General features: G+C 38.2%; 3 protein-coding genes across 5 annotated transcripts; 1 reads left to right on the top strand and 2 right to left on the bottom strand.

Moving 5' to 3' along the window:
* Positions 1-30,275: 30,275 nt before the first annotated feature.
* Positions 30,276-77,092, bottom strand: MCM9 (minichromosome maintenance 9 homologous recombination repair factor). Of its 2 annotated transcripts, XM_085217403.1 has the most exons (13): positions 76,964-77,092; positions 76,169-76,485; positions 72,002-72,318; positions 69,911-69,992; positions 68,824-69,024; positions 66,525-66,650; positions 63,148-63,267; positions 43,222-43,396; positions 41,110-41,312; positions 39,971-40,174; positions 38,481-38,563; positions 34,172-34,317; positions 30,276-32,543 (listed from the first exon to the last, which is right to left on the bottom strand). In XM_085217403.1, the coding sequence occupies exons 2-13, from the start codon at positions 76,476-76,478 to the stop codon at positions 31,010-31,012; spliced, it is 3,501 nt and encodes a 1,166-aa protein (XP_085073529.1). In that variant the 5' UTR covers positions 76,479-76,485; positions 76,964-77,092; the 3' UTR covers positions 30,276-31,009. The 2 variants fall into 2 exon arrangements, with proteins under 2 accessions (XP_085073529.1, XP_085073530.1); XM_085217404.1 differs by lacking the exon at positions 76,964-77,092 and having other exon boundaries at positions 76,169-76,865.
* Positions 45,037-54,763, top strand: ASF1A (anti-silencing function 1A histone chaperone). The gene is made up of 4 exons (XM_085217405.1): positions 45,037-45,550; positions 48,032-48,147; positions 51,818-51,994; positions 54,123-54,763. The coding sequence occupies exons 1-4, from the start codon at positions 45,442-45,444 to the stop codon at positions 54,333-54,335; spliced, it is 615 nt and encodes a 204-aa protein (XP_085073531.1). The 5' UTR covers positions 45,037-45,441; the 3' UTR covers positions 54,336-54,763.
* Positions 77,093-80,684: 3,592 nt separating the features above from the next.
* Positions 80,685-142,849, bottom strand: FAM184A (family with sequence similarity 184 member A). Of its 2 annotated transcripts, XM_085217401.1 has the most exons (18): positions 142,293-142,848; positions 124,128-124,982; positions 122,346-122,481; positions 120,336-120,517; positions 119,470-119,667; positions 116,270-116,392; positions 113,424-113,585; positions 111,749-111,874; positions 111,418-111,564; positions 98,476-98,688; positions 97,372-97,525; positions 93,950-94,077; positions 91,537-91,721; positions 90,892-91,038; positions 88,441-88,558; positions 87,646-87,750; positions 84,064-84,263; positions 80,685-82,374 (listed from the first exon to the last, which is right to left on the bottom strand). In XM_085217401.1, exons 1-18 carry the CDS (start codon positions 142,455-142,457, stop codon positions 82,293-82,295), a joined length of 3,426 nt encoding a protein of 1,141 aa, XP_085073527.1. In that variant the 5' UTR covers positions 142,458-142,848; the 3' UTR covers positions 80,685-82,292. The 2 variants fall into 2 exon arrangements, with proteins under 2 accessions (XP_085073527.1, XP_085073528.1); XM_085217402.1 differs by lacking the exon at positions 90,892-91,038 and having other exon boundaries at positions 142,293-142,849.
* Between the last annotated feature and the right edge of the window lie 1,330 nt (positions 142,850-144,179).

The following is a 144,179-nucleotide window of genomic DNA, read 5'->3' as shown; positions in this document are numbered from 1 at the left end:
TCACAGACATTCTGTTAAGCTCATTGTTTTCACTGACAATGTAAGTTTTTTTTTGGTTTTATTAATTCCTTGAGGCCTGTAGAGAGACACTGTAGAGAAAGAACTCTAGATCCTACTGTACATTATTCATGATGAAAAAATCCTTAACTTGACCCTATTTGCTTGCAATTCACAGAATCCAGTGCAAGTTGTAGCATTCCACAGGTTTCTTTTGAGAAGAGATTCATTTGACTTCTTTAGTTAGTTGTAGATAATTTGTAAAAACCCAGTTAAAATGCAGGTACCAAATTAATCTTACAGGTCTGGGAGGCCAACCTTGTTCTTCTTTTATGTACATACAGAGTATCTGATTCACTAAAAGGAATTCTTCTCTAATGGGAGGAAAATGTAGAACTCAATTTTAAAGTAACTGTTCAAAGAAGAAATATGTTTTGAACAGTATTCTTTTATTCACATAAAAGATTTTTTAAAAAAGGTGAGTTGAAAGACTTTTAAAATGGTATTGCACTGATTTAGTAAAAATAACATCAGACATTGACATCAAATCTGTTTCGTTATGCATGCATATCCACTTTAGTTAGTGACAAAATATAATCTCTAACATATTTAGATGCTGGAAGTCTTTCAAAGAGCAGGACGCCCCTATATATACATATATATATAATTATTCCTGGGAAATGCAAAATGTAACGTGTAATGTGAATTTCATGTGAAAAGTTTAGCCTCCCATTAAATCACCCCTCAACCCATTTCTTTTGTCAGAATTTAGACCAGCGAAGAGACATACCAAGAACATCTAGGTGTAGCCTAAACACCAAGGCTTATTTCAAAATGCATTTCACACTTCTAAGTACAAGTATATTCTGTAATTCAGATTACATGGCCTTGGTAGTAGCAGGATTTGAAATACCAGTATCAGTCAGATATTTCCCTTTAATTAAATTCCAGTTGCAGGCCAAACCTTCTTCCACTGAAGTAACAAAGAATTTTTCACTTAATGGGATGAGAGGTTACTTTTTCAAGAAAATAACTTCTACATTTAGAAACAGCTTATGCACGAAGCGTTCACTCATGACCTTTAAAAGGATTTTCTTGGACAATGACTGTTCTCAGGGTATATGAATCATCCCCAGATTCTCATTCTGACTTGTTCAGTGACAACTTACTTGCCGGTTAACAGCATCAGATAAGATTTTCTCGCCTAAATGATACAATTAAAAACTATTATGATGTTTCTCTTTCTATCTTTAGTCCCAGCTTCTCGGTCACAATCTTTTAGTCACTGGTTCCTGAGCTTCTGCTTAGCATTGGAAGTGGGTAAGGTATTTTGAGTACTAACAAGTGATCACACCATGTATTTAAAGCACATATCACTGGAATGTTGGCATTAACAGCCTGCATCCCCCATCCACTAACACTTAGTGATAGTAATTTCTGATTTTTAAAGACACATCTTAAACCCATTAACATATGCTTTCAATGTCATGAAAGTTATCCATTAAAATGACAAAAGCTTTTATTAATAACCAACACAAAGTGACTGCATAAATTGCTATGCATATGCACGATCTTGCAATGACAAAAATGAAGCAATTAACTTAAAATGCAATCCTGCAGCAGACTGAGGCACCTTCTCACTGCCAGTGCCTCAGTATATGGTATGCCAGTATTGCTCACTCTGTTACCTTTGCATAAATAAGACTGCGTTTTGGAATAGTGATTTCCCTAGTATAAATACAAATGAATATAGGAACACCCATCCAGGCCAACTCACTTGCTCCTGCTGGTTGATGTTCCCAAGTAGAAGTTATTCATTAAGAAATACGGTGTTTTGACATCTACCAACAACTTCTATTAACAACGCTTTGCCGTAGGGTCTTTATGCAACTGGTGTGAAAGGATTCAGGCTAAGACTGCATAAATTTCCCACTGTCTCAGAGCCAATGTGTATTTTTTATCATCTGTAAACCATTGATTAAGTGAATAAACAGAATTACAATAATTGACTGTTTAAGTTAAAACGTTATTCCCACGATTTTATTTACGGAGAATTCCCTGTGGGAAGTAAAATCAATTACTAGGCAATGGGCCGTGAAAAGAAAACAAAGTGCAGAATATGAAAACGCTAAGAAATGTGTATGTGCAACAGCTAGACACCAAATATTCTGAAATTGAACAAAAGACAGACAGGAAAATTAACTACTCCTAGTAATATTAAATGGGCACTTATTCTTCATTTTTTGGTAGTCACATTGGTATAGTATATTCACCTTGGCATTTCCAAACAGGCCAATTTCTGTGTTACATATTATGCTGAGAAAGAATATAAAACCAAAGTGCAAACTCCTAAGGAGATCCACCTTGGTTGACCCTTTTCATTTGTCACTGGGGTTAACAGCCAAAGAATAAAAAGCCAATCCTTATTAGCTGCAAAAGCATATTTACTGCTTATTGAATTGAATGTGTTTGAAGATGTAAAAATTTATCAGCAGTATAACAAGCAAAACAATGGCATTTGGGAATTATTGTCCTACACTGACAAAATTTGGTGTGGAAAGATCTGTAAAACTGTAAAATGTAGTGTAATCTGTAAAATGTACCTGAGGTAATTCATCATAATAGTGACAGCAGTCAAGTCCAACAGACCCTTTCCTTGTCTGTTCCCTACAGAATATAAACAGAAAAACTTATTACCAAAGATATTCACAGGTAGAGCAATTATTATTAACTTACAGAACTGGTGAATGAATGTCTACAAATTTCTATTTAATGATCTCTTAATATTAGTATGCTCCTTATTCCCTGTTAAAGTTTTGCAGAACTGGTAGCTTAAACTTGAAAGAACTGACAGAACTAAAAAATTACATATGTCGTAATGTAGATCTATTAATAATGAGATACATAGAGAAGTTCTAATATTTCCAAATAGTCTGAAAAAGTAAGATGCTATAACATACTTTAGTACTGATACAACACTCAAGATATATGAACACTGTTAAAACAAACAGTTCTGACTCTTAAAAATCTGTCAGCTGTGTAAGATCGTGCTAACTCTGTGCTATAGAAAGTAGTTAAATCTGCATGACACAAAATAAAGCAGACAAACATCTCCAGAGGCTATGGTATCAGTTGCCCTGTTCTGCTCTCGTGGCCTGTCCATGTGCATTCTACAGCACGGCAGGGCTCTCCAGCAAGTGCTTGCTGTCCTGGGATTTCAGAGCAGGACACTGCTGCTCCCACTTACAGATAAGAAGCACTGACCCTGCTGCAATTAAAGGCAGATCATAAGTCAGAATTTAGCTTCTGCAGTAAGCCAGAGTTACGTGAGGAGTAATAGAGTGACTTTACTTAAGCGCTATAAGCAGATACCTGGCTAAAATCAAATATGGCCTCAAGAGAAAAATAGAGAGGTAGAGAAAGAGGAAGGAAGATAAATGAAGGAAGGAGGAAGACATGCATCAACGAAAACTGGTCATTGTAACCCATATCTTTAGAAGTAGAAAACACGGGAGTCAGATAAGAAAACATCCAAAAGAGGAACCAGAAGCCAAACACCCTGTGTAAAAAGGCCCAAAGTACCAACGCAGAGCTTGTGTGTCAGGGCCTTGCTGCTGCCAGAGCCACACATTAGGGGCCCCACTACCCCATGGTAGAGCATGTGGCAGCAGCTGCTGCTCTGGACCCAGCAGAAGCTCTGACTCTGCCTCACTCTGTACTTCTGCAGCTCAAGGGCTGCATTTAATTTCCACTTAAATACTGAGCGAGGGATTTCACTGGAATTGTTACAACTACTTACAGGCATGAGGATAGCAGGATTTACTGTGAACAGCCTGGAAAGACCAAAACAACAGTTGTTTTGTTTCATTTAAAAAGCTGTTAGTTTTTTCAGCTCCAAGGAAATTAAAGAGATGGCAAGAAATGAGATTGTACAGATTGCCTAAACTGGTGTTAATTACTTTTTAATCGCTGAAAATTAAATTAGGCTTGAAATATACATTATTTATTTCCTTTCTGTGTTGTCCAAAGATAGTGTATATTGAATTTTATAAGTACAAGAATATGTAATTATGTCCTTATAAGAAACTATAAGAAGGATATTCTGGATAATGAACACAGAACTCAACAAATTTAGAGCATGGCGTATTTAAGTAAAACAGTAAAATAGAAAATGGTATAAAATATTATCTTTCATCCTAACTTATTTTTCTTACTGCTTTTCATTTTTAAATACCCTGAAGGGGCTGTTTAAACGCTTCCAAAGGGTTGCAAAGATTTGTTTTCCTGCTATTTTACAAGCTGAAGAGCTTGTCTTCGGCCATGACCATCAGGGATCATTCTTAGAGCTCCTTCTGCTTCATAGTGCTTTGATGGTCATAGATCTTCCAGTAATATGTGGATTCTTGGTATTTAGAAAATGGATCTCATTTTAATTAATATAATAGCTTTCCTTTTAATGGCATTACATTTATTGCATTTTGAAGGAGCTGAGCAGCAGTCTGGACCTGCTCCCAAAGAAGTAGATGTCACTATTAATATTATGTAGAGGAAGAAGATGGCTCAGAACTAAGTATTTCTTAAACCTTTCATCACAGTAGAGTCCAAAACTCAGAACAAAGAACACATTCAGAAGATTCAATTTTCAATGTGACATGTTATTCCTCAGAAACTGCTCCCAAGGGCAGTGCTCTCTGACTCTGCTTTTCATCCAGGCTAAACAAGAAGTCAATCCTACTGTGTCCTACCATACACAAACATGCTGTACCACTTGTTTTTCTTGAAGTTCCCCTGTCATTTCATAACTTGAGTTACAATAAAAGCATCAGTTACCCTACTAGGGATTTAAACCTCAAAAGCTTAGGAAGAGATTTTGATCAATTATGGATGTTTGCTAGAGTTTCATTCACAGTTCTAGGGCTGCATGAGTTGCTAAAATAAGTCTGAACTTTCGACTTGAGGGCTTGGTCTTTCTGTCAGTTGCTTTGCATCTTATTTTTAATAGCACTGGTTTCTAGTTGAATAGATCCATCCTGGATCAAAAGTAATGGATTTTCCCTTAAAGGCATTGGACTGACTGGCCAGTTACACTTCTTGGCAGGTCAGCTACCCAGGCAGATGTCCAACAGCTGCTCCAGAGCCCCTTGAGTGGTCATCCTGAGATGTGAGTGATGAGGAAAGGAGCACATGTGGGCAAATGCTGAAGGATGGGAAGAGTTAGGAGCAAGATGAGTGTTATTACAGGAGAAGATAGTATCTTTGGCACTCTGCTCCCTCCTGAGAGTTAGGTGGCCCTAGGCTGCATGGAAGAAGAGCAGCTATTAAGATGGGCAGAAGAGAGGCTGCCTGGATGACAGCACAGGCTCCTGTAACCTGACATGATGCTGTGAGCAGTGTTCAGCAAATGGGAATGAGATGTGATAGAGGACTTAGGATAACCTGCAAGGAACCAAGCTAAGAATCTGCTGAAACACTGCTAGGGATTTCCTTTTTTCCTTAACAGCAATATTGTTGTTTCTTAACTATGCTGATACTTTTAGGGGTGCAAGCAACACTGATTAGAGGTTCACAAGAACATTTTGGGTAGTACCAGAAAAAACTCATCATGATGGTGTTAGGGCATTTGTTACATTCAGTTTAACATATCCAGCTCAAGCATTCTGCTGAAAATACATAACAAAAATCAAAGCACCCATATAACTGGTAACAACATACTTTCAAGAAGTATGCATCAAGCTATACAGAAAGCCAGAGGAAATGCTGTCTCTTCTGTCTCTCTCAGAAGAGATCTCTTTTGTGAATTAAACCAAATTGCTAACCTACAGACATAATAATAATACAAATTTAGTTTTACCCTTTCCCTTTCAGTCTGCACAACATAACTGTCTTTGGTCTAAAATGAGGACTGATTTGTACCTCAATCTAAATTCTTCAGGAAAACTGCATTTAAGAAAGATCAGTCAGAGAATCTGAAAGCTGATTACATTGGCGAGCCTTGCATCAGCTGACAGCCATTAAAAAGGGTGGTGCTGGAGACCCTATTTCACACCTGAATCTCAGGCAGGTTAAAGTAACAGTAAATATTTGATGGCCCTCCATAGCAAGTCTAGGATGCCTTCTTCCAATGAAATGCTAGTGCGATATGCCCACCATTCTCTCTTGTACTCCTAGACAGTGCCTCCAGGAGTTTTCTTCTCTGTGCAGCAAGACTACAGATGATAAAGAAGAGTTATCTAGATCTCTCTAGATACTTTCTATACTCCAATATATCAATAATAATACAAAAGCTCTGATTCATAGTACTTCGGAACTGGTGGCAAATAATAAAATCATTTGATCAGGAGGGTACCCTAGAAGGTCGTATAGCCCAACTCTGCTGCAATGAACTTGGACACCTACAGCTAAATCAGGCTGCTCAGAGCCACATCCAGTCTGACCTTGAATATCTCCAGAGATGTGTCTTCTACTATCTCTCTGGGCAACCTATTGCAGTCTAAATCTCTTGCCTTTTAGTTTGAAAGTATTTCCCCTTACCCTATCCTAAAAGATCCCACTGAAGCATCTGTCTCCTTTCCTATAGCCCCTAATCTAGGTGAATATTCTGCACACTTCTGTAGTGGTCCAGACAATATTTAAAAGAAAGGAAAATTCAAATTGTTGATCACTTTTGTTATAATTGGAGAGATTAATGCAGTGGAAAGGCAATACAGGAATGTAACAGCAAAGGGACCAGTGCAGATAGAATAGAAAAGTAAAGGGGCTCACCCATCTCCAAAGGTCTAGGCTCCCAAAAAAGACTCCACAAGGGATGGATCTCCAACCAGAGATCATTCCATAGTGGCATTCAGCTCATAAATGGGGTCTAAGAGAGGTGCAGCCAGGCTCCACCCCTCCCAGTTGCACTGGTGAATTGCCTTCACCTGTGCTCCCAGGGCTGACCTGGTACTTTTCCCAGATATTCAATCAGTGGTTCAGGCTGCGACTCAACAGTTACCATACAACCTTTAATGCCTGGAAAAAGAAAAGCTTACAATAAACAGAATTTTGTGGAACAGGTCTCAGTCCACAATGGAGAAAAAATGTCCATCCTCCTCTGAACTACCAAAATGCTGGAGGGATTATATATGACGTACTAAAGCACTAATCTACTCTGACAAACTGCAATTCATGCAAAGCCAAGAAGAGGTTGGATGAATGTCCTGAATGAATGTCTTGGATTTCTGCATGTTTTCTGGGCTAACAAATAGGAATCTAACAACTTATGACTTTTAAGATGCAAAGTCTTTTGAATGTCTCACGGAAAGGTACATATGAATTCTTGGTTAAGATGAATAGGTAACACTGGTATGAAAGGGATCTAATAATGAAATAAATCCAGCATTAAGCCACATATGAAAAAAAAATAATATATTCCCACAAACAGACATTAACTTGTAAAGAAACATTATTTTTTTTCTTTTTTAAAAGCCTCAAACTGTTGCCCTTGACCTTCACTGAAGATGAATGAAAGACAAGAGAAGAAACTTCAATTAAACAAATAGAAAAGTGATTTGCATCCCATTTGCTGACAGCCACCTAACACTGTCTGGCAAACAGCTACCAGTCTGTGTAAGAAATCTGTTCGATTAGGGAGGAAAGATGGCTACAGATGGAAACGGTTGGATGGGGGAGCCCAGCCAGGCGGTGACTGTGTGGCTTCCTCAGGAGTTCCAAGATCTGAAGAAAAACGACGTGCCAAAATCTTATTTTCCATAAAAGCATGACAGCATTTTCAGCCATCTGCACTCCACTGTTCTCCTGAGAGACAGCAACCTTTGACATACCAGCTTTCACTAAAAGAGGAGGAGTGGCTAATTTGATTTCTAAGCCATTAATACTAATATTTTCACAGAGCTGACGGTAAGTGTGACCTGTCATCTTTGCTTCCCCTGCTGCTTTGTAGGTCTGTGGAAAACTGGAGTACAGAATTGGATGCTGCTGCTCACACTCGCTGGAGTTATCTCCAAAAGGCTCTGTGCAACCAGAACTAATAAGAGGAGAGATTTCTAAATCTCAGGCCAAATGCAATCCTACAGGGATAGGGTTTATCCTATAGGATAGCAGATAAATTCAGCACATGGTACTTTGGAAGGAGTGACACATATTTACATGGGAACTGAATCTGATGCACAGTTTAAAAGTTCTCTCACGAGAATTGTGTATTGAAATCTACAGAAATCGAAAGTGGGTTTTTTTGTTTGTTTTGTTTTTCTGTGTGGGGATGGGAAGATTTTGAAAATAAGGGTGTACAAATAAGCTCTGTTGCTCACATAAAAAGAAGCAAGTAATGTCTACTCCACTGCAGCTTTAAATCTTTAATGATTCAGACACATATTGGTAATTTTATTTCAAAATATCATTTTTTCTTCTTTTCAGTTCAGTGGGAGAGAGCAAGAAATATTACAATGAAAGTATCTCTGAGCCCAGATTATTCAATGGAAGGTTTGTAAGTAATCTGAACCCTCAACAATTACTGACTTTCTGCTCTTTCATTTTCTTCTCCTGCTCACCAGCTGAGGATAGATCAGTGTCAGCTATCATCCTAAACATATTTTTGAAGTGTTGGAGAGGAAAAAGAATGCTATAACAATACAAGATCTACTGGTAAAATGCAGGAAACTGTGTTCAGTGTTTTAATACTCCATACATGATCATTAGGGAACTCCCAGATGGGTCTCACTGGAACAAGCATACTGCAACAAAACTTTTCAGCACTGGATGTCTTAGAGTGTATACACTTAAATGTTTGGTTTTTTTTAGATGACTTATCATTGCTAATATCTGCCCTATATGAAAACCACTCTGCGTAGATAGTTACTGTGCCAGCAAATAGAAAAGCATGAACGAAAGAGGAAGAAAAAAGAAGGGAATCAAGCCACCAGAGGAACTTTATGTCAATGATGCAAGTTAGTGCTGTTTTTCAGATCCATTACTGGGAGTTGTGGTAAAAGCACTGACTAATTGCCTTGGAGCATAACTAGATGAGCATGTTTTTAAAATGTCAACAGTGTCAGCAGTCTGTCTCAGCTGAGGTTTCCACTGTGGCTATGTCTTGAGTTGTAACAGTGACAGTAACCATGAAGCAATATCAGAGGACAAGAGTATTTCTCACATAAAGAAATAGGACAAGAGGTTTCTCACATAAGCCTCCAATAACAATTTGAGAAGTCATGAGGTTCAACAAAGCCAAGTATAAGGTCTTGCATTTGGGTTGTAGCGACTGTCACCATCAGTACAAGCTACAGGACAAAAGATTAGAGCAGAGCCCTGCTGAAAAGAACCTGGGTGTACTGGTGGATGGGAAGCTGGACATGAGAAACAATGTGCCCTCACAGCCCAGAAAGCCAACCATATCCTGAGCTGCATCAACAGAAGCGTGGTCAGCAGATCAAGAGAGGGGATCCTGTCCCTCTACTCTGCTGGTGAGGCCTTACCTGGAGTACTGTGTCCAGATGTGGAGTCCTCAGTACAGGAGAGAAATATGGACCTGTTGGAGCGTATCCAAAGGAGGACCACAGAATAACTCTGGGCAATCTGTTTTAGTGCCACATCACTCTCACTGTAAAATATTTCTTACATCCAACCTAAATCTGCCCTCTTTAATTTTAAAACCATTTCATCTTGTCCTATCACAACTACTAGAGTCTGTTCCCTTCTTTCTTGTAGCTCCCATTTTAAATACTGAAAGACTTCATCTCATATCCTTCTCTTTTCCAGGTTGAACAGCCCCAACTCTCTTAGCCTATCCTTAAAGGTGAGGTGTTCCATCCCTTGCATCATTTTCGTGGCCGCCTTCTAGACATGTTCCAACAAGTCTATGTCTCTCCTGTACTGAGGACTCCACATCTGGAGTTCTCTGCTTATTTACCGAGAACATATAAGTCCTGTTACCCTTTACAGAGGGTATCAGGAATCAGAGTAACTCTAGACATCCTCATCAGCCAACTTTGATGACGTAGCTCAGCACGAACACATTTAAACTTAGCTACATGTCCAGGGCATTCAGTTACTAATTGCTTCATAGGTTTGTCTCTTATGCCCACCAGCCTCAGCTACAATTTAGCTATTTCCCCAGCTGAACTATGCTAATGACTTTGAAAAGCAGTTAAGTGGAAGATAAATTCCAATTAGTAGGTAAAAAAAAAAAAAACCCTTGATCTAAAATGTGGTAGGGCATATCTTTTTAAAGTTTGAACTACTTATACAACGGACAGCTGTATCTGCTCAGCGTACAGGGAAGGTGACTCCCTCACACAGCCAATATTAGCATTCTACAGCATGTGGTGTTTATGGATACCCTGAGAGATAATTACGAGACCAGATGAGAAGCACCTTCTGAGAAGTTGGTGCAGGTCAGCAAGAGCATTAATTAAATCTGGTAGGAGGTTTCAGTAGCAGAAATTCCACTTGACAGGGACAAATCATTGCCATTTTCCCAGCAAACTGTTGAAATGCTCTCTGCCACTACAGGTAGACCCTAAATCATTTAACATGCTAACCATTTTAGGATACAACCTTGGACTCTCCATTCTTAAAAAAAAAGAAAAAAGCCACTCCTTTCTCTACATTTTGGAGACTGAGAGAACTACCAGGCATAATTTCTTTATCGATCAGCATTAGTTTAGCTTTTGTTGTTGGTCATTGTATTTTTCAGTCTTGCTTTTCTTATTCTGGCCACAGAATTGATTGCTGATCAGATTTAAGATATTGGCTCCCTTTTTCTGGTTTAGAGTCATATTCCAACCAAAGACAGAAATTTGTGTGTAGGTCAGGGGAGGGTGAGGCATTCATAGTATTTGCAAAGGGCGGACCAAAATGAATCAAGGAACATACAAAAAATTCCACCTGTGCTAGAGAGCAGTCTGCTGCACTGCAGGAGGTAACATCATAAAGGACTCGTTGGAGGAAACCTTCAGTGTACTGAAGGGGAGAAATTCACAATGTAGGAGTTGTTTCTCCTCCTTTTTCTTCACTCAAATAAATGAGTTGTCAGGAATGTAGGAGCCAGGCAGTATCTGTATGAACAGTTCTGCTACCTTGGCTCAAGGAATGATCAGAAAAGTAACACGAGTTCTAAAAAAAGCATATTCTTAGAAACCACGTCATCTGAACAGATGCAGTGCTGTTAAAGTTCACTGGATAAACTAGGTTTTATTTTCTACAGCATCTCTTTAAATACGGTAACAAGAAGTCAGCAGGTTCATGGGTACGTACCCACTGGAATGTTTTTCTGAGCATTAATAACGGCACAGCTCGAGGTTCCAGCTATGCAGGCCAAAATAAACATAAAACAGTTTTTTGTTTCAATCTTGCACGTAACCTCTGGGAATTACATTGAAACTTCCTGTTTTCCTTGCTATCTACCATGCTTTTCACAGCCTACAAATGCAAGCTAGGGAAGAGCTTCAAGGGAATTACGATTGGAAGGTAACCAAGAAGCAAGAAATCAACTTGAGAGTAGTGCAAATGGCTTGAAAAACCTGCCTGTGATATACATGCAGGGAAAGAGTCTTGTGAGAAGGAAACCATTCATCTCCAACCCCATTCTGAAGTGAATGTACTGAGCAGTGAGGTCCTCGTGCTGAACCTCAGCACAAAGCTGTGCTCCAGCAGCTCCTGGATCCTCACAACCTCCTCCACCACTTTCTGGGGCTGTGTGCGTGGACAGGAACAGAAATGTTGTCTCTGCTCAGGGATTTTAAATAGAGCTGGAAGCAGACTCTCATTTTGCTGAAGAGTGGTACTTCTCCATGTACAAATACTTTGATTGGGCTTTGACTGCTGTTACTTTGCTTCCTCTTTGTCCCTGCGTGTTCTCTGTTATTTTCTTTGCCCCCACTTCAGCACAGAGGAAGAAGAGCCCTCAGCGCTGGGAATGCCCATTAATGATTTTGTAAAGATTAGATTTCCACATTGTAAAAAAACCATGATCATGGCGAACAGAACCCTTGGTCTACTGTTTCACAGCAATCCAGAGTTGATAGTGGGGGACAGCAAAGTCCTGAATGACTTCATGTTTTTTCATGTACAAAGATCCAACCTGACTGCTCTTCAGAGGCTGCTGCTTTGCTGTGTGACAGGTCCCGAGGTCTGTGAAATAACTTAAATCCCACTGACAACCTGCTGAATATAGCCATTCAACCAGCATAAAAGTTGAAACACTCTATGCTTTATTTCCTCATTAAGCAGAAGGAAACACAATTTTTCACCAGCAGTGAAAACTTATCTCATGCTCACAGGAAATTTAAGAGGGATTTGGTCTAAAAAATAATAATTGTCATCTTTCCCTACAGTACATAAACCTCATGAGTATCTATAAATCTGCTCCACTTTTTGGGGTCCCAATTCAGCAGTAAACTAGGGCACTCATTTATGACCCATTTTCTATTATTAGGAATAAACCATTTTTGCATTAGTAACAGATACCAGAGACTGATGCTGCGATAACAGGAAAGACAACATATTGACATTCAGTGCAATAAAAACAGGTGCACAGAAAGCTTTTTTTTTCCAGGTTCTGGGAAGCAGATGGTCATTATGCCATTATAAATAAATGCCAAAAAATGTTAGGTAGTTTTTTTTTCTACACATCATATTTTTTATCCATGTTTTAAGGCTTCTTTTAATCATGAGAGCTATTATATATCCCGCATAAATTCCTAATGCAAGGGATTTCTAAAAAACATTGATTAACAAGGCCACATCGAGCCTGTGTTAATAAACACTTTCAAAACATATTACTGTAGAAAACATGCCCGTGGTTTTATAATGGATGGTACCTAATTATTAATTCCTACCAATGCTACAAGTGCAGGGGGCTAAAGGTTCTGAAACCTACCCTTCCTGCTCCCCTCTAAATCATTCTCACATTACTCTGCTTGAGCAAAGAAATAAAAAGCAGCAAAATGCCATTTCATTCCTACTGCAGTCTGACTTTTCAGCAGATCATTGTCAATTTGAGTCAGGCCCACGCCTCCAGAACAATGAGGTAAGCACCAAATGATGGCATTTAAGACTGAACAAGTCGATGTGCTTGGCGTGATGTTTAGTGCTAGACCTTCTCCACCCACCCCCACGTCATGACTGCACATGAGTGCAAGAAAATGAGAGCATCTCCTTTTAAGTGTACGTGCATCTCTCTCAAGGGCCCTCCCTGGAAGATCTGCCAGCATACGATGTGTTGCTGCTGTTGACAAGGGATCCCAGCTATTCAAATCTCACAGTGTTAGTCACTTTCACACCCTGCTCCTGTGGCCACCCCTGGCTTCTCATTCCACCAATTCCACATTACAGCTGTGCATCCTTCCCTCTTTTTACATCCACATGTTGTCAAGGATGAGTTAATGGGCAGGATTTCTTCTTCATATGTTGCCACATTTTCTCTTCCTGTTTTTTTCCTGTTCCCCTCAGCATCTATTCATTCTCTAATAGCCTTGTTAAGCTTGATGTTACCAAAACCTGGGCTGAATAGACCTCTGTCAGCCATATACATCACACTATTTTTAGGCATATTTGTCCTGATCATTTCATGTCTCTTCATTTTCCCCAAAGCCTGTATACTCACAAGCAGTTAAAAAATTAAAAGAATGTGTATGGAAATTTTGGTTTCCGCTTTCTCCCAGCACTTCTGTTAACAGTTGTTCCTCTCTTTGACACTCCAGCTCCTGCTGGAAGCAGTACTTTTGTGGGGCATCCAATTGGCTGCTCTTCCCCAGGAAGTAAGGTGTGTGCCAAGGAGCATGGCTAGGGAAAGCTGAAAAGCTGTCTTAGACCTCTTTTTTCACTGTGGAAGCCTCCAATAAGGACCATGTGACAGGCAGCCCTGAATGTATTGGCACTGCAGGAGGTGGAGGCCAGAACAAAGCAGGAAAGCTTCTCTGCCACACAGACTCCCTTGGACATTTCTCTCCCAGAGAGTAAACCACCAGTTGACAGTGTCTTGCAGACTTTTGTATATGGCTCATGTATTTTTAAAATCAGCCATCCTTGTCTCTTTTGAGATGGTTTTATTCAAAATAACACTGATCTAGTAGTTTCTAAACCCTTTCCGATGGGCACTGAAGGGGAAATAAAGTTGAGCACTAGCCTAGCTATGGAGAGGCCAGAGATCACAAAGTAGAAATCTCAATACAAAAAAGTGAGACTGATGTGACTGTGCTCATCTCTGATGATGCTCAGTTGGCAAAGACAGGTGGGTAGATAATGATGCTGTATGAACTATTTAACAGATTACTCTGATTTTAGTAAAGCTGCAGCAATGAGGACAAACCAACCAAATTTGGACAGATCTTTGTGGAACAAAAGGTGGATCTGCATTGTTGTCTACAGACTTGCTATTTCTGCCTGGAGAATATCTTTGCCAGCTTGACTGAATTAAAATACAGCACTACCAAGGAACTTGGAGTTCCAATGAAGCTTATGTCCTTGGCTCAGATGGATTTACTTTTCTTTGCAGAGGCTCATATGCTGCCGTGTTTTGAATTTGTGCTGAAAACAGTGGTGATAACACACTGATGTTTTAGTTGCTGTTCAGCAGTGCTTACACTAAGCCAAGGATTGTTCACATTGTTCTCATGCTACCCTGCCAGTGAGGAGCTAGGGGTGCAAGCCAGGATGCTGCTTGTAATCAGGAAGACAAATGTCAGTGGCTTGTTGTGCTATAAGGCATAAAAAGATACATACAAATCAAAATAAAAAAAAAAATAAGAAAATAACAACAACAACAAAAATTAACAAAACAAAACAAACAAACAAACAAAAAAAAAAAGAAAAAAAAATCTCCCAAAACCAGAATATTCAGCTTTCTGTATTTCTCCAGATCAGAAATAAATATGAGTAAGTCCCACTTTTCTCATTCCTCTGTTTTTATCTGTTGACATATACAATGCAGACTGGATCCAACATGCTCATCAAATTTTAAGGGAGCTTTATTACGAAGAAAACAATCGCAGAGTTCTATTGATATGCACACTCTGGGAACCTCATCTATGAAGCTTTGAGCTTCTTTGACTTGCTACTTAAAACCAGAGAGAACAATAATAGGACAGCGATGTGTCAGATCGCATTTATTCAGGATCAGCTTGGTTTTAAACCTATTTTTTACTTGTGTTAGAAAAAGCTGCACAATTCAATTAGGATTTGACCATACCAGTACTGATGCCACAGGCGTAACCTGCATTCCCTCAGGAAGCAAAACCACTTCTCTGCTGAGAAGCCTGCTGCACATTAGCACAATGGTTTCTGGGTTGCTGAAAGCTTTTAAATCACACAAGTTCAAAGTAAAAGTGTATGTGTGGGGGGAAAAAAAAAGATATGTTACTCCCCTCAAATCATAGAAGACTCCTTCTGAAGTACACAGCATAATTCAGCCCTCAGCTCTGCATCTGCTCAGGCCTTACCCAGCCATCCTCTGCACTCGGCCTCCTCCTCTTCTCCCTCCCCCCCATGTACTGGATTTAACCCACTCCTCGCACCCCACATCCCACTTTCCTCCTCCAGCTGACTGCCAGTACCCACACACACTATTTGGCTGCTCTGCAGGGATACAGCGGCCATCTTTGTGGGAAGGAGACATGGGGGCAGCCATTTTGTGGGTGCTGGCACAACATGGTGACCATCTTGGCTCATAGGAAACAGGCAAGCTGGCCACTCTTCCATCATCCTCAGGGGTTAAAACACCCTGAGGACATCCTCTACTGGGAAAGGATGCTTTGTTTCTCTCACAGATCTCATGTTTGGAGGGCAAGCTCATTGGATAAAGCTTGAATAAAGTATTTCAGAGTGTGCTGGAGAATAACGACACTGGTAGTCACACAGCTACAAAACAAGAGAAGGCATTAGGTGCAATGCAGAACAAGAGAAGAGAAGAAAAAATACCTAATGCAGTGATCAAATTTACCTTCTTAACACTCATCTATGATTGAGACTACACTGTAGATGGTTGAAACAGGAGAGAGGGATATGCTTCAGAAAAGAAAGTGATTTAACAGAGATTTAGTTCTTAAGGATATTACACAAGATCCCAGAAATTAGCCTTGCTGGAGAGTATGTAAAGGGGAAAACTATGGTTTGAGAGTATGAGGACTTCCAGACTAATCAGATTAATCTCTTATCTCTACCTGGTACCAGTTCAGAAGGAGAGGAGCTGGGAGATGCGCAGGTTGCAGGCTGATGGCATCACATGGAGGTTTTGCTTTTGTATCCTTTGTGAGATGTCACAATAGTTCGTGGCAACACTTAAGCACATTTAAAATGCACAAATAAATACGAACCAGTTTAGTAACTTTTTTTTTCTTCAGTATGACAGTGTTTCAACATTTTAATATTTGTACACAGTAAATTTCTCAAAAAAGAAGCCTAAAGCACTGTTTTTGCAACAAAACTAGTGGCTGGCTTTTCAAATATCCAGAGTGCCCAGCCAACATCACTGACTGCAAAGGATGCTCTTGGAAGCAGATCAAAAAGAGGAGGGGAAGAGAGGAACAAAACAGATTGTGGAACCAGATTCTGATTTCTGATTATTTGAGCACAACACAGTCACAACACACCCAGAAGTTGGTGACAGGAAGCTCTGAATGGCACAAAATAGCTCCCAGCTCTCTTCTGTCTGCAGAGCAACATACACAAAGCAAGCAGCCACCAGCAAGAAAACATTTGCTGCTTTCTTGTTTGCAAAATGAACAGTGTTCTCTCCTGCATCTGGAGGCTGCTGAGTTGGGAAAGAGTACATCATGACATTAATTCTTTGGCAGAACAAGGGGTTGCATCAAGGGCAATGCCACACACTGTTTCAGATGGGCCTCCATCCCACACACAACAGCAGCTGCTACAGGACTGTTCAGCTACTCCTCTGAAGGACTGCTCCCATTACATCTCTTCATCCACTAAGCCAGAGAAACACAAAAGAGTCCCAACAGACCAGAAATTTTAGTGGTGTGACAATAAAAAAAAATAAAGAAATTAAGAAATTAAATACTATGTCTTTTCTGACTTTATTATAAGAATGAGGGCAGCAAGCACAGTTTTTTACAGATTCCTGAGGTTTTTGAGCTTCAGGAAATTTTGAACATGGAAAATGAGGCCGAAAGGGAGAGATAGCATGGTTTTGCTTTCTATACTCCACTTGCTCAGTACTTCTGTGAAAGCTACAATCTGCTTCTTTGCAGAGACAAAGGTTTGAATACTGTGAACAAGAGACATACAATGATTTTATATATTTTTTTCTAAGTTAGCTAAAATACAGCATACTTACTAGATGTTATTTATTTGTCTGTATTTATATAATTTTTATTGTCTAGATGCTATATAAATTAAGGGCATATGGAGCTTACCCTTCATGCTTCAGATTAGATGAAGTAGTATGGGCTAGAATGAAGCAGATGAAGTAGAATGTGGCCACTCCTTGATGGATCTGAAAAGTGAAGGAAGAGCTGCTGGCAGAGAAAGGTGAGAGCTTAAGCCATCCAAAAATGAGCCTGCCTCATCTCAGGCTGGCTGATTTGACCATCAGAAGGCACACTGAATTTACATACATATGTTTAGCAGAAAGGAAATATCTTCGCTCATTTGCTGAGCAAAGATTGTTTTCAGTAATTCCTATGCTACGATTCTTTTTTAGCAAAGCTGAATAGAAGTATTTTAAATAAATGCTATGAAAAAATGCTATGCTATCTGCTGCTTTTAAATGTAAGTTGATAATTTAAATGTATAAAAATTGTTTTAGAATGTGAGGATAGACTTAAAAATGTCTCTGTGCATAGAAAAAAATCTGCTATGATTTCAATGTTGATGACTGTGAGACATGAAAGACAGGAATTCCTAACAGAAGGGAATGAAAATCACCAAAGGATTTATCTGTTCTCAACCAGCTTTCTACCAGAGAGCATCATTTCTGAGCCGTGCCATACGTCACTCCTAAGAGCAAATGAGATTTTGGAGCTCCCTCTGCTGGATGCATTCACTTTCCCTGCGTTCATCTACAGAAGAAAGTAAACCCACAATCTTTTCAGTAATAAAAGTGCACGTTTCACATGTTATAGCAAGAGATAAAAAAGAGTATATTTTCCCTCTGCAAATGTATGTCAGCCAGTAATGCTTGCTCCACAACTGGAAAATATCATAAGTGAGGGTTGAGAATTGCCTGTACTATCATGGGATTGCTTGTGCTAATGTTTTTATTTTATTATTACTTTTTAATATATATATATATATATGAGAATCCGTATCTATAGAAGAACCTTTGTTTTTTATCTTGTTTCCCATTTTTTTCTCTCTACAAAATCAGCTGGGACTCAATGAATTACTGTTTGTTTAAAAATGGAAAAGGACATTCTCAATAATACTGCTGCAGAAACAGGCCTTAAGAGTGGTGTCAAATACTGCATTACTCCTGACATGTGCAGTAGAGCCAACTCAGTTATGATGAATTTGCATCTAGTAATATATCTGTAAGTGTAATTGGGCAGTGCCCCAAATACCTGGTTTAGTTCTTGGTGCCCTGCAAGGCTGACATGTTGCAAAGAGAGCAGCCAGAAGGGTTGCAGCTAGGCAGGGAGCTGTTTCAAACAGCTACCCAAGGATGGGATGAGGCATGCCAGAGAAGGAAATCTCTTTCTCTAACAACCATAAAATATTTTAAACACCTTCTTCAAGCAAGACTTTTGTCACTTTTTATCACCTCTGCAAGCATTTCTCTTCCAAACAGGCAAGGCTGCTGTCCTTGGCTTCTCCACTTATCTGCTGTTCTGCTCATAGTACAGCATACCACAATCACTGCCCAGCCAGGCCGAGTGAGGAACGTATTTGGCACAGCTTACTGGCAAGGCTTCATACACACGCCTTCACCGAGATGTTTAAAAAAGATGTGTTCCAGATCCAGCACTCACAAGTTGCATGTTGAGTCATTTATATACATATATTTGTATGCATTCTATTCATCTCTAATGGCTGCAAGCTCGTAGTGGAAGAGGCAAAAAGTGAAAGAGCATTCTTTGGGATGTGTGTGGGGGTGCTTTCGTGCTTTCAGGAAGCTGAGCTATTCCAGTGAAAAGAGCTCTATAAAAATAAGAGATTGAGGTTGTGAGGTCAGCACTGAAGAAGGTGAAAAATAAGGAGGAATGGGGCCACTGAGAAGGAATAAGGGGCAGAAGAGAAAAGGATGTGAGACAGCCCAACATCACAGGCTGCGGAGAAGAAGGGCACCTCTGCAGGGACAAAGGAAGAGTGAAACCACATCTGATAATTTTTTTCTGAGAGCTCTCCTTCCCCCTCAGCATCAGCCTACACAGAAAGGAACATTAGAAGTCACCTTTAAAACGTTTTTTCTAAACAGGCGAAAGAAGCGTCTGATGCTTTTCAGCTTCTTGTTACTTTTCATCTATCAGTCCCATAAGTGCAGGTTCTCCTTTTGTTAGGTTTAAATGCTTTGCTGAAAATCTTAAGTTCTATATAATAAATCTTGGTCATTGAAATTATCCACTGCTATCTTTTAAATATTGTCCATGTCAGCAGAGCTAACCTTGTGCCAGCAGCAGCTGCAAATAAAGAGTGTGGCTTAAGTCAGTACAGTACTAAACAGACCACATTCCACTTTAATTATTGCATTAGACTTTTGGATTTAGAATGTTATTTTAGTGACATCAGTTCTTTCAATATGAGATCATGTCTGATAAATTCATCTAACTTTATTTAGTTTACTCTGTTCAAAAAGAATAGCTTTAGGGATGTAGCCTCCAGGACAGCTGTTAAGAAACTAGTATTTATTTCCTGGGTGCTGTTACTTGACAGAAGATAAACAGAATGGTAATATCACCATTTGAGGTTAGGGGTCAACGTCCATCAATCCTAGGAATTTCATCCTCTCATCCTCTCTCCCTTTTTTTGTATAAAAGGCAAGTGAAATACACGAGTATTAAATACAGCATGTTACAGAAGGGAAAGATCTGATAGGGAGAGCAGAACAGATAAATTGGGTCAGAAGAGAAAAGAGTGTTCTTCCTTTTATTCAGTACCTATGCTCCCTGGAGTTCGATGGCTTACTGACCAACAATTTTTTCATTGTTTCCAGACTGCTGAGCTGGTTTGTGGGTCTGTATTATATTACTTTTGGCTTTATATTATCCTGCTTTTGGCTTTTTTCTTTTTCTTTTTTTAATAATGTTGAAGGAGGAGGGAGATTCTTGACAGCTGCTTTCTCATCAGAACTGCCATGTTACGGGAAAGATGCCTCGTTGTCAAGTTATACTGATGTTAACTATGCAAATTCCTAACAGATAAATTGAGGCAAATAGGGATTGCACAGTTCAGTGGTAAGTACTGTTGTTGCCATGTCTCAGAGGTACGTTCCTGGTAGCCATATTAGATAAAAACAAATAAAATCGATTTCCTCCTTACTACTATTTTTTTTTCTGTTTTGTAGACACCTGGAAGAAAGGAGTGCCTGCTTGGATGGCAGTTATTGACTATCAGAAATAAGCATTATACAGAGAGAGTGTGACAGAGTATATAACAACAGGACAACAGTTCATTTAGAAGGTGGCTGTTGATCTTTCAGCTGCTTCTGTTTGATTGCAAGTCTTGAGCAACTACACAGTCTGGAACATGTTTGGGAAGAACATAAAACAGAGCTTACCTTGGGCAGATTATTAACTTACACGAAACAGAGACAGTCCTCGTCCCCTTCATTTTGACAGTGTTTACTCTCACACTGATGCTTTAAGAAACATACAGTTCCAAGAAGCTGTGAGCATATAGAGCAAAACATCTATTTTTACTCCAGTTCTATTTTTACATCAAGTCCCCAGTGCTTATTGTTGCAAGGAGCATAAGCTACACAATACCATCTAAAAATAAGCACATGCAGAGTTTTTAATACTAGAAAATAAATTGACTCACTTCATGCAGGAAAAGCATATCATTCTGTTCGAGCTTTAAAACTAAACTTAGCTGCTTTGAGGCACTTTTCCTTTCTAGTGCATTTATCACAAGCTCTTCTCCGTTCTCCTCAGACCTCTCCCCCAAACACCAGCTTTGTCATCAAAACGTTCTGCAACCTGACCCAACAGTGAAGGCACAGACTTTTTCAGATCCCAGGATGTTCATGAATCAATTAATGACAATTCTATGAGCCAAATGGTTCCAACTGGAGTCGCTTTTATCTCAATGGGCTCACCACACTTCAGCGTTACCAGGTTGGGAAAGCATGTCATTGTTGAGCATCAAACTTCCACCGCCCAAAAGCAATAAATTACAGACTGGTGTCAGTGATTGTATGAGAATAAGTTCAGGACAAATATCATTAACCAAGATTTCTCTTTGTGAGGGAGTGCTTTAGTCCCTATGTTGCAAAACAAGCATATGGCTCTTCTTCTGTCTGTCTTTGGGAAGAAAGTTGAGCTGGTGCCCTGTGCACATACTGATAACCTAAAAACCTTAAATTCTGCAGTGTATCCATGTTCTGGGCCTTGCATGCTCTGCAGCAAACCTGCTCTCCTGATTTCACAGGTGAGTTCCTGCCAGAATCTTGCAGTGCTGCCTTCTGGGTGGGCATCCAGATTCCTTCCATGGAAATAAGCCCACGGCCTAATGAAAAGGATGGTACACGTGAAAGCATAATCAGGACAAAGATGAAATGCTTTGGGGCAAGCACCCAGACTCAGGACCTAGGAAGTGCTACCACATCCCATAATTCAGCACAGTTGCAGGTACCTAACTCAGATCTGCAAATTTGTACTGTGCATTTTTCAAAATGTTCCTGCCCACTCCTTTTTTTTTTTTTTTTTTGGATGATTTATCTAGGCAGTCACACCAAACCACAGCCAGAGTAAGCGATCTCAATGCTTGCAAAATACCCTTTTTGGAAACTATCTCTATCTGCAGCTTTGGCTTGGCCTTATAATTCAGATAATGCAATAATTACCACAAGTCTGACTGCCACTTCGTTTTCTGAATGTATTTCACTATACTGGTTTTGATTAATTTAAAGCCCAATGTCTCTGCTCCTGCTCCATCCTAGAAAACAGATACCTAAATTTAGTTCCAAAAACAGACACCTAAATTTAGTAAACATTTAATGCACATCTCCTGCACAATTTAGACTGACACACTGACCTAATTAGCATTTTGGCATCACAAACACTCAGCCTAGGGAGGGTGGCTGTTCTGTGGCAGTAATAGGAACCAGATAATTTTTGTACTGTTTGCCTGTCTTAGTCTTCTCAAACAGTGGTAGTTTGGATGCAGAGGTAAAATGAGAATGGAATAACAGTCCTTCCAGCAATAGTTTGGGAAGCTTTGGGTTCATTGAGCAAATGTTTTTACTTAATTTAAGATTAACTGATACAAATGTAGTATATTAGAAGTAAGATTAAATATTGTTTTGGGATTATTATTTTTTTTTAAAGGAGCTCTATTGCATTTGTATTAAAGCCCTAAACTTCTTTAATAGACTAAATAAGATGTTATCTTGAATTCATCTTTTAAAATTAGTGTCTGACAAGAACAGAGCTGAGGAACCGTGGACAGTTCATCATAAAGCAGAAGCAAAGAAATGCAAATGCGGCCAGTTTTGGAAGGGTGTTACCTTTGTCATAAGTTGGAGGTAAATGCATATGGTGCAGGGGAGTTGGCAATGCCACTCTAAAGATCAGGGAAACTGAAGAGTCCATAAGGTCTTTTTAGTAATCTCCATATGGTCTTTTTAGTAGCTACAGCTTATCTCTGGTGTTGGGATTGGCCAAAGCTGTTTGCTTATAGTTTTAAAACATTTGCGCGTTGCCATCACTAAGAGAAAATAAGAATAAATTATCTTCCACACAGAGAGTCTCTCAATAACACTGAAGAAGCAAGAGTTTTCAGGAGCATTCAGCTCAAACCTGGTTTCCTACCAATTAAGGTAATGTCAACCAGTTTAATGCTTACACTAAAGAATATGCATGCTATTGAAGAAAGGCTGAGAGGTCCAAAAGCCATCCTGATTTGGACTATGCTGACAATAATCTTGCAGTTGTGCAGCTGCCCCGATTATACACTGTGCTAATTTCCCTGCAGCTCCTTCTGCTAAAGGAAAGAATTAAAGGCAGAAACAGTCTATGATTACTTTCAGCGAAGTGATCTGGAAGGATACCAACAGGCTCATTCCATGACCATGTTGTGGTTTTCAATCTGGGATTTTGACAATGATTTCCAGGAACATTTCTCCTTGCTAGGACAAATTCTTCTCCTGAGCTGAGGACAGTGCAATGCCAAAAGGGTCTGAGTCTGAGTCTGTGCCAGGGAGGATGCTGAGATGTATTAGATTTGTTCAGTGGCTGACCTGCTCATGAGGAAAGCACTCTGTTACCGTCTCCAAGTTTTGTGTCCCTTCACATATTCTAGCATCCATCATAGAATCAGAGACTCATAGAATCAACTTTCAGATCACCAAGTCCAACCATCAACCTGACATACAGCATCCTATCATTAAGCCATGTCTCTTAGCACCATGTTCACATCTTGAGGCTGTTTCTTGTGACCTACTACTTGTCACTTGGGAACAGAGACCGACATCCTTCCTGCTGCAACCTCTCAGGCAGTTTCAGAGCACGATAAAGTCACCCGTCAGCCTCTTCTCTGGATTAAACGTCCCCCATTCCCTCAGTCACTCCTCAAAACACTTATTTTTGAGTCCTTTCACCAGCTGCATTGCTCTTCTCTGCACATGCTTGAGCAATTCAACATCCCCCTGGTAGTGAAGGGCCCAAAGCTGAACACAGTAATTGAGGTGCAGCCTAATCATATTAGAACTAAATCTAAAATTAATAGAGCAATAGAGTGTTGACACTAGCCAAGGCATCTTATTGAGGTATCGTGTGCCTTAGTTTGAAAAAGGCCATTTAATGTTGCATTTTGGCTCTTCACTGTCTTTTCTTTGTTAAGTGCAATGGATGTAGGCAATAAGGGCCACAGTGCAGATGTACAATATAATATGAAAATCTTAGCATATTATTTTTGAAGTAGAAGATCTTACTGTTATACCAGGATTAGTTCTTTGGTAACAAGTAGTATTACAAAGACCTTTTAAATTATATGATGAGCATGCCAGAAAACTACTTCTCCCCAAAGAAATGTGACATCGTTTTGCTGTTGCGATTCCTGGGGCCAGGGGAGAAGCAGTGCAGGCAGTCGTGGGGTTCAGCGACCGAGTACTGAGCAACAGCCGCCTCTGCAGAGGCATCGCACTCTGCAAAGCAAAGAATTCAGACTTTGGAGCTCCCTCTGCTGGTTTTGCATCAACTTTCACTCCAAAGTGCTTTCCCTTCTCCCCACCTGCTGATTATCACTTCAACAATTATTTCATATATCGTATTAAAAATGAGAAATACCAATGAATTGTTTATAAAGGCATGTAGCTGGGATAATTGATATTACATTGGAAAAAAAACCTGACATTCTCTTAAATAGGAAAGAAAAGACTTCTGCTAAGTCTAGTTTACTGGGCTTGCATGGTGCCTGTTAGAAACACATCCCCTTATCACCCCATGCATCCATCGATCACTGATATCCACTAATATCATTACTCTAACATGCGTTGGTCTGCTGTACCCAGTGTAAACAAAGTAACATGAAGTAGACACAGTAGACACTGTGAAAACACTGCAAAATATCAAGCACATAAGACTAAAAAACTAGGAGTAGGTCTTTATACTCATTCTTCATACATTCTGCATGTTACATGGCCTAGAAATTCCCTCATTTTTCCTCAAAGTATTTTCCTTCTATTCCCCTGTATGTAAATGACATTATGAAGTAAGTTTTCTGTCCTAAGCTGCAGTCAGATTCAACACACCAGATCATGCAGGCACAGGGATTTCAGTTGTGAAAGCTAAAAAGCAGCTGAATGAATGAGAGAGAATACAGGCACGCACAGGAAACAGTGCATGTCCAAGGTACTGTTCAAGTTCTGTTTCATATACACAACCAAGAAAGAGAGCTCATTCTCCCCTGCAAAAGTTAAAATTTTCTGCTCCAACTGTTTTATAATTAATTTACAAATAACTTTGGCTTTAAAAATGTAAAATTTCATACTGCTCAAATGCCTTCTGAATAGATTAGGGGCTTCTGAAAACAGATGCTGGAACTTTTCTACCTCATTCCGTGTAGCTATCACACTTTCTTCAAGTTAAGCTGCAAAAAACCCAATCAACATGAATTCTGGACATGATAAATTGCCTTTGATTTGATTGAAAAATTTGAAAATTGATTTTGGCTCCTGTCTTTGCTATTTATTTAAACAAGGAAAAGACTTGTTAGTAACGTTAACGGCTAGCTACAGAGTGGAACAGTCAACTATAAATATTCAGAAATTGTAAACCAGATACCGCATCTTATTTTTTCTCTTAAATACATTAACTTGTCAAAGCTTAGGTGTAGTTTCTCCTACCCTTGGCTAAAATAGCAGACTAGATGGCTCTCAGCGTTTCTTCTGGTTCAAAGCTTTTAAAAAACATTTTATTTATCTTCATCTTTTAGCCTTCTTTTTTCACATTTCTGAGTTTTTCCGTTGGCATAGTTATCTGTAGGTATTGCTCAGAATGAAAGCAGAGACTGCTTACATCAGTACAGCACGTGGGATTTGATAAAGGAGTGGCAATAACACTGTACCACTGTGATCCACAGTGCAGAGGAACCATGCACAACCGTTTTGAGCAGTGCAATGCTGATCCACATCCACCAGCTCTGCTGAAGCACATCGCTCAGTACTTACACCAATGTGTAAGATGCCTACTACCCTAATCCCTCCCAGCACTGAACACTCTCCCCATTGAATTTTGGAGCTCTTAGTGGGGCGTTGCCCTCCTAACAGCTGAGGTTAATTTGTGCTCTGAAAGTCTCTCTTAAAATGCACTCTAGTGCATGGACACCATTCACACCTCCACACACAAAACCAGGCATTCTTACACCTCCACTAGAGATGAATAGAGTAAAGCTGCCATCCTTTTAGTATACAGTGGATGTGAAGCCGCTTGCTCTCCTGGTCTAGATCTTTACCTCCAGATCACCGAGCCAGGCTAGAATCAGAAGCACATGTGCAGCTGCTTCGAGAGCTGACTCATCTCTCTCATGATGAAGATGTTGCTTCCATCCCGTATGGTTTTGTTTTGACAGACGAGCAACAGTTTGTGGAAGTTGGTGCCTTGAGACTGAAGGATAGTGAATGGAGATGGGAAAAGGCAAATGGCACTTCTGGAAATCAGTGGTACACTTACCTAATGTCTGGCAGTGAAAATGAGCAACACATGAATGCCACTGAACGTTGAAGACAATCGTATCTGGGAATTTGCAGCTTCCACCACTCCTGACAACCTGCTTTCAATTGCTGTTAAGTGTGGAGTTATTATGCTGATAGCAGCAGCAGGCTGATGTGGGACCTGGTTGCTGATAGTCGGAACGTGACAAACTCCTTCTGAGCAGTCACAGTCACTTAGATTTGCTGTAGGAGCTTTCCTGTTGGGGACTTGTTCAAACACGGCTTCCCTTTTCACACAATCCTGTTGTAGCTCTCTCATGACTACTGAGTTGGAATTAAGAAATGTTGCTGGTTGAAATTTGACTACCCCAAAATTTATCTTTTCCTAAGCTGCACTGTGGAAATATATACTTTTTTGTACAATATTTACACGATAATGCAATACATATATGCTATGCACCTATTATTGTATTTATTTTGTGAATAATTGCTTGCAGTGGTAAACATACACACTTTTTCAGAAGAATCAAACGTGCTTGATATATTTTCATAGTCTTTTTTAAAATAGCCATGATCTTTACTCGGTAAAGGACATTGTTAGTCCTTGGAACTAGTAACATTCTTCTGCCTAGCAGGAAGGAAAGCATTGATAAGCCAGGGAATATCAGATATCAGAGGGAGATGACATAAATAGCATTCATTATTAATGAAGCTATTGCCTCATTCACGTAAAATACTGAACACTTAATACCCTGTTTACCTCATCTTCCCATCAATGAGCACATTCCCTCTGTGGTGTTACATGTCTTCACTTGGGAGATCTGTTCAAGTTGAATCCATTAATTAGAAGTTTCAGTTCTGCTTAGGTTGACTTTGCTTTGCCTTTGGCTTTAGTTCACTGTATAATTCTGGTGCACATCACATTATGATAAGTAACACAGTAATGCACATATCTGATGACAACCATGACACTCAAATAACTGTCCTGAGATTAACATGAGCAACGAGCAAACTCAGCCATGTAAGGGTATTTTTTCTTTTTTCTGCTTATAGTTATTTAGAAGATACTAAAAGTAGCACATAAACAGGAATAAAACTAGCTGGCAGTGTAAGAATGTGTTAGTAGAGCAACTGATACCCATGGCACATACAATCTTTTTTTGTTTGTCTTCTGCCACATTTTTTTGTGTTGTTATCTAATATTTTCATGATGTTGGGAAAGAATTCAAGGCTATTTTTAAAGGTGTTTACATGGCAAGTGATTCCTAATACAGGTTGTTTTGTGAGCTTAAGAACTGAGTATCAGCCCCAGAATTGCTTTAAATAACAAGGGTAATAATTCCCATGGGAGTACCAAGAAGGACTCCACTGACGTTGCTGGACCAGGCAGTGACAGCAGTCCTGAACTGCAGAAAAAAGCAGCAGTGAGGGCTTGGAAGGAAGGGAGTGAGATGAGGAGGAAGCTACGAGTGGCAAGTGTCCAAGGGGAGGGGGAATGGAAGCAGCAGCAATCACAGTCTGTGTCTGGTACAGCATTACCAACCATCTCCAGCAAAGCAGTCATGAACCACAGCTACTTCTAAGTGCTGTAAGATCCTGAATGTTAAATACCACATACCATGCTGCCTGCATTTCAGGTAATACTGAAGGATTTAAACTGATCATTAAATGTAATTTAATAGCGTAACAGTTTAAGTTAGAGAAGTCAAAATCATTGTAAGAAAAGCGGATTGAAAAACAGATATTTTCTCTTGTATTGCCTTCACATAAACATCTGTGGACTGCACTGTTTGCCTTAGGCAACACCTTTTCAGTGATGCCTACAATAGCTGTAGTATACAAACAGTAGAATGCTGTATGAATAACATGCTGAGACTCCTCTGCAAGTGAAGCGATCAATACTTGAAAATAGAGTGAAGATGAACTTATAAGCATCATTAAAAAGATTTTAAAAATAAAGGTATGGAAAAGCCAGGTAAAGACCACAGCAGAGGTCTAAGTGATAGGGGATAAGTGATAAGGGAGACAAGGCGGACCTTTCTGAAAGCTGACTATAATGTCCCTGCACCTCCTCTTTGCTTCTAAAAGGAAAGCACAGATGTCAAAGTGGTATTAAAAAACAGTGACTTCAGAGCCACTGGACTTTGCACTACTCGCTCTTGATTCATTTTGGTTTGCTTTTCCAATTTCTCATGTCACACTAACGGAGAAGCAAATTTCTCAGATCTCAGAAACTCGGTTCAATAAATGAACAGTTCCATTTTATAAAGCAATACACTAATTACTTCAAGCGACAATTCACTCTTTACTGATTTAATACTGTCCCTCAGAAATGACTAACCATTAAAATACTGTAAAGAACAATAGGATTCAGTATGCCTAAATTTTCCAGGATTTTTTGATTTAGATACCTAAAACACAGCTAAATGGTAGACAGTGGCCCAGTCATGCTCTTTTCAGGGCTGCCTAACTTTGTCAACAATTAAAATGTCTTAACTGATCTAGAATTCTCTCAAGCATTATTAGATTTGTTCTGATATGCTCAAAGATATCAACTACCAAAGAGTGGTGCTGAAATGCAAAAATGGTCTTAGGTTCTCACATATCCTCAGCAAGAATGGGAGTGAACTAGTATTACCTTCTTGCTTTCTCTACCTCTTGAATACAAGTTTCGTTAGTAAGGAAGGTAGCCGTCTGCATTACAAAGCATCTCAGTTTTCCCAAAAATACAGTTACCCTAATTCACTATGTAGTTATCCTGGCCCTCAGGCGGATTTTACAGTGCAACAGATTTGATATTAGCAGCCTATAAAGTTAAGAACCTTCTCAAACACAACATGAGCATGGAGAACATGAAGAAAAAGCCAACCCTGACTGTAAGTGCAATTTTGTGCCATTTTGACTCTACTGATTTCAACAGGGATCTCATTTCCAGTGCACAGAGAGACGAAAGTCAACCAACCTCCCACAGAACTCCCATACAGTTCTTTGGAGCAACTCTTAACGGAATTTTAAGTATTATGTATAAATTATTCTAGATGAGGAAAGCATCATTAATGTTAATAGCATTAGCATTAGAATTCTGATTTCTGATTTAAGATTTCTGATCCTGGATACTTGATCAAGTTTCAGAGTAGACACAGTATCCTGTAGGAAACATTTTGTTTTCAAGGGCAATACAGTCATAATCACAGAGCACCCTCACCCCGTCTCTTTGGGAAGGAGCAGCACTGGGTGGCTCTGTGCTCCAGGAGAGAGCTAGAGAAAGTCCACTTCTTTCATTTCCAGCAGAGTACTACTATACAATCAGTATGGACAACAATGTCTCTGTCATTTTCTCAAACTCCTAGCAGTAAGTCACCCACTGCAATTACTATTTTCATGATTTCACTGCATCACACTAAAATTCTTGGGTCTTACCACTCCCCCTCATTTCCTGAAATTTTACACTATTTTAATTCACCCAGTTTCAAGGGAGCTACTGCTGATTTTAAGCAAATCAAGAAAAATAAGACCTTGTTTGTGCTAGCAAGCCTCTCAAAGGATTTACTGTGCCATAAGCAACCTTTCATTCTCCGTTTACCTTGTAGGTAATAACAAAAATATTCTGTGGAGAATTCAAACACAGAAGAAACATACCTGACAAGTCACTGAAGGAAATTCAAGGCTTGTCTATTACATAAACATGTAATACACTAGTAGATTAATTTCCCATCAGACAAATGAATGACATAGGTTGCAGCATGCCACAGAAGATAAACTGCGTATCAGATGTAGTAAAACACTAATCATAATTTAAATAGTTAATTAAACATTTTCTGAGGCACAATTAAGTTGTGCTAGGTTAACTATTCACTATGAAGTCTGAAGTGTAGTTTATATGCCAGGGCTTAACACCTGCATTAAAGTTACTTTGATTACTGAGAAGTTCCAGTTACCTGAAATTTGTTCTCTCTGCCATGAAGAACTGTCCGCTTACTACAGAATTGGGTTTTGATAAAATGACCCAGAATACAGATACAAACATCTGAATCAGTGTATTTAAAACTGAAATAAAATAATAATTAAAAAAAAAATCAGAAATAAAAAGCCCTACATACATGTCTTCAACATCAGCAGTGTGATAAGGAACACAGTAGCCAGACATGTAGCAAAGTTGTCATGATATTGATAATATGGGGATATTCAGCACAGCACGATGATAAATCACAATATAGCTAGCTATGCTGAAAACAAACATACATAGGGAAAAAAACAAAACATAATGACATAGCTTTAGCATCATCATTTTTCCAAAGCAGCGTGGTGACTCAAAAAGACAATCTGTATCACACAGTTCCAACTGCTACATGAGGAAAAGGACAACAGTCAATTAAACCCGCTCTTCCGCTAATGCTGCTGTACTCTGGATATATGAAATGTATGAGTCTGTGGGTTAAATCAGATCATTCAGAACAGTCAATCCACATTAGCATTCTTGGGAAGAGTTTAGAAAATGAAAAGCCACATAAGGCCTGCAGTATACACAATCTTTGGCTGATGTAAAGCATACAGCCCTTAAAGTATCTTCATTGGTATCAACAGGCATCCAATATTATTTTTAAATGCTTTAGTAACCTATAGATACTGTTGATACAATTAACAGAAAGATGTAGATTCAGAAAAGCTATGTGTTAAGTATTAATTGGAGAATATACACGTTACAAACTTGGATTTTTCCTAACCTCTTAATCCCATTCGTAAAATGCACTCTTAATCCCAGTCAAAATCTAATGTAGCATCATCCAGCTCTGCTATTGAGAAGAGAGATTTTCGGGTGACCACACTGTCTTTACTTGCATTTCGCAATGCAAAACTCTTCCTTTTGTTAGGATTGCTCACATGCACCTTCAGCAATGGGCTGTGGCTTTCCTTGTTGTTAGTGTCAGTCTTGATAGTTGGTGGAGTTTCTGATTTTGAGTCAGGACGTGACACAAAGCAGAACCTGGAGAGGTTTTCTAATGTGCTGGAGCACACTCTCACTGTGCTTGGACCACCAAGCTTCTCCTCTCCATCCCTTCTTTTTTCAGTGAGTGGAGGTGACACATCAAGCGTGACATCAGAACGCATCAGTGCATTCCCTCCCATCTCTTTCCCTAAGGCCTGACTCAGGTGCTCTTCATTCCCTTTATTACCAACGGATTGCTTTTCCAAACTCTTTTTTCCTAAGTGAGTCAGTCTCATCTTGCGTTTCTCAGGTGGGCAGCAATCTTTTTGCAGCTGCTCTCCCTGGAGCTGCTCTCCTGGTTTAATAGTATTTTCACTTGGAAAAAGGGAAAATTCTGCATTTTTCTTTTCAGAAGAATGATCATGATTTGTCCTCGGTCTGAAAGAAAATTTAGCTAGTTTAGCTGCTGGAGGACTTTCACTGCCAGTAATTTCTGGCTCACGAGAACATACTGTCTTTGCTTCCTTCTCTGCTTGACCTTTACTTCGTTTTCTCATGGAAATTACTGCATGTTTTGCTGCTGCAGATGCACTACTATTTTCATCTTCTACTACTGAGTCTGTATCACTTGAAAGATCCAGCAGGCCAGACACAGGTAATACTGAGGGAAGGGCCTTTGCTTCCGAGTTCTGTGTACTCGTAAAGAATCCATGTGATTTCTCTGTGTGCAGCCTCTGCAGGCTTTTAGAAACCCGTTGTGTAATAACTGAATCCTGCATATTGGCACTTGTTGATGTTGGGTCTTGAATGTTTGCTTCTGAAGAAAAACATCTGTGTTCCTCAGTCCTTTTGCTGCTTATCTCAGAAACTTTGTCTTGCTCTGAAGAAGCACACAGAGTAACAGTTGTTCGTGAGCCTCTCATTTCATTTTCTTTCCTTGAGATAGAAGAATTTCTTTCTTCTGAAGAGGAGGACTTAGATTTTAAAGCCACATTATCTGGAGATGTTTTGGGCACTGGAGATGTCTTCCAAAAAGTTTCTTCAGCATCAGTGTTTCTGTCTTCCAGGCTGTCAAACCATCCCAGGCTGCCATCATCACCTCTCTTGTTAAGTTCAATCAAGCGTTTTGTATGTATGTTGTTACCAAGTGTTGGGTTGCATAAGGTTTCTGGGTGTTTATCTCCTTCACGATTGTTTTCGGGCAAAGAAGGCTGTGGATAGGAGTCAATCTTTTGTTGATCTGAAGGTTCTGACGGAGACTTTTGCTTTGACTCAAATGTATTTTTGTTCAAGCATCCTGTAGTAGTACTGAAACTTGTCTCTTCAGGCTGTAACTGGCAAGAATTTCCTTTTTGTAATCTGTAGAATGAAAAAAAAAATGAAGCAGTACTCAGTTATTTTTCCAGTTTTCTTCCTTTATTGTCCTAACGATGTTTGGTATGTATGAATGGTGGAAAAAGCTACAAGTAATGCTCAAGTATCTGAATAACTCAGTTTCATGTATAGCTCTCCAGAAGCTGGTGTTGCAGTCTGAGCTCATTTTGATCTCTCAACACCTTCTGCATTAAGTGGCAGAATTTAGAGTTCTTCTAATATATGAGAAAAAACGCTATATTTGAGAGAAAATACTATATTGACATATATTTCTAGAAATCATTCTTTCAGTTATTTACTAATAGACCTATTCTGATAGAATACACTTAAGATTTTGATGAACAGTTACAGAAATGAGCTGATTCACCAAGATGTGCTGAAAGATATATGCCTGTTTTATCAAAATATGGTTTAGGGGAAATACATTGGACCAGTCTTCTAATATAGAATGGAGTGTTTTGGAGAGGACATTCATTCAGTATTCTCTAAGCTACTTAAGAGGATGGAAGAAGAAAACATCTTAATTTGTAGTACAAGGGATTCAGGGAGATATGGAGAAAACCTTTATGAGTATTAGGATGGAGCAATAATGGAACAGACTACCCAAAAGCAATGGGAAATTCCCCTTCGTCAGGGAGCCCGAGAAGAAGGTAACTGAAGTGTCTGCCAGAAAGGTTAACTGCAGGCCTGATCCTTTGTGTCTGATCTTCCATCCCACACTGTATTTCAACAATCATTTATGAACACTTGTTTCTTAACACAAGCTTTTTCCTGCCTAGATAAAGGAGATACCTCACTTTTATCTCCTTTTATTGCCATGATGTCCTTACTATAGATTACAAAACGAAGTCTGAAAAACATCTGAATGAAAAAATGTGTTTTCCCACTTGTTCTTATTCCCTTGCCTTTAAAAATATTAATCATTTGTATTCCTTTAACAGCAAGAAACTACAAGTTTCTTTCAGGCCTGACCTCATTTCAGGAAACAAATATTTTTGTATTTACTTTGTATTTATTTCCCACCAATCACAGTGTTGTCCTTTCAGTCCCAGTACGTTAAATGCTCTCTGTTAGTAACAGAAAATAGACTTTCCAGAGGCTACTGCAGTGAATTGAAAACTAGAGAAAAAAGTGAAAATTTGTGTGTAAAAAGAGAAAAATCCCACAAAATAACAGAACTTTGATTCAGAATTCTATTTTTCATTAAAAGAACAGCATGAATCATAAGCTCAACACAAAAGAAGGCAAAAAAATATAAAGCAGATCTTCTGTTTTCCACCAAGCAAGTAACAAAATATTTTATACAATCACATGTTGAGATACAGAATCTCGTACCCTAGTAAATTCAGTTGGAATTCACCTGAGTATAGAATTGAGATATATGTTGGGAACCAATATATGTTGAGATGGTAGAATTATTGTTGCATTTCATAACCCAGAGAGAGAAATGATCTTGTGATGATCTCAGAGTGCTACTTTAATACAATGCTTATTCACGTCCTCTAAAGAACAAGCCCTTTCTCAAGATCAGATTCTGTTTTCAGACTCTCTCTAGAAATTACTGTCAAACGATTCTTTTTCTCTGTTGAATTATTTTGTCACCCTGCAAATACCTGTCAAGTCTTTGTAGCTCCTTGTGTAAAAGATGTTGCAGCTCCAGTCGCTCCAATATGAGTTCACACTGCATTCGGTACTGTGCCACTGGGTTTTCTGGGAATGAGGTGTGTAAGGCATTGATGGCTCCAAGAAGTGCTCCTCCCTATGGCACCAGAAGACATTTTAAAAAAGTAAATTCCCTTTATTATTTAGCACCAGATTTAAGCAGCACAGACCACTTAATACAAAATTCTCTCTCAGATATTTTAAAGCTTAACGTGGCAAATGTTTACTGAGGAACTCCAGTGACACAGAGAATCCTTTTAGGTCTGTTCCGACAGGCAAGCTTGCTCATACACATAGAACAATTTTATGCTCAAGATTGCCATTTACTCCTCCTGAATGCTGATTTTATTTCTTTATAGAAAAACAGAATGTCCTTCTAAGGCTTGAGAACATCATTACTAAAAACAGACATTAGTAATTAAAAGTAGGTTTCCAAATACCTTGTAAAAATTCTGATCGTGTAAGTAACTTTCATAATGGAAGATGTTTTGACTGCTAATTTTTTTCACTGTTTTCCTATTTAAATGGAAAGACCTGGGTATTAAGGCTTGTCAGCATGAGAGAAATCAAACTGCAAAAATATTTTTGAATAGATGTAACTATTTAGGAGTAATTCCACACTTCTAATCTTGTGAGAAATGAAGTAGCTTTTATTTGGAACAGAGCATCTGCACAAAATGACTTGTTTCACACAAAATATTCTACTACAGCTCTTTGGAAAAACAAAACAAACAAAACCACAAAAACCACACACCTGTTTTGCCACAGATTAGCCAGTATTTATCATTCCTGACTAATCTATAAAGCTCAATCCAACTGATCAACAACGTGCTTATCAAGCATCAGGAAAGCAGCAGCGAAAGTGGACAGTCTCTAAAAGCAGAAATTGCCACACACAGCATCTCATGGCCCTCAAGTTTTCAATAAAGGCAGCCTCCAGACATAGAGACTCCGAGTCTATAGGCTGTCCCTATTGAAAACGTGGTCATGTGAGTGATGCTGTTTGTGGCAATTAGGTTTTTTTTCCATTTTGTAATTTAAAAGTTCACTTAAAAAAAACTCATACTGAAGCAACATCACTCACATGGCTAATTCAAGCCTCTAAAACCAATATTAAGCAATATTAAAACTAAGGTTGGCTGTGCAAACATTAATGCATCCCTCTTAAGTTATCACTTGTTTTTTTTCACAGATCACTTAGCAATATGACAAATTTGTTCCACATAAAAGCAGTTACGAAAAAGATTTTTGTACAACACTTATTTGTTTCATAAATCTATTTTACTGTGAGTTTTTCCTTATTTATTCCAGGAATTGTACATTGTACAATGAGTCAGGGGCTGGAGAAATGAAAGCTTGGTCTGTTAGTTAGGACAGCTAAAAGCTACTGATGAAAATCAGATTCAATCTCTGTGCTAATTTCCAGTTCTTATGAGTCTGAGTGAGACAACTAAGCAAAGGTTTTGAAAGGCAATAAGTTTCTAATTGGGAGCTTGATATGGAATGTGCACAGAAGGAAACTGCTGTCAATAGAGAATGTGCTCTAACGCTCAGAGTGCTACTGCTCTGAAACTAAGACCAAACCATTTTTCATGGGACATGCTTTAGTGGATAATTTCTTCTGGATCTTGCATACATCAGCTCCAAATTACAAAACAGGAGTAGTACCATCTCGTCACTTTACAATGACTGCACGAACATAAATCACTATTTCTGAAATACACTGGAAATGAATTCCACAGAAAAGCACATGAAAAAAACAGAATTCTATATGTAGAACAGCATTTGAACAGTAAGTAAAAAAGCACTGAGCAAAGTATTGACAAAGAGCCGTTGCTTTTAGCTTGAGTACTGTCAACCTGTGATGTAAGAATCCAGTGGGAAAAAAAAAAGGAACATATGATTATATATTTCAAAGCATATGCCCAGTGGGTACAACTACGTCCTGCTCTCCCTGAGAAAACAAAGGTGAACAGAGGCTAAAACAGACAAACAAAAAGCCTCAATGAATTGGGCTGGTGATGAAAATAGGATAGTACTCCTTCTCAAGTAGGCTCACATGAAATATCCAAATACTTCCCTGAGAACTGTGAGATTTGATTTTACACTGGTAAGAATATGTTTTTTTGTAGAAGTTGGAAAGATGACATTTGAGATAAAATTTGCTAAGCTGAAAGCTGAACTGAAGGGTGGCAGTCAGTCCTTCAAGCATGACATTGGTGCTTCTGCATTTCCAAACTCATTCTACAATTAGGCAGGAAACGTAGGATGTATCTACACATAAAAACAATTTCATTTTCAATTTTTTCTATTCAGTGATAAGGAACCACTTTCTGAAAAGAAACCACTGCATGTTGCTTTTATTTAGATTTTAAGAAATCAAAGAAATCACTTCCTTTAAAAATAATTTCAGTGATTTATTTATAATTTCCAAGTGGGAAGTAAAATTTGGCCTTAAGTACCAGATCTCAAGTTTGCAGATTCTTAGAAAAACAAACTTCCTCCTAGGAATCAAGGAATAGAACAAATATGATGAGCACACAAACTGCTCCCAGGTAGTCTTATACAGTCATAATTCAGGCAAATTTCTCACTAGCACTGATTAGACATATGCTTGTTATGCAACCTGCAGCCCTCAAGGGAGAAAGAAATATGACAAAGTGACCCATTGTTAAAATAGTACCTTTTTTTCCTACGTTTATTAGTGTTGACAACATACAGATGGCAATATAAATTCATTAGTCTCCACTTTTTTGATGTCATGAAAAAAAGAATCTGAGTATTTCAGGTTTCTTGTTTCTCAAAATCATACTGATGTGAAATCAGTGTCCCAGCAAATTCCAGTATAAGTAATTACAGTTTTATTTACAGTTAACAAACATGCTGTATCTTCTGCTCTTTCAATTGGATTTAGTGTTACTGGTTATTTTGACTCAGATGCAGTACTGTCATTGAAAAGCTGAGCTCTTCAAAAGAGTGCAGGATGAGCTGCAGCAGAGAGGAATAATCTTCTGTGACTCACTAAGGTCAGACCTTGCAGTATTTTTTAAAGACAAATTCCATGTGTAAAACTGCACAGTAGATGATCTGTGGCACAAACTTCAATTAATCTCTCAAACTTCCTTGAAAGAGAAAGGGGGATCACACGTGCCTACCTGCCACATGTGACTTTGTACATCTACCTGAATGCACTTTATTTCAAATAAGGTCCATATCCACTTCTGCAGAAGTCTTCAACATATTTGAGCTAATGGATGCTATATAAAATTGCTTTAGTTTTGACCTATTCATATCAATCTATACAGAAATAGAGGATGTCAGTTTGGACCAGACCAGTGATCTGTGCAGTAGAGTACTCTATCTCTGACAGAACCCAAACCAAATAATTCAGAAGTGCAAAACAGCCCCATGTAAGAAATACAGGATAATCTACTTATGGTAACTTATTTTCTACTCCAAAGCATTAAGCTTTATTTCTCTTTAAAATTTTCTATCTGAAGGAACATTGTCTATTTTAAATATATTTTAGAAGTAAAAATATTTTCCAAATTTCTATTTAAAAAAGCCTCTACCAGATTCATATCCCTTTTTTCTGCTCTAAATCTACCTCTTTCCTTTACATTCAATATCCCAATGATGCTCCAGTAAATTATAATGTAGCCTTCCACATTCTTTCAATGCCTGTTTTTACTTTTTTTTTTTTTTAACTTAGAAATATTACACAAATCCATGTGATAACTAGAAAACACCATTTTCAGTGCATGGCGACCAACGTACTGAACTTTTAAGGTTTCTCAGAGTAAAATTATTCTCCTAAAAGTTCTGTGAGTTTCAGTATCACCAACGGCATGTTTTAAAATACTTTAATGGCAATGCAAAGTGTTGATCTTGGCAACCAATTGAAACTTTCTCAAAACAATTGATTGGTTCTCTCATATCTAACTCATGAGCAACAAGCTAATGACACATAATGACACATCAGAGACTATTAAAGGTAGCGATGTAATAATTTTTGGTTCAAACAGTCTTTAAAATATAGCATAACAAAATCCACTTCATCCAGAGTTTCCACTATAACCTGTGTTTAAGGATTTTTGTCATCAAGATGGACTAAAAGTTAATTGCCAAGGTCTCTGATGATCTATTTTCCATGATAGCATGAAATCTTCTCCAAAGAGATTAAAGGAGTTGGCATATATCTACATGATAAATCTATTAATGTGGTATTACAGCAATTACAATGTCTGCAAGAAATCTTACCTGCATAGAAGACTCCATCACCGATACCACAGTTACAGCATCTTCCAAAGTCACAGTGTCCCTAAACATCAAGCGGGCATGAGCTAGCAAAAACAAATGGGCACTGAGAGTGAGTATGAATGAAAGTATATTAAGAGTTAAAGAGCAACTTTTGTACTAGAAGGGAGATGATATTTCTTCAAACTTCTTTAGCTCTTCAAACACTTGTGTACGGATCTAACTTAAACATCAATATGGTCCTTTTGATTTTGGTTGGTCAATTCCAACAGGAATTAGAAGACTTAGTTTTACAAATAAAGACTGTAATGTGCTTCTGAATTACAGTAACAGGACACCTTAAATAACACTGCTCAAAATGCTGTAGTTGATATAAAATGCTAGATATGGCAACAAAGAATGTGATACAATTTGTTATATGTCAGAAAAGATGTAATTTCTTCTAACTGCTCCAAAACATGCTTTTCTCTACGTAGCTTTATTTTTTCTTGTTTTCCTTTCATAAGACAGCAAAACAAAACTGATTTTTGCAAGTGGATACAATGCAAATGGAAATAATTTTCTACATGAAGCTATCCCAATTGGCTGTGGAAACATGGTTCTTATTCAGCATGAGAAAGTTTAATCAATACCATCTATATAGTACTTTGAAAGAACAAAGTCCTACTAGAAGTCTCAAATATGAGGCACATAAGAATGGAAGAAACCTTAAACACATAAATAACATGTGAACCTTAAAGAATTTCTATTTAAAGAATCTTAAGAATTTATTTCAACTAAATAATTTCCCCTGAAAACTGAGACCAAAGCATAAACATCTGATGCAGAAAGTACTACACAGCTCACTGCCATATAAAAGCATGAAGACCATTTATGATTCTTGATACAAAAATACAGTACATTCTTTTAAATTCACCTTGAAAATATTCAATGTGACATTTTAAAAATTGAAATCATGTTAAGATAGAGACCTATGCTTCGTTTTTGTTCTTGTAAATGAAATATAACTTGAATTTACAGTTGCAAATGTTGTAGTCCCTACTGCAAAATTGATTACTGATACTGAAGGAAACAAAAACGTGTTGATGTTCTATTAATTTTAGGACAGTTCCCAGTAATTGACACCTTTCATCAAGCAGAGTAGAAGGCAACCCAGGGCTCAAACTAAGTAAAATGAATCCTGAGATTTGTTTTCCATAACGACACATATCTTTGGAGACTTTTTTCTCTAGTATAATCTTCCAATGGCTTTAGTTTTTATTATGACTGTGAGAACAATGAAATTAAAACTGATCTTGATCATCCAAATACAACACTTTTTCCTACGTTCAAAATCTCCAAATCTCTTTAGATCGCAAAGTAATACAAGGTTCATCTATCTGGATCTCTATAGAAAAGCTGCTACTCCGCTCACTGGCTATAATTAAAGTTCCAATCTATTCATTTTATAAAGGTTAATTGGCAGCCTAAAAATAAAATTGTCCCAGCCTTACCTTCTGCAAGGCGTATCAAACTCTCCAACAAGCGAATGGTAGTTCGGGCAGCATTCCTGCAGTCGCTCTGACGCTGCATTTGATAATAGCGTACAAGGATCAGGTTGCTCTCATCAGACAACTTTGGCTGTATCCTTTTTATAAGGCAGAAGTAGGTTTTCATCTTTTCCATGCTCCACAGCTTTTCAGATTTGCCAGGGCAACCTGTGGAACAACTGCCTCGTCAGTAAACATAAGACAGACATGAAGCCCCCTCTTAAGAATTATTGTTAATTAGGTGGGTGAATATAAAGGACATTTTACTGTATTTCTGGGGCGTATTGGAGTGCCTGCACATCAGTCCTTGAGGACTTCGTTAAATTCCAGTGTGGGATGTTACATACCACCCAATCCCTCCCCTAACACAATCCACAGCAAAGCCTGCAGTAATTTCAACAGCAGTGCTGTCAGGCTCACTGCCCACCAGATGGAATGGTTGTTATTAACTGCTCCAGTACCGTGTAAAATGTAAAGTGCCACGTGACTGCTGTACCTCCTCTGGCTATTTTACCTACTCCAAGGAAGCCAAAGACTACCTGCCATATTCTGAACATTTTCTGCAGGGATACATTTTGAGAAGGGAAGAAAACAAAATGAAGGAATTCCTCTAATCACTTGCTCTCTAATGGGGATCAAAGTCATGCACCTAAAGCAGATGAGGGGCTGATTAAAACGAAATCACACTGCCCTTCCTAATTTCACAGCACGCAGCTTTGGCACACAGTTTAAGCACTCCATGAGTCCTGTAGCACGCACAGCTCAGATTTGTTCTATCTGAATTAAGTTTCCCACTCACAGCATGTAAAATAGTATCATGTGTAGGATCTGCACATCAAGTAATAAGGCCAAGATGGAAACCACCCACTTACTGAGCTGGGCTGATGGTCTGATCACAGAGTAAAGGTAAAAGTATGGTGTTCACAGATCACCTCTATTAATTAATCAGTGATCTCTATCTTATTCCTACTAGAAAGACGACCACCATCACAGGCAACTACCACAGCAAACACATGAACACCGATTCATCGCAAAACATCGAAAAATAAAATACTAAAATTAAAGGTGTGTGTGTGTGGGAAATTAAAAAAGACTGCTCTTACCTTTATTTTGCAAGATGAAAGATGAAATGATGCGGTCCCACTCCTCATTCTTTGTATCTAATAACACTAAGACCAGGTCAAATCTGCTCAGCAGGGGACTGCCAAGAGCTATGTTGACAGAGACAGACTCAGTAGGGTCATAATGGCCTTTGGGGTTTGTTGCTGCCAGTATGGTTGTCCTTGTATTAAGCTTACATACCAAGCTAGAGAGAAGTAGGATGAACAGCTGAATTAAGCTGGGAAGGGTAAATGATTCCAAAGTGTTAAGAACAAATACCATGTTTTATGTTATAAAGAGCACATCTTACCTTCAAAGCGTGCTAAGAGCTAAACAGTACATATAATTATTGTAGTAATGAATATTACATACAAAGCTTTTCTAAGTCAGAGAATAGCAACTACAGATTGTACTCGGCATACCAAAAGTAACGAGGTGATATTCCCACAAGTCATCTTTATATACAGCTAAATTCTTAGCTGATTAAAGCTAACACAGCTTTTCAGAAACAAGTGTTACTTTGTAGATTCCTACAGTATATTTTTTTCACAATTAAAGGTAAATTTTGTCTTAATTCACATTTTAAGAAAGCAAAATAAAATGGAGCATATGTTTTATTCCTGTCTGTAATCACATTTTGGATATTAACCCAGTCAAACAGCGATGGCAGCCATATCAACTCTATTTCCAGGGTAATTGAGATTTTTCTCTCTTAACAATACTAACCCAGTCTGTGTTATTAAATGTGGGGCAAACTGTTTCAGTTAAGGTAGCAGTTATTCTAACTTTGATTTGACACCAAGCTAGAATTTTAAAGGTAAAAGGTAAAGTTGTGGTTTGAAGTCTTCAAAACTCAAACAACTGCAACTAGGAACCCGACTAAAATACATCACTATCTTATCATGCAGAAATACTGCATTGTTTCCAACCATTTGTCCCCATCTGCACTGCTGGCAAAAAGGCTCACATTCCCTCAGATGAGGGGAACATGATCTATCTGCTTTCTGCCTAGTATTTTTGCAGGGGCTGCATCAGAATTGGTTTGGGTGAAAAAGTATGAGTGGATGCATTTTAAAGAATGCATAAGCCGAGCAAATTCATGCATACTTTCAATGCACAGCACAGTATAACATAGTATATAACATAAGGAAAAGGTGAGCGTTAGATCTTATACAGGCAACAGCAAATGTTGAGCAAAATCCCAAAAGAGAATGCAACAGACAGGAGGGGAAGAAGAGGTGAGTTGTGAAGTGGAAAAAATGGCAAGAGCACAAGAGGCTGGAGTAGAATTCAGTGCAGATGGCCGGAAACAGAAAGGACATGATCAACTAGAGAAGACAAGAAGATGTGATGGGAGCAAGAGCAGACTGGATGGGAACAATGATGGATGTGGAAAGGATGGTGCCTTCTGAGTAGTGGAGACTCCAGTAACTTCAGCCAGGGGATGATCTGGGCCTGGACACGAGCTGCTCATAGCTGAGAAAAACATGTTTGAGCTCAGAGATCAAACTGGCAGAGTAAGAAGCAGCAGGTTTGAATAGATACTGGTTTAAGAAGAGAGGACATGAAGGTCAGTAGGAATTTATATTCATGCCTTGGCCAACATACAAGCTGGAGCAGTCTGGAAATCCAGTATTACTAGATATTGGAGAAATGAAATCCTGCTTTATGAGTTCCAATACTAATTTCACTAGGTTTCTCATTTCACATACAATTATTATGATAGCTCCCACAAAATGACAAGAACACAGTTTTTGGAAAGAGTCCTTGTCTAAGCGCAGCAGTAGACTGAAAACCCAGAGGTTTGGGGCCCTGGGCAGCCTGATCTAGTATTAGATATGGAGACTGGTGGCCCTGCCTATGGCAGGGAGGTTGGAACTTGATGATCTTTGAGGTCCCTTCCAACCCAGCTCATTCTATGATATGATTCTATGATAAGTGAACAAGGTATGTCTATGAAATGTCAGTTCACCTTGTTGACCAATACTGCTGAGAACAAAACTATGCAGTACAACAAAGAAAACAGCTGTAATTTACTAGCATGACAAGCATCTCTTCAACTTGTAAATATAAGAGAAACATCATTTTGTCACATATGTTAACATGCCACTTACCCAGCTTTTGCTACACTGATGGTTTGCTGCTCCATTGCTTCGTGGATACTGGTTCTGTCATGTTCTTTGATGCTATTGAACTCATCAATGCAACAAAGGCCTCCATCTGCAAGCACCAGCGCTCCAGCTTCCAAGTTCCACTCCCCAAAGTCCTTCACAGCAGTCACTGTCAAACCTGAAGAATCAATTATTCCAGTCTGTTTTTTTTTCAGATTACAGGAGCGAACTTGAGTGAAAGAATGGGACACGGCACACTGGCTTGTGCCACTGACAGAAGGAGAAACAGCAGGCTAACTCCACCACATATCACTACCATGCATCTCATTTACACTTGCTGGTAAAAAATCCCACCAGTGTTATGCAGGTTGGTTCTGATCTGCAGAGCAGATTCTGCTCAGCTTTCAAAACTTAGTAATTTCTTATTAACAAGGGTGAGAAAATCAAATCTGCTAGATTGAGAACTGGGGTGACTGCAAAGCCCACAAATTTACGGAATGGATGCATTCAGCTCTCCTTACCCACCAACTACTTAAGTAGACAAATATTCCAGAGCTGAAAAATAAAGCTTAGAAAAAATAAATAAATTCAAAATGAAAGGAACAAAATAAGTTCCCAGCAGGCATTAGTGAATGTACACGTGACACAACACTGGGAGCATGGAAGGTCAGAAACATTTCAAAGCTGCGATAACGGCTGCTCACTATCAAGTATATGCAGCTCTTTTCCATTTTCCTAGTCCCTACTTCCCAGCCTTTTCTCTATCTTTAGCCCTTCTTTTTCACTCCAAAGTGCTCTGCTCAAAATATCCTGGTAGCTGACAGGCTGCTGCTAGCCTGAAACCTCCTGAAATGCTACAGCAAAGCTTGCCCAAGGATCTCCCCACACAGCACTTCCAACGTCCCAAGGAAGAGGCTGCTGCCTGCTCATCTCTGCAGATCAGTCAGAAGTTATTGGCAATATATGTTTCTGGATAGTAATTTTAGCTTGATGTGAGGAATCTCTTCCACTGTGCCCAATCTGGCCTTTTGTCTGACGTGAAGAATGCTAAAAATGTACAGTGAGCAACAGATTAGGCAACTATCAGATGGTGACACTTTGTAAATACAGCAGTGTAATCCCCTTTCCAAACCTAGCAGTGGCTTGGAGGTCTGCTAAGAGCCGAGGGCCTAAGTGCTGCTCTCACTGCAGACATGGCAGACTCTGCTCCTTGCCTGCATGGCTCAGGCAAGATGTCTGCTCCACACCTTCCTGCTGCACACTCAAGGGTTCCCTGCAGGCACGATTACTGCCCGACCACATATTTATTTCCTCAGGGATTCGCCTCTCACGTTGAAGAGAAACACCACACACCCCTACGCCCTGGTACGCCGCTCCCCAGCGCGGCAGTGGTCGGTGACATGTCACCGCTGCCATCCCCGCACACGGCAGCCTAAAATGGCCTCCTCCCCGGGCCGCCTGTGCTCGGGGCGCGCGGCGCCGCCGGAGGCCCTTCATTACAGCACAGCCTCGGGATGACGGCTTTCTGGAGGCCGTTCACACAACGGCCCCCGTGGGGCTGCACGGCGGAGCTGGCGCGGGCTCGGCCGGGCAGTCCCCAGCCAGCACGTACCGCCTGACACCTCGGGTTCTCAAAAAGAGTTTAAAAACCCGATAATAATAATCCCCGGGCAAACAAAACCAGCCACCCACAGCACATGGCGGAAGCCCACGCGCGAGCAGAGGCGCGGCCTACGGCACCCAGGTCCGCCCCTCGGCTTCGCACTCGGCCCCGCCCGCTCGGGCCGGCCCCTCCCGTGCCGCGCGGCCGTTGGCCGGCGGCTGGAGGGCGGTTTGGCGGCGGTGGCGGCCGCTGGCCGGACGGGGGCGCCGAGCGGCGCGGCGGGGCCGGGCGGGCGGCGGAGCCTGTCTTGCCGCCGCTCGGCGGTCGGCTCGGCTCCGCTCGGCTCGGGGAGGAGGGCCCTAGCCCAGCGCGCGGCCAATCCGGGCGGGCGCTGGCGGCGAGCAGGGCAGAATGGGCCGTAGTTGAGTGAAATAGGAAAGCTGCGAACAGTGTGGAGTGCTCCCGGTGTAAATAAAAGGGGGGAAGAAAAGTTTCCCCAAGTCGCGGCTCTGCAGCCTCGCTCCGACGGGGGCGCGGGGCTTCGTGCGCGGCGGAGACCACCGCTCGGGACTTTGCCGTGCGGCGTTTACGCGCTCCTCCTATTGTGTTTTTTTCAAAATATGGCAAAGGTTCAGGTGAACAATGTAGTGGTGTTGGACAACCCTTCTCCTTTCTACAACCCTTTCCAGTTCGAAATCACATTTGAGTGCATAGAGGACCTGTCGGAAGGTGAGTACCGCTCTCCGGACGCGGGTTCCGCGGCCCCGGGCCGTCGGATGCGGGGCCGTGCGGGCTCTCCTCGGCCCAGGCCTGCTCCCGCCGCCGCACGGCTCTCCTCCCCGCAGAGCCGTGCCGCCACGCGGGGATGCGGAGCTCCGGCGGGGCCGCCCGGCCCGAACCCGGCGGGGAAAGTTAGCGGCGGAGCCCTCGCTCCGGGCTCTCGGCTCCGGGGCCGCCGCTCCGCTTCGCTCCCCGCCGCGCCATCGTTGAGGCCGCCTTCAAGTTGCGAGGAACTTGTTAGAGTGGTGGTAGCCATGTTGCCAGCTTTGTGTGTGCGTGGGGGGGCAGAGCGGGAGCGGGCGGACGGGCAGGGCGCCGCGCGGCCCCGCGACGCGGGAGCGGAACTGTTGCGCGGTCGCACCGCTGCGCTCGGGCGGTACCCGCAGCGCGGGCAGCGTTTCGGAGCGAGCGGTGCGGGGCCTCGCGCTCCATTTTAATACTTAAAAAAAAAAAAAAATCCGAAAAAAAAAAAAAACCCACAAAAAAACGGAGCGGGAGGCAGAGCGGGCGGGCGGCTCTCCCTGGGCACAATGCTCGGGGCCCGGCGGGTGGCGGTCCGGGGGCGCCGAGCCGTGCCGGGAGGAAGGGGTGGCGGCAGCCACTATTTTCGGAAGTCACTCTAAAGTTACCGGCTGCCGCCGGGGGAGGCGGCCCGGCGCCGCCCTGCACGCCGCCCCGCGGGGACCCCGGAGCGGGGGACGCGGCTAAGAGCCCCTTCTCGGCCGGGCTCACGCCTTCTCGTCTGCCCGGCGGGCCGCGAGCGGCTCCCGGCCCGGTCTGGCCCGGCTCGCTCCGCAGCGCTGTCGCCGCGCCGCCGGCAGGCCGCGCCGCGCCTCTCCGCGGGAGGCGCCCCGAGAGTCCGCGCGGGAACCCCCGGGCGGGAGATTCGAACGCGGCGGCGCACGGCGAAGGAAGCTGCGGGCTGCGCGGCGGCCCCGAGCGGGGGGGCGGAGGCCGCTCCGCCGGAGCTGTCCGGGAACAGGTGCCGCTGCCGGCCCGGCGCCGGTGGGGCCCAGTGCTGCCTGCTCGCTGGGGAGCCCGGGAAGGCGGTGGGAGGCAGGGAGGAAAACTCATGGCAATGGGAATGGGGACGTTTCTATCGCTGTCGCACTGTTTGCCTCACTCGGCACGGGTTTCTGCCACTGTGCGGAGGGTTGGCGGTGCTGTCAGGAACTTTGAGAAAGTCCTGTCTGCGTTTCCTCCAGGCCTCTGCCACCCATCCTAAAACTGATCAGCATCTCAGCTTGAGCAGCCTGCACCAGTGAGCTCCGTACCCGCCCTGATGCCTGTGGCTGCTTCTCCCTGCCTCGAGCAGTCAGGGCTCACTCAGGACAGCAGCACCTGAATCCTCATGCTGTGTGGCACGCAGCAGTGCCTCCAGCAGAACAGGCACAGGGCATCACCGTACCTTTCCTTCGGTTGTGTGACCGCTCCTTGCTGTGTGTCTTTAACACTGCTGTTAAATCTGGACGGTCAGATTGCTAATTAGAGGTGGCCCAGTTCAAAATTCTCAGTTCCCCCATCTGATGAAGGTTAGACTATAGGATACACTTAGGGTAAGCGCTGCTATTTTTCACGTTTAAAAATGAGGTTAAAAGCTCTTCTGAAAGAATGAATTGCTGTCATTTCCTTAGCATTTGTGTGCTAATGTCTACTCTGCTGTTTACAGCCAGTCCTGTGCACCACTGGTCTTAGAACTAAATTCTTTGAGTTCACTTCCCCCCATTTTTAAATTATTCTATGTCATCATTCCTCAGCAGTATCAGATAAACCTTTTAAAGGTATAAGTTATCTTTCAAGGCTTGTTTTTCAGAACTAAGTATTACTGGTTTAGAATGACTTTGTTTTTCTGGAATAACAGTAAGTGATGGCACAATAACCTTAAGTGATCTAGCCTATAAGTCCTCACTCCTTGTACATAGCAAACTGTATAGACTCCAACAAAAGGTCATCAACTGACCCAATGAGTGCCTGCAGTACCCCAGTAGCTAACACCAGGTGCTTATGGGGTAAACGGAGCCTCTGGTGCAGAACGTGGTCAGTTGTGGTGTGCTATATGAAAGGTTAAGATTTCATTAATGAGGAAAAACAGTTGCAATCCTGAATGCCGGAGACATTCCTGCAGACTGAGGAAATTCTCATTGCATGTCCTAACGAGTAAATGGACCCTGCCTGCTGTAGAACAATTGCAGCTTTACCTGCCTATGAAAAGAGAGACTCCCGCAGGATTGACTAGAGAAGGGTGGTGGGATGGTCTAGTTCATGAGGACTGGGGAAAACATCATCTTCCCTGATGAGGACAAGTTCCTTATCCTTTATGCCAGTTGCCAAAGAAACAATTTTAAGCTAAGCAAAATCATAGACAGTCAAGAATGTAACATCCTTAACTATAAGATAAATAATGTTTGTTATTTAATTTTTGTTCTGCAGATTTGGAATGGAAGATAATTTATGTGGGTTCAGCTGAAAGTGAAGAGTATGACCAAGTGTTAGACTCTGTTTTAGTAGGACCTGTTCCTGCAGGCAGACACATGTTTGTATTTCAGGTAAGTTTGAAGTAACTGTTTCTAAAGGAATTACGTTATTTTGATCTTTAAAGATGACTATCACACTAAGACGCACTTGAAAAGTAATAGCTTGAAAAACTTTCAGTCAGCTCTTCAGGTATCACACACCATTCTTTAAGATTTAGGCTTTGCCCCCAATATTTCCATAGTCGTATTTTCATTTGTAGTATCAATATAAGATACACTGATAAAGGCACAGTTCCTGTAGGTGATGATAATTTCATATAATAAAATAACAGAATGTCTTGGGCTGCAAGGGACTTAAGCCCACCAGATTTGAACCACCTGCTGTGAGCAGGGTTGCCACTCAATAGATCAGGCTCATAGTAAGAGGCTCAATTACTTGAAAATTTCAGGTTCTGAAACTTTCAAATGAAGAATTATTTTCCCCTGCCTTTCAGGACACGCTGAAGGAATGAGGTTGGGTTGGAGGCTATGTTTATTAACCACATATTTGTGTGTGCTGAAACGTTTCTGTTTTGTTTTGGAGCTGGGCCCTATTTTTTTCCACACAAAAAATGAAGATGCTATTGATCTTGTTCATCATAACAAATGCATCATTTACCAATAGTTCTTCTGTTATCAAGATGTTTTATCTTAGGCATTAATTGGTAAGAATTAGATGATCCTCGTTTACTCTCAAAAGACATTATCTTCTAGCATTATATCCAGAGATATCAGCTAGCACTTGCTTTTCTGATTTAAACACTGCAGTATTTTCAGTCAAGTTACAGGGAGTAATCGCTGACAGTAACGGGGAGAAGCAGGAGGCAGGTGCCTAAAAAGCTGTTGTTTCATAATAGGAGGGCCTTGAAAATTGAATTTACTGGTCTTGCAGTTCCTGTAGAATGGACTGCTTTCCATTTTAAATGGATATGAATGTTTATAAATGACACTAAAGCTAAACTAGGAGTGGGCATGCAAGCATCTTGCTTATATTTGAATAGATAAGAGACTGAGTTGGTGTGTTATTATAAAGTGTCCCTTTTATTTCTAATTTAATTACTGTTGGTCTCAGTACATTAGACTTCAAAACCACTGGATTTCAGGTGAGGGTAGGACTTGGCTAATGTTTATGTAAGAGACTATCAAAAACAGAACTGCAGTAGCAGTAGTACACCTATACTGTGCTGTAGTAGTAGCGTTAGTCATCAGCAAAGGCCTGCTTTATTCGCCAAACTAATACTGCCTGGGAGACGGAGAGAACAAGGGAAGGGCAGAATGGGGTGCACTGCAGAGCTGCAGGAGGCATATACATAAACCAAAGAGGTGGTATTGTCAGGGTAACACAGCAAAAGGCCCTTTGCAGAAATGCACGAAATTTTCAGCTAATAATACGCTGTAGACTTTTCTAAATACAGAAATTGCTGAAATAGCAAATAAAATGGAGTGTCTCACACATAATACTGAGGGTGATAAAACTACCTTTGTGAAAAAAGAGTTGTGTATCAGGTTGGTACATTAGTCTTACATGCAGAAAGATGGCAAACAGTTGTGCTTCTCAGACTTGGACAGTCAAATCCTTAACATTTTAAAAGATTTCAGTATTAAAGGCATACTGTCTTGCCTGTTTAGATTAAAATACCAAGACAGAGCTAATGAACCCTGATGCCTTCTCTCTCTGTGCATTTTGGGATTTGCAGTAAATTCTTTTGGAGATTATAAATTATTTATCATCTTCTGGGGAGATAAGACTGTACACTAATTTAGCTACTGTCTAGTAATAGCTAAATGCATATCTGTCTTACGTGGAAAAGATAGATAATTCAGGACAACATATGCATTGAGTGATTTCATAAAATCCTTAAATATTATTAGCATGAGAATGACACATTAAGACTGTGATTTTTATGTGGAAGTGAATCTTGCTACCTCTTTTTGCCTACCACAACATCTGTTTGCAACCACTCAGGTATCCCTGTGTATGGCTACCTGTTCCCTAGGGAACTGGGAGGTTTTACATCCAAGGCAGGGAGTTAAACATTTGAGAAAAGACAACAGATTTTTTTCAAAAAATCATGTTCAGTGTCATTGCCACTCAACAGTAGTCAATAGCTAAGTAGGACTAGAACAGTATTTCTGCAAGTTCACAGCTGTATCATAACATATTATGGGACATGAAATGCCAGTGGCAGTGAGGAAGAGCTGAAATACCATATTAGGTGCTAGTTGAGTTTTTTCATAGGGAGTTAAATGGAAGAGTGTACTTTTGCAGTGTATTATTCTATAATTGCCTACTGTGGAATTTCAGGTAATCACATGGCCCTGGGCACTGAGTAGGATGACTGAATGTAGCGGATTCGTATATTGGCAGTTCTTGTGTTTTCTTGTATTCTCCACGCTTCTTTTCCTTGGCCATTCCCCTGGACAAGCTGTAAAGTTATTTGGTCGCTGCATGCTCCCTTCAGGGCGGGGGGAGTCTACCCAATTCCCTAGCTGCATTCCACTCCTCTCTGGTGTATTTATACCCAAGAGGTCCAATTCATTTAATTGTTCTGTAAAGTGCCTGTAGCTTCTTAGAAAAAGCCAGACTGGTTTGAAGGCTCAAAATTGAAGTCGCGAAGAGCAGAAGTCAATGATGCATGATTACTAGCTCCTGAATTTCACAGTGCTAGAGCATATAAATGCTAGAGAAAAACAGAGATAAGAGGGATAGCAAAAATTAATCCCATTCATCCTCTGTCCTAAGGCAGGATTCAATATACCTGCACTATTCTAACATAATTAATACTAATTTATACTCAGAACAAAAGTGTTCATTATTAGCTTTGGACTTGACATGCAAAATTGTAAACATGAGTCTTTTTCATTTATTCTTAAATTGCTGTTAGTCTAAATTTTAGAACTGAAGAAGGTACCACATTTTTATCAACAAGTGTTTAGTTAGAAAGCATTTTAAGAGACCAAGGTAAACCACATCTTATGAAGTAATCTTTATTGATAATTACAGTACTACAGAAAGTAAGGATGCTAAGAAAAATTGTGTTAGTTGCCTATGAGGTCTGTACACTGGCTGAAAATGTATGATGTCCCACAGTGGTCAGTGCATTTAGCTGCATGCAGAAGAAGAAATGTAGGCATGCAGAAGCAGATGAGAGACACAGTTTGTTCTTTCCTAGAGTTTGTTCTTTTGGGGGACAGTCCAGACCTCACTGTAGCCTGTCCCTGCTTTTGCTGAAATACAAACTACAGTCTGTATTTGTAAGGGTTTAGTCATGTTAAAAAAAAAAAAAAAAAATGCATACAGATCAAGTCAGCCTAAGAGGTATGGAAAGAAATACTTTTACTGAATTACTAAGGTGGGCTAGAGAATAATGGCACTGTAGAATTAGAGAGCTTGTTCAAACAACAGCTCAGCTAATTATATATTGAAAAGCAGTTTTGGATCAAAGCTGTCTAATCACCCTGGAGAAATGTCAGCACACAGTATTACTCTGTTGTAAGTAATTCTCTCTCTAGAGGATACCATCCTAAATTCAGGGTTGATGTTTTTATAAAAGCAGGTCTGCTTTCAGGTTAACTTGAAAGAAACGCTTTAAATTTACGTACAGTCTCTGCTAAGTGCTGGGAGATACTACTTGAGATTGCCCTGCTAGATAGACATACGGTGTTGATTTTATTCTAATACATCTTTCCCTTTCTCATCTAGGCTGATGCTCCTAACCCAGGGCTTATTCCAGATGCAGATGCAGTAGGTGTAACAGTTGTGCTAATTACATGCACCTATCGAGGTCAAGAATTTATTAGAGTAGGCTACTATGTAAACAACGAATATACCGAAACAGAACTGAGAGAGAATCCACCAGTAAAACCAGACTTTTCTAAGGTAAGGCACATACAGTCTATCTATTATATGCTTATAAAATATTTTTAAGACCCAAACTCCAAATGATCCCATAAACTACGTTTCAATAACACAAAAAGACTGGGAGACAAAGTGGAAGTACCATGTATTTGCCACAAATTTGGAGAACATTCAGAAATCAGTAACAATTTCTGCTAATTTGAAGCTTTGTTTGGATGTCAGTATGAGTTTGTTCTCCTGAAATGACATAGAGACTGGGTTCCCTCTATCTGAATCACTGTTGACAAAGTGGCTCTGTTCCTCAAAAAAAAAAAAAAAAAAAAAAGCTTTTTATAGGACAGGAAATTGGGATCTGAAATTGAAGTTTTAATTCAACACAGTCCCTATACAACTACTCCGATTTTCTGCAAGGCAGAAACAGAAAAACAACTTCTCTATGAAAAGAGAGAAGATGGTAACCTGGTAAGAGCAGGTTGGATGACTATTCAATAAGTGGACAACATGGTCAGAAGTTTCTATTTTAACTTGAAAAACATAGTTACTTTCATGCTAAAAACTGAACCAGGAATAGAATGAGATGTGAAACAGAATTATTTGGAGGAGAAAAGCCAATTAAACATCAGAAACTAGTCAGACCAACTCCTATGGAACAAACACACGTAGTTCTGTACTGTATCCTGGCTTGCTTTAGTAAAAGATCTTGTGGAATTGAGGTTTTCTCTTCATGAAATCTGATGTGTACACGTTCATGTCCACAGTGGTCATGATAAAAAAATGGGCTATTTCTCAAGTTTATATGAATTATACAACTAGGTATATGAAGAACTGAGTGGAATAATGTATATATTGTAATGACTACAGATATAATTCCCATAGTCTGAAACAGATTTTTCAAATGTAACTTAACTAAACTGGAATGTAAACAGTCTTTTAGAAGTTGCTAATGATTTTCTATCCTTAACTTTGTTTTCAAGGATCAGATACTTTAAGTGTACTCAAAATTCACAGTTACTGTTAATTTTTGATTCTTAAGCTTATAATCTGTTCCTTTTTTATTTATTGTGTTATTGAAATCTTTTGTTATTTTTAGTGTGAATGCTAGAATAACTTTCTTTAAGCAATTGAATTTAGAAATACCTTGTCATAATTCTGTTTTTGTTTTTTTTTTCCTAATATAAAAAACTGTTTGCATGAAAAAGAACAGCAAAAGCTATCACATATTTGTACAAAAAGGTCTTAAGATGACATCAGGGCAGAACTTAAACATGCAAGAGGAACGTAAGGTCACTGAACACATTTAACTGTTGTTGATGGAAAGTAGACCTACCAGGTCACCTTAGTTTGCATAAGGGGTGGGGAAATATTTGAAAAGAGAACTTCCTTGGGGAATAAAATAAACATTACTAACAAGGAAGACTTTTTCTGTGACCAGTTTTCTCTTTAATGAGATGAGGGGTCAGTTGTGATAATTTGCCATCCTTCAAAATTAACTGTATTATTTGGAAAACAGTGAAAGATGGAGAGAAGATGAACCTTTTCTTTTTGGGCTGCATACATATACAAATGTACCACTTCTTCAAAGACAAATTATAAAAACTACAAAAATAAAATGTGACCAGTGTCAAGGTCTGCCCACTACCAAATCAGAGTAATGTTTTTTCATTTTAAGATGAATTGAAAGCATAGCCATTTAATGTAAGGAAAAGCTTTTCTCTTAGATGAGGAGAGAAAGTTGATGGAAGCAGTAAAATTATGGCAAACACCATGAAATTGATGTAGAATTTTATCAAGTTGTGCGGCACACGGAATGTTTGCAGGAGTAGTTATTTGCTTTACTTTAGGCAGTGCTTATTAAAACCCTTGCACTTTGCAAGTAAAGTTGTATAGTCTTGAATTCACAGAATGCTTAACTGCTTTCTTAGGAGGATGCTTTTATTTTGCTGGATTGGATATTAAAGTAAATGGACTAGTAGTGTATTTCTGTAAGCATGTTTTTATCCATATGTAGTAGCTACAGATTTGCATTTACATTAACAAACTATTTTGCACATATATGGCTGTGGGAGTAAAAGGAAAAAAACCTATATGAATGTGAATTCTGACTAGAGACATAAACACCGTATAATCCATTTCTTTTCTTCCCACCCAGCTTCAGAGGAATATTTTGGCATCTAATCCCAGAGTCACAAGATTCCACATTAACTGGGAGGACAACACTGAAAAACTGGAAGATGCAGAGAGCAGTAACCCAAATCTACAGTCGCTGCTTTCTACAGATGCATTACCTTCAGCATCAAAGGGATGGTCAACATCAGAAAATTCATTAAATGTTATGTTAGAATCTCATATGGACTGCATGTGACTAACCACCATCGTTTTGGTACTGTACATGTATTAAACTGTAAAGACAGCCAGAACTATTTCCCTCAGTTTCCCTAAGTATATAGTTGACAAGCAATGTGAAGAACTTGTTTTAAAACATCCTGTAGAAAGTTTATAAAAAAACAACAGAAAAAAACCCAAAAAACAGTATTTGAGCAAATTGTGGAATATAAATACAACTATTTTTAAGTAATTGCTTTTTTTTCTCTAACTTGTTACTCTGTTGGTCTAAATTGAACCTTATTAAAGTATGCATATTCCTCTCCCCTCCCCCTTTACTTTGTAAGCACTGAAGAAAGCAAAAAATCCTGAAAGTTGAAATAGTTAGGCACAATGAAGCAATAATGCTATGCTGTGTCCTTATCTCTGATATTCAGATTGCCAAATATAAAGTACCCTTTAATTAAACACCTGAAGAGCAAAGCTGTTATTAGAGGAAGTATAAAGACAAGTGCTTTAAAAAAAAAAAAAAAAAGCCCCCAAGTGTCCTCTTCCTGTGGAAGTGGACAGCACAGTATAACTTTAGGTGCAAGCTTCTTTTCATTTCAAGGCACACACTTGTTACTTAAAGCATGCAATTTGAGATTTATCATCTGCTATCTTCAATTTTAGGACTTTTCTTAATCTCCTGCTGCTAGTTAAACTGTTTTTTTTGAGGATAATGTTTCATATGGATTTAGGTGGGTATTTCATGAGAAGACCCTTTTGCAGCCACTGAATGGTATACAGAGGTGGTTGGGAAGATTCAAGCAACTATCAGAAAATTTAATTGTCAAAAGAAATAGCACGAGCACCGCCAAAAAATGGCTCTTCTGCAAGATCGTTATGCACAGTTTCTGGTTCATACATTGATTTTTCAAGTATGCTACGTTTTTGTTGTGTTTTTAACTTGTAGTAAGGAGTTTGGGTGTTTTCTTTCAGTTTTTTGAAAGATCTGGAATTTAAAATATTTCAGTTTTTTGTAGCCCTTTAAGGGAAAATAATGCACTGGTATAAATTAAGATTCAAACCCTTTTGTGGCAGGCACTTCACGCTCAAGAATGCACTGCCTATCCTGAAGGTCTTGCTGTGACACATTCCCTATTACCTGAGACACCCTTGAAGATAAAAAAGAATAAAGCAGTGAATTGTAAAGACTTAAGACATTGTTATGACACTAACAATTTAGTTATTCCTTCTAATCCTTGTCAGCCTTATAGGTTTACTGTGACTATATATGCATTTAAAATTGTAATCTGTCATGTCAGATTACAGAAATAAATATTGTTCTGCTGGTTACTAGTAACTGCACAAACTCTGAACCCTTGTAGGTTCCAGGCTCTTAAAACAGATAAATTTCATGATGAATTTCATGATGACTTGGCAGAATAGCTCTGAATAAAAATAGAATGCTTTCTCTCCATTTTCTGCATTATCAAATAAGGTTGAAGATGTCCCAATCAGTTAGCATTTCTTCTTTCTCGCATAATTAGTACAACTGTCTTTAATTTAAAACGTATACTTTCAAATTGCAAAGGAAAGACCTGATGTGAATGTTACATGTGCACGTTTCTTTCTTGCAACACAGCTCAGCAGAGCATATGGTAGCTGAATGACCAAACTGTATTGAGAGCCATTAATATTTGGAACCCAAATTCTAATGTGATACTGCAAAAGTCAATATGTCTCCAATGTAAACATTTAACATAGTCATCTGCTGAAAGGCTAATGCTGGTAGGCTAATGATGTCTGACTTACTTAAGCTAAAGCTATTGTAATAGTATTTCAGACCTCTGTTTCTGCTAGTAATTCCAAGTATGATCAGGTACAAACTATAACCAGGATTCATCCACCAACAGCACAAAGGCTTTTTAGAAGCACTTGCTACAAAGAGAGAAAGAAGCAAACTGTTACTGCCATTGCAGAATCAACTACAAAACATGGTGAGCAAAACTACATCAGTCAGCCTGCAAGCCAGTTAATTCAGAGAAATTCAGAAAGTGAAGATATACTGTTTAGAAGGAAAAAAAGGTTAATTGTACTTGTGAACTTCTCTGCAGTAAACTTCAATCTAGACCAGATGTCATAATGCTGCAACAGAATAAGACAGCCCCTCAGTGATACAAACACTACTTATAGCTGACCCATCAACTGCAGGAAAAAGAATTGCCATGCTGTGTTTGGTGATGACTGAAAAAAACCACCATACCTACTATGAGAGCACCTCACAGTCTTTTTGAGAGGAGCGGTCTTTCTATGCTTTCTAAAAGATAGGAAAGCTCTCAGGTTTTCTTCAAGCCTGTCTAGATCTTAGCAGTCCATACAAACTGTCTTCTGTATTTGCCGCATTTCCTGGCAAAACCATATTCCAGAGATAAGGAATTTGAGTATTCTAGATGCTTTAGGACTAATGATCAGGTGACATCAAAGCACAAAATTAGTGGCATTAAAAGATACAGTGAATATACTGCACCTCTACAAGAACTTGTCTCTTATCTCTGAACTTTTCAGTACAGCAGGGCTGCACTGAACAGGGTAAGCACCAAACGTAGGCAGGTAGCACTGACAGCAGAATATTACAATTTCAATGCTGAAGACAAGTTCACTTACCAACAAACTTCAATTTGCATAAACTATCAACATGCAAGAAAATGCTACACTCTATTGAGAGGAATAGTGATGCATCTCATTGTACTTCAGCTATCAGCTAGATATACTCAATTCCATTAGAAGATTGTCATAATATTCATCAGAGATTTTTCATATACAAAGAAACAGATGGATCACACAAGGCCTTGTTACTGATGAAAGATGAGGTTATTTTTCTGTATAGCTTGAAAAAAAAACACACATTGTCCCTTCATCTTACAGTCATTGTGATTAATTAATGCATTATTCTAATTTGAATTACTATGACATTCAGAGTTGGAAGGGGGCAAATTACTCTATCTCCATCATAAGGAAGACTGGTGAAGTGTAACCTCCCTAATGGCTCTGCAAAACACCACTGAGAATACTACTCTCTTTCTATCTTCAGGGCTCAGAATGTAGCTACAATAACCATGGTCACTTAGTTTACAGCCTGCCCTGCAGTTTGTACTCCTGAGTAAGTCACAGTGTCAGAGACAAAGCTGACAATGTGACAATCCATTATTTTTCTTTGGAGGGCCTCAACTGCTGGTTTTCCTGAAGTCAGCTGACTGACGGCCAACCCAGTTGCATATATATATATAGATTGCTTATTGCCACCCGAAATTGGTAAGGAAGAAAAAGGAAGAAAAAAAAAAAACCCTTGTGCATGCACACTCTATGATAATCCTCATTTACAAGAGAGAGAAAAGAGCAGAGTAACTAAATCTTGTGACTTCTGTCTGGACAACAGCAGGAGATCTTTCACTTCCTTAATTACGCTGCTACTCATCTACAATTGGTCTGCAAGTTTAGTGAGCCAGATTCTTATGTTGTTGAGAGCCCCAAAAGAAGTTTAGGCTGGAGACGGTATGTTACATTTGTGGCTTGCTGGAGAGTTCTGCTCAGGGTCAGCAGGGAAGACAAAATGAAACTACCTATAATGGTGGACATCGTATGGGGAACTGGTCATGTTAGGCCTTCTCATTTGTATTTATGTTTCCAGCTTAAGTTCTGCTCCTTAAGAGCTGGTCTTCAAATGTGGGCTGCAGAAGACAGGTGGAGGTATTTTCGCTTGATTTTTAGTCTCAGCAAAGAATTTCTAAGAGGGAGAAACCAGCTGGAGTCACTATGGAGGCTACATTCAAGTTAAACAGGGTTTGTATCTAGAATATAAAGGCCCCTCGGAAGTAAAGAGTGGGGTGGAGGGAGGACATCCATCAACATTTCTGACTTTTGCTAATCCTGGCTTGGAAGCATGGTGGGCAGCCACTGTTCATGGTATGGGTGATGTGACCAGCCTCCAGCAGACAACCAACGAAAGAGTTTGTGCTGCAGAATGACAGTACCAGATGTAGGAAATAACAGCTAAGTGTTAACAGCAATAAGAACTGGCTGAAATGTCAGGAGTTCACAGGTTTCCCTCTGAAAGTCCGCTGACCTTAACATGATATTGAGGCTTATCTTTCCATATAAAGGGTCCTCCAGCTTGTTGCATCTCACTAGAAAGGTGTGGCAGACCAACAGTGATACAGACTGGGAAGAAGCAGAAGGCTTTATGGTACAGCAAAGGGAATCCTAAAGTTTTGTAACAGAAATCAACTGAATGAAATGCCCGACACTTCAGTAACAGGAAGAAACCTCTCATGAAGGCCTGCCTTCTGCCAAGATTGTGACTTCTGGCCAACACTGTTGATAAAGATGTCCCTCCTGCAGTATTTCTTGTCCCTCCTCTCTGGAGGTCTTCAGATACAGTAGTGAACAGACTGATATTTCTGAAGACGGACTTTGCTCTAATCTGTTACATGTAGGTAGCAACTGTCTCAGGACAAGGCCACAGCATTAGTGAAAGGAAGTTAAGGGAATCTGCAGATCTTCAGGAGATGCTGCTCGAGGGATATTGCATTTCTCCTGGGAGCTTTTATCAAAATTTCAAAATTCACTCCTTAAAGAAGTTTAGCAGACTTCCTATAGAGTTAAGGCCTCCTCAACCTGAGGCCAAACTGCTTAGGGAAAAGCCAGTGAAGTCATACTATAAGAAAAATATTTTCAACATACATGCTGACAGAAACTACTACGAGTTCATGTACAATTTTGAATATATTTGAATAAGAATTGTGTGTTAGGAGTAAACATGCAAAAAGACTAACCTAAAGGCTAATCTCAACAACCTAATCGGGGCCATAGTATGGATCCAAGCACTGCCATGCTATTATCCTCAGCAGTAAATTGTTAGCTAGCATGTTCCCTGTCACTTCCTTAGCCTGTATCAACTAGCAAGTGCCCAGAAACAGCTTGGGGATCTACGGATTGGGAAAATGTCTCCAATTTCACTACCTTGTGTATCCCAGGATACTGATAACATGTACTCTATTCATAACTGTAATTCACAACAAGCACTTGGATGTGGTTTCTACTGGATGATAAGAGAGACAAAGGTTAGCATCTGAAGACCATGTAGCAGGTAAAGGCTTACTACAAGCAGAAAAATGGTTGTTTACCCTTGAGTTTGTTGCCTTCAATGAGAAGCACTAAAGGAGCATATCGTAACAAAATGCTGTTGGCATCAATATGGACAATGACAGACTTTGCAAAATGTCAACAAGAGGCAATATTCTGAGGGGAGTCTATAGAGGCTGTAAGAGGAGAGGCCAGAAGGCTCTATTTCATACACCTCAGGGCGTATTGTACAGAACTGGAGAGTAGGAGAACCAGCTGATAGTCTCCCACATTTTAGACAAGCTGTTCTGAACACAGTTCACAAAATCCTTTATGTAGCCCATCTGTGGACTGAACAGAACTCTCCAGAAATTTCAGCAGCCAAGTATGCACCAGAAAATGTCAGCATGACTGTGGACTGAATGTCCACGAGCTTCAGACCCGCCAGCAGCAGGCATGTGTGGGCTGCAACCCCTATGCAAACACACTGAAATGATTGCTGCAAACCTCAGGCTCCAGGGAAAAAGGAAATATTTTCTTTTTAGTGATTATCTCATCCAAATACACACACGGAGTATTACAGCTGTGAGGACTGCAAAACATTTAAACTCAGTAGTAAGGCAGAAACAGAGAGAGATTTTGTTAAACTTCTAGAGTAAGTCTCCTTCTGGAAAAGTACGTACCAATACTGAAAAATTAAGGGCATATGAATGACTATCTGTCATTCTCAGATGGGAAGCAGAAAGAATGAACCAGGCCTTCACAAAATACGAACGCTCTGTAGACAAAAAATGTGAGATAGGTGGTTCCCATCTTTTACTTACAAATCAGAAAGTCCTCTACTCTCAAAGGAAATTTTGGCCACTGAGTTGCTGCATGTGGGTTGACCTTGTGGCTGACAAATTTAATGGAAGAGATGACAAAGGAATAAACCTTGGTTCCTTGTAAAATTCATAAGTTTGGAGAGAACTATCAACAGAAAACCTGTATTACATGTTAGCAAGAAAGGCATCCTATAAAACAAGTAAACTCAGCATCCTATCTAGAGACTGAAAGTAAGGTTCTGTTTTTACCCACAAATAGAATGGATTACTTGTCCTTTGGAAAAGTTATTTGCAGCAAGCTGTCAACTTGAGCCTCTCAGTGAGATAAGAAAGATGAAGCTCTTCAATACTGATTCAATTAAAAAAAAAAAAAAAAAAAAAGGATAAAAACAAAACAGGGTGTTAGCCTGGATCATACTTTCTGAATCAGCAAAACATATCTGATGAAGCACAGATTTTGTTTAAAAAGCCTTGGGGGAAGCAAGGTCTGAACCTGTTTGAAAGAGTGGGGGACTTGACAGTAAATGACGCTAGAGTTGGACTGCTTTTTCAGCAATTTTGCAAAGTTAATTCTAGTTAGGCTTAGATAGGTCAACAGGTTTGCAGTAGGCAGATGACACTGCAGGACCCCAAAGAATCATAACGGATCTAAAAGGAAATGTTTCCTAAGGTAGAACAGAAAACAAAAGGAGTTTTGGTGCAACAAGTTCATTAATTATCTAGTACCATGTCCAAGCATCAAGAAATGCTTGTATAGAAAAATGGAAAATTGATATGACAGCTTTGAAAGAATTCCAATGTCCCCAGTTACCACCAGATGGGCAATAGATACAAAATATGTTAACGTAAAAGATCTTATCAGAGTTTGGTGAGTTATTGGCAGATTTCTCTGAAAAAGGAATCCAAGTATGACAACTTTTAGCTTATCCAGACTTTTACCAATTCATGAGTGTGTCTTTTGGCATATGCAGACTGTAATCATAAAGTCAGTAATTAAAATGCAGTCCAGATTACTTTTATATAATGTAAGGAACTAGGAGGAAACGAAACTTACAGATTTAGTCTTTCTACTGTGGAGGAGAAAATATTCATTATGAGTCTCCTCTAATGAGAAAGTAAAAATTGGTAATTTGAAGAGTGCAATTATGACAAGAAATTTAACACAATTTTATAGTACTCAAAACTCATCATTTGGTGCTTCTGCATGAACAGCAAGTTGACAAAAATCAACGTTAGGTACAGCTCCAAAAATATTAATTAATAAGACACTCCGTGAACAAGGAGGGCAAAGAAAATAACTCAAGCTACATCCAAACTCTTGGGCTAGAAATTAATGCTTTAGTCCAGCAATTCAAATGATGAAAATGTTCTCGACAATTAAACTATGGTTAGGGCTTCTGGTGAGGTACTCAAGTTTCATTCATGATAAGAGTTCTTAAGAATTTCAAAGTGGAAATTTGACACACCTGCAGTAAGATTTCAGGAAAGTGAAAGAGATAAAGTGTTTTTAAAGGGTAAAGAAAAGTGAAATGTAGAGGATTAAAGACCTAAAATGATCATTTCACAAGAAACTATTTATCTCCACACATAATTTCAGTTGATTCTATTGCATGTATATCACTATAAGCTTGTAAACCTCCATATTGGTTTTCAGGGAAACGTCTTTGAACATAACTGCCATGGCTGACCTGAAAACCAGACCATACAGAAAATGAAGGTGAAGTGGGAAATGTGGTGAAGAAGACAACAGCAACATCAGAAGCCAAGACCTGCTGACACAGGGAGATTACTCCCAATAAAAGCGGGCAAGATTGCAGTGAAATTCATGACAAAATTTTACTCTACGTCAGTGCCAGTCCCTGGGCAAAATTTTAATAATCCAGCCTGTTCTTAGTTCTTAACACAGAACAAAATGTAGACATAACATTATGCTGAGCCAAAATAGTTTCTCTTAAGACACATTTGTCAATTGTTTGGGTGGAAAATCAGGGGCACGTGTATTTCAAACAAGAGTGTATGTGCTCATTCCACTACCACTGAAATAGCTGTCAAAGCTACAGAAGACACAGCACACACGTACGCATAGCTTCAGAACTGGCAAAGATTTATTATCTGGTTTTCCTATGTATAAATAATGCTGTTTCCAAACATAAAGTGAACAGCAATATCTGAGAAACAGTTAAGATATGCATGCTGGCTGAAACCTTCTCATTTTTGTCCTTAATTATTTCACAATGTACTAGTAATATAGTCATTTGCTCAAATGAAGTCATTTGCAGAGGTGATGTGAACTAGCATATTGTCCATTGAAAAGTCCATAAAGATACCTAGCATTCAGAGGCAGCTAGGACATACTTAAAGCTTGTCAGAGGGTTCTTTTTTTTTTAAAAAAAAAAAAAAAAAAAAAGACTGGGTTTTTTAAATAAACTTTGCTCTATTTTTATATATCAGAAATAGTTCCTCAACACAGGGGTATACTTCCAGAAAACAAGGAGAAATCAAACTGGGATCCAGCCAAAAATATATAAAACAACAGAAGAACATATATTCCCCTGAATATATATGTTCAGGGGAAACCATATGATTCTAGCACATCACACAATATGAGCTCTGGAGAGAACGTCACATTTGTCATCGCTGGGTGGAACACTAAAAATACAGATCCACATCATCCTCTCCTAGCAAACCAGTGAGAGATACCTCTGGATGGAGCTCATAAGGTTCCCTGTTAAAAGCTCATCACACTGCTCCACCGATACAGAACAAGCAGGACTGCCCTCCTGCAGAGACATGGCATGTCTCCACCAGCAGTTTTTTTGCTTAAACTACACTCATACAACCTGAAATCCAGAAGTAAAAGGCCTCTCTACATTCTTTGCATTGGAGTACGTTACAAAGACTTCCAAGTGAAGAAGCACATACCTGCACTTGTAGATCCAATTCCTGCAGTAAGCACAGACCGTGGTGTAATCTTTACCGCATACTTGAGAAACTGAGATTTCCCTGTTCCTGGGTCTCCAACTAACAGAAGATGTGATTCACCTTGGGGGAAAATATTGACATAATAGTAGATAGTACATATACAGAGAAAAATATATGCAAAATGCTCTGAGTTAAATAATACTTCTAATTCTCCATCTCACATTTAGTACTACATAAGCATTACAACATATTTACAGGGTGTGATCAATAGATCATTTAATAAAAGCATAGTCATATTGTTGTACCCAAACCAAATACTTACAATGAATTATTTAAAAAATAATAGCAGGTATTTGACAAAAATACCGTATGCAATATATGCAAAAATATAGGTAATGCAAGTTCTTACACTTTAGAATACTCCTTTCTTAGACTCAGCTTACTCTTTAACATGAAACAAAAGGATATCATGGCTTAGTTAAGTTTTCACTATTCAGTTACTTAAATTACTGCAAAATGACCTAATGAAATCATCAGGTTGTTTTTCTTAACTAGTATTGTTATATCATCAATAGTTATACAATTCAGTGATTCCAAAACAGTGTAATTACATAAGTAAATTATTTGGATACTATAATCTCAGTGAAGTGAGATTGTCATCCACAAAACATTATTACAACTTCAATTCAAACTATAATTTTATTTTGTTGCTGGAGCACTAAGAAGATCCTGTATTTGTATACGCACTCATATTTACTTTAGAATTATTATGACCTACATAGATTATGACCTGTGTGCCACCTGGCACATGGCATATTTGCCATCTAATAACAACAGAAGGAGAATCAGCAGGTGGACAACTTACAGTAACAGATCTAAGTGAGAAGTGCTGACAATCACAGATGGAAAAGTCTGGCATTAGAAAGTAAATTGAATCCTTTAAATTTTCCTTTCAGTGTACTATAGTGATCCATATTAAGAAAATATTAATATTTCATCCTTTGATGCCAGATGTCACTGGGAATATTCTACTAGAAATAATTTCAAAATGTCACTTATCCAATAAAAAGTGAAGTTAATGTTTGATCTAAAAAAATTGCCATTAACATTCCACCTAATGGAATCCTGAACATGTGTTTTTACCTGATTTTATTAGGGAAAAATTAGAATAAAAAAAAAGTCCAGTCATCCTCTTTATTTTCTGTTTCTGTAATAGCAACTGAGTCATAGTTGCCACCACACAACGGCTTCAAGCTCCTCCTGTTTGTTGCCCATGTTGTGTGCATTGGAGTAGATGCACTTCAGCTGTGCCCCTAACCTCACCCCTGATCTCATTATCAATCCCCCAGGCTCATCTCTAGCAGGCTTGGTTTTATTCTCTTCTCCCTTCATATCTAGTTTAACGCCTTCTCCACAAACCCTGCCAGATCCTGGGCAAGGATCCATTTCCCCCTTTGAGACAGGTGAGATCCATCAGCAGACCTCAGGCCAGCTGCTGAGTAGACCACCCGATCGACAAAGAACCAAAATTCTTATGTTTGCACCAGCCTCTCAGCCATGTGTTTATAAGATGGGTTTTCCTGCTCCTCTCGGTGTCCTTCCCTGCTACTGAAGGAGTAGAGGAAAATACTACCTGTATGCCTGCTCCATTAATTAAACACCCCAATCCCCTGAAGTCATTTTTTATAGTCCTCAGGTTTCCGTCAGCAACCTCATCACTGCTGGCCTGAACTATTAATAAAGGGTAATAATTGGAGAGGCAAATCAGACTGGGGAGTTTTCCAGAAATATCCCTGACCCTGGCCCCAGGAGGCAGCACATCTTACAGGGTGGGTCAGGCTGACATGTAGGGCCCTCTGTTCCTCTCAGAAGGAAGTTGCTGACAACAGTCACCCTTCTTTCCTTCCTGGTGGAGGCAGACTTGAGGTGTGGAGTTGATTGCTTCACCCCAGACAATCTTGCAAGTAGACCTCCCACCACATCTTCTCTCATCTCTCCCTTCGGTTCCAGAGCCTCAAACCTATTATGTAGAGGAACCTGGGGAACTGAGGTAGGTTAAGATGGGGGTTGACTTCAGCAAAGCCTTCGACACTGCCTCCCACACTATTCTTCTGGAGACACTGCAGCCCATGGCTTGGACTGGTACACACTTTGCTGGACAAAGAACTGGCTGGAGGGCCGGGCCCAGAGAGTGGTGGTGAATTGAGTTAAATCCAGCTGGCGATCAGACAAGTGGTGTTCATCAGGAGTCTGTGCTGGAGCCTGTTCTCTTCAATATCTTCATTGATGACCTGGATGAGGGCACTGAGTGCACCCTCAATAAGTTTGCAGATGACACCAAGTTGGTAGGAAGTGTCGATCTGCCTGAGGGTAGCAAGATCCTACAGAGGGATTTGGACAGGCTGGATACTGGGCTGAGGCCAATGAAATGAAGTTCCAGAAGTGGCAGGTCCTACACTTTGGCCACAACAACCCCAGGCAACACTACAGGCTTGGGGCAGAGTGTCTGGAAGACTGTAGAGGAAATGGACCTGGGGGTATTGAGTGATGCTCTGCTGAACATGAGCCAGCAGTGTGCCCAGGTGGCCAAGAAGGCCAATGGCATCCTGGCCTGCATCAGAAACAGTGTTGCCAGCAGGAACAGGGAAGTGATTTTACCCCTATACTGAGCTCTGGTGAGGTCACACCTTGAGTACTGTGTTCAGTTTTGGGCCCCTCACTGCAAGAAAGACACCAAGTGTCTAGAGTGCATCCAGAGAAGGACAATTAATCTGGCAAGGGATCTGGAGCACAGGGCTTATGAGGAGTGGCTGAAGGAGCTGGGATTATTCAGTCTGGAGAAGAGGAGGCTCAGGGCAGACCTTTTTGCTCTCTATAACTACCTGAAGGGAGGCTGTAGCGAGCTGGGGGTCAGCCTCTTCTCTCGTGTTACTGGTGATAGAACTAGAGGGAATGGCCTCAAGTTGCACCAAGGGAGATTCAGGCTGGATGTTAGGAAATACTATTTCTCTGAAAGAGTGGTCAGGCACTGGAATGGGCTGCCCAGGGAGGTGGTGGAGTCACCGACCCTGGAGGTGTTCAAGGAATGTTTAGATGCTGTGTTGAGGGACATGCTTTAGTAAGAACTGTTGGTGATAGGTGGACAGTTGGACTGGATGATCTTGGAGGTCTTTTCCAACCTTGGTGTTTCTGTGATTCTATGATTTATCTAAGATTCTGGAAGAATATTCAGTATTAAAAAAAATAGCTCTCAGTCACGGAAATGGGATTATTATGCTTCTGAAACCTTACTAATTTGGAAAGAAGGAGGAATATGAGTGAAAACAGCAATGGGAACAATTGTTAGTACACAAGACACTATCAGAGACAATACTAACCTCTGATTCGAGTTCCAGTAGCATCAATCCTCTGCACACCACCAGCAAGCACCATGGCTACAGCCAGCTTTACCAGGTACAATCCAAACACTTGAGGACATAAGCTAGCCAAAATTTCATTCCTCCCTAGAATATGAGCAGAAAGTGGCATTCAGCACTGCCCTAAGAGTAAAACTTCATTTCTCATGGATATATCCCTGCACTGACAAAAAAATTGGGCCTGCTTTTCTTTCCTTCCTTTTTTCTTTTTCACTTTTTAAATGAAACTCAAATAATTGTTTGATCTTAATGTTCTTAATTTTAAAGAAGTTAAATCTTCCATTCTCACAGGCAGCAATGCCAATCCTATCACAGTTTAAGGAATGGATGGATGATTTAGGAAAAGGCTCTAACCAAATGCCATCACACAACTGCTTTTGTTTCAAATAAAAGTGTAGAGGCTGTGAAGATTTCCACACTTCAAAATATCCCCCTGAAAACTGGTGTGTTGTACATTTAAGAAAAATAAGAAAATGTTTTCACACAGGCATAACACAGCTCATTTTCTCATTATCTTGACTATTTCTTCAGTGTGTTTCTCCTCTCCTCCTCCCTTCCATAGCCTCAAAGAGCAAAAGAGCACTTCCATCTGCTGTGATAATTTTGTTGGCTTGCCCTTTGAGATTCTGAATACCAATGGCACACAAGAGATCGCGGGATTCATGTCATACATTAATTGCACTGTTAGGGCACATAAAACAAAGCAACCAATTTTGAGTTCCTAACATGTTTTAAATTTGGATATAAGTACGTGGTACTGGCTAAATAAGTAGGCACCTCATAATGACTTGTGGCTTATATGCCTCTTGCGGAGATCTTTGAGGGAGTTAACATATTTTTGTCCAAAAAGGAAAAAATTCTAAAATTCAGCCACGGCATAACTCAAGATTTAATTCCATAGTTGCCTCTATGTGACTTAAGAGTCATCTGCCTTGTCAGTGATGAACAGCCCAGAAGTTCTGCGTCTTCTTAGTACCCAGAACAACTTAGTACACTTGACTAAGCTGTCTTCTCAGGACATACCTAGTACACAGCATCAGGAACTGACTGACATGAAATGCAGAACTGGCTACCATTGTTTCTTGAAAAACAGTAAACATACACATACAACCTGTTCTGAAATGGCCTTCTCAGTAGACTCATGAGGTTTGATCTCTGCCCTCAGCAGAGAGGATACTAATTCAAAAAAACAGCCTGAAAAGAAAATCTTGGACAGTCAGAGTTCTTCCGATTTCCTTCCCCATTTTCTTGTAGCCACTTCACATCCATTTAATTCTGAATTACTAATATTGCATAAAACCACAATGCAGGCTTCCAAAAATCATCTCAAGAATGAAAGACTACCTGGGACCATCAAAGTAGATCCAAAAGTTTCCAAAGTTTCACAACAGAGTGGTAACAATTGTTCTCACTCCAAACATTTGGAGGCTAGCAATTAAACTACTTTCTAGGAAATGTAATTCTGAAGAATGTTTGCCATTGATGTAATCTCTGATTTCTCACATGAACAAGCTGATTTTTAAGGAAAACACTGACACCTACTCTTCTTCCATTTGTCTTTCAAGGAGAAAGACTAAGTTCAAAATTTTAAAAGATGGTGCTATTTTGAGACAGTTCAGCGACATAAATCCCAGTGTCACTGGGATTTACATCAATGGAGAGGAACGGAGTTCAGGGCACAACGTGTAATTGCTAGGTGGCAGACTGAAAACCAGAGTAAAATTAGGAGCCAGCATGCTGAACATTCTGGCTGTTGGAAGCCACTTTCAAATCAGAGAGTCTCTCCGTATGTGATGTGAGGCTCCACAGCACTCAAATCATGGGGCTATACATTCCAGAGTAAGGCTAAAGATGGCATACGCTAAGACGCTTGGCAATGATTCAGAGTTTAAGTTGGGATGCAGAGACAATGAGACATCTAGCCCCAGAGTCAACAGCTGTTACTCAACAGCTATCTATATCTGGTCCATATTACTTCTAACGGGTATGCTTTTTCTTTCATGTTTATAAAGCACCTATTTTTCTTTCTCCTTTTTTCATTTCTTGCTAATAAACATTCCAGAAAACACTTGACTATCTCAAAAGAAGAAAGATCAGTGAAAGATGTTTGGTACTATTTTAAAATAAGTACTTTATATTCCTCTACTGGAAAAAATGTATTTTTGGAGGAACTGGTGATAGGAATATATGGGGAAATATATGCTCAGTCATTGTACTGTCACTCCTAATTTCATCTACTTTAAAGCTTTCAAGCACTAACCTGCTAAGGGATTATTCCTATGCTTTTCCCAGAAGTCTTCAAATTCCTTGCGGACTTCTTCGTCAATTATTACACCTGCTAGCTGCTCATTATTTACTTTAATGTAGTTGGCTTTCAAAACAAGCTCCAAGTCACAGCGTGCATCCTGATGGAAAGGTTTCCATCTCTGCATTACTACTCCATACACTGTGATGTCATCTCCTGTGGGTAACAACAAAGACTGGTTAAAAAAAAAAGAAAAAAAAGGTAAAATCTATTACAACTGACAAATACGTGTCTGTGTCTGCAATAATGGATAATAGTACAGTTTAGACCTGTGTAAGAAAGAAAACCAACAAAAAAAATACAGAAAAACAAAACAACAATAAAAAACAATCCTGCAATTTTTAAGTCTGAAACAAACATTAACTAGATTCCTTCTGTCTGTAGTAGGAAGCTACTATGTCCTTCTACTTCTAAATTCTTGAAGTTATACCTACCTGCGTTTCCTCTTTTCTAAAAGAAGAAACACCTACTTAACCTTTGATAACTTTTGTGAAGAATACCAGTATCACACATGAACCTTCTGGCCAGTGTCATCAGACAGTACAACCAACAATGAGTACTGACTTTCTCGTAGGGATATAACTAAGAATTTTTAGTCCATTCTTATTCATCCTCTCACCAATTAGCTTCCTTTTTGGAAGACAAGCAGCTTTTTCCATCTGCAGCATCTGTTAGATAGGTTAGTTTGCACAGTGTTCCAAACCTACAGACATCACACTGCAGGTATGGCCCAATCCATTTCCTCAAGAGGCTTGGGGTTCTTGCGCTAACAAGCTTAGCATACTTTCAGTGCATCACAACACGACACTTATTGAAACTGATCTGTCAAATAATCAAGATATAGCATGTAAATAGATTCACAGTGCCTTCTAGATCAGTCTTCAACTGCCATGCTAACTTCTAAGCTGAAACAACAACATGACAGACAAACATATCTCATTAAAAAAACCCTCAGTGCTGATAGACTGCTTGGCAGAGATCTCAAATGGAAGAGTAAAAACACTTACGGTACAATTAAATGTAATGTATGCTATATCCTCACCAGATTTGCAACTGTCCACTAAGTCATCTTCCAGAACAACCACCATGCAACGAGGGATGCTTCCGACAGACAGTCTTTGAACCTAGGAGACAGGAAGGAATAGCATTAAGAATAGCACCTTTCAAAAGTCATTTATTGCCACCTTGCCTTGAAGACCTTTTATCCCTACTTGGGACTCAGGTCAATCCTTGCTTTTTCTCACAGAACTTACATGGTATACACACTACTGCTATCAAGAGTTTAAACATGGAAATTTGATGTTGATAGTAATGGAGACAGACCTGGTATTAAATTAGCTGAAGGTGCTCAATCCTGGGAGGTGCTGAGTAACTTCAGTATCTTGCTGAAAAAGCCTCACTAAGAGATGTCATTTAAAATAACTGATTTTTGTTTGTTGTTGTTAATATTTGAGATATTTTTCAGACACTTATTCAGTAAGTAAAATTTATTTTGAGTTCTGAAACACGTCCATGGGTTAGATAACCCTTCACTGAACTATATATCGAAAGATTATTCTCTACATTTTTCTAGTATATTGTTAAAATTTGACAGATTGAGATTTAAGTTACACCTAGGTGTTGAGAATTAAATTTGCACATGACAGATGCATGTGTATTGACAAATGTGCCACTAACCTTTGAAAAGACTTTCCTTTTCTCTAGGGTAAAGTATGCAGATTTGTCATGGTCTTATTTCCAAAGAGAAATCTTTCTATTTACAATTAAAGCTTGCAATAGTTGTTAAAATATCCACTGCACAAGAGCAAGAATCGGAAATGACTTTCCATTTTACAGCAAAGGAGTTTACATACTAGAACTCCAGATTTACTCACTGCTTGTGCCTAGAAAGGGTAATTCACCCTTGTTAGTATCTAAATGGCCACAGGCAGTTCACATCACTGTCAGCACTGGTGGAACATGCAGTTACTCGCAGCACTAAATAGGAAATGAGTGAAACTCATTCTTGGTTTAACACTCCTGTATTTAATAAGCTCACGTTCCTTTCCCATCATAGAGATCTCTGTGTCACGCAGTAAAACAAAAAAAAATGTTACAGAAACTAAGTCAGAAATAATTATGCAACACAGGGTTTTTTTCCAATAAATAGTTTGATTCCTTTCATTTTCTTTTTTTTTTTTGCTATTCTGAAATTTGAAGCGTATGATTTCTATTTCAGAAAATTGTTAATTGTTTTCAAACAGGTAACACATATACAATATAGATTAGCACCACTATTTATAAAATCAAAAGTCTGAAATAACTGGAGAACTTAAAAAGGATTTATGAACATATAAACAAACATAGGAACATCAGCTGCCATGTATTCAGCTTATCCTCAATTTTCATACATTGTAGCTTTTCCTGTGCCTGTTTTGTCTTACGTGCTACTGTAAAAAGAGCCCTGATTGTTTGTCACTTCTCCAGCTTAACTGTCCTTGAGGCCATTCACTCAGAACTAACTTCAGAAAACAAATGCCAATTCTGTGAGGAGCACATTTTCAGTAACTGTTAATATGATTGTTGATTGAAGGAGGATGACATTTACAGATACCGTGTACTGACCATACTGTACCCCTACAGTTGACCTTGGCTACCACTGGGCTAGCTTTGTTCCTTAGAAATAGCATAGAACATCAACACCATTTTCAGTCAGCACTTAGAGGAACAACACACTTAAGTGATAGAAAGATTCAGCTCTGAAGTTTGATCTATGTACTAACCATCAGTGTTTCATACGATCTTCAATATAATTAATACTTAATAATGGAAGTCTAGTCAACATGTGCCTACTTTTTTTTAACTCTCTGACTGAAAATCTCTGAGAGGTGGATTCTCTGGCTTCTTGTAAGCTGATCAGCCCTCCCTTTTAAATAACAACCTGTAGAACTTTTCCACTTATCTTAGCATGTAGAAGTTTTACGTGAAAATGGGATAAACTTAATTTGGAAGCAGAGTTTCACTAAAATTAGTGGAGATGTCTTATTCCAGCATGAAATTAAGCCCCCAAATTCCTTCCTTAGCAAGTTCATTATTTTAGTATTTGAGACATCTACATCACAATACCCTCCCCCTTTCTCGATCTTTTTTTCACCTGCTCTTGAATTTTGATTTCTTGATAATCTCTGCAGCTGGTAGGGGAGGAGGATGTTCCAGAGAGGCACGTGAACTTGGTTGAGTTGCAGCCCTCTTCATTCAAGCAGGCTGATGGACGGCAGAAAGCATAGTACTGCTCAAAGTCAGCCTTAGCCACAAAAACGTGTTTGCACTTATTGCAGATGTAGCTCCTCTCAAATTCCAGCACTTTCACCAAACTGGTACGGATGACAGTCCCAGTGACAGACAAGAAGTGACCCACATCCTTAGTCTTAGGAATGTGCTCTCGAGTCAGCTCTGGGCAAATGGGCAAACCTGTTAAATCAAATTACATGCAGCATGAGACCACGTGCATGAAACATACTTGCAGTGCAATTAAACAGAGAGACTGGGAAACATATCTGACCTATTAACACTAGCCATAGCTGTTTTCTAAATACAATTCAACAATTCATCTGTCGCAGCATACATGTGATTAATTGGTCTTCAACAGTGAAAAGCATCAGATGCTGATCACAATCAGAAAATATGGCCATTTTACTCTCCTACTTTTGTTGATGGCTTAGAAGTCACAAGCAGTTTCCATTCATGAAAAAAGATCCTGATGTTCTCAGATCTATCAATTCAAATGATCTGCCAATGTCCTTGATTCTCAACTGGTTTATCATAATTACAAACCTTTAGCTATGCTTTAACTGTGGTTCAGAATTGTTCCCCTGGTTAAAAAAAGCACAGTTCTGCATCTTCTGGGAATCCTCAAGTCTAAGCAAATTCTAAAGCCACAGTACATGAGCATTTGACCTTAAGTCTACGTTTGTGCACCAGTAAACCTGAAGCACACGGAAGATGTCAGAAAAGGAATAGAAAAAGGTTAACAACACAACCAGAGTGAAGTCACTTTTCTGTTCAGATAAGTGGTGACAAAATTTTCATGGCACTTCCCTCGTTTAACTCCACCCCAACAGTCAGCTGTGCTGCATGGATCCCACTGCTGTGTTCATTGGTACGGACACCACCGCAGAACAGCTGCTGAAAGCCCGAGGAAGATCAGTCTAAATCAACTGCCTGCAAAGTCTTTATAAAAATAAATGGCCTCTAGAATGCATTGCCTCTTCAGAAGTTATTTTACGAGAAACTGTAGAACTCAGTAAATATCAATTTAAACAAATTAACTTAATACAATTTCTTACAGTTTTACTTCCGAAACAAAGACAGAAAATGGAGATGTAAATAGTAAATCTGCTGGAAAATGATTTTTCTAAGGGGACCAACACTATTTGTGTATTTAGGTCAAATCTGCTCAGTAGCTTTGGCTGTTAAGGAAAAGGCAGAATGTCCTTATTTCAGTATGTCCAAAATCTTTTGTTTCAGACACGTTGAAACATTCAGCTTTGATGCTTTTAAGCAAAGTGTTTGAGTTTTTGCTTCTGTTTAAAGAAAATATTATTAAACATTAAGCTCATTACAGACGAATTAAGGAAGTAATTTGGAAAAGAAATGAACTATTATGTAGAACTAGAAACAAAGTAATTTTCTGGTTGACTGTAACAAAGCCGTTTATAGCTTCTTCCAAACCTGGCAAAAATTCTCATTCTCCCACAGGTTTTTATTCAGTTTAGTCAAAAGGAAATAAAAATCAGAATCTGATGTTTCTCAGCTTACATCAGAGAGGTGCAACCCTGTTGGCAGGATATATGCTATGACTGTCCCAGTGAATAGCAAGAAGACAGGAGGCTGGACAGGGAAAAAGGGAGCTTTCGCTCTGATTATATCAGACTGCTTCACAAACTATTTGAGTGCATGCCTCTTTGAATAAGCTTTTGTGTATTAGTAATAACATGTAAAACTGAACTACCAGCAGCAGCATGGCTATCAGCAACTGACGTGAGCGCTCAGGCTAATGGTAAGGAAAAATTCTTTAATGGATTTGCATCAAGAAGACAACTGACATAATTAAATTCGTACAATGCTGAAATTCAGATAATTGCAACTTCTTCCCTCCTCAGGGAAGGAGAGGTAACCACCCACTGTCAACCACTGCCTATTCACACCACCTGCATCCTTCTCTCCTTAGCTATCCTGTCCATATCAACGAGTGTGCCAAGACTGCATTCTTATCCCTAGCATGAACCAAACCACTTTCCCTCACTCCAGCTCAAGCCTGCAAATGCATCCTAGAAGACTACAAATACAGTTTTCACTTGCTCATACTTTTATTAGTGTACTGAATGTTTCAATATTTTGTGCAACACAGAGGACATCCTTACACATCACGTAGACAGCAGTTGTACACCAACTGCATGACATCTAAGCAGGTCGCAAACTGTTGTGCTTTTTTTTCCCTAAAATCGTGGACAAAATGCATTATGAGAGCCACAAGGTAATTATATTTCTCGTATTTATATTTTAGTGTCAGCATTTTTAGTAAAACATACTGGATAAAAACACATTTATTCCCACAAATATGATTCATTGAATCAATTACAGAATGGTTTGGTTGGAAGGGACCTTTAAAGACCGTCTCGTGCCAAACCCTCTGCCATGGGCAGCAACATCTTGCTCTGGATCAGGTTGTACAAAGCCTCAGCCAACCTGATTTTTACCACTTCAGATGATGAGGCATCTACCTCTGGGCAACATGTTCCAGTGTCTAACTAGCCTCAACATAAACAATTTCTTTCTTACAGAAAACCTAAATCTGCCCTCCTTCAGTTGAAAAGCACTGTCCCTTGTCCTGTCACTGCAGGCCCTGCTAAAAAATCTCTCTCCATCTTTCTTACAAACTGCCTTTATAGACTAGAAGGCCACAATGAGGTGACCTTATGCAACCTGCTGGCCACACTTCTTATGCAAACCAGGATACACTGCAAAGCACATGCTGCTGGCCCCTATCCAATTTTTTATCTGCCACCATCCCCAAGTGCTTATCTGCAGGGCTGCTCTCAACCAATTCATCACCCAGTCTTCTGATGTCGGGGATTACTCTGATCCAGGTGCAGGACCTTGCTGAAGTTTCTTATGAATTCCTTCTCTCTCTAACAGTCCATCAATCAAAACGATATATCTACAATATAGAGGCAAGAGAGGGGGGCTATATTGTGGGGGACCATGTCAAAGGCCTTAAGGAGGACAAGGTAAATGACATCAATTGATCTTCCCTTGTCCAGTGATAGTGGTCACTCCATCACAGAAGACCACCAGACTGTTCAGGAACATTTTACCCCCTCAGTGTCACTAGCATGGATTTCACTTCTTTAATTACAAAAGATTATTCCACAAACTCTTGGGTTTACTCAAAACAGAGCTGCGGCTGCCATGTGCATGCTCTCTACGTTCCAGCTGCCAGAAGACAAATGATCATAAAGCACTCGAATATGGGGCAAGGAAGGGAAACAGTGGTCACCATCTCCTGCCTTTGCAAACTGGACAGCTCCAAATAGTCACTGTCAGCAATGACAGGACGGGACCATTCCACCACCAAACCCAGTTTCCTACACCAGGTGTTTCATCTTCAGAACCTGCACTTCACAACTACTGTACCTCAAAGCCACTAAAGTCTTCCCAACAGTGAAGAATAATGGCATTTGAATTTGTAGCGAAAAAAAACAATGAAATCCATTAGTAAAGACCATTCTTTCCAACAATTCGTTCCAACAGATAATTTTATAACTACTAGTTAAGCATAGATTTTAACTAATTCAGATAAAATTACAAGACTACTTACCCTGCACATAGCAGGGGAGTTGAAACTAGATGATCATTGTGGTCCTTTTCAATCCAGGCCATTCTGTGATTCTATGACAACTCTAAATTTGGACTCTGCCTATTCTGGAATGTGGTTGGAGCCGCAAACTATGAGGAAGTCATAGGGCAAAAACGGCTAGGAACTGTACCTTCCTCTAGAACTTTTAGCTAGACCTTCTGGCTGTCAGGACAAACAGCCTGAGACCATGCGCTGGTCTGAGGAGCTCTTTTCTCATGAGAAGACTGCGGTTTGAGTCCCGACCCTGTAACAAACCTAACCACTGCACACGCACCATAAGGGACATGTGCATGGCCTACGTAACTCACACAACCTACTGACAAGTGTCACAGCACAGGGAGAGTCAGAAAGACCAAGGAGAAGTTGAGAAGTCGCCCTGCTGCCTCCCTGCCCACCGCTCACCTGAAATCCTGGTGTGGAGGTTGGGCTTCATGCGGAGCTCCGGGGATGGCGTGGCAGCCTGCAGCACCGCCATGGCAGCCCGGCGCAGCGCTCCGTCAAAGATGGGCAGCACCTGGCTGGGGAAGGCGTTGAAGTACTCCCCGATCTCCATGTTGGTCTCGAACAGCGTCAGGGCGTCGACGAGGATCGGATAGTGTGCCTCGTCGTCCGCCTGGCGCAGGATGCCGAGGATGTCATCCCGGTGGTGTTGCAGCAGGTAGGACTCGAACACCTGCCCGATGAGGCTCACCTGGTCGGCGCGCAGCGCCATGCCGAGCCTGCCCGGACAAGCAAGGTAAAGCAGTTAAAAAACGAGAGGCTTCGGAATCGAGTCATGCGGGAATCTACAAACTTAGGGAAAAGCTCGCAGCGGAGCGAGGCCCAAGCAGGCCGGGGCTAGGCTGTGCGGGGCTGCCACGGGCACCGGCTCCTTCCCACCCTCTCACGGCTGCGAGGCGGGATGGCGGCTCCCGCCAGACAACGGCTGCGGGCGATGCTACAGCCCCCGGACAGCCCTCCGCGTGGGGCGGCGCCGCGCTCCTCACTCCCGCCCGCCCTCAGGGCAGCCGGCGCGGCAGGGCCCGGCCGGGGCTCTCCCCGCCCTCAGTGCAGAAATGAAACCTCCCGCGCTCGCTCGGCGGCAGCCGCTGGTCCCGCCCGCCCGGCCCGGTAGTGAGCAGCGCGGCAAGATTTGAACGCGGCGCGGCCCGGCAGCGCGCTGTATAGGCCCCGGCCGCGCTCCCCGTGCATCGGTACCTGCAACGCGGGCTTCCGCCGCCCCTCTGCCGGGTCCCACCGCTCCGTCAGGCGGCGGCGGGAGGAGCGGTCCCGTCTCCGCCCCTCTGCGAGCCGGGCTCGGCAGATCCATCCGCCCGCCCGCTGGAGGCCGCCCGCGCGGCTCGGGGCCGTGTGCCATCGCCGGCGTGAAGAGTGCAGGTGTAACTTCTTTGTAAGGAAGTTAGAAATCGGCGATAGGACAAGGGGGAACGTCCACGAACTGAAGCCTAGGAAGTTCTGCACAAATGTGCATAAGAACTTCACAGTAAGGGTGATAGAGCACTGGAACAGGCTGCCCAGAGTGGCTGTGGAGTCTCCTCCTCTGGAGATCTTCACGTCCTGCCTGGATGCCTACCTGTGCAACCTGGTCCAGCCCCTACAATTCTGTGATTCTGTGAAATTCTCTGTTGAGTTCCTGACTCTTAGGATCTCCCACTGTTAACTTGTGTTAGTGGTAAAGTCCCATTGCTTTACCAAATGGCCTTTTGCTAACCAGTTGAATGAACGTTCCTGCAAAAGCACTGCTGAAATCTGCACTAATACATAAATCCATCATTGAAAATACGGAACTATTTCTGACAAAGCATCTAGGTGTAGTATCAGCCTGACCCTGTCTCCACAGTGCACTTTCAGTGTCAATTTTATTCATCCTAAGGTGCTGTCTTGCAAGGTACACCAAACCAGGCTGCTTCTTTCTAATGATGACACAGATAATGTTGGATATTAGGAAAAGAATATTCTTAGAAAGAGTGATGAGACTTTGGAACAGGCTGCCCAGGGAAGCAGTGGTGTCATTGCCCTAGAGGTATTCAAGAAAAGGGTGGGTGTGGAACTGAAGGTTATGTTTAGGAGGCTTTTTGGGGATGGGTCAACAGCTGGACTAGATGTTTTAGAGGTCTTTTCCAACCTTAATGATCCTTTGATTCTATGTTTCTGCACACCATTTGGGTCAGTACAGTTATCTGGTTTCTTGTATGGAAGAGATAGCCAGCAGCTGGAGCAGTTAATTACAGCTACAGAGCAAGTGCAGGTTGCAACTAGGTAGTGGTTCCTAAAAAAAAAAAAAAAAAATGAACAAACAAAACCCTCAACAACAACAGAAAACCCAACCAAACAGAACAACATAAAAAGAAGACAAAAAAAACAACAAACAACTAAAGCTGCCTGAAATATTTATCATTGTCAAATGATAACTAGTAATAACTATGTGCTTCTTCACATATTAATGAAGAAATACTTAGTCAATAAAAAATCCTCCTACAAAAAGTACTCCTTGATCATTTGGAAATCCAAAGGTGGCTTGTGAATCTAAAACTGCTTTTTAGTTTTACAGAATACAGCTTGTGCCATGGAGCTAGCAATGTCTCAAGAGTACAAGAACTGTAGCCAATGCAGTGGTCAGTGGTACACATCCAATATGCAACTGGGATGCTGCCAGCGGGGCTGCATGGGTGCTGAGATGAGCTCACGGATCTCACAGGTTAGGTGAGGATTCAGACTAAGCAGGATGAATGAGATTTGCTGTTCATCTGACAATAACACTTGAGCTTACATGCTACCTTAGTTTCTTTTCCATTGTCAGGCGCAACTGTGTCTGTCTCTCCTGTTTACAGGCTGCAGTATGGTTATATGTTTCTCTATGCAGCCAGGCACCACAGCTGATGGTTTCCAACTGTGTTCACAGTTCAAGGACTATTGTTCCAGTTAAAGTACTAGCTGCCCTCTGAACTCTTCAGCTGGACTGTAGGGTTGAACTTGGTAGGCTTGATCATCGAATACACCTTGTTATAATAAGGGCAGATTTTGGTATTTGTGGAATTATACTTTTATACCATTAAGCTTAGCTTTTCTTGTTTCCTAGCAACATTGGTATCAATACTTCTGGCATCATCTGCTTCTCATAGTGTTCAGCCTGCTGTTTACAGATACCACGGCTAACTGAAAATAACTGAGTTATATTTTACAAAATACTCTTTAGATGTCCAGGCCTTATGGTACAGTTTAAACAGTAGATAAAGCCTGAGTTGTCTAATTGCATTAACTCAACAAAGGAGTGCAGCAAAGGAGCCCAATGGCAATCCAGGCAACAAGTTCAGTTAATAGTCAGGCTGAGCAGTCAGGCTGGAGAAGTTCTGGTTCAGCCAGGCTGCCAGATTTTGTTACATGATCCCAGTGCTACCTATATTGCTATTTCCAATTACTTTAGCTAAGTCACCTTCCTTATAAGCAAGAAAGAATTAGTGAAATTTATCTGTGACTAGCATTGGAGTCATGCAACCATACTCATATATATCTTAAAATAAGAGGTTGTTCTGAAATCCTGAACAAGCCTGATTTCTAATGTTGTGAGTGTATTCTGTATACCATTTATTGCCAGTATAGTAAATGCAGTGAAGTAACAAAAAAAAAAAAAAACTGTAGTAGGAAGGAGTCAATCAGATAAAGCAATACTAATTGTAGCTTGGTTTTTCAACTGTGTGGTTGTATTTTTTTGTGTTTTTTTTTGTTTGTTTGTTGTTTTTTGTTGTTGTTGTTGTTGTTGTTGTTCCCTTCAAGTATACCTTCCCTTCAAGTATACCTTGATTTAGCAGAGGGTTGTTGGAACAGGGTAGTATGGTCAGGTTGTGGTTGGACCTGATAATCTTTAAGGTCTTTTCGAACCTGAGCAATTCTATGATTCTATGACTCCAGGTACAATTTCTACTGCAGAACAAAGCCATGCAGTTCTTGTGACGCAGTTCTTCATTGTGATATGAGAGTATGTATGTAAAATGGAGCATCTTCCTGCTAACCTGGAAGATTCACTGCGTTTCACAATCATCACAGAAGTAAATTAAGCAATCCAGACTGAAGAGCCAAAGTTCTGCCTGAAGGCAAATTATTATGACATTCTGATTAAATGTAGTATTCTTCTGCATTTTGCCTTGGTGTCGAGTATAGTTTGTTACTTCCTTCTTCCATAGGAAAACACAGTAAGGATTAAACTACATTATTTTGTATTTGCTCTTTGACTTCTCATTGTTAATTTCTTTCTGGATAAAACTGTTCAAGGTCAGAGGGGTACTAAATCCTGATAATCAGATTTATGTCTCAGATAGCAAAGAGAACTCTTGAGAGTCAAGACATTTCCCCCACCGCTTTAAATAATACCACACAATTTCACTCTAATTCTGCCCCTCTTTAACTCAGAGGTGTCTGCTGAACTAATAGGAGGGCAAGAAAACACCCAGGAGTTAAGACTGTGGACTGCAGAACTGGACCCCAAATACTGCAACAATGGTATTGTGACAAGTCAAGTTCCTGTATTAATCCAAAGTGTTAACTTCTTTTAGGAAAGCGTATTACAGAGTTCTCAATGCCATTTGATAGAAACTCATTTTTTTTCCTAGTTTCTTCAGGTTGTTTTTTAAGAGACTGATTTGATAGTGAAACAGCTGCTGACTTTGGCAGACGTGGTATCTTCTCAATTTTCTCCTCCTTATAAAAACAAATGCCTGCTAGCAAAAAGAAACCTTGGGCGGACCTTTTACTGAAGTCTAAAAACACGAGCAGTTAAAATGAATGCGTATATTGTCATCTTACAAATACTGTTCACTGTTACATACACAAAAATGCAATGAAGTGGAGGATGGGAGAAAAAGGCAGAGCCCTTTGTATACTTTGCAAAGCGTGCAAGAAAAAATACACAACACTCACTTCAGAACGTTATAACAAAATGAGCTAGTGTATTTTATTTCGGTAACAGCCAAGAAATCTGACATTTTGCCCAATATGGCTTTCTTCTAAAATTAAAAAGTTGCATATTACCTCCATTTGAGTGCACCAGCTACAGAAAATCTCCTGTATATATCTTCAGTTCACAGCAGCATCACCAGAGTACGGCTTTCAGTGGATTTTTCAAGCAGAATTGTAAGATAGAAGTTTTAAAATGTTCATTTAGAATATTTTATATTGTTTATATGAAAACATACAAATTTTTCATTTATACATATACTACATATAAAACTCATTGCAATTAGCAAGTATATTCATTTGGGTATTTACCTTTGTGCATACAGGGGAAAAAAAAGTATGTAGTTAGGGCTTCAGGTGAAATATTAAAGATAGAGACTTTAGTATATGCTAACTAAAACCTTATTTAAACAACTCAAACAATTGTTCCTGCTTTTAAAAGAGAAGAGATTTAGCTTAAAAATACATTCATAAAACAAAGAGACAATTTTCTCCCTGAGACTACCAGTGTGAGTTACTTTGTGGTAATCATTGAATGAAAAAATATAAAAGAGACAACAGGCTTTTTCTATATGCCGCAGCAAATTTCTGGAGCAACACCAGAATCAAAAAAGGTGTAAATTGGAGAATCATGCTTGCTAGCTGAAAAAAAACATGTTCATATATTAGACATTAAAACTCTTAATACAGACAATTGAAGGTAATTAATTTTTAAAGATTTGTATCTCTAGTATGTATAAATGGCAAAAAGTTTTTTGAATTTGATTATTTACCATTTCAGACATGAATTTTATCTAAAGCAAGACTTTATGCCCCAAACGTAGACTTTTGATTTATGCAGAGATACGTAATATGGTATTCTACAGGTTTCACGCATGTCTTTCTTAATACTCGTAACATAAATGCACAATTTGTGTGAACAGTTGCTGTTTAAATTCAATTACAAGATGTTAGATAATAACTAGAAGGTAAAGTCTCATGGGCATCGGTTAAGGTGTCCAAAATCTGTCCCAATGAAAAAAATCCAGCTTCTTTTTTATGGCCTTCTCACTCTGAGCATCTCCGCTGATTTCCATAGAATTTATATTCTTCCTTTTAAATGTTAGAAAGGGGACAGTTTTTAAAATGCTACAAAGTAACAGAATAGAACTGGGATGGATTAGACATACCGTGCCCAAATTGGAGAGAATTTTTCCTTTCACAAATTACATTGTATTTATAACAACCATGCGATTTTTTTGGGAGGAAGCCTTACCTAAAAGAAAACACATTCATAGGAAAAAGGGGGAAAGCATTATGTTTGTTCTACCAAAATTTATTATGTAGTAATTACAAAGTTTAAAGATCCTTCCGTCTTAAGTAAAAATAATAATTACACACATTATATAATACCATGTCAAGTGATTTCAACAAATATCACATGAAATACAGTGCATTTTCAAATCAGAAAGACAAATATTTTCTCATTCACAGTGTTTGACAAATTACAGGAAAGCTTGTTCACATGAGGGTTTACTTAAGGTCATGCTCTTATAAACAGTCCACATCACGCTGTGCCACAAAAACAAATCATCTCTCAGAATGTGAAGTACCGGGCAAGCCACTCCTGGCGTTGTGGATCTGGTGAAGCCACTGGTGAAGCATCAGTCTGAGGAGGGCTAAATTCACAAAAAGAAAAAGATATTAACCCACGACTAAATGGATTACCCTACTTAGGAGGAAAAGATTCTCACAGAGAATATCAAGTACAGAACAATCTTGTTTTTCCTTGGATTCGTTCTCAGCGTGCCTCTGGATACGATTTAATGTCTCCCTATAGAACCTGTGATCATCCACTCCATTGGAGAGCATCAGCAGCACAGACAAGTCAATTCAGAAGCCACATTACAGGGTGGGCAAATAAGATTTTGGGAAATGTAATTTAAAATCTCATGAACAGCTGTGTACTATCAGAAGAATAAAAAGGGCTTTCTTGGAAAAGTGTGTCTGTAGAAGGTCCTCTTTTAGCATCCTTTTCCTGTGGTAAAGTTAATTTTCAGAAATATGATGCAAGCATCATATTTGTGGACATGTGCTCACAGAGACTGGTTGGTAACACACTATTTTCATACTTTACACTGATCACAAATATCACTTGCATTGTTGTTCATGCATATATTTTAAATAGTCTAATAGGAAAAAATAAATTGCTGCACTGCAAACAATATTTGATTCCCCTTTGAACCATTTAAAATCTCACTGAATGAGCAAGAAAACATAGTTTCATAATACAATCACGTTTCTTTATCAATAAAAATCCATAATAAAATAATCCCTACGGTATTACTGGGTAATACAAAACACAAACCAATTTGGAATGGAAACTCTAGCATCACAGTCCATGAGTTCATGCACATGCATGATATAGGTATCAGAACACAATCATGCACATCACATGCACAGGAAAAATAAGAAAGACGGTATTTTTGAAAAATAACTGTTTAGTTGACATAGACTTTTCTTTACTCATCTATTTTGCATTCTACTTTTGCTTCCTTGAATAGTACGTGGTTGCTGGGTATGTGGCCTTCCACATTAAAACAGAAAAAAAAGGGTAAACAGCCAAGTGTGGATCTGGTAATTATACTCTGCTTTAAGTTGCCAAATTGGAGGTAAGAGGTCAGTACCAACTAAATACAGCACACAGCACTTTTTCAGTGCCTTTAATATGTAGCCATATAAAGCAAAAAGATTAAAATCCCACCTCTAAGAAACCATTTTAAGTGGTATCATTTTAAGTGGTTCATTGTATCAGTTCATTAGAGAATGACTTGAGACCTCAATGCTGACTTAGTTACCGGAAGCTCAGCATTAAGCATTCAAGCATATACCCTTCCTGTTTCTGCAGTAAAGTTTGCCTGTGATTTGTTATAGGTGAGGAAAGGGGAAACATACAACATTCATGTAGCACAGAAAATCATTTTCTAACATAAAAACCATTATCACACAATACTGAATAAAAGAAAGTCTGTGCTAGTAACAATTTCTAAATGACATTCAGCAAGTAACACAAACATTTAAAACAATTGTTCATATATGTAAACAATTGGAAGCACATGAATTCTGCAAAGGTATCTAGAGAGGTTTTCAAACTTCAAGACTTATGAAAAAGTGAGAATATACTTCAATAAGGTCTACAATAAAAAGGAATACTATAAAGAGGTTACAAATATAATGTAAAAATTGAAAATTCTGTAATATTACTTGTACCTCTGAAAGGTTCATGAAGCAAGTGGGATTCAGCTCAATGCAAAAGCAAAATTTTCCTGAGTTAAGAAAGAAAAAAAGGTTGGTGAGGCAATGCTCACCTCAAAAACGTCTTGGACTCTTTGGGTGGTATTGGCTGTGGCAGTGGTTTGCTGCTGTTGAACTCAATATCGTGGATGGGTGAGTTAGGAATGGGGTCCAGGCGGTTAGGATGTCCATTGCCCACTCCGCTAGATTCCAGAGCACTTAGATTGGGGACACTCACAAACCTGTTTGTTGACTTATCGTTCTTCTTCTTTTGCTGCATTAAAAATAACAAATATAAGGAAGGCTTCTTGTACCAGGACAGTTGAGGAAATCTGCAAATTTAGGATTTTTTTTTTTCTGGCTTTTTGTTGGGGAGAGGGAGAAGTTGGATAGGAAGGAGAGCAGCTGGGACAGAGTGGCCTTTTCTTTTTTTTTTTTTTCTCTAATTGTAGTTCTACTGTTTGTTTTGACCAGAACTGAACAAAACGATTTTTTTTCCCCCAAATTTCTAATTAAGATCTACTATAATAATCAATGAGCACATTATTTTTAAAGATCTTCCAACATAACATTTTGCTCTATTTTAAGACATCAAAGATACTAAGCTTTCCTGAAATTTACCGGTTAGCCTGTTAAGCTTTTCACCTTTATTTAAGTCTTGTTTTGGTATTAGTGGAATAGCTTTACTGTCGTATATAATCACAGCAAATTTCAATGATGAAAAAAGCAAATCTCTCCAACAAGTTTCACCTCATTACTGATGTACATTTTGGTCAGTAAAACATGGAACTTAGAGAAGCAGCTACATTTCTTTTAAAGTAATTATGCCCCCAAAGTTAGCAAGCATTATAACAATACTGTTGAAGAAGATAATACCGCATGAGAGTTCTGTCTCTTGCTCAAAGAAAAGGCTAGGCTTCTAGTGCTATTCCAGCTAACGCTTCTGAGCACCAGATGGCGCAACTGAATATTTTTTCTTTCTCAATACTCTTTAAACTACAGATAATATTCAAGGGACTCGAAATACTGACAAGATTTTATTTTGATATAGCTGCTCAACTTTCAATAACACATCATACAAAGGAATCAGTATTTATCTGCTTTTATAGATATTTTAATGTATAAATATGCTTCAAATAATTCTCTATGTCTTCAAAAATAATCGACAGAATACCATGTGTGTTTCCCGAATTCTATTGAATATTCCATATCAGTGATAAGGATTATTAAAAAAAACCCACCATATTTAAAAAAAAAAAAAAAAAGATTCATTTCTTCTTGTGAATTATCTATTAACTGAGAATATAATCAATACCGTCAGCAGAGGAGCTACTCTATTCATTAGTGTCAGGAGTTCAAATGGAGACAGAGTCCTACTGCTTGTTTGTTTGTATTCTTCTGTTTAGTTCTCTCCTAGCTTTGATTTCAGTACCTGCCCTCTCCAAAGCTGAGAGGTGAAAGTGCTACTAGTATAGTGCAGTGGTGCATATCTTTGTAACATAAAATTAAATATATATATTGAACAGAAAGCTATACTAGAAAAATAACCTTTTTTAATCACCACAGTAGAAAACCACTAGCTGGAAAAGCTTAAACTAATTCTTCAGGCTGGAGAAGCAAGAAATAACAGCATCATCGGAAAACTGTTTGGTAAAACTAAGAGTAGCCAAATGTATGGAAAACAGCTGCAAGGTATTATACAATGCAATTAAAACTGTGTGTAAACCACACTGTAGTTAAATCTGTGTGTTTCATAAGTGGCTTATCTCTGCAAAATGTATTTATCTCTATCAGTGCTTTGAGAAACACTACAGATTGTATCTTATTCTCTATAAAGCACTCTACACTTCAAAGCAGTCAAATCTGGAGAAAAACTGCGTGTATTGTTTCCATGAAGTTCATGCAAAGTATTACAAAACATCAGATTCAACAACATAATACTAAACAGATCCATTGCATAAATTTGAGAAACTCCAATACATACTGCAATGGTTGTAATTTTGCATAAAACTGCAAAGCCTGCATAAATTAGTAACTTCTGGGTTTTTTATTATTACAAAGAGAGTAAAGTTTTCAGTTTCTCTAATTCATTCTCTGATAAACATAGTATGTGCTTTGATAAAGTAACATGTTCCACAGATCATGAAATGAAAAACTAAAATGTTCTAGCATACAAGACTTTTTTAGAGTCTTAATTTTAAGTGATAGAAGCATATGATAAAAATACATGAATTATCACTATGGAAATCTGATGTTGAAGTACTTTTCCCAAGCACGTCAGATTTCACACAAAACACAAGCTTACATGCTCAGTGATTAAATTTCACATCTTTATAAAGGAGTGGTTCAGACAAACTTCCAAAAATTTCAAATAACTTTTCACACAACAACACAGAATTCAAGTTAGTTTTGACCTAGTAGAGACAATACGAAGACTACTAAATTCTTTTATGCAGGTATGCATAAAAGTTAGGTATCAGCAGATAAACTTGCCAGAAGTGCTGGACTCCTGAAAAGTGTTGAAGAGCATTGACAATTTATGGCAGAGTTTGTGCAGATGAAAATACGATGATCTGAAGTGAAACCATAAAGCTTAGCTAAATAACACAGCCTGATCTATTAAATGACAGAGAGAGAGACCATCCTATTTGTTCTGGTTAACCCACTTAATTGATAACTAAAAACTGGATCTTAGATAAAATTATTCCAGTGTTAAAGAACCCTGAACTGCGTAAGGCTGTATTGCTTTATTTGGTATATCTTGATTTTTTTGAACTCATCCCATACATGCCTGCATTTGTGGCAATCTGAGTGTCTACATATAATTTTCGTAACTGATACAACCGGGAACAATACTGGCTAGAGAAACCAAGACAGAAATTCTGCTCACCCTAGACTGGGCATTTACTCCGAGCAGAAGACCACTGCACACCAAGTTTCCTTAATTATTACTCAATTATCCCTTAACTGTAACAGGAATTTAGGCACATAGTGCACATGTAGATTCTGATATGCAAATATATTAAAGGAGGCATCAATACTGAATTCGATCTTGACCAGACTTTTTATGATATCCACTTCCTAAATGCATAAAGGTTGAAAGCTGATTTCTGTCTTCTGCTGTCCTTACAGTCCATACCTAGTTTATCTCTCCAATTCTCTGTCTTTTTCCACTCAGTCTTATTCCATACTCTTTTTCTTCCTATTTTTGCCCCTATTTCTTTTCTTTCATGTCCTCTCTCCCTTTGTTTTTCTACAACAAATGACTTTCAATCCTGCGCCATCTGAAAAAAAATTGCCTTTTCCAGAATAGCCAAGAAAAATGATGAAAATTAAAACTAATTTGGGATGTCACTGTTCTCTTCTATTACATGCTACATTTCTGTTCTCTGTAGCCTTTCTGTCCCTTTTCTATTTTGATTTTACAGTTTTGTGAGTAGGAAATGTTTTATGTCATACATACATACATACACAAAAGAAAGAAATACCTGCACAAAAATCAGGAAAGACAAATGGAGAATGATGTTCCTTGTTTTGAATTTGTCTTTAAATAAAGACTGATATATGCACACATACACACACATTTCTTCTTTTTAGTATATGCTAACTTTAGATTTCTTATTTTTTACTTTAGCAATGAAGTCCATGGAACATACCTTCACCAATGGATTAATAACACCAACATTAGGGCTTGCATTAAACACTTTGTTGTAGTTAGTCTCCCTGTTAACTAGCTCCAGCTGATAGAACTTTTTGTCCTCCTAAAAAGAAGAACAAATAGAAACTTCTTTTTATGCATTCTCAATCACTTAGTGGCCAAATCTGCCTATAAAGTGATTTAAATAAATCTATGCTTATGTTTTTAAAGAAACTCATACTTCTAAATACTACATTTCATATTTAATATTAAATGTATTATTATATGTAAATATTAAATAATTTCTATTTATGCAGTTCTGTTGTATATGTTCTAATTGTGCAGTGGTAAAGATTCAGTATAGATAATTTGAACTTCCCAAATTCCTTCTTGCTTCTGAGTTAGAATCTAATCTGAGCCAGGCTGCCAAGGTGTGACTTTGGGAAACTCAGTGCATCAAGAACTTAAATCTCTTATTAGATATCTCTTAGAACCCTCTCAGACAACTCATAGAAGAGACTGTTTCTTGTATAGATTACATGGCTGGCTTCTTAGTCCAGGACTGCAGATAGGATATGCCTGACCAAGGTCATACTGCAGTATTTTTTTGTAATAATGTATTATGCTTGACTGTGCAAAATTCTGTTTTTAATAGGTTTACTGTTATGAGACGGTGGAACCACAGGGACAGTGTGTTAAAGAATACAAATACAAGCTATCAGGATTGATTCTTTAGATGCATTTTGAACACTCTGAATTAGATTAACATTTGTACTTATTAAGATATTGAAGCAAGAGAACATAAAAGTCTTACGATCAATTTCTTTATGAGTTGGTCCCGTTCTGCAATTAGGTCTTTCAGTTCTGAGATAAGCTGCAAGTCTTCTGGTCTTGATTCTCTGTTTTTATATTTTTCTTCCATTTCTTCTAAACTTTATAGGAAAGAAAAATATCCCCTTTAGCCTGATCAAGTGCTAAATGATGAGTGAATCATATCTTTCATTTATGCAAAAGAGTTCAAGTAATAAAAATAGAAGATGACTTTTTTTCCTTGAAGTAAATTAATTTCTGTGTTATCACTTAAGTTTTGGCTAGTTGAAAATAACAAAACCCAAAATCTTTGCTATAATAACTAAAGTTTGGGGCAAAATTCCATAAACTTCACAACCTTTTCATGCATGCAGTACTAGTTGTTAGAAAAAAGGCCTCTTCGAAGCCAGACTGAAAAGAAGGCACTCACAAATAAAATGAAAAATGTGTACAGTACAATTACAGAACACCTAACTGAGACTGGTTATTATGCATGATACAGGAACTACATTGCATTATATTTAATATTAATGTAAATTTTAAAAGCTGACAAGTGACTTGGTGAGGAAAAAACCAAACAGTATGATTTTCTTTTAATAGATGACTACTCTCAATAAAGTTGCATGCTTGTGATACTGGAGAAATAGATAAATCTGGCACCATCTTCTTCAGTTCATGTAGAACATACTGGGACAAAGATATCCAAGAGCAGTGAAGACTAACAGGTAACTAATTCCTCTCCACAAAATCAACTTAGTACCATTAGAGCTGAAATAAAGGAATGAGCTGTAAGAGAAAAGCAATAAAACCTGGATATTAGGATATCTGAATTAAAAGAAATGCCACGGTTCTTTATTAAAAAAAAAAAAAAAAAAAAAAAAAAAAAAAAAAAAAAGGAAACCCAAAATGCTTAGTGGGAAAGCATTAAAGGAGAGAAGTGAAATAAGCAGACTGAGATGAATTGCACAAGTAACTGCATAAATCTCCTTGTTTCTTCTTAAAGAACAAATTTTGAAGGCACCTGATGATTTCAAATAGCTGCATGCATTTCTGAAACAAACGATGTTCATAACACTAAACATTGCTCAAAAGGAAACCACTAAAATACTAGTCTCACATATTCTGCTTTCATATAATTCAGTGTACCAAGTTTCAGAAGAGACTCAGATGAAAAAAATATTCCTGAGAAAAACCAATGAATTTAAGGTGTCCAGACAGCTCAAACTTAATTCCACAAGATACTGAAGTGACCATTTTTCAATTTAGGTGGCTAATTTCTCCTCCGAAAGAGCTTCATAATTCTGACTTTAAGTTGCTTCTGAAAGCACAGTGCACATTAGGTTATATTTATAACCTTCAAATAACCTGTACATAATTTGATGGGATTATGTAATCTATTTATATAATACATTATGAATGTGAAAAAACCCCTTTTTATTTGCAGAAAATGTGTTTGACTCAGCATAACAAAAATATGCTCAGATGGCTTAATTTTTGGGCATACATTTTATGCTAGGTTAAGTTGTTGTATACAGATGTCCAGAGTGTAACATAGTTATGCACAATTCACAGAACTGTGCATATGTGTACAAAGGAACAAGAAGCAGAATTTCCTACAGTTTCCGAGTGCTCACAGTGTTAAGACAGAATTAGATTAACTTATGCTTTACTGGCCATTATTAGTTGATATTTACGTAGAAAAGTTTTCTATCATATACTTGGAACCAATTACTTTCTCTACCGTACATGTTGTGCTGCAAATCCAAAATCTCTCACTGACCATTTTTTTTGGAAAGTTCTCAATGTCTTTTGGAGCCCTAGCCAGAAATCTGAGGTTACAGACCAAACAGGTTACATCACAGACAGGGAAGAAGAATGAAGTACGTTGAAGACAGGAAGACTGACTAGACGACATATAACTACACCACTTCTCCTCAGACTTGCTCCAACCACAAGTGGCATTTTGTCTCAGAGGCACTCTTTAGTATTACATTAAGCTTGTATAATCAATTTCAGTAGTTAATTTTCTCGATGTTAGCAAACCTGAAAATGTTTGTGTTACTCACTTTGTATAATCACACTTAACTAATTACTACTGTACTACTTTGTAAGCTTGCCGAAGAAACTTTTGTATTCTCAAAAAACTTACATTAATGTTTGAAAGAAACTCAAAACACTTGAAATCACACTTTACCCAACATTTTAAGAACTGCACAGACCTAATAGTTTTCCTACTTCAATTTTTTTTTTCTCAAATCATTAAAAATGGTCTTGCTAAACTATCCTAAAGCTTGCAAGAATTGTGCCAACAAATGCAACATTAGGCCCCATATTCGAGTGAGTTTTTTGCACCTCTGTACCTCTGCAACATCTTCAGTAACTTATTGACATCAAATGAACTAATGTTGACTCAAACGCAGCTACATACAAACTTTTTTAATGCAACAAAACTTACGAAACTTGTAAAGCTGAATTAATTTCCTTGAGCAGCTCTTGGGTCTTATTAAAATCTGCCAGCATGCTTTGTTTCTCTCTGATGTGATCTGCTGTCAAGACATCCAGCTCTTTCTCATGTTTCTTGCTTAAATCTTGCTCATGCATCCTGTTTAATTTATTTTTTGTTAAAAAAAGAGTTATTCTAAAATCAGACTGCTTTGTTCATCATGATTTTCTGCCACTCTTTTAATGGCTTTTACACAATACCAGACAACACACAAAGGAACTACTGATTCATCAAAACCCACTACTTACTGTCCTCCAATCTCCTAGCTTATTTCATTGAAAATGCATCTCCTTTAATGCTTTTTAAAATAAACAGACATAATGAATTAAAAAAACAACAACTGGACAACAACAACAAAAACACTTCAGTGGATTGTTACTAAAATGCACCAAAATGCGTTACTCAAATGTAGCTTAACTGTATAGCAATATTTGCTAACTGTACCAGTACTGAGCATAGTCTTTCTGAATGAAAAATGACAATAAATATCATCACTTGATTAAAATGATAAATTAAAAGCTGCAAATGGTGAGGTGTCTCACGGAAAACAAGACATTAGACAATACACGTTTCAGTTTGGAGTGGAAAAAATCATACCTGATCTGTTGGTTAGATTCACTGCGTATTCTAAGGACTTCTTTCCCTTTAAACTCTAGTTCCTTGGTCAATGCACTTATATTGTCATGAAGATGCAGAATCTCTTTGTCCAGTTCAGCTATATGATGGTCTCGATGTCTCAGTTCATCTTGTAGATCTGATATTCGGCATAAAAATTCTTTCTCCTGTAAGTAGCAGCAGCAAAAAGTATTTTAATAGAGTTGCCTCTCAGAAGCACAACACTTGTTTGTGGAAGATAATAGCTGACCAAAATTTTCCATACAACACTTAATTTTTTTCTATTGCATGCAAGTACAAATAATGAAGAAATCAAAATTAGACAACATAAAAAACTGCTCTGTGAGAGAATTTAAAAAACTGTAATTGCCATTAAAGTTTGTGTTCGTTACATTTTCCTTTTGCCCATGAACACAACAAAAACAAATATAACTAAGAGTGACAGGGCTGGCATTTAGCAATTTCTACCTCTACAATATGGGTAAAATCATAACTGATTTTCTCTTTACAAAACCATACTGAAGAACAAAATAGCATAAGATGTGCGCCCTCTGCCAATGAAGACAATGATTCAGAAATTTAATATCTAATGTATATATAAATGCAACAGTCATAAATGTTTTACAGCTCAATACACGCCAAATTACCCATCTAGGTAAGATACTTGCCTAGATATAAAATGTGTGTTGGTATGTGTTTGTTTTTTTACTTTCTCAGTGCAAAATATCACTTCTACATTATGTAATATTTACATTGTGTCCAATAAATTAATAAAAGTCATTATATTTACACAACAAATTCCTATACAGCTAACATCTGAGAAGCTCTTCTAGATCCTATCCCAATGGTTTTGATAATGATTCTCCTCAGTTTAGAAACAATCTGTAATAACATTAATCTTTTTTAGGGTTTCCCATTTCCATCCATTTCACTTCTTAGTTTCACAATAATTAAGCACCATATCGTTTGTAAAGATAGAAAAGCTGAGGAGATTTCAAAGTAGTTTCATGCATAATTGTGTTTTGCGTCTTCACACATCCAGGAAATACAAATATATCCTAACGCACAAATTTTACTGTATATCCTTAAAGATAAAACTTTAAAAATAACTCTCTTCCTCCCTACAAAAAGACTATATGAAAGTTACAAGAAAAAGCAGTGGAAAAGTTATGTCCACATATTCAAGTATTTCAAAAATTAAGAAATATAATCACCCTGTTTTGACTTCTATGTGTCTAGTTCAGCTCTGATCCTGTAAACTGATGGGTAACTCAACACATGAAAACACAACTGGTTGCTTTGTCCTTAGTACAACTAAAGCATGTGCTTAGCAGCTTGCTGTGCTGAGGTCTAAAATACTAGGCATTGGTTGGATCAAACACGAGCTCTTGAACTTTACTTTGTTTCTTACACATTTAGGTGTCTCAAGGCTTCAACACAGTACACTGAAATTACATCCTACTAAACCCTCAATGTTTTCTTTCATGGCTGACAGCACTACATTTTTGTTTGTAGTGCTCATGCATTAAAACCCACAGGGAAGAAGTAAAAAATAAAAGGCTCATCCTTGAGCATCTTTGTTTTTCTATACAACTAGAACTGCTTCCTATAACAACATACTTTAAAAGCATGACACATCTCTGGTACTGGGCTATTGGGAAATAAATTCTGAAATGCCTATTCTATATTCAAATAAATAAATGACATTTTCATTTTGTTATTTTCAGGAATCTGCCTTCTTTTCAATACAGATGAAGCTTTGAATTTTAATTATGAGTGGAAAAAAACTGATTCTGCACAAAGTAACAAAAAAGACAGATAAAAGTGAAGGATTCAGTTTGCTGCTGATAGCAGTGGTAGCCCATAATGGATTTGGGGTTTTAGTTTCTATATAAGAAACAAGTTGGAAGTAGTTAGGTTTCTTAAGAAACTAATTTATCTTTTCCAGGCTGGCTCCTGAAAATAAAAGATATTTGAAGTTTGAATCAATCGTTTGGCAATAAGCAATCACTTCTTAACCATATCACGTTAGGAGAGAGAAATAGCTTTTCCTTTTTAAGTCCTGCTGGCTGCTGAGGATGAGTAGAATTTTGTGAGAATCAGCAGTTTCCTCCCAAGGAAATTCAGTGTGCTCTCAGATGGCTGCACAACTCTAAAAGGAAACTGCCCAGATATGGCAGCCTTTATGAGGCTTCTAACAAAGTTTGCTGAAGTAAGAAAAAGCTAAGCAAGAAAGTTCAGGTGAACAAGTAAGGATGCATTACCCACTGGTTGGTGCTGACTGACTCTGAAAGATTAAATTCCACCTTACGTTTGACGAGTTACTGCCTCCAGCTAATAGATTACAAATACCGATTATATAGTTTTATAGAAAATCGCCAGAAGTGCCTCCTACCTGTCGTCTGCCAAGTTCTATGCTTCTTTCAAGTTCCATTTTAGCAGCTACCAGTTCCTGCTGATGGTTGTGCCTTAGTTGGTCAATTGCTGCCGCATGTTGATGATTTAGCTCTGAGCGCAAGGAAGCTAGTTACCATGAACAAAAAGAAATGTTTATTTTGCAAATGCTATTTGTTAATTAACAGTAACAGTCAAGCTCCTTCAAGTACTGCTGCTAACCTAAAACACACTGCTTATATTAGCCACCTGAAATTTCTGTTGAAGAGGTTGAACTCACGAGCTCTGCAACCACAAAGTTTTAGACAGTCACATTTATTTGGTACTAAAATACAAGTTATTAGAAGATATCTTAGAATTATGAGTTCCGTATCAAAAGATGGTAGATTATCCATCTCCAAAAGCACGGCCTATGATGTAAAATATTTATGGCCAGAACTGAAAACAGGACCTACTTTTCCAAGTGCAAATACTTGTGTATTTGCTGTTACTTATGCATAGGTAACAGAACAATCATTCGTTTTTGCATATGGGTTTTATTATGTACATACTCAATCACTTAGACCTACAGATATTGAAAACTCCTGTAAAGGGAAGCTTGTAAGGACTTTTAAAAGAGCAAGTCTCCAAATAAGATCTATAATGAAATCTTATTTGTACACATCACTATTTGCTTTGTTCTGATACTTTAATACAGGTTTGTCAGGATTAAGAGGAAAAAACCTAACTGGAGAAAAGTTCTATCTGCCACCACTGACATTGCATACATCAGATTATTAACAATATCTACATTAACAATTTCCAGATGTCATTTACTTTCATGTTACATATTCCTTGTCATTAATTTATATCTTTCAGATATTTCGTGATGACAGAATGTTTTTTTATACCTTAGTAATTACTCTCCACTTATCTGGATTTTTCACTGTCATGGATTAAACTAGATGAAGAGAGAGATTTAGGATTTCTTTTTCTGGATTTTAAGAGAATTATTTTCTCTACCTTAGTGACATCCATGGCTAGATACTGCTAAGCTTTTACTGTCAATCAGAAGCAAGGATGAAATGCTATTTTTCAGAGTAATGCTTGCCTTTCTAATTATTTATTGCTCTGTTTCAGAAAAAAATCTCTTTGCATCAGTTTCCCCTGCCCTATGCAGAATTTGGATATAATCCTCAACTCAAATCTTCTCATTCAATTCACATATTTTTGAAATTCCTATATTTATAAAATTCCCATATTTTAAAAATTTGTACTTTGCTGGTAAGATACACATCAATTGCCTTTTAAAACATTTTGAGACTCTTTGCTTACTTAACAACCCAACAAACTCAAGCACTTGTTATGGTTCTTTTCTGCATCAGTTACTATGATAATATTAATGTGTGTCTATTACATATGAACCAAATTCAGTTAGGACCTATAAGATTTAATTGCTGTTTTGTAAATCATCATCAACTCAAATAAATTCTACCGGTTTCATTGGGCTCTGAAATAAGCCCCCATATAATAAACAGTTACTAACATAACATTCAAGTCAGATTCAGGCAGAACTTAGACCAAAGTTTCCTTTATTTAGTTTACACTTCTATTCTCAACAGTAAAATTCCACCTATACAAACTCAGCCACATGGGAAGCACAATTCACAGACATGCAGATGCCCCATCCCTGGAGCTGTACAAGGCCAGGATGGACGTGGCCCCAGGCAACCTGATCTAGTACGTCATCTAGTGCTTGGTAAATGAAGTGGAAAAGATGCTGAACTAGTATAAGAAGACAGATTTCTGGCAACGAAGACAAGCTCTCCTGGCAGTAGTGAAATTTTATTCTGATGTGCATTGTACAAGGTAAGATATTCATTTCTCAGAGAAGAATTGTTTGTATCTAGCTACAAAAAAACAACAAACAAACAAAAAAAAAAACCAACAAAATCCACAGCATTCCCACTGATAACTGATTGACACATAACACCGACAGAGAAAGCTGGGGTTAGACAGAAAACGTCAGTGAAATGTCACAGGCCTTTGAAAAATGTATCTTTCTACATATATTTAATTATTTTACAGCTTATATGTCCTGTTTTTGGCTGCTGTTGGGAAATAATAATAATAATAAAAAAAAAATCTATGCATGCATTTCATGCTCTTACATTTTCTCTGCAGTGTTTCCAAAATTTTATTTTTCCTTCCTGTGTGAAAAGGAAAATAATTTCTGTACATTTACCTCACTTATCTTATTTGCAGTGATGCCATCTTTTTCTTTTTTCACATTACCCTTGTCATTTCTACGTTCCAGACTACTAAAATGCCATAGCAGATATCCTGTCTTCTCTTCCGTGTTTCCTACCTTGCTCAGGAGTCTTTTTGTCTTTCACATCGATACTGAGTATCATGCCATCTTTTCTACTTTCATGAAATTTCTTCCCAGATTTTTCCACCCTCTCCATTTTATGTTATAGCACCATTTGTACCCTTAAATCTTTACGTGTCATAGACATCTATTTTCCTCCATAAAACCTTTCCTACATGTGAAACTCCTAAAGTCTGTCCAACCAGGACATCTTCCTTGCCTCATTCCAATTCCTTTCCAAAACTGATTTGTGCTGCTTTGTTAGCAGAAAAAGTGTGCATGCATGTACGTGTGGCAGGGGAGACTCCTTAAAGTACAGATCTAGCAAAAAATGCAAAACTATACAGAGGTATTCAAGTGCTGTGGAGTAAAAAGTATGGTACTTTTCACTATCTTATTACATTATCATCTATGTACATCTATCTTGCGTATGTTAAGATTGAGACTGTGTTCAAACGTAATTTGCTTGTGAAAACCCTGTTTCATTTCTGGAACAAAAAATAGCATTTCATGTACATTATTGAGAAAATAAACAAGGAACAAACACTGTTTTCCTATGGTTTTGTCTTATTTATTGTGTCATATTCCTTAAACTGGCTGAAGCATTGCATCCTTCCAAGCACAGCAGTACAAAATACAATCTAATTTCAAATTCAATGTATCAATGAATTCACTAATCAGTGTATTGCCCTAGTATTTTTTTACTTCAGAGATGGAGTGTTAGGGTTCATACTCCTAAAAATCAGTGCACACAGAAATCAACTACCCTGTCATTTTATTCCTTTAATTTTCCACAAAATACATCATGAAATTCAGTTGCTTAATCCTTAAAAAAAAAAAAAAAAAAAAAAATTAACAGCAAGATATTCAAAAGTGAACAAGTTTGACTTACCTGTTAAGGCTTATACTTCTACTGATTTTAAGAGGAACAATTACATCAAAACTGAATGGCACTACAGTGATATTACGTACATTTATACACATCTACAGGTAGGTCTGTGCATGCACGTGTATGAGTAAATATTTATAAGTAATATTTTCAGATCTAGCTCCAAGTTTGAAAAAAACTGTACCTAACATAGCTTTTCCTTCATCCTCCAGCTCAAATCGCAGAGTCTGAAGTTCCTGTTCCATCTCCAATTTGAAACCTTCCATGGCTTGTTTGTGTGTTTCTTTCAGTGCCTGAAGTTCTTCTGAATGCTTTTGTTGTAAACGTTCTTCTAATTCCTACAAAATCCAAATGATCAAGATTAATTCTAGAGTAGCCTTGGGAATTATAAAATATTAGACAATAAATTCACAAGTACTGTCATACTCTAGAAACTATTAAAAAAAAGGCACTGATGTTACTCGTATTTTTTCTCACTAAGTTACCAAGCACTGGGTGCAGACAACTAGGAAATTCATTGTGAAGGTACACTCCAGATCTGATCTAAAAAAATAAAAAAGCTATACACACTATTACGTACTAATACTCTGTATTCTATACTTTCATTGTGCTAGAAATTGTGTAAACTGTTTTGCAACTTGAAAGATAATTTTCATCTCCATTTTTGTTCAGACCTTCACTTAAACAAAATATCTGAGGTGTGACATTGTTCCAAAATGAAATTACTTTGCAAGATGCGAAACTGCACAATTTCCAACACAGTGAAAGTATAGAATACATTACAAAATGAGTCAATCATCAGGAAATACCAGAAGGCACATACAGAATGTGATAAATATAATAGGAAATAAAAATAAATCTCTTTTAAATCAAACCTAAAGTATAATAGATGACAGTCTCAAAGTACTGTTAAGAAATGTGTGTGCAGGTAATAATTATATATTCACACACATGTATACTATATGTGCAGGTAATAATTATATATTCACACACATGTATACTATATATACACATAGTAATGAGTGCATACATAAATATGTGCAATTATATAACTATCAACAAGCTGCTAGAGTATAAAGCAAGATGTGAAATAATGCCAGTATTAGAGATGACTTTCAGTATGTCCTAATCAGATCTAACAGGACAATAATGTTACTGTAAGACTCATCATCTGAAAATAAAATTTAGTAGTTATGAAAATACTTTTCTTTACTAATTTTCCATGTGTATTGGAGTTGCTAAATTGGCAACATTTTCTACATAATAAGGAATATCCATGTTAACATGCCTTTTGTTCTTGCTCTTTTGTTTCTTCCATATTTTGAAAGGCAAGGATATGAGCTTCCTGAAGTGACTTATGCCTTTGCTGATGCTCTTCTTCTAATTCCTGGATCTCCTGAGTCAGCCTCTGGCGCTCCTGACTGAACTGGGCTTGCAGCTGTTGTAAAGAGCTCTGTGACTGGGAAAGCTGCATCTCCAGATTCTGCTTGAGCAAGGAGATCTAATCCACAGAACAGCAAATATCAATTAGTCATTAAAACTAAACTAAACTAAATAAACAAAAAATAAATCAGAAAACACTTGAAAGTTAACCAGAATATTAACTACAAGGGACAAGCAGTCATCCACTGGATTTCTTGTTTGAGTTATATCTCAGGGATATAACCATTACATTACAAGTAGCTCCGTAAGGGTCATGACGTTGATATACTGATACTACTGCACAGCCTATAACACAATTGTTCATGGCCAAATTATTGAAATTTAATTCTAAGTTTTGTATAAAGATCAATAAAAATGACACTATCAAAGTCTGAAATCAAATGTCTGATTGTTAGAATAAACTTCTCTTCATATCAAGACTACATCAATTCTGTATGGAAAATCCTGCAGTTCATAAAGGAGTATAGTTCATGACATATAGATTGATAGATGTAATTTTATTTTTAAAATCTTTTTATATAGTATGGTCTTATCGGTCTCTTTTTGATTTTAAGACATGGTGACTTAGGACTCTACATGACAAGTGAAATACTGCAACTTGATGGATGCCTTTTCTATTGTTGTTAGCTCAGCAGTATAATAATAATGATTTTTCTGCTGTTTTCTAACTAACACGAAGCAGTCTGAGTCACAAATACTCATCTTCTTACACGAGTATTACAAATGATTATTGTAAATGATGCTTTTCTCTGAACAAGAATCTTAATACAATATAGCACACTGTGCTCTTTGAAAAAGTTTCATTTTCTTTTATGTAATATTTTTACACATTGTTCTTCACATCAAGAACAACATCTCAGACTGAAAATACTAAAATTCTATCTTCTTCGGAAGCAAACAAGAAAGATATATCCTCAAATCCTGAAAACAAAACTTTACTAAAAGTGAATTTTGTTGCAGTGACTCAAAGGAAGGGAAAATAAAATTGTCACATGACAAAGAATTTGAATTAGTAAGGATTTTTTTCAAGCCTCAGAGTTATGTCAAATTTATTACAAATGAAAAGTCTGATAGTGTCATTTGAATCAGTGTATCTTACAAATAATTTTGAACAATTAATAAGGTCATTGCAAATCAATTTATTGATTTTACAGAACATTAAAATTCACAATTAACAGAAATTTAATAGCATATCAGGGACAACTTGCAGCATGAGCATTACTGAACATGTTTTTTTTAGAAGGCAACAGCTTAAGCATGTTTAGAAGCAAGAAGCTATATTTAAAGTAAAATCAGCAATAAAGTAAAACACGCAAATTAATTTGAATGAAACAACCACAGCTACTTGCACTTCAAATTCCTCAGGTCTTTGTATCTGGTTATATGTACACTAGCTTTCGTGTATACTATATCAATAGTATTTTACTTCAGGTAACTTTGAGGGAAATTAAATGTAAGTGAAGGAATATAGTGAAGGTTGATAGCGCATTCTGTAATCTGAACTATACATGCAAAACCTTTTACTGAGTATATTAAATATAAATGTCACACACAAATTGTAAGTCAGAGGTTTTTCTTATCTACTATTCTCCTTCCAGAAACATCCGGCCCTGGTTAATCAGGGAAAAACAAAAGGCCAAGAAATAAATGTAGGGATCTTGACTTCAAAGTCTACCACCATTCCTCATTATTTCTTAAACCCAAAGAAGTGTTTTTAGTCAAATTCCTTCTTATCCTAAAAAATTTTGTAGAAACTGCAAACTTGCCACCTTACTTTACATAAAACTGCAAAAGAAAGTATATTGAACATCAGTAAAATTCGTCTAACTTTACTGCATCAACACTGAATTTAATTCCCATCTTTCAGCCTGTTTCTTATCTATACAAAATCTCCCTTCCTATATCACTGAGTTCTAATTTGATCGAAAGCCTTAACTTCTCAGCTGACTCTTTGCAGCACACTACTGGTCAGACAAGCCAATAATGCAACTACACATCTTCAACTCTAGAGCTTCACTCCACTGATGTAGTCAATCTGCACCACATCCCTGCCTGCATGGCCTACTATGAATTTTTACATATGCATCATAGCTCAGTATTGCAATGGGCTACTGATTGCTTTCCTTCTCCAGAGGAAATAGAATAATATCTCCCTTATCTAAACTCTTTGACTTCTTCACATTCCTTTCTATTCCTACTCACAAAATATTAACTGTCTCTTTCCCCGTCTTTCTGCAACCTCATACCTATCTGGGTCCATCTGTAAGCCTTGCTTTGTCTTTATTGTCTCTTTCTCCACAACACTACACCTAGCAGAACTTGCACCCTATCTAGAGGTCTGTTTTTCCCTTTTGCCATGAAGTAACTTCTGTGCTTACTTAGATTACCTCTAATCCTATTTAACCACTACCATAGACTCTCAGAATGTTTTTTTTTTTTTTTAATTCATTTGTTTTCATAACATCACTATTACAACTTGGTCCTAGCTCATCTACTTCTCATATTTTCAATTCATTCAATATGCTAGCATCTCTACCGTGCTTCTTTTCTTCCTTTACTCTTCTTTCTAACTCCGCTTTCAGAATCATAGGAATGAGCAGTAAGGATAGGACAGCCTTAAGAGATTATTCAGTCCAATTTAGCACTAGTTGGGAACTTTACATACAAATTACTGCTCAAAAACCTTACACAAAGAAAATCCCACCATTTTCACTCAGATAATCGTCCTCTGAGTGCCTGTGACAGAAACAATGAAATACTAGACAGACGTTATGTGCACTCATAGTGCTTTCACCACATATCTGCCCCTTTCATGATCACAAAAACACAGAATTGTAGGGACTGGAAGGGACCTCTAGAGATCATTGAGTCCAACCTCCCTGCCAAAGCAGGCTCCCTACAGCAAGCTGCACAGGTAGGCATCCAGACAGGTCTAGAATATCTCCAGAGAAGGAGATTCCACAACCTCTCTGGGCAGTCTGTTCCAGTACTGTGGAGTGAAACTGTCTGTTCCTCACTGTGAAGAATTTCTTTCGCACACTGGTGTGGAACTTCCTATGCTCCTTTTTATGGCCATATGATGGCTACAAGGAGGTATAATTTTACGGGAAGTCCTGCTCAGTCCTCCAGAATCTCAGTAATACAAAAATGGCCTTTCATGGTAACATTCAAATGGAATGGACTACAATTTGATATCTTAGTCAAATTTGTATGGGTTTTTATGAAGATGACAAAAATAATCATATTTTTGCTAGAAGTTAAATCTCCCTCTTACATAGGTCCCAGATCCATAACTCTTACTGCAACATTTATAAACCGTTTAAGCAAGGAAAGTCATTTCTTTCTTGGAAATGTATGAAACAGTTTAAATGAGATGTCGGTAGAAGTATGACATCTGGCTGGGAAGCCATTTTAGAAGAACATCCTTCCCAAGAACAGTTTGGACTTTCATCAGATTAAAATGACTGCGAAACCACAGCCTGAAATAAGTTAATCTCTGAAGAAGCCTATTTGTGCCAGTAGACTATATAATAAAACATTTAGGACAACAAAGTTTAAATGACTAACAACCAAGTCAGATCAGCCTACCATTCTAGTACAACAAGTATTTTTTTAAAAATAGTTATTTTAAGAAGAGTACATAATTTTACATGTTATTTTGGATATATTATACATATACTGATACACTTAATATTTTTAAATATCAGTGTGTCTCTCTGCATTTCTACATATTCTTGTATAGAAGATTCAAAAGAAAAACTGAACGTTATTCTCTAATTTTTCCACGCTTTCATCTAAGGTTTTCAGCATATTAAAAATATTGTTAAGAATTTAAGAAATAAAAATAGAAAAAAGAATATAAGAATATTCTGGCTACATTAATAACTTGCACTGCAAAACTGCAAATTATAATACATTGATTTCATGCTTTGCAGAAAGCTCTGCTATACACATTTGCACTGCCCACAAGCTTGCTTGCGTTAATGATGACACAAAAATGTTGCTTATGTTATGAGCACATATATGATATTTGATGTCCAGTGACACATACGTTTACACAGATGGCATGGATGCAGAACACAAGCTTTTGATGTCTAGCAGCAAACATGTTCTCCTCTCCAAAATTATTAAATACTGTATTTCACAAGCTAAAAGCTTTAAAGCAATAATACAGGATATGCAAATTTATTAGTGCAAACATGCCCTATTTACAAGTTGTAAGTGCAAATCACTTACATTGCTGATAGATTTATGCAAAGCTTCACCGAGACAGTGCCGCTATGAAGAAAAGATCACAGGAATAAAGGGAAACATTCAGAAATCAACTAAGTAAAAGAAAAAGGGATAAGGAAGGGAGAGTAGAACATAGAATATTAATTATAGTATGACCAGGGAAAAATAAATTGAAAATTATTTGGAAAAAGTTTAAATGAATAAGTTGTCTTGACTTGAGATACAAAGTACTGAATATATAACAAAATGAAGTATTTTCCTCTGTTATTGTATGAACATACAGCATAGCATTAACTCTTCAACATAATCGTACATTATACTTCTGTATTATTCAACTGAACATTTTGGAAATTGACCAAATGTTTTCTCCTTTATGGAAAATAATTCTGGGAAGAAACCATTAAGTACATCAATTTGCATTAGTATTAGAAAATATATTATAATATATTATAGTTAAGGATTCAACCAACAGTCAGCTGTCTCTCTGAAATCATAAGCATATTAAGTGTAATATTAAAGATCCGATCTCACTACTAAAAGGCAGAAAATTACTTTAGTTTGCAATGAAGGCATACTACTATTTTAAAAAAATCAGATTGAGATGTGTAAATAAAAGATTTTTTTAAAACCCTATAGGAAAATGACTTACTGTCCACTACCTATGACCAGCTTACATTGATGCTGATTACTAATGAAAAACAAAAATAAAAATAGATCACCAATTAGATGTTCTATATGTAAAATTACTGATAATATGAATCTATACATCTTCCATAAGTAAGCATATATAATTGCTTGTGTGTTTATACATAAACATGGATTATATAGATAGGCACACGCACAGTGGAATCATTAGAAATTAAGTGAGAACAATTTTAAATCCAGCATGACCAATTTCCCTTTTGGCATAGGTCAGTCACGAAGACTGCTTTCTCAAGGAGACAGTAGGTATTTTTACAGTATTTTTACACCAGCTTGGAAGCTGGCTTGGGAACTTTTAGGTAATACTTTGTCCAGATACAAAAAGAAGAAAATATTTTCCCTTTCTTGAATCTACAAATAGGAATAACTTAGAAAAACATAACATCGGAAAATCCACAGTTACTTTATTAAAATTGTAGAAGAGTTACCCACAACTATTTTCTAACCAAGTCTAGACACTTCTCTTGTCCACCAGGAGGCATCATACTCCAAATAGACAAGAGAATGTAATAGCTCAGATTTCAACAAATAATGTTACCAGTGCTGATCTGAATAGATCTAACAATTTTTCTATTCTGTTTTGTTCAGGTTAGAAGCTCTTAAGAGCAGGAATTATTCTTTACTAATTAAACATTCTATTTCCAAAACATTTAGGACTTAATTTTGACTGACTCATCTAGGCACTACTGTAGAAAGTTACTAGTGTACTATATTAAAAATAAATTGCAAGTAAAAATATCTTTTTGAAAGCCTATTTTGAGTTCTATAAATAAGAACATATGAATAAAACACTGAAGAAAGCGAGACTTGTCCTTGCTGCTCACAAAATATCAGATTTCTTTCACCAAGAAAGAAACTTGCTTTGCTGACAAAATGGCCTTATAACTGACAGAACATCTCAGGCTAACCATTTGAATACATGTGATGACCAAGTTTCTAAGTCTTAGGTCTGGAAACAGATGGAAGAAAAATGAATTTGTGGTGAAAGTTTTGGAGTAAAACTCTCCAGTTAAGTTCAATACCTAAATTTGTCACATACTTACTAACTGAAATGAACAGTTGCTGGTCTTCCATGATGATGGTTCCAGGGCAATCATACTGTATGATTCTTCAAGAAGGAAACTTTATCGCACCACTGACATTTTCACTTTTAATTCAGTTGTACTACTTCTTGCAAGACATCAGTTTACCGGATGTGTGGAAATTCTCTCATTTCATTGCTTCTATTCGCTAAAAATTACCTTTAACCACATTACAGAGACTTAACACTAACATCAGTCTTCACGTCATTCAAAGATGAGTTATGTAACTCTTTCTCACTGTACTTACTACAGACATTTTGGTGTCAAATCGTACCAAGATCTGACTTTAGTACGTAGTTTATTGAGTTTTCAAAAATACTGCCAGCAACAGCTGTTGCTGTACTAATGCCTGAAAGTGGGTGGAGAAGATCTAACTTGATCTGTTTTATCAAGATTACCGTATCTATACACTGTTTTAAGAATGACCTCAGATAAATGCTGCTAACCTTTCTGAAGAGGAAAATCTATGTGCATCCACCTTGTGTTAATAAAAAGAAACTACTTTAAGATGTCTACTGAAGAAGATGAACGGACTTTTGGCATAAGTCTATTTTATCCAACTATAAGTGATAATGATAAAAAACATTACTCCTAGTGTCTGCTTTTTTCACTGTTTTCGAGCCTATGCAAAAGCTATTTCAGCAGTCACTGGACTTGAAGGGATCATGGAGATATTTACCAATACTCTGCAAATACATGATCAATTATCTTCTAGAGCAAACAGTTAAAGTAATAGTAATGCTTTAAAACTAGACTGTTGCCAGAGACTTGGCCTTACATAGAGGGAAAGACCTATATAGTTACGAAGTAAAAATTTTATCTGGGAAATGGTATTACTGTTGGATTTGATTTAGATTTCTGTTTATCAGTTCTTGAAGTGTAAATGCCAAGTATCAAATTAAATTCTTTTTTTACTCATGCATTGTTAATTACATACTGTAGTAAGAATTTAATGTTCTTTTCATCCACCGATGGTAGAATTTAGAGTCTTTCAGTCACCTCCAGATTTACTAACTCAATTCCAAACAAAAACTGATAATGTTACATTCCAATTAAGTTTATGGTAAGACAGACAAATTTATTTGGAGATGATGGCATCACTGTTTCAAGTATCAAACTATATCTGTTTTTTAATTTAATTAAACACAGCATCATGGGAGACAAAATTAAATGGAGTCCAAAAGAGAGATTAAAATGAATTCCACTAACACATTTGTTCTAAAACAGAGAAACAAAGTTAACATCTATTAGTATTCCTACTGCATCCCAGTGAAAACACTTTGAAAATTCTTGATTTGTTCTGGGACTGTTTGGTCTGTATCACATCTCTTAATTTTACATTGTCTATAATGAATTTCCTACATTAAATTCAGAATCTTTTAAACAAAGAATAAAATAGACACCATAGCTAGGAGCTCAGAAAAATAGATGGTACAGCTGGCTGCATCTCGTGCATTTGTTTTTGTTCAAGCTTCAGAAAAAAATTATCAATCTCCAGGATCACATCTCTGCACAGATTATGGAGCCTGGAACAAAGGAGCTGCCTTATTAAGAAGTGCAGACAGTCATGAAACAGGGAAATACCCTCAACAGATGGTCTTCTGAAGGCTGCAGTGACTCTGAATTACGAGATTATTCATATTCTCAATAAATCCCAAAGGAACTGAAGCACAGTCCTTTTAAGATCACTGTACTCAGAGCTGTAGTTCACTTGTGACAAGTTTGCAAGAGCTATAGAAAGCTTTGCCCCTTTGGACACAAAATTCTACAGAGAAAAGAGACAGAACCTTACTCTGATCTGCATTTCAAGTCCCCTCCTTAGTGTAACTTCTCTTTTTATTCTTATGGATTTTCAGATTTCATATTTGTAAGTACATTTTAAATCTTGCCCAGAAACCCTATGGGAAGACACTATACATCCACTAGATGTCATACTAGCCTTACCAGTATTACCAAAACCAAGAATGACGACAGTTAGGATGGACAAGTTGCTTGAAATTTACATCCTACTCGATTCTGACAGACAAGACTTTACACAGTGTGCTCATGACAAGATCAAGTGAAAGGAAGCAGAGTGAAGTGATCCTTAATCTCCCTTCCTTCAGGAAATGGATGTATAAATGTATGCAGGTTTTCTCTAATAGAAATTTCCAGCATCCATTTGACAGCAAATCTTCTAAACCAGGGATTACCCAGACTGTAGAACAAGCCATTAATCCTTTTGCTGAGGAAAGAAATCAGCATTTCCTGATTTTGCTTAAGTGGGCATGTGGTCTCTGAACACAGGCAAATAAAAACGTAATGCCCTCGGGTAGAAGACTGGTCATGTATAGATGTCCATAGGAGCTTTATGACTTTTCTACAGCATTCTATTTTCTGAACAAGAATATTTTCAGTGACTTGTTTTCAAGACTCTGTGAATGAGCCTGAAATTTTCTGAAAAATAGTTTGAATAAGATCTCCATCAAAAAGAAATGTTTATATTTTGATATCAATAATTTTATGCTTACTTTGAGATTAAAGTAAGCTTAAAGAGGAAATCTCACCATAATAGAAACAAAGTCTGAATGGAAAATTTTCACCATCTTTTCAAAATAGTTTTCAAAATCCTTTTCAACTTTACAGCAGGAAAAATAAATAATAAAGGGCTACCAAACCAAAGTGTATGTAATATACTTTTGTCCATTCTCACTTTTATTTCCATTACTGTACTTTCATATCCACTTAAAAATGATGGTATCTTCATATGCAAAAAGTTGACGAAGTTAGAAATAAGAATTTCACATTAGTATTTGACAGGTAATAATATGAATATCTAAGAACTGGGAAAAAAGGCTGACAAAAAGTTTCTTTTATCTTACTGAACAAGTGTTTTACTGAAAGTAAAGAAGACAGAAAAATCAATATTTGCTCAAATACAGAAAAGATAATCCACAATCAACACTCAATTCAGTTTACAGAAAGAAATACTTATCACAACAAGAAATATATAAGAATATGCATTTCTTAACCTGTGCATTTAAGTTCTCCTCAGAATTGATGGTTGCAGAACATGAAGCAGCAGAACAGAGAACACACTCATGCTTTAAAAAAGAAAATTCCTTCCATTTTGTTCATGGTGAAGTTCTCTCAGCAGTGAAATTTCTTAAGAAATAAAACATTAAAAGTGCATTCCACAGCCAAGAAAAATGGAAAAGAACCAGCACATCTGAATTTCTTAAATATTTCATGAAGGAACTCCTATGTGGATTGATATAGAGGTACTTAGTAAAATTTACAGGGGAAAAAATAAAAAGCACTTTATTTTAATGCTTTTTATCACCATTTCTCATATCGGAGATGAGAGCTACACACAAGATAGACACTGATTGAGTTAACCTATCAACCACAAATCTAACTGTAGATGGTAAGTGAGGTTATACAGCTGGCAAAAATGCATTTAAGCATTTGATCAGCTGAAAAGCATTTGCTCTCAAGGGAATTATTTTACTCATAACAAAACTCTACTGTTACAAAACCAATAAACCTACAAGCATTCTAGGAAAGACTCCTTAGGCAGTAATGGCATCAAGGCAAAAATATTATCTTACTTGATGTAAAAGCTAGATTTCATCTACTAAATAGGCAACAACTAGTAGAAGGTAGAAATTTGGCAATTAGTATAATAAAAGAAAACCTAGCATGTTCTATGGTCATAAATTATTGATATTTATTTATTTATATACTGTTGCCATTGATAACTGTGTCTTTTCAATTATTATTCTGACGCCACTCAGGAGTATCCCAAAGAAGGAATATTCTGTACAGTGTTTCTACAATGTACCCATAGGAATGAAAACATATAAGAAACTTATGAAGCAACACAGTATTTTCTAGAGTAAAAAGCACATTATTATCACTGTTTCACACCGAACATTATATTTTATCAATCTGTGAAAAATAATACTGAAGTCCTTTAAACTTGGGTTATATCTGTCAAATATACATTATCTCATTTTTGTCTAGAGGTAATTTGTTACAGTTCTCTCCTTCCCCCAAATAATTTGTCTTTATTAGATTCTTCTGAAATGCCTTTTACTGCAATATACTGAAGAGAAATTAATTTATGAATTAAACCTTTCTGAATAGCATTTATACAACAAAAAGTCAGGATCTAGTCACTTTCTCAATATAAAGAGCACAGACCACGTTTTCTGCCACGTTAAGAGTTTACAAATGATTTTGTAGAGAGCATGAGCCTTTGCTCTTGTATTATTTTGATAAACGATTGTACAGTACTGCTGGTATGGACTGGAGCAATGCTTCAGGTGTAGAAGTCCAAACTACAGAAAGATGAGTCAGAACTCTGCTCTATTCCCAGAAATGATATGGATCTCATGATTTTCAGATGAGTTGCAAATGCATCTTTCAACTAATGAAGGCTGGGACCACGTGCAACAAATTTACAATGAAATGAAATGAAAAAACATTCTTTTGACAAAATTAAACTGAAAATTGGGATTCTTCCTAATATCACTGACTTCATACACATGTACATGTAAAAGAAGAATCTTATTTCAGTACTGCCTCCAGTCTGTTTAAAGTAAACTATAAACTCTCTGGGGCTCTCTAAGATGAGCTTATTGCACAAGTTTTTAAAGTGTTGAAGTAAGTCCAATGCAGAACAATAACATTCTAGACTAATGCAGCCAAAGACTATAGTCAACTCTATGCTGTGAAATGCATACTAGAAAACCCCCACTCTTTTCCACACTGAAGACACCATCTTTGATTTTTTTCCATGATGAAGTGATTACATATGTGGATAAAGAGAAAGCAGAGGATGTCTGCAACCTTGACCTTACCAAGATTTTTAACATTCTTGTGTCCAGCTGTAGCACAGTTCAGATGAATGGACTGCCAGATAAGAACTGACTGGCATACAAAGTTCAAAGGGCAATAGTCAATGGTACTCTACTTGAAACACTTCTACAAGTAGAGTTTGCAAGGATTTTTTATTTTTTATTTTATTTTATTTTTTAAGGTGCCTCTGTGTTCTGAAGGAGGACACAGGAATTGTCATAACTGAATGATGAGCTGAGGGGCATTAGAAGGGAGGACGGGACAAAATACACTGAAAAGCAAGGCTACTATCCAGAGTGGTTAAAGTTGAGAGCCAATAGGAACCTCATGAAATTCAACAAGGACAAATGCAAAGTCCTTCCTCTGGGTTGGACTAAACCTCTGCACTGGTACATAGTGTTTTACAGCTCTGCTGCACATAATCCAGTTAATGGTAGGCTAAACATGAATCAGAAGCTGACTCTGGCAGCAATGAATGCCAGCAGGATACTGGGCTGTAGCAACAAGCAGTAGTTTCAGGGAAGTAAACAGTTCCCTTGGCATGGCATTTGATGTATTTCACTTGGAGGGAACACACTCTCTCTTCCTCCAGTTCATTCAGCTTTGTTTGCCCCGGTAATGCTGATAAACTTGAAGACATTCCAAAGGGAGCCACCATGAAGATGGCTGTACTGGAGCATGCACACTGCAAGAACAGGCCAAGGGAACTAGATTTGTTCAGTCTAAAGAAGAAAAGGCTTTAGCCTTCCAGTACCAGGTTAGCAAGAAGATGGATCCAACCTCTTTACAGCAATGTATAAAAGGTAAATGAGAGACAACAATCATGAACTGAAACAGAGGAGGTTCTGATTAAATATAAGGAAAAAAAAGAAAATCACTGTGAGGATAATTAAGCACTAGACCAGAATATTCAGAAGGGCTATAATCTTCATACGTGGTAGTGATCAAGACCTGGCTGGAAAAAGCCCTAACCAACTTGTTAAATTCAACATTGACTCTGATTTGAAAAAGAGATAGGACTACATGACTTCCTGGGGTCTATTCCAACCTCATCAAGTCTATGATTCTACAATTCAACTCAGTGCAACTGCCCTCTGTGTCTGGCAATCGAAGAATTTACTACAAATCCATTTCTCTAAGAGTTAAGTTATCCATCATAGACACTACAGACTGAAATTCTCTCCCTTCCAGATGTAATGGATAAAATGTAGAAACTAACTGTAAACGCTTACAGATGTAAAGCTTAATTCCATACCACCATCCACAATAATCTTTCAGTCTTTATGAAATAACTATCCAACTCAAACACTGACATGGAAAAGCAACAGTTGGATTAAAAATACAACTGAAGTCTCTCTTGCTTTTGTTTCTTGTCCAAAGACGCACATTATTCATAAATGATGTAAGTTCTTGGTACAGTGAAAGGAATTTAAAAAACAACAAAAAAAATTTTTACATATGCAGTTCATTTCTTCACTCACAAACTCTCCAGTAAAATTCTTTTTACAGTTGTAATAAACATGTCATAGTAGCTGAGGGATGTTTTGACTTTTCAGTGACCTGTACATTTTCTTTACTGTAAAGATATCGGATAACATCAAGTCTAAAGTATTAGCTTTGGTAAATAAAGGTGAGCAGAGAGACAATTAAAAAAAAAAAAAATCTTACAGTGAAAAGGTGAGATTCCCACTACCCCAGGAAAAATCTGCAAAAGTTTTATTCACATTTAACATGAAGAAGGACATTAGTATCATTTTAAGATACCTTTACCTATTACTTGGAGAGTTCAATAATTATTAGGCTTAAAAAATCATTATGGTAAGAAAATACTTTTCAAAGAGAAATGTCACAACTAATTTCAAGTAGCTAATCAGTAATAAAGTGACTGAATTGTAACGACCTTCAAATTCTCAGAGAGACCATATTACCTGGTCTAAAAGATCTTCAACTTTTTTTTGCCATCCATCCCTGGCTGCATTTTTTTCACGTTCTTTAAGCTGCAATAGTTGAGTCATAGCTGCCTTCTTATCTTCTTCATGCTGAAGCCTCAGCTCTTCACGAAGCTTATTACATTCCTGTCTAAAAGTAAAGGTCAAATAACTAAAATGCGAGAAGTGAAAAAGAATTAAGAGTTCAGCAACAATTAGAAAAGCTTAGATAATAACAAAAAACTTTGTTTTGCTATTTCATTTGCTATTACATTTGCACACAATACATACTTTTATTCCTTCAATAAGAAATAAATACTAAAATCAATACTTGCCGAAGATTTTCTGTCCATTTAATTTCCAAGTCCCGAGCCATTCTGTCAACTTTGAACTTTTCTTCTTCTCTCATGGCAGCAATCATTACCTCGTGCTGTTGTCTCTCCTGATCTAGCTCTCCCTGCAAACACAAACTTCACAATAGAGACTGATCAGCAGCAAAAAAAAGTATTTCAAGCCTTACATTTATAAACCTAACATTTATATTTCTATATTTACATTTCTAACACAGACTTCAGTTACATTTGGCTTACAAAACTTGGACTACTACTTTTTCAGTAAGTACCTTCTGATTAATGCCTTACTTCCATTGCATAATTTTAGAACATATTTCCTCTACAAAGTAATAAAAAGGAATTTCCTAATAAATAATTTTTGAAGTAATATTTTCCAAAAGTATTTAGTATTAAAGTTGATGAGTCACTAACAGATTAGCATAGTTTCAGAACTTTACATTCATATAACATATTCTCTTCCTTAGAACATAATAATAATAATCCTCACAGTGTAATCTTACATCTCATGTTATTGTGATTTTAATGAGGAATAGTGTAGGTAAAGGTGAACCACCTGGAGTTCAGTTCTTTAGAGTCTCGTGCATTTTAAAAGATTTGTTCAAGCATGCTAAGTCATGTTTGTTTTATAATTTTCTGAGATTGTCTTGTATCTGTAGGAGCTCTATACCTTACTTAAACAGTGCCTAGGAATGGAAAAATACTTATGGTTTAAATTCTGCTAAAAAAAACAAAAAAAAAACAATACTTTCTTCTCCTTCCCCATTTTCTTACTGGAAATAAAATGGGAATTAATTTCTAATTACTACACAGCAGAAGAAATATTAATAAAGATTTAAATGTCTCAGATGTATAAGATACTACAGTGAGCTGACAAACTGTGGGACTAGTAAGAGCTTTTCATCTCTGGAAAAAAGGTCAGAGGCCAGAAAAGCTACAAAGCTGACAAAGCTACTAAGTTGACAAAATTTATGATCAGACAAATGAGTTGTTTTGTGTAAAGAGGTCACATTTTCTGGATGTAAGTCTCTCATCTTCTAAAGTATCATAACATATATCTCTAAACTATTCTTAAGGACCTTCTGAAATCTGAATCCAAAATAAAGACTGACCGTTATTTGGGTTAAACATGGTATGATGTAAGACCTCTAGGGAAAGGCAAAACCAACAAACCAACCAAACAAAAAACAATAACAAATTTTTCAATTAATTCTATAACTGGAGTCTTGTTCTGTGTCTTGTTTAGTTAGCATCTATTGTCTGGATTAGGAGTGGTTTAACACAATCCTTTTTACATTTTCATGAAATTCTTACATTCACTCAAATCCCTGAAAAATTCAACTCTGGATATATTTTGCACAGGCATACTTTGGCAGCTAGAGTTTATATTAACTACAAAAAAAGTGCTACAGTTATATTAACTATCAAAAATGTGTTTGTAGCAATATGCATCAAACATTAGAAATTTTCTTTAAAAAAAAAGATTTTGAGATTTTTCATTTTAGCTTCGAATTAGAAGTGAAAACTGTCTTTTAATGGAACTATATAAACCTCTTTCAATAATGTATAAACTACAATATGTCTTGCCATGTTAATAAAAGACTGAAATCACTGCAATGGTATTTTGCACAATTTATTCTCCAACATTATGTTTACCTCAACATTATACAGTGAATCTGTGGTCTCTCGCAGTCTTGCTCTAGTTAACTCTAGTTCTTTCTGGAGTATTTCCTGAGCTTCTTGAAGACTGGAGATATGTCCTTCTGCAGTACCAAGGCCTTGTTCACTTTTTCGTACAAGATCTTGCAGACGACATACCTTCAATATATAATTAAAAAAAAAACACTAATTACATAATTATTATTAATACCAGTCAAGTCAACTTGGTTTCATTTCCTTCTATCAATTTCTAATTCAAATAATTTTTTTCTTTGCACAGCCTGTTCTATTCTCTTTTAATATCACTTAATCTTTGTGTATTAGAGCTAAATTATAATATACTATAAGTTAAATAATTTAAACAGGGATAAAAGGATTTAAAAGATTACACAAGGAATGACGTTACACAAAAGTTCTGAAATTAGCAGTATTTTTACTGTGAGAAAGCACATTTTATGCAAATTAAAATCACAAGAAACACTATTTTGAAATACATAAACAGATAAATTAACTTGTGCCAAGATTTATGTTCCTCTGTCTTCAGATTGTCCATAAGTCAGCCCATTTAAAGCTCAACCTAATATCTGTTACGTGACCGTATCACAGAGACATAGAATCAAGTTGAAAAGGATCCACAAGGATCATGGAGCTCAACTCCTCACTCCCCACAGGACCACCCAAAATTCAAACTCTTTGTCTGAGAGCACTGTTCAAATCTTCATGACCACCACCAGGTTTAAGGCTGACAACCACCAAGGGAAGCCTGTGCCCATGCCCAAACAAATTCTGGGGAAGAACCTTTCCCCAGTCCTCAACCTGATCCTCCTCTGATGCAGCTCAACTCCATTCCCTGTCACAAGAGCAGAGCTCAGCGCTGCCCCTCTTTTCCCCTCCTGAGGAACTGCAGGCTGCCATGAGGCCTCCCCTCAGCCTCTTGTCAAGGTTGAGCAAACCAAGAGATCTCAGCAGCCTCTCATACATCTTGCCCTCAAAAGTGTTCACCATCTTTCTCCTTTGGATGTTCTCTAATAATTTTATCACTCTTACATCGCAGCTAAGATTTCGGCTTAATCTGTGGTATTGTTTTCCATGGCATTTTCATTTGCTATTAACTATTACTGCTAGTGATAGTGATACTACAGTAGTAGTAGTAGTAATGCTGTTAGTGATTACTCTAGTCTTCCAAAGTTTGGTGTTACGAATTCTTGCACAGAGTGCTGGTGAGAAACCACAGGCTCTGTACAAAGGTCACCGAAGAGTAACCAAGAGGTTACTCTTGAGGCATGTGGAGTCACCACATAGCAGAGACAACCTGTCATATTGCACAGAAGAGCCTGTAAACACATCATATCCCCGTGTTTCTCAAAATATGTGATTAATATTCCTAACTACTCGTAACAATACTTTCATGTTTGGCTGACTGCTCCTCAGCTCCCCATCTGTAAAACAATACTATACTTCCTTTGCTTTAAGAGTGTGAACTAGCTATAAAAAAGGGAAAAAGTTTTTAAATGTGCAGACTGGAAAAACAGAATAATGGCAGGCCTGCAAGACCAAAGAACAACAGCTAAAAGGAATTTAAGACTTTAGAGAAGTAATAGCCTATCATAGTCTCTTTCTGTTGATATAAGTATCGAGGCACAAGTGTCTTAAAAGACTAACTTTTGGTTTCTGAATATGAACAGGCAATATTAACTACTGTTTTTGTATGTCAGCAAAATTACATGCAAGTACTATTAGCTACTCTAAACACACACAAACACTCATCCATCCACCCATCCACCCACCCACTCACACACACACACCCCCCTAGAACTCTCTCCCATTTAGGCAATCCCATAAAACGTTGAAGAAAGACTACCCCTTTCTTGTCAGCAAGGAATCCCAAATTGCTTTGGCATGACAGGTGTTAGAGGAAAAACTTTTATCATTTTAAGCACTTACCTCTAGGATCCTTCTCGCTATATGCAAACTAGTAATTCCGTAATTCACTACAAAGCACTGCTACTTAGAGGAGAATCCTGACATGAAAAACTGCTCCTAAAATTGTATCAACGTCCCTGAGATACATCATTATGTACTTGGCACTACCACATCACTTGCAGTAAAAATTAACAATAGTCCTACAGATCTAAATAATAAGGAAATCTTATGCAATTATGCCATTCATGAATATATTAGTACACTGTAAATAATTTGTCTCCTTATAAGCAAGAATGGCATACAGTCTTTTGTTGGAAATATAGAAGATGCTGCTCCAAAAGTAACTTGCATGCTAGTGGTGGTGACTATGCTGAAAAATAGTATTTTGTAGTTAAGAAAGTGCTCTATCAAACAGTGTTACTGTGTTCTTTGTCGCTGCTGTAGTTTCCACTGGAATAAATAGAAGGCAGTACTTTTGGAGAAACCTACATATGAAGCTAGGGAGTTGACTAAATTTACTGTGTGCTAATTATGAACCAGTATGGCTTTAAACAAAAATAAATTCCCCCTCGCCCCCCCACATTTCTCTTGACATGCTTTGTGTAGAGATCTAAATATCTAATGAGAAGATAAGCAGAGTTAACACAAGTAAGGTTGTTCTTGTCAATTTTTTTTTTACACTTTTTTTGCTTTGATGTTTTTGGAGAAGACAATTAATCCATTGCTCAGAAGCAGACAAGTAACTTACCATGCTTGACAAATATTCTACTTTTAGAAATAATGCACTACACAGACTGAACAGTATAGTCCTGGCTTTGTACAGGACTCTAAGCACAAATTAAGTATAAGATCATTATTGATTAAATGCACAGATGATCAAGCTCAGAAATGTTAGCTGATACAATTAAGTTGACTCTTGCCTCCTGATTGGCAGAAGTCAGTTTCGTTGTCAGTTCTTCCCTCAGGTTTTCCAGCTGCTGTCGAAGCTGATTCTTGTCATCCTCCAAATGCAGTTTCTCCTTCTCAAACTGCTGTTCTAACTCCTTCAGAAATAAAAGTGAAAGAAATATGCAGTAAGATTATAAAAAAGTACAAGTACATGACAACTCTTCATCCTGGCATAAACAATACTCCTTATCTCAAGCAGGAATTGTCATTTCCTCCAAGTGTCAAAATACGAACATTTATGTCCAATTAAGATGGAGGTATTAATTTTTCAGTTTGTCATCTAACATCCTTGATTAACCACAAAATAAAGTTATGCAAGACTTCCTTCTCAATCATTAGTTTCGCTTTGCAGAAAAATCATTAAAACTACAGCTACTTACTTTCACAGTTCAGCCTTCTGTCAGCTCTGCAATTAAAATAAATTTTATATAGAATTGAAAGAAATCAGCAATCTTGTTTTCAATTTCAGCTACATGCAAATAATCAGCTCTACAAAAATTGAATGAAAAAAGTGTTAACAGAGTTCTGAATACAGCTATGTTGGATGAGCTATTTTTCTCTTACATGAGTTTACATTGTTTATGTCTTTGTTGGAAGCTTTTTTGCTGAAGGAAAAATGTAATTTTATTTTTCAAATTTACTTTATTAATGTTCAGAATGAATTTTCAGTCACGAGACATTTAGGCTGAAGTATGTTAAAACTAACAGCTTTATTACATATTTCAGTTGAATAATACATAACTCATTCACCACCAAGTCATCTTGTAGACAATTAAAGTTGCCAAGTAAGGTGCTCCAGAGCCAGATAACACAGGACTTTAACGTAAGAATCTATGTCACTACTGGCTCCCTTATTAACTTCCTACTAGGAATTCAGCTGTAATGCAAGGCTTAACATCAATTCACAGCATCTGTGAATACCATGGCTCAGACTTCTAAGAAATCAGTAATATCTTAGAAACAGTTATGAGAAAATACATAGACCAGAGTCTTGCATGATACAAAAAGCACAACCGAAGCATCAGTAAGATTCTGGAGAAATGAAGATTCAAAGCTCAAAAATTCAAGAGGAAAAAGATTATCATAAAAATGGATAAAACTCTAAGGAAAAACAGCAACATATTGTCATAAGAAGAAATGGAAGCCAACCCTTCCTTATCTGATTATTCGAGCTGGTGGTGAGCATATTAAGCCTAGCAGTCTATTAACTCAAACGCTCTATCTATTGCAATATGCTATAATAAAAATACACAGCTTGAAATAAATCTGATTGTGGTAGAAGCTGGACAAAGTGACAAAATAGAGGGTTGTACTTTGAATAGTACACTGCTATACAACATAACGAATGTATGCTTTCTTTAGCAGGCCCAGCTAACTCACCACATGACAAATAATGCTTGTTAAGTAAGACTTGTTCTGTTTGTATCATGAAATCTGCTGTTTGCAAAATTTCACTGGTGCCATTCAGACTCTATTCTGATAACTGAGTAATTAGATTCTTTATGACACCTCTCAGTTTAGCTGTGCAGTACTGAAAAATTATTAGCATTTCTATTTTCATCTTTTTATCTGCTGATAAGCTACCAAAATGGCAGCAGTCCATACTATAAATGGAAAAAAAAGATGCAAAGAAATTTAAGTCATTTCTTCAGGGTTCTATTCTCATTCTTTAAAAGTCTCTTCATGCCCCATTCTTTCCAAAGACTACCAGATAATTTTCCTAGTCTTTCAGTACCAAAGAAATCTCCATGTCCACTATCCAAAGCTTTCTTGATCATGCTTCTTTCACAGATTAAACTCAACACCTCTCACCATCTGATACCATCTGTTTCTCTCTTGAATTACTCAAAACCCCCACCCCAAATTGTGATTCAGGACATACATTCCACAGAGGAGACAGTACAGTGATTAAGATTTCACAGAATCACAGAATGGCCAGGGTTGGAAGGGACCTCAATGAATCATGAATCTCCAACCCCCCTGCCACATGCAGGGCCATCAACCTCCCCATTTAATACTACACCAAGCTGCCCAGGGCCCCATACAACGTGGCCTTGAACACCTCCAGGGACGGGGCATCCACAACCTCTCTGGGCAGCCTGTTCCAGCACCTCACCACTCTCTCTGTAAAGAACTTCCCCCTGACATCCAACCTAAATCCTCCCTCCCTCAACTTAAAACCATTTCCCCTCGTTCTGCAGTTATCAACCCTTTCAAAGAGTTGATTCCACTCCTGTCTGTAGGCTTCTTTTAGGTACTGAAAGGCTGCAATGAGGTCACCCCGCAGCCTTCTTTTCTCCAGGCTAAACAAGCCCAGCTCCCTCAGCCTGTCTTCATAGGGGAGGTGCTCCAGTCCCCTGAACATTTTTGTTGATTTATTGAGATCTAGACCCTGACATACCTATAAGTTAACTTCCCCTGACTAGAATCAAGTTTCACAATTCTCATATTTATAGTTAAAAAAGGTAACATCTCTAATTTCATGACTTAAGAACAACTATTTTATGATGCCTTCTGTTTTACGCTCTACTTTAATTTTAGTAACTAATTCTTCAAAAAAATGTTTTGTAAGGTAGCCAAGACATAATGAAGTAAATTAATAAAAACATCATTGAGGCAAACGTGTTTTACAATAACCTAAAAGGTTCAAATATTTTCATCAGCCATATGGAAAGACTATTACATACTGAAAGCTAATTTAATTACTTACAAAAGGCAAGAGTGTCACAGTGTCCCTCAATAAGTTACCTTCCCTAAGCATCAGTGACTACAGCAAAAACATTTTTCTCTTATCCCAAAAGGCCAATTCTATTACAGCAGCAAGCCTTTCAGTTTCAAGATGCTGAAAAACTGATCTTGAGTGAAATATCAACCATTCACGGGCCACAAAAACTGGAAAAAGACGCCTGTTAAATTAAAAAGTAGTAGTCTTCATTACAAAGCAAATTGTTTTGAGTTGAGAATTCTTCTCTATAAAGAGAAGAGCATGAGTTTCATGTTGTTGTTTTTTTAGATATATGTTACTTTAAAAAAGACTGAGCAGTTTCTTCAGAGTGGTTCAGCAAATCTCCAGATAAAATTTGCCTTTCAACAAAATGATGCACTACGGGGTTCAAATTATACCATCTGCATTTTTTGAATTTGTTTGATTATTCAAAGAAGACAAACCTACCATCTGCAGTTTTTTTTTATCCTTATTAGCATTGCTGTGTGCAGCCTCGATTGCAGTATGGTGTTTCCATGCCAATTCTTCTAAAGTTTTTGAATGAGCCTCTTTCAACTGTGCAGCCTCTCCTTCTAACCTTGCTTGCAGTTTTACCAACTCCTTCTCATAATATTCACGTTGCGTCTCCCTTGCTTCATTTACTTTCTATAAAAGACGGAGAAAAAAAAATCATTTGTATTCAAGGGTAACAAAATCCTATCATAATTCAAAGAAGAATGTAGAAGGAAACTAAGATGAAATACATAAAACTTTACTGATAACATAAATCTACAAAAATTAACTTTCACATACAGAAAATTGAGCAGACACTAAACACTTATTAATTCAGCAAGTAAGCAAAGAAGCAGTTGAAGTATACTCAGGCAAGCAATATGTCTATTAAAATTTGGGTTTTGTACTATTTAATCTGAAGAAAGAGCCATCAGGTATCAAGTCTGCAGAAAATTTCAGTTCACTGTTTTCAAACATATACAGAAGATCTTTAGAGAATCTTTTTTCAAGTTATTTAACCACTTCACCTTTCTCTCTAACATGACACTTTTGATATTAGGTATCTGTGCTTATCACAGTAAGTAAAATGATGTCGTTTTTAAGATGTCTGAAAGAATATGAACAGTATCTAGCCTAACTTCCCTCTGTTCTCACTTTACGGTCTACATTAGTTATTCCATGTTGCAATGTAAGGTACATTTGAAACAAACTAATACTGGTCCAAACCAGGTCAAACTTAAAAATTAAAACATATATCCATTTTTTCCTTATAAATGTAAGTCTTCTGCTCTTATTCAGCTGAAGCCAATAAGTTGTCTAACCTTCTCCAAGGCCAGAATCTGCTGCCTTTGTCGCTCATCCAGACTCTGTGTTTTGCTTTGTAGTAAGTTTCTTTCCTCTTCCAGTTGGGATAGTTTTTCTTTTAATCTAGTCTTTTCTGATTCCAAATCTCTGATTGTAACTTCTTGTGTCATCTGGGTAGCTTGAAGCGTTCCAATGTGACCTAAAAACAAAACTCTTTAAAACCTCATGTCATTGGTCTTGTAAATGAAGTACACGTTCATACCCTAATGACTTCTAGAAAAACTTCAGTGGAAATTTTCATGTGGATCTCCACACTCACTGCAATTCTTACCTTCCCCTCTATTTTACTCTTTTTTATTTTTATTGTTGAAACATCCAACAATTGCAGAGACTTTGCTGTTGGGGCTCCTTCAGTTTCAGTTTCTCTGCTTCAAAGTTGCATATTGATTCCAAGAGAACACAGAAGTAGGCAGGACTAAGAAGATGCACAATCAGTCCCAAAGAACTAACCTCACCTAAAACCACGCATTTTTACCCCACAATAAGCTACACAGAAGAAAACAAAATACTGAAGTCAGTGGCAAACGTTATCAAACTCTTAATTTTAATCAGCATGCAAGGAATAGCAACTAAAGCTAAAAACTAAGCAACTAAAAAGCAACTGAATCTTTGCAGGTCAGAAGCTTTCTTTTGATGCCTTTTTGTTTTTTGGAGGATCGGCATCCCATTTGAAAGCTATAACTGAGATTATCTTAACAGGAAACATATTCCTTTTAGCTATTTACATCCAGAAGGACCTCACAGTTTTGGGTCCCATATGGCCTCTATATTGTCAAAAGATAAAACCTAGCCTATTCCAAGCCCTTACATGCATAGTGTGTACATCCTAGGCATAAAGCTCTCCAGACGGCAAATACAATTAGTCCAATCTATAGAACTGCCTCAGTATTTGAAGGAAAAAAATAAAGCCTTGATACAGGCCACATATACAAACACCATTCAAAGGCTAGGCCACGTAGCCATTTGTAATAGTAACTTTACAGTATTTGCAAGTTAATGCTGTGAATTATTTTCTGTCTCCAAGACCAATTGGTCCAGTCTGGCAACATCCCAGCCCTCAAAAGAAGGTGATTTTATCCAAATTGACACTTGGGAAGGACCACTCCCCTCCTTCTCCCCCCCACTTTTGCTAACTTCTGGAAAATAATCAGATGTTTCTATGATTGTTCTAGTTGAATAAGGCCAAAGATAAAGCAGGGGCTTATTTTTGGTCTACCTACAGTATAGTTAATGAAGTTCAAATCCATACCCAATCACCAAACAGTTTGCTACAGATACAATACTAATGAGGTAAAATCCACATATGTACAATCAAGTCTTAAACCATTTTATATGTCATTCCATATGTTAATAAGCACAGAGAAGTCAAGAAAACAGCTATAAAGAAAATCCTAACAAATTTATTAACCAATAAACCACATATCTTCTGAAAGCAGAGGTAAAGCAAAGTACCACTACCTCAGCGAAAGCACAAAGCAAATGAAAAGGATGGAGAAACAGGAATAATGTTTTTTGGTGATTACATAGAGAACACACAGATGAAAGACAGAAGCATATTATACAAGTACAGTGTCATGAAATCATGACATATAGTTAATGCAAGATGATTCAAGGCCTATAAGATATATACAGAGCACACAAAGTAAAACATTGTACTTGTGTACAATTAATTACACACACAGAAAAAAAATTCTAAGTGCAAACTATGCAATATCAAAACGATTAATAAAAGAACACTTGTCAGAAACATGATTTAGCAGAGGGTTGTTAGTTAGGATAGTATGGTCAGGCTGCAGTTGGACTTGATGTTCTTTAAGGTCTTTTCCAACCTGAGCAGTTCTATGATTCTATGAAGAGCATGAAACAGTCCTTAGGCACACTAAACTTCCACAAGCTTCAAAGAAAAAAGAAACGCAAGAATCAGTAGATGAAGATCGTTTTTTAGATTACATTACTAACATACATACTGGCTTTGAGAACAAGATCAGTGGCCTGCTGTTGTAAGCGCTCTCTGGCAGCTGCTAGCTCACTTTCCACTTCTTTATGTTTGCTTAGCAATGACATCTCTTCCTCCTTCACGTCATCTAGCTGTTTTTGAAGAACCTACAGGAAATATGGTATAACGTCTAACTATATAGAATAACATTGAAATGAGCATTAGGTGAAAATGTACAAAAAAGACCTGTCAGCAAACATTTTATTTCAACACGAGCTGAAATCTTGTAACATTAACATCATATCCATGATGTGAGTTTCCCAAAATATCATAGAAGATATATGGCATGACAAGGAAGCATGAAGCAAAGTGCAATAATATTCAAAAGTGTGTATGAAAAATAAACACGGGATCCATTTGAGAAACCTGGTGTCTCATATCTCGGAGTTCTTCAAACTGAAGAATACGTTGGATGCTTACAGCAGTTTTCAATCTCCTTAATTAAACAGAATTGGAAATGGACTTTTGGAAGACCCTTGGGAGACTGGAAAAAAAGACTATTTTGTATTCATCTTCTGATACAGGAATAAGGGAGTCTTCTTTTACCTGTAGCCATTACACAAGATGACAGCAAAATAGTTCAAAGGATTGGCTGGAATTAGATTATAAATGGCACAAGTTGATGGTATATCTCAGCTCAAACCAATGAAGTCCTGGATTCTTCCAGAACTGCTATAACTATCTTATTTAAGATACTTGGAAACATGAGAGTTACTAAAACTGCCCAAAGTGAGATATTTAAGCTCTTCCACAGTGATCTTTATAACTAGGCACAGTTACAAAAAGCGAGTAATATTTCACAGAAACTTTTCCTTTAAGGACAATATACATAGTCCTATCTCTCTGCTGACCAAAAGACCTGTCTTTGTATGTCGGGGATGTCTTGTCTGGGATGTCTTGTCCTTCTTTATGGACAAGAAATGTTAGTATTGAACAGCAACTTCAGAATCAAAATAACTCTGAAAACATATTCAGCATTTTAGTTACTGTCTGTAAAAACATCACAGAAGGCTCTTTTTATTATAAAGCCAGGAAAGCTAACATCCAGGAAGTTTTTGCTTTCTTTTCTTCTCAAAAAGCTACTGTTCTTAACACTCTGGATGTTTAGGCCAGATAGTCACCAATGATCTCTACAACCACAACTGCACTGAATACAGAATATTCATCCTATTTATAGTCTGTTCTATTAAATTTCTGTAAAATATATTAGGCTGCTTCTTAACTTTTTTTCATCTTTTCTAGCATTTCCATTTATCAGCATAACAACTCAGACATTATCAGTCATCAGCATCTTCCTTCCTTCTGAAACTTTTGTATGGGAGGTATGGATGAATTTACATGGAGAACTAAGGAAAACATACTTGTGCAAGACTTTTTTTTTCCTGTTCCCTAAGTAGTAATGGTTTTGAATACTCTGTCCAGTATACTGTACTTTGGGTAATATGACTGGAACAACCAACTTCTGTTCACGCTTAGTGGAAAGCAAGTCACTTTGCTTGTACAAAGAGAACAAAACTTTCCCATGATTGGGATTTCTAGAGTCTACTGGAATATAAACAAATATATATTAATTCAGACTGGGGAAATTAAATAATATAAATAAAATATCTAGAGTGGATGAAAAACAATTATGAATAGTAGAAAATTCAGTTTACATGTTTCAATCATCTCAGTGTAATAGTCCGGCAGCCTAAACTGGAAAACGAAAGAAAGAAATAAACTCATTTTTGGAACAACAAATTATTGACCTCACCTGAACATTGTTTTCTGCTGTACTAAGAGCCACCTGAAGTTTTTGGCATTTTTCCCGAAGACTGGCAGCTTCATCCTGGACCATTTGCAATTCAGTTTTAAGTTTTCCCAGATTCTTCCGTAAAATACTTTCTTGATTTTGAAACTCTTTCCTTAGCTCCACCTCTTTTTCTTTGCAAGCATGCAGACTTTCAGCTGTAAAAAGCTGGGATCTTTTCAATGAGTCAAGTTCATGTTCATAGAAGGACTGTGCTTTGCTGAGTTTACCTTCATAGTCCTCAATGAGTTTTTTTCTTTCCAGTCTCAATTCCTCAACTTTATTATTCAAGTCTTCAAGTTCCAGTCTGTGCAGTTCCTCTAGCTTTTCTTGTCCCTTACTCAAGGTTGCATTCTGATTCTGTTGAGTCTTCAGAAGTTCTTGAATCTCAAGCCTATGCGCAGCTCTCAAGTCTTCCAGAGCTGAGCGCTTGTCCTTTTCATATTGCACTTGCAACTGTATGAAACTTCGTAGCCTTTCCTCAAATTTCTTCCTGATCTCTTCTACTTCTCTTGACATCGTCACTACACGTTGGACATGCTGGGCTTCTGCACAAAGCTGCATGTCTTCAACTCTATCCTTATACGCTTCAAATTCTGTCAAGGCCTGATGTTTCATTTTTTTATGATCTTCCAGTGACTCCTCCAAAACCTGGATCTTTCTCTTAAGATCCATTTCTTCTGCAACTTTACTTTTATACTGCAAGATCTTCTCCCTTGTTTCTGCAAGAATTTGTTGAATTTCTTCTTCATGGGCATCCTTAAGGGCTTGAATAGCAGCTTCATGTTCATCATTTTTAGTGTTCAAAGCATATATTACCTACAAATATGAAACAATAATATACTGAGAAAAGGCATTCTGGCTAACTACTAAATAAAAAATAAAAAAATTAAAAGCACCCTAGGCATTCTGCTACTTTGACAATCTGGCATGTTTTCCTGATACAAGTGAGACACCAAATGTTCGAATTTGACTGCATAAATTCTGATTTAGTCATTACAATCTTACACATTTTGTGGAACAGGCTTTCTACAGTTTGCAACCTATAATTTTGCTGATTAAAAGTTGGCCTTTATATACATGTTGTTGCTGTAAATTCCAGTGGTGAAAAAAGCACATTATACATATGAAAAACAAAACATAATATTTGAACAGAAATTTTTCTGCCAGAAAATATACACACACAACAATACAAGACAACAATATATGCTCCAATTTCTTTTCCTGCAGTAATAAAGTCCAAATCTTGAATTCCTGCTCTTCAACTGCAAACTATTCTTAACTATTCTGTTTTAGACACATCTAAAATGCCAACACTGATTGCTCTGGTTTACAGACCTGTAAGTTGCCCAGATACAAGTTGCTTTTAGGCAGTTCATCTATTATACAACCTGTGTATCCAAATCTCTTAAGATCTGAGGTTTCTAACTACATAAGCTTGATAAACTTCCAGCTAGTCAGTTAGTTGAACAGAAAAAGAAGACAGCAGCTTGGGGAGTCAAGGAAGCTAAGCAGCTGAAGTTGGTTGTGAAGCCAGCAAAACTACTCAACATTCGGTTAAAGTTCTAGAGTAACTAGGTATATCTCTTGGGATGTATCAATTGCACAACACTGTAATTTAAAATAAAAAATTCAGCCTAACTCTCACAAACATACAGAAGTGTGTTCCTTTTTTACAAATACATCAGCAAAGAAACTATTCATACTGTAAAAAATACTATAAGATTGTCAGCTAAAGATCTTAATACCTTTTATACAAAACAGTAGCATAACTAATAAGAGTCTAACGAAATACTATGTGATTCAGTCTACAGAACTAAAGAGCATTAGTAACAAAACCAGTAATGACCTTTTTATGCCAAGAATCAAGCACTGAACTATTTAGCTCTACCCCGTGGAGTATAACAAAGGAAAGCTTTTTCTGCATTAGCATTGGTGTCTTGCACCAACACGGAATACAAACAACACTATTTGAAAGTGTGGCTGAAAGACATTTGACTATTTGGCTAAGAAACATTTTCAGCTCCAAACCAGATATTATATTCTTACATGGCCAGCTTCACTTGGGTCATCTGCTCCAACCAGCAACTCAGTCATGATAGAATGAATGTTTTTCCAATTAAAAATACATACTTCACCTTAATACTAGTATTAGGTGCCAAGTAAATTCTGCAGCACAGAGAATATCAAAACAAATGAGTGGTTTATTCTTTTGAAGTTAACATGGAAATAGGAACTGATACCTTTTAGAAAAACAACAAACTAACATGTCTTGCACAAACAAATTTTATATCTTTGGTAAACCTTCATTTCAGACTCAACAAATGGACTTCTGAGACAGAGCATACATTTAGGTTCATCCAACTGATATGCCTTATTCTCAGTAAACACTTCGGTGCTGCTGCCAGTGCATGTTGATGCTTCAGCCACCAGTTTGAAACAGCCCAAGACTGCACTTCTCTTTAATAAGCTGCAACAAAACTACAATGACAACAACAAATTGTTCATGTGCAACTTATTAATGGTTTGGAACACAAACCAACAAGCCCGACCTACTCTATCAGTAGGTAAATGAGAATTGAGCTGTTCAACACAGAAAGTACTACAGTATGCTGAGAAACAATAACAAGACTTTTCTAAGGACAAGTCATTACCTACAGATAAAAGGGAGATACAAATAGAAAAGTTGAAGTTTACAAGATAGTAACATTAAAATAACATCTTCCAGGAATTACTGTACTACTACAAAAAATTAATTCATATCACCTACTGCAGTACAGAATGAACACTTTCTCCATAACAATGAGCAAAGCATTCATTTTTTCCACCTTTTCTTCCTCTCTGCTGACTAAATAACGGTAAGTAAGTTATATTTAAGTTTGGTTTTACTAGATAGATATCTGCTCCTTAATACATTAAAAATATAGTAGCTTTGAAGTATTTTCCTGGAGGATTTAAAAAAAATAACTGTTCGGAGAAGTTCTCCACAATTGCAAGTACATTCTTATAAATGCTTTACTAACAGATATATGAAGTAGATAGCTGATAACGTTTTATTCCTTCTCATGCATTACTAGCCAAACATTGAACTCCACAAGATAAACTCTGAAGTTTTCTTCCATATAACAATTAAAGTTACATTTTTAATGACATATTTTTCTTTAACTGTAATCAAGAGACAACCCTGCTCAAAGCATTCAATAGGGAAACCCAAGTTACTGCTAAGGCTAACATGCACACTACTCTCTCCTTTTAAAAAAATCATAATATGTATGTCCCTCCCCACCAAAACCTATGGATGTCCATATTATCTCTATTTTTACTTTTCTTAAATAAATAAAATTCTTTTAACTACAAAGAGTTTTTGTTCCCTAGGGAAAATACAGTAAATATAGATGCTTTGTCAGTTCAGTCCTTTGTGTTGCTGGCAATGTAACAAGACTCCTTAAGCCCAGAACTTCAGGCCAGGATTGCTTGGACACCACTGAAATAATGGAAGAAAGAGCATCTGTTCTTCAGCCATCTGGTCTACTGCAAGTCTTCATAAATGCTGGGCCAGCACATTAGGTGCACAATACGACAAACAGAGAAGCGACATATAGAGTCTGCAGCTGTAGCAACTCCCTCCAACAGCATCTCTCCAAAAAAGCTAGTCAAACTACACTAGTCTGACTGTGCTTAAATCCAGATAGAGCAAGAACATGACATTCCTCCCCAGCCCTCAAAATACACTCCCGCTGAAAATTAAGTTCTTAGACTGAAAACAAACCAAAATCTAAAATAATAATAATAATACAAAAAAAGACTATTTCTCTGTTTTATCATTCAGGCTTTCATTATTTTATTACTTTTAATATAAATCAAGGCTAAAATTTCATTATACTGTTTCACCTTCAAACTTAGCTCTGTATGAACTCTTACCATCCCAAGTGTCATGATTTTAAACATTTAGTTTTCATTACATACTCATCATGAAAAGTTGACTGATTTTTTTTTTTTTAATTTATCTATGTATGGTCTAGCTGAAACCACATCATTTTTAAATAACCAAGCATGCAATAAACAAGTCTTGTTCCATCATTTAAATATTTTTTGTGGAAATGCTCGCTAATATTGGTATCTGAAGCTAGAATTGTCTTAACTAGTCAGAATAATATTCATTTTTATTTTTTCTTTTGAGGTGGGGGAGGGTAATCAGGGCTGGAAGAGACAGGAGAATAACTGGGGAAATAAATATAAAGAACAAAATGATCAAAGAATATTTAAATTGTAAAAGTTTGCTAGATCTGCGCTATTACAGTATTTCATTCTACATTTACTGCAAGATGTTAACTCCTACTGATCCAGAGATTAATCATACAAAGGTATGTAAGTAAATGTTTTCAGAGTTTCTCACCAAGGTCAGACAAAGAAGGATCTTCATCAAGGACTCAAGTTTTGGGCATCAAGAACTATCCTAAGCAGCAAACAAAATCTCTAAGAGTTGATATCATATAGAATGATTAAAGGAAAATCAAGAAGTCTAATTTCTTCAGCACATGTTAGTGGGTGTTTTTTTTTTGTTTGTTTTTTGTTTTTTTTTGAAAATGTAGCAGTTCAGAAAATACCGGAGATCTTAAATCAGGGGAAACATCTAAGTATGCTTGCAAGAATTTGTTACTCCTTTTTAATTTTTTTTTTTTTTTAAATGGAGACATTTGCATGCAACTTCATGTAAAATAATTAGCTCAAGGCCTTTTCCTTGAGGCACACACAGGTCTGTATGATGCACATGTCAGTTTACATATACATTCATTCTCTCAAATGAAATTGCCTAGTTCTGACTACTACTGTAAGAATCTGATTATTATTTTTTTTTTAAATGGAAACAAAAAAAAAAACCTAAAATGGTGGTGTATTGCAAAATAATCCATCAGCTTACAGAAAGTTTGAGAATGATCCAAGTAAGCTAGATACAAATCATAGATTCATAGAATATCAAGAAATTACTCTGAAGCATTTCTAAAGGCTATTCTATGGATAATGCAGATTCCAAAGCATTTTTTTTTTCCTGTAGAATTACAAATGTTACCTTAACTTTAAGAGGCAGTGCAGAAAAAAAAAAAAAAAACACACTTTGTGGAGTAAAACATTTAACTGAGACAATCAACTTGCTCAGGTCTAATTACTTTTTCAAAGTTTCAAGCTTAGCCAGCAAATAAGTAAACAATCTACATGTATTTAATTGCATCTATATATACATATATATACATGCACACGTTAAGCACAAGTGTCTCTAACAATTAATGCACTCCTCTTCCCCTACCACAGTCAGGAAAGATTTTGATACCTATCTTTCCCTTCTCATTCAGTTTTAGCAAGTTCTTTCCCTAAATCGGTATTTAAAGAGGATGTTTCCTATCTATAGCCTAAGGGTTAGAAAGACTGTGTATAATACATCTTCAAAAAGAACATCTCTTCTAATGGAAGTGTAAAGGTTATTTATGATAAGGAACATTAAATACAAGCAAGCTTAATGAATACTGTTGTGGATTAATACCAATGGTCAGCAAAGGACCATACTGATGTTCTTTCATTCCCTTTTCTCAGTAAAAAACAAAACAAAACAAAACAAGAAAAACATCATGAAATATTTTGTGGGTTAAGATAAGAACAGGGTGTCACTCAACAATTACTTCCAAGCTATAGAAAAAGGTGCAGGAAAGTCTAATGCTGTTTATTGCCCATTGTTAACAGACTAGATCAATGAGGAATAAAAAACACCTTCCTCTCACCTATCTTTTATATTTCCTCCTCCTGAGCAGGGCATGGGAACAGGAGCTGTGCATAGGCCATAACACTTCATCTGTGCCACTCCTTCGTGGTCATTCCCTATCCCTGCTCTAGCATGGGGTCACTCCCATGGGATCCTGTCCCTCCCAAACAGACCCCATGTGGTGTTTTCCTACGGTCTGCAGCTCTTCTAGCACTGCTCCAATACAGCTCCATACTACGGGGCCCATCCTCTGGGATTTTACTGCTCCAGCATGGGCCCCATGAGTGGCAGCTGCCTGAACCCTCCTGCCCCTGGGCTTCCTTCAAGCCACATCCACTGCTGCACCGTGGGCTCCATGTGGAGATCTGTTCCACACGCTGCCCATGGGCTACAGAGGGACAGCCTGCATCCCTATGGCCTCTCCATGGGCTGCAGGGAACTTCTGCTCCATACTTGAAGCACTTTCCTCTTTCTACACTGACTTTACTGTCTTCAGGGCTGATTTGCTTTTATCTTCATCCCTCTCTATTGCTACTGTGCAACAGCTTTTCCCTTTCTTTAATCTGCTCACTGGTCATGCTGGGCCAGCAGCCTGACACTTTTGGAGCTGGCTTTCATCTGACATGGGGTAGTGCTGGGATCTACCAAGAGGCCACTCCTGCAGCCCCCCCCCCCCACCTAAACCTTGTAATACAAACCCAATATACATACCAACAGAGCTAAGTGCATTTCATACGTGATTTCTTTTTCTGACAGAAATTTAAATATTTGCACTTGTTAATTTGCCACAGGATTTTCAACAAGTTCCTAATATACATCTTATATTTTAGGCAGTCTTCTATCACAGTATAAGGATACAAAACACACTAGGACACTATGAAAAGATTCCAACAAATTAAATGCAATGTAATTAAAATGAAACTTCGATAGTATCCTTGAAGATAAACACTGCAAAAAGAAGCAGAAATGAATAATGGAGTGGTTACTTAAGTATTAAGTAATCACAAATTCCCTTGCACTTACTAAGAAGTTAACTTACTTTCTACTCCAATAACAAACAAAACACATCAGAAAATACAAGGACCAACACAAGCTAAAGAAATCCGAGTTTAAGGCTATGGAAAGAATTACATATTCTTTCAATCCTTTGTCAACATCAAAAAAAAAAAAAAAGCAATACAAGCTGCCTTATAAAACTCTTAAGATGCGCTGGAAAGAAAATTCACATCTGTTAATACTACATTGTACTCCAGATAGACATAAAATGAGCTGAACTCTCTAATTGATACCCCACCCCCACAATCTGTACAAGACATTGACAAGTGAAATATAAATAATAAATACAACTTCTTCTCTTTTCCAGAATGGAGAAAATTAAGCTAAAAACAAGCTGTGCAGTTTACTGTACTACATAGTTTTTGTTCGAAAGATATGTAGTTTTCTTTAGAAAAGAAGCATAAGGAAGATATACATTACATGAAGGTGTAACTATCAGGAAATTCATCTGTTTCAACATCAGCTACATCCTCCTGGGACTCTCAGCAGGTAATCCACCGTTTAAGGAAGGCAGACACAGGAATACAAGACCAGCTATGCATGCATCCCCAATTTGTTATGCAAAAAATTAGATATTTGAATTAGAGAGTCAAACTAATCAGATGACTTCAAGCATGCTTATTTTCACAGCTAAGTACACATAGGAGTTGATGAAAAAGGACAGATAATTCCACTGTGACAATAGGACAGACTTGCAGAAGTAATCTTACACAGCCCTCTAATGAACAAGATTAATTTAGGTGTTCATTCTACACACAGGTAAGAATCAACTATTTCTTCAGACTAGTTAAGCATATATTTGTCATTACAACCCAATGTCCTTGGGCTGGGCAAGGCACAGAATAATTGCCAACATCATCCAATTAAAGCCCCTTTTTGGTTCTGGAATATTAACCTCTAACAATCAAGTTATGTCAGGCACAACCATCACAAATCGCAATTAGCTCTAGGCAATTTGCTAAGATAGTTTAATCTTGAGAAACATACTGCAGCACCAACAACAGCAAAAAAGATTTAGTGACAGATGTACAATTCTGCAATCTGCCTCCTAGTGAGAAAGAAACACATTTAACTTCTAATCATCTAACTAGAATATGGTTAACACATCTGCTGTATGATTAGTCCTCACTGCAAGAAAAACAAAACAGGCCAAAGGACTACAACAAGTTATGATTTAGTCACTGAGCTGCATTGTCTTATTTTTTTTTCTTTAATATTTGCATAATTTAACAAAAACTTTCAGGTACAGAAAGTCTCAGGGGAATTTAAGCTAATATATCTGTACTGCGTTTGTTTGTGGGTATTTGGACTCTGAAGCAAGGCACAGACAAGTTCTCAGAGCTGAGCAACTGACTTAACATTCAGTAGACAACATTAGTTTGCTGCTGGCAAAACAAACAAAAACACATAGCAGAATATTAAGTGCAAAGCTTCCAAAAAAACAAAAAAGGTAAACCCCTTTTTTTGATTAATCATAAAAATAACTGTTTTTAAAGCATTATATAATATCTCAAGATGCAATTTTCTCATTTCTTTTGAGAGCTATGAAGAATTTTGAATCTAACAGACTTTATGTAACTTTCAGAAACAGAAAATTTTCTTTTAATAAATTTGATAAGACATCTTTGTTTTTCACCTTCTAAATTCTCATAAGGTAGGAAGGTAATTCTTTCAGAAGACTTAGATGAAATTTAAATCCTGAAATAAATCATCAATTTTTTTTTTTTTGTAGAATGTTTCCTAAATTAGCTTTAGGAACTCAAACTTGAATCCATCTTCTAGAATTTTGATATCATGAATAAAACACTGCTTTTCACTTAAATATTCTCTAACATACCTTAATTTGCTAATCAACAGAATACATGGAATAATATCAGTGCTATTTCTAAGTTTCACTTTTCCATCTTTCCATCATTCTTTCGGAGAAGCCAACATCAAACAAGGCACCTACACTGAGGTAAATAATTCATTGCACTTATTTTCACAGCATTCAGTGTAATCAATGTAATAGCTCACGACATAGACTACATAGAAGCCTTGGACAACTGTAGTTTTATAAGTTGAGTGTCTACGGAGATAACAGGTTAACCTACTGATAGATAGAAATGATTTGCCCCTGACGTCACTGGCAGTAAAGTTAAAATAATGAGACAGCCCTGTGCCCAGCACCACGGACAGCAACAGGCTGGCGGCCCGAACCGAGCCCTGCGTTCAGTACCGCGGACAGTAGCAGGATGGTCAGCCGCGCCTCTGCGGGAGCTGAGCGAAACACCGAGCAGGAGATGGTTCCATCACAGCACAAGGCGAAGTGTCACGCGAGCTACCAAGTTTCCAAGAGAAGCACGTACAGGCTCAGACTTCACTAAAATACCTGTGTCAATATTACGTGACTCTAATACCTTTTAATAAAATCAGCTATTGTAGATAGGCTTGAGACTACGCTGAATTATTTGACAAGCTACTGGTTTTTATAATTTCCAGACAAGAAAACATTCTTTCAATACAGTTAAACAACTGTTATCCTTTTCTGTAAGAGCCTGTAAGAATTCCTTTTCTATGCCTGAGAACAGCAGAGGCTGAAGAATTACTAGCAAATCTAGAGCCCAACACAGTATGTTAGTCAGGACTCCAATAACATCTTAAGAGGCATGCTCACCAAAATTTGATGTGGGTACATCTCTGAACAGCATTTCACTTTTTTTATATTGTCCAGTAAGAGGACATGTTATTACTGCCTCCAACTTTGCCAAGCTAAGTTTTCTGAAAGCAGAAAATTAACTTTCTCACATGACTAGTGAACATAGGCCCATTAGAAATACACACACACACAAACACATATGTGTGTGCGCATGTGGGTACTTATATATAAAATAACTGACATTAAAGAAAAAGATTTATTTTATTAAGCATGTATCTATAAAGAATAATCTGAAGTTTGGACTGTAGCAGCTGTGACTTGATAATCTAGAAGAAATGGTAAACAATACAAACCAATAGAAATTACATTTGTTTTAGGCTCTGTGCTTATGCAGAATATGGAAGAACACAGAAAATGGCAAGGCCTGCCCGAACAGGAATACAGTACAGTGTTACACTGTAGATATCCAGAGGTGAGGCAGAACATACCCAATACACCAAATTATGAATGATCTATACAATTCTGTAGAGATCCACAAGACAAAGTATGAAGCAGAGCATGAAACTAAATGCAAGACAAGAATCCAAGGAGCAGAGAGAATGGACACAGTGTTGTTTCCAGATCAGCTCAAAGAGCACGCAAACTGATCTTACTATCAGATTCCAGCCTCTATTAGGGCCCACTTTTTGCACTTAAATCTATGTAACACCTATCTCAGCAAAAAATAAAACATCATATGCTTTAAAAAAAAAAAAAAACCTAACATTTTTATGCCACAGGAATTTAATTGACTATAAATAAATACTCCAAAGTCTGATCCAGTTTGGCCAAACTAGTGAACAACTCAACCAAAACAATGTCTCAAAAATTTCAAATTAAGTTTCACCACTCAGTGGCACAACATAAATGTATATGCATTTATATATACATGATGTACATGATGTATATAATCTTAAAATAAGTCATACAAGTAGCATATATTGTAACACTGCAATACAGGTTGACATTGGAAAAAAAATACATGGGTAGCTTAGAAGCACATCTCAGCTAAATTATTACCATAAGATACAAACAAAAAGGCTTTTCTGAAGGGAAGCCTACGTTTATTAATACAGAGCACAGAAAAATAAAAACAACAAACCTATTTAAAGTTCTTTCATCTATTCTTTATTACTAGAACAATTTATCACCATTTTCATTTCTCAAATTTTAAAATGACAATCATAAGAAATTACTGCAGTACATTTCAGTACAAGCTATCCAAACATATTAGCTTTCATTCTGGATAATATTAGATCTGAGAAGGCAGTCTCAGACATACCCTTTGCTAAAAGTTACAGCTTTCACTCACATCATGAGCAAAATCATCATTCAATTAATAATCTCTGGATTACAGCACACCTGTTTTCTAAACACATTATAGTTCAGATTTCTAGTTAAAGGAAACTGGCTGAAATAATTTCTTTCATCTTATAAAAAGTAAAATAAAAATACATTTATTTATTTATTGCCATCACCTCATACTTCTTATATTAGCTAAAAGCTTGTGTTTCATTTAGCAAAAGCATCTTGAACAAAAAGGACTTTGTGAACTTTTTAACACTGGCAATTTGTAAAGGTTGCCATTTTGAACCGACCCAAGTGACAACCTAAGTAAAAGGCTGTTCTGTATAAGTTTCTATATGCAGTTAAAAAAGCCACTGTAAAGAAACAAAGAAACAACAACAGATAAAGCATTAAATACAGTAAGATGGTTAACTGCTTCAGACTACCTTTCTTTCTTCTGGTTATTTCTGCAATGTAGTGCCTTTGGTTACTGGTATGACACTGATGATGTCATAGAAGACTACACAATCTTGCTTACCACTGCCAGCCTTGTTCAAGCCAAGAAACATACACATCTGACTTCACAGCACTATGTAGAGTTTTACTGATAAGTAAGTCTACAAAAAAGAAAAAAATCTAGCAATTAAGGTAATGAACCTCCCCTCGCCTTCTTGTTGTCAACTCCAAGAGAACGAAGTTTTCCATGTAGGTTCCTCACAAGAGACTTAGAGATTACCAAGTTTCCCCTCCCCATTCAAAAAAAAAAAAAAAAAAAAAAAAAGTGCACTACTGCACTGATAGAATTGCTTTAAAGCAACCCTTAAGTCCTTCAACAAGAAAGTAAGTATGATGCTAAAGCTAACCACTTCTGCTTTTAAGTCTGAAGAAGAATTCTTACACAATTCAATCTTTGTCCTTAAACCATCATAACTACAGAAAAGTTTCTCCTCTGTGAATAACCTTTGCTAAGACCACAACTACTGTAGACAGTAAGGACATAGTCAGAAAACAACGTGAAGAGTTAGAAAGGGGAGGTGGAGAAACTCTATTAGCAGGATTTAAAATGAAAAATCTTAAGATATCTGCTTCAGAAATATCACCTCTGTTCCAACTAAAACAACGTAACATCTCTTCCAACATTACTAGCTGGAAACATACAAAAAATTTTGAAATTCAAGTCTGTAGTCAAATCACACCCTTTTTGAAATTTCAGTCTTTTTCATGCAATGCTGGAGCTTCAAGCAAACACTGGCCTACTGCCAGTGTTAACAAACATTGGAGAGATGACATAAGGTTGCTTAAAAAATGAAAAATGAATTTTTTGAAAACTGTTATTGGCATCAGCTACCACATGATGACAGCTAATGTCAAAACATTTTGAGAGGCTCTTTTAGATTCTCATTACTTTTCTATTTTTAAGGGCTCTTCTTTTAAATTCCCATATAACCCTATATATAATGAAGCTTATGTGAGAGATTTAGATATTTTGTTTATTGAGGTTGAATAATTTCAAATAAAATCTGACAAAGTTCCACTAGAAATACAACATTTTAAGTATTCTCATTAATAAGCTAAATCTTATAGCTACTGCCATAGAACTGTACTGTGTTAGCTGAGGGAGGGAGATCTCTAACCTTTCAGGCCAAAAAGTTCACACAATAAGAAGCACAAATGTGAATTAAAGGCTATCAAATTTGTTATTTAGTCTTTGAAATAAATATACGAGGGCTGCTCTGAAAGTAATGCCTCCTATTTTGCTACATTGGCCCACAGTGTCAGAGGTGGATGTTGATGGTACGGCAGTAGAGGTTGAACCTTCCAACCAATATTCCATTACATTTTGTTGCTGTGTGACAGATGGGCAGTCTGACAAAAGACTTATAAGACTTGTCTTATAATGGAAGTGAGTATAAAGGAAGGGTGTGTCACTGAATTCTTACATGTTTAAACAACTGCACCCACTAACATTTGTCAGTGCTTGTTGCACATTTATGGACACACAACAGTGGAGGTGAGTACAGTGAGGTGGTGGGTGGTGCATTTCAGCAGTGACAGCAGTGACATGAAAGACAAGCCACATTCCAAATGACCACACACAGCTATCATACCACAAATTGAAAAGTGCCTCAATCAGCTCACCTGCATAAATCAGTGGATTACAGTCAGAGAACTGCGTAAGGAGCCAAATAACTGCTTTGATGCATTGAAAATTATGATAGCAAAATGGGAATATCACAAAGTTTGTGACAAGTAGGTCCCACGAATTCTCACACACATACAGCAAGAATGCCATATGCAAGTTTTTCAAGACCTACTGAGCCAGTACAAGGCTGAAGGTGACTGATTCCTGGATCACATCGTTACCAGTATGAGATTGGTGACACTACTATGAGTTCAATTCAAAACAGTAGTTCATAGAATGACATATGAATTCCTAATTGAAGAAAAAGTTGAAGATGCAGCCCCCAGTGGGAAAAGTGATATGCAATGTCTTTTGAGATCGGAACAATCCTTCCAGACTTCCTGGAACCCAGACAAATGATGAATCCTGATCGCTACATCACCACAGAGACTAAGCTGAAGGCTTGAACTTCCAAGTAAGGCCAGAGGAGAAGACAGACTTTCCCTTGGAACATGATAGTGTCAAGCCCTATACCAGCTTGAAGACTGTAAAACATTCTGCCAATCTTGGCTGCACTGTCTCCCTATGCCCACCACACAGTCTCCTGACTTCCACCTGGCTCAATGAAAGATGAAGTGTATAGGCAGTATTTTCCCAACAGTTACGCTATCGTAGCAGCTGTGAAAGGGTGGATCACCACTGCTGGTGCAGATTTCTGCAAGCACAGTATGCGGACTCCTTCATTGCTGGTGAAAATGCATAGTTAATGGTGGTGACTATGTTGAAAAATCGTGTTTTGTAGCTGAGAATTTGCTTTTTCAGATAGTGTTACTGTGTTCTTTGTATCTGTTACAGCTTCCATGGAAACAAAAAGCAGACGTCTGGAGTAACCTACATATTACTACATGACCAAGAAAAATGCTATGCTAAGTATTAAAATATATTTGCTAAGAATATCTCTTTAAAATAAGATGATAGAGAGGAAAACAAAGAAGAAAACTATTTTCCAAATTTATACAAGATGCAGACTGCAAGATTCAGAACAGAACTCTAGTCTCAAGAGTCCCAGAATCTAGTTTGTTTACTATTTTATCTTTTTTGGAATCATCCCAAAATTTAACTATTCTGCTCTAGGCATGTATCAAGGGAAAACATCAATTTTGCTGATTTTTTTTTCTTGTTATGAAATTGACCAGCCAAATAGGAACTATCACTGTAGCGCACCTGTATGGCACTTACAGACTCTTCCTTCAATTCATCTAAAGTTTCTGCAACTAGGATCTAGGAAATTTCCGCAACCAACTCAACATTCAAGATTCTCACCATATAATGCCAGAGTGGATCACCTAAAGTACTTCATTAATGTCCATAGTTTATGTTGACATCACAAAGCTTGCAGAACAGATTTTGCACACAAATTTAAGATGTGAATTTCTCAATTACAAATGCTTAAGCAAAAACTACAGCATAAGAGCTATGGGGACAAAAAAAAAAAAAAAAAAAAAGAAGCACCAAAACAAGCCAGCAAGACCACTGAACTTGTACTCTCCAAGTAACCGTGAAAACAAACCCCACTCTCCCGTACTGACAGGATCAAAGCAACAACTTAATTTTTGTTTCCTATTCCAGTTGTCTTATGCAAAGTAATTAAAAATACATATGCATATTTTCATCTGCAGCAAGCATAATTCAACATTGCATTAGTACTTCAGCACATAGTAGTACAAACACATATGCAATCTCATAATCGCCAGCTTATTTCTTTTTGGCTTTAATCTTTGGTGTCAGATGCTACTTTATCCCCATACTGGTACACAGATCTTTCAACATGTCTAAAATAAGGAGCTTATCCTGAAGCAGAGGTCCAAAAATTGCTTCAGTTACAATTTCCACAGTTTTTAAACATGACATGAGCATCATGTTATTTTTTTAAAGCTGAATTTCTAGCTACTGACTTGTTTTGCCTTCTCCTGTGAGTTAAACGTATTAAAGTTACATCAAGTTATATTTTTTTCAAGAGTAAAAATACAGTTAAGCATTTCAGAAGCATGCCCAGTGAAACAGAACTGCATTTTATTTTGCCTCACTCTGAGTTTTACTGAGTAAAACTAAGCATTAAAAACAAAATTCACTTCTTTCTTGGTATTCTCAAATGGTTTCAACCAAAACATTAAATTCTCTTTAAGTAATGTGAAAATATAACATAGGAATTCTAACTTTGAAATTTTACATTCACTTCATGAATGACCTCCATTTCTTATGGGGAAAGCATTTTCTTTTGCTACTACTGACAGCTCATAGAAAAAGCTAAACATGAATTGGAAAAAGTTCAGAGTCACATTTCTTTTCTCAGAAGATACAAGCTGCCCAATTAACTATGCCCCCTATGTATTTATATTTCGTTTCACTGCACTGTGTTGGAGGTTTTGTTTTGATCAGATAAAATACCTGACTCCAGTTCTGAATCCACTGGGACTTGATAGATCTTCGAAGCAGTTTCAGAGAAAAGTATGAAGATCAAAAAAAGGGAGGGGATGAGAGGGGAGGAACAGCTGGAAGGCACAAGATTTTATATAAAGATATTACACAATCTGATGTATATGTAATGGCATACTTATTAAGAAGTTCCTAGAATACTTAAAAGTAATTCTATACATACAAGTGAGTAAGCATCTGACAGAGCCAGACCTGCAGAATTTGGCCAAAAGTCCTTCACAGAAGCACTCTTACATCTTTTTTTCACATCATTCAATTTGGATAGCTTATTTCCACAAATCTTCTGCAAAGTAAAGTTAATTCTTTTGACAGTTAACTCTTGTTTATAGAAATTAAGTATCATGTTTATTGCTTTTCCCCTGCAGCTAGATTCCCTTCATAGGCTTCACATCCCAGAGCAGGTGGAAACTTCTTCAGGGTAAAATATACTCCTTACGTTTTTTTTTCTCTCTCTTCTAAGCTTCCATCTCTGAAAGGTCAAGTAACAAGCAGAAACACCAGGCTAGGACTCTAACTGGAAAACCATCAAGATCTGCACCTCTATCTCAGTGAAATTAATGTTTTAGAATACTTTTAAATGTAATCTTTAAATTCTTTATTTTGCTGTTGCAGTAGGTACAAGAAGAGTATTTTCATTATGCACCCTATTTTATGTTTAAAAAGCTGGTTCTCTAGCCCAGACCTTTGGTTTGTGAGGATCAGCAAAAGTCACAAGTTTTTCCCCTGGACCTTTAAAACAGAACACAAACACAGAAAGTAAAATCTCACTGGACTCTGCAAGTAAACAAATATGAGAGTCCAATCCCACAAAAGCCTAATCCACCAGTAAGATCTTTGGACAATCACAGCTAATTTACAGTTATTGAAATACATAACCAGAAGGCCACTTGTAGCTTCTATTTGCAGCATTCTGAAACCTTCAGCAGAACTGGCATGCACAAAATCTTCAGAATGTTAAAAGAACTCTATTACAGATCATAAAAGACCTTATGAGTGAGGCACAGTACTTACTTCTACTCCCGTCAACTCTTTCAATACAGAAGTTCAAAGTATTCCAGCACTATGCATTTATATCCCCATTTAACTCACACTTGTCTCAAGCCATCTGAAGTACACTAACTCACAAAACACAGCACACATGTCTAGTGATGCGGAACTCATGGCTATACACACATGGTTTCACAACAGAAATGGAACTCTGTTTCTGAAATCAGCTAAAAACTGATGGGTAATTCCTAGAGAAAGAAAGGGAAAGATATCAAAGGGCACGCAGAAATAAAAACTGTTATCTGAAAGAATTTGCACATGTAACTGGCCTTAAGGTAAATCTAAAATACATTTATGCTCCCCAGGTACTTGTTGCACCTTTCAAGAAGCACAAGTCTGTAGCAATATCTTCAATATTCTGATTCATAACTCAAACAAACCACAGTGATTTTTAAATTGATTTAAATTCTTGTTTTCTTCTTAAGATATTAAAATTTAAATTTGACTGAAATTAATATATCAATTTGAATTTAATCTGAATTTAAAACCCAGCCAAAATATCCCTTAGTCATCAGTTTTCCAATAATGTAAGGTGTGAAGTGGTCCATAGTAAACACTATTTCACTGATCACTTCAGCTGTGCATAAATATGAACTGTCTCCACTGGGTGATTGCTGGCATTCTTCATCGTCTCTATTTGTGGTTCCAATGAAATGTCACCTTCATCCATCTTAGCCCACACTTGAAGAATGCTAGCATTCCCCCATAGCGCTTTTAAAGATACCTGTAGATGTTTTAAATATGTAATTATTGACAGTTGTTCCTTGTGTATTCTCATTAAGAAACGTATTCTGCCCTTCACTTCCTAAATAATGGTATTCACTTATGTCTTGAGCATCATACAAGAGAGATTACACCACCACAGTGTTTCTTTCTTTCATTTTTAAGTTATTCTAAATAAGTCTTAGCTACAATCAGATCTGAATTGTGAGGCCTGCCAGCTTTAGTAATATGCTTTTAAAGCGTGTTCCAGTTTGACTGCGGACTTTAACAAAGATACAATGTATTTCCTATACTGGAAATGCTCTAAGGGAAACTGTTAAGTCAGTAATACAGGGTTCAAGGTATGGTCACACATCACGCCACCTAAGGCATTTGAGACTTTACTAAACGCCTTAAATGGGAGCACCTCTCTTCAGCAAAAGGACAGCAAGCACCACTCGAATTTCTCTATTTAACAAGACTCAGAGAAAAGGTTATTGAAGAGCTAGAAAACAGACTCGCTTTTTCATAAACAAATAGCAAACATCAGCCTACCAATAAAGGGCTGACCACGATGCCTGATCGCGCCAAACTGAGCCCGGACACAGCGGATGGAAGGCGATGCCGCAGGGCTGCCTTCCCCACGTCACCTCCCTTCCCCAGCTCCCAGCGCCGGGCCAGGGGCAGCTGGCGGGGCAGGGCAGGGCAGGGCAGGGCAGGGCAGGGGTGCTGTGCCAGGCCCGGCCTCCCGGGTGCGAGCCCAGCCGCATCGCGCCGCCTAGGAGCGGGCATCGTTCCGCTGGAAGAAGCAAGCTCAGGAGACGACCTCTCTTCAGCGAGGCTGAGCCGAGGTGGCAAGACGAGGCGAGGTGCAGCGCCTCTCCTCTTCACGTGTGAAATGAACAAACGAGGAGGAGGGGGAAAGAAAAATAAGAAGGGAAAAACACCCGAGGCGGCAGAGGAGCCCAGAGGCGAGGACCGTCTCACCTTGGTGAGCTGGGCGATCTTCTTGCTCATTTTGAAGTGCAGGTCCGGGCTGTGCTCGGCTCCCAGTCCCGGCGGGGCAGAGCCGGAGCCGAATTTCCCCGCTCCGGGCGCGGATCCGCCGCCGTAACCGTGCTGCTGCTGCCAGCTCATCCCCGGGGTCGCCATCTTCACCGCCGGCCCCCGCCGCCGCTCGGCATCCGCCGGCACCGCCGCTGCCGGGAAGCCGCGCCGAGGCCGCCAACCGCCGTCCGAGACCTCCCCGGCCGCTGTCCGCAGCCCCCGCGCGCGGCCCCTCAGAGGGCGGGGGGCTGCGGCATCAACCCCGCGGGAGGCCGCTGCGCGGAGCGGTACCGGCCTCTCCCCAGCGGCTCCTCCGTCCCTTCCACCCGGCACCAGGCGGGGAGGCCGGCCGGCCCCGGGGCAGCCCGCCCGGCCGGGGGACGAGCGAGGGGGCCGCCGGCCGTTCCCAAGCTGTCGCCGCCGCGCTGTTTACGCCGCGCAGGTCGCGTCACTCGGCAGCCCCGCCCGCTGCCTGCCCGCCTCGGAGCGGCCGGCGCCGCGCGCGCCTCCCAGCGAACGGGGCGTCCGCCCCTCCACCCTCCCCCGTGCCCGTCGCTCTGCTGCCCGCGGCACTCGGCCGTTGGGCGATGCTCCGCTTTCAGGCCCTGCTGTAAAGGGGCTCTGTCAGACGGGGAACGCGTGTACGGGTCTGGGTGTATATATCCCGTCGTGGCAGGTCTCGGGGTGCAGGCACCGACCGCCAGAAGCTTCTCACAGCCCTGAAAACGCACTGGGGGTCATGCGGGGCTTAGAGCAGAGCTCAACCGCGCTGGGACGGCTCCTGGCTCGCTACGGTGCTGCGATGTGAGGAGGCGCCGGGTGCTCTCTTGTTGCCCCCTGGGTATGCGTGAGGGAAGAAGTGCCATTTTCTCACAGCAGAGCGATAGAACTGTTTGAGTTGGAGGGGGCCTTTAAAGTCCATCTAGTCCATCCTCCTGCAATGAACACCTAAAGCTAGATCAGATTGCTCAGAGCCCCGTCCAGCCTGACCTTGAGTGTCTGTATCCGGTAGTTGGAGTAGTTGGTTGTAAGGAGTAACATCTTAAAACTGAAACGAATTGAGTAAGTACAATGGCTGCAAATTACTTTAGATACTCACAGATGGCGGAGTGACCCAGCAGGGTGAGAGGGGAAGGCATGCACAGAAGTTGGTCAGCCACTTTTCCTAGGGACACAGCCTCTGCAAACTGCAGATACAGACCGCTGATCTGATGGGATGAGTGCAGAACAAATATCTCTGCCAGGAGGAATTCACAGCCAATTTTAGTATAAGTTTTCATGTGGAGATGACTGCTCTCTTCTTCCATTTCCATCCTGTGCACCTCGGGAGAACAGCCACCATGTTTAACAATTTAATGTCTCTTTGCTAGGCTCTGGCCTTAGGAGAACATAAATACATTAATCTGGTTGGACATGTTGGATTTCTAGATTAGCAGCCTCTGCACTGATCTTTTAAAAGTCCTTGATATGCTCTATACTTTTTCTTTCTTTTTCTTTTTTTCTTTTTCTCCTTTTTTGTTTCTTTCTTTTTATTCTCTTTTTTTCCCCCTTCCTCCTGCTCTAAAAATGTATTTGCATGGATTCTTTGTAGGCATACAAGTATCAAATGGTGAATGACTAAATCTCCTTCTCAACATGGGTGCAGGAAAAAAGTATCACCTACAATGTGAAAATGACAGAAATCAGTGGAAAACAAGGCCAGGTTGAATGGGAGCCCTGGGCAGTCTAATCTTGTGCCTGATGTAGTGAGTGGTAACCCTGTTCACGGCAGAGGGATTGAAACTGGATGGTCTATGAGATCCCTTCTAAAACAAGTGATTATATGAT

The sequence above is a fragment of the Meleagris gallopavo genome, chromosome 2 (assembly GCF_905368555.1).
Source record: "Meleagris gallopavo chromosome 2, MGAL_WU_HG_1.1, whole genome shotgun sequence".
In the NCBI taxonomy this organism is placed as follows: domain Eukaryota; kingdom Metazoa; phylum Chordata; class Aves; order Galliformes; family Phasianidae; genus Meleagris; species Meleagris gallopavo.
Note: the sequence above shows the minus strand (reverse complement) of the source record. Positions and strands in the feature narration are given on the sequence as shown.

What these genes read in the sequence shown, in the direction of transcription:
- FAM184A (XM_085217401.1), bottom strand. Translation starts at nt 142,457, where the DNA reads ATGGCGACCCCGGGGATGAGCTGGCAGCAGCAGCACGGTTACGGCGGC. An exon ending in AATTCAGCTTTACAAGTTTC is followed by an intron (nt 88,559 to 90,891) that starts GTAAGTTTTGTT and finishes TTTCCTATAAAG; the next exon opens with TTTAGAAGAAATGGAAGAAA. An exon ending in GAGTCCAAGACGTTTTTGAG is followed by an intron (nt 82,375 to 84,063) that starts GTGAGCATTGCC and finishes TTGTGAATTTAG; the next exon opens with CCCTCCTCAGACTGATGCTT.
- ASF1A (XM_085217405.1), top strand. Translation starts at nt 45,442, where the DNA reads ATGGCAAAGGTTCAGGTGAACAATGTAGTGGTGTTGGACAACCCTTCT. An exon ending in GACACATGTTTGTATTTCAG is followed by an intron (nt 48,148 to 51,817) that starts GTAAGTTTGAAG and finishes TTTCTCATCTAG; the next exon opens with GCTGATGCTCCTAACCCAGG. An exon ending in TAAAACCAGACTTTTCTAAG is followed by an intron (nt 51,995 to 54,122) that starts GTAAGGCACATA and finishes CTTCCCACCCAG; the next exon opens with CTTCAGAGGAATATTTTGGC.
- MCM9 (XM_085217403.1), bottom strand. Translation starts at nt 76,478, where the DNA reads ATGGCGCTGCGCGCCGACCAGGTGAGCCTCATCGGGCAGGTGTTCGAG. An exon ending in TTTCATCTTGCAAAATAAAG is followed by an intron (nt 40,175 to 41,109) that starts GTAAGAGCAGTC and finishes GTTGTTCCACAG; the next exon opens with GTTGCCCTGGCAAATCTGAA. An exon ending in TTTGATACGCCTTGCAGAAG is followed by an intron (nt 38,564 to 39,970) that starts GTAAGGCTGGGA and finishes TGTTTTTGCTAG; the next exon opens with CTCATGCCCGCTTGATGTTT.